Raw genomic sequence first — 144179 nt, forward strand, 5'->3', positions numbered from 1 at the left:
TCATCCAAGTATTCTCCTAATATACTGTTAATACGCTTCTAAAACGTTACTAGTGCGTTTATAAGCCCAAATTGCATAACTAATAGTTTATATAGTCCTTCCTTTAACCTAAAGGCTGCCTTCCATTTATCGCCTTCCTTAATCCTAATCTAATAGTACGCCTATCTTAGATCTATCTTTATAAAGATTTACGCATTACCTATCCTGTCTTAGATTTCGCTAATTAAGGGTAAAGGATACCTATTCTTTCTAGTAATGCTATTTAACTGCCTATAGTTAATACACAGCCTTAGTTTACCATTTTTCTTTAGTATAAATAGTACTGGATAACCTGCTAATAACTACGATGGTCTAATATATCCCTTTCGTAGATTTTCCTAAATAAACTCTTTTAACGCTCTACCTTCTTCTTTAGTAAGCTTATAGATTAGAAAGAACNTTAGACTTATTCCTAGTTCTAACTCTATCTTATAGTCCTATACTATATATTCTAATGGCTTTTCACTTTCTAGTAACTATAGTTTTTTGCCATACTTGTGGTATCTCTTTGGTATATAACTTAGTCCTTTTTCTATTTCTTTATAGGTTGCTCCCACTTAGTACCATACTATTTTGGCTTATTGTCGCATCTTATAGCGTTAAGTATTTTTTATATCAACCTGACCTATAATCCAATCGATCCTTAAATTGTATTCCTGTAACTAAGGCATGCCTAATACTGCCTCGTCCCGTCCCAATAGTAGGATATTAAAAGACATCTTAATTTATCTCCCTTTAATAGTTATCTAAATAGGTCCTGTTTTAAGACTGATAATCCCTCCTCTATAGGTTATTAGATCTCCTAAAATTATAACTAATAGGTAAGGTTGCTCCCTTTATCTATAAGGTAGTCCTATTCTTTTAACTGCTATTAGTAAGATATGGTTTCGCGTTACTTTACTATCTATTAGCGCTTCGAATTACTAATCTTGCTATTTAATTTATAAATTTAGGTGTTATCCTTAAATTCCTTTAAGGGTCTAAGGCTCTACCACTAGCTCCCTTTAGTCCCGTGGGCCTTTACTTTTCCTAACTATTAGCTACTTAATCCTAGTACACTTAGCTTACTCTTTAGCCAATACCTAGTTCGCTTTTTATCTTTAATATACTATAGACACGTATTTTCTGGGTATTTCTACTACTGTTGTCCGTCTAAGCATTCTTCCGTAAGGAATTTTTCTGGTTAAAGTACTAAACTTCCTTCCTCTTAGACCTCTGCTGGATGCCATCTATATATATATTTGGCATTTCTATATTATTACTCGTCTATTATCTAGTATATCCTTATAGGGTATTTCCAATTCTTTTTCTTCGGATTCTTATATATTTCGTATATATCGTCCATATATACAATCTATAATAGCGTATAGTATACTAGGTGCTTTAGGTTAACTCTTAGCTTATCTTTATCTCTAAGTTTAAACCTTTATCGCGCTAATCTAAACGTTGCGACTTTATTCACAGGTACTAAGATGTACCTCTCGCTTCTCTAATCCTCTAAACGTTCCTCTAGATCCTTTAACATTATAATTAAGGCTCCTTTAATATACATTATGGCCTTTTCTGTAATTAGGTGGTCTTAGATAACTTTTTTATCTAACTACATATAGAAATCTTCCCACTTATCATTATGCCTTTGCCTATACCACTTTTGGTATAGCTATTAAAGTGTATACGGTTTGTCCGTAAGGAAGTATCTTCTTATTACTATATCGTGACAGCCTTTTATATGTCGTTCCTCAAACCTAGTTAGAATCCCTAGATCCTCTTTACTTTCTAGTTTAGTAAGCCACTTAGCTCTTAGTATGCCTACTCTCAGCCTATTAGTAATTCTTTATACTAGTGCTCTGTCCTTTATACGTCCCAATATGCTAGATCTTTTATCTAGTTTCTGTTCTTGCTATACAATAATTTTTTACCTAAACTCCTTTATAGTTTCTTTTAGTTTACGCCTTACGCTCTAATCCTTAAAGTCGTCTTACTTCTTAATCCTAGTATTAAACTTTCAATCCTTAGGCTAAACACTGCGTTCCCCTAGTAAGTCTTCTAGGTCCATATATCTGTCTTCTAGTCTAACTGCTGTTTATATTATAGATTCTCTAATCTATAAAGAAGCTCCTTGCCTCTTACCTATGGGTGTCCTTATTTATACTCCAAAATCTTAGTCCCTTAGATTCTTTAATCCTGAGCTTGCTTCTAACTTAAGCTTGGCTCCCGCCTTAGTCCAACTAGGCGTCTATAGTATTCTTATCTCATCTTAAGAGTCTTAAATCTCACTTATCTTGTCTTAAGAATCTTATACTATAGGAAACTCTTATCCTAAGCTTATTTATATATTTCTAAACTAAGCTACTACCCTACTCTATCGGTTTTCGTTCGTTGTGGGTCCTTAGGTGTACCTTATCTTGTCTTAAGAATCTTAGTCATCTCTTATCTCGTCTTAAGAATTTTAAGCCTTTGGCTTTTTGCCTTTATCGAGTGCCGAAGTGGTTCGCTGTCCTACTTCTTTTGCGTTTTGTAAAGTAATAGACATTGTGTCTAGTGGGGTCTCGATCCCTACTAATATTCCTTACTCTATAGTGGAATTATCCTTTGCCTCTAGTATAACATCTCCAAGGTCTACTCGCTCCTAGTAAGCAGCCCTTATTGCCTTATTGTTATGGAATATTTCGCCTATGTTAAATTCATCGTCCTTAATGTCCGATCTACGAACTGGTTCGTTAGTTCCTCTGCATTCTATAGGTACTAGCTCTTATAGCTAATAGCTTGCGCCGTACTTAGCGTCCTTATAAATTTAGCATGCGTTATTATAACAAAACGCAAAACTTCTAATTAAACATTCTTTTATTCCTTATAGCATATTATCGTCCCTCTATACGTATATGTCGTCTACTAGTCTTATACCCTTTACTATATAATGACTCTACCCACTTCTATAGTCTCTAGTATAATAACCCTGTTTTCCATAATTTATATAAGCTTCTTTTTTAAACCATTTCTCTTACTATAGAGTCCGCCTAAATGTCTTCTGCTGTTAAAATCCCTAATTCAGCCTCTGCTCCTTAGACCTTTAATTACTTAATCCTTATCCTCTAAGTTTCCATAGTTTGCTCTATTTCTTATAGGCTTCTTTAGTACCACTTAGGTCCATTAGCTCTACGCCATACCATAGTTTCTAACTTAGCTTTAGTTATTACGTACTCTGCGCCTTATATAACTATAAAACTCTATCCTAGCCCCTCTTAGCCTGTTCCCTTTAGAAGATCCTATTATTAATCTTAATTACTTAATCTATTAATTCCCTTAGGGTGTCCATATCTTCCATTAGAATAATTACGTCCTAGACTTTAGCCTTAAGTCCTTATTTATACTGTGCTATAAGCGCCCTATTATTTTACTCTACTTATATTACTAGTATCTAGAACTATATCGTATACTTAATTACTAAAGTTCGTTACACAAGGTTCTGGAGTTTTCTTTCCGCTATAGTTTTCTCTTCCGGGTCTCCAAACATCTACGTAAGTCATTCTATAAATCCTTCCTAACTTAAGAACATAAATCGTATATCTTAGTTAGTGGTCGTCATTCCATTTACCTATATCTCCATAAAGTAAGGTTTAAACCACTTAAATACTTTTTCTGACAAGAATAGTCCTATATAGGCTATCCGATCCACAGGTATAGGTAACTTTACTCCCTCTTATAAGACCTTAAAGTACATCTGCATAAGGAATCCTTTAAGCTTTAACCTCTCTCCTATAAATCTCTTAATTAATAATAGCTTAATCTTTGCTGCTCCTATCCTATTAAGTCTTTCTTTTAATACTATATAGTTAGCTATTAGCTAATCAACTATTTCCTATAGTTATCCGACCGTCATAGGTTGCTATAAGTTAGTATCCGCTATACTAGTATCACCTCCTATCCTTAAAGTAGTTGCTGCCGTTAATGGCGTCGTAGTGGCTGCTTTTAGTAGCATGTTGTTTAACTTCTTATATTAATACCATAACTAGGTAGTGATTGTGTAACGGAACCTTGTAGCAAGAACTACAATAGGCTCGTTATTAGGCTAGGTGTATAGGAAATGCAAGTATAAAAGTCAACAACGTAATAACAACTGGTAGAGTAGTTGCCTAACAGATTAACTCCAATTATATTCTAAGAATTACTATAAGAAAGGAACTATCTAGGTAGGGACTAAGGGTCCTTAAATATACAACCGTACTTCTATAAAATCCTTCTTATACATAATGTACGTCTTATACATAAGGTACATAAGTTCCTCTTATTCCTTTCGTTTAATACGTAGCACATCATGTGACCTTAGTTACCATTCCTCGTCACATGGTTCTATCGGCTCCATCCTAAACTATGCCTAAATCAACCAACTAGCTTCTTCCGTCTCTTCTCCAAGTAGTTGTAACATCGTACTTAAAGCGTCCGTAACACTAATGGCTAGGGGCCTGCTAGTTTGACGCCTAGATATGGGTTATAGCTATAGTTGGTAAAGAATGGTAAGATTTCCGTGGTCTTATTGACCTAGTTATTTGTGGCAAACTTAGTAAGGGGGAGCCAATCTACCTAGTTGTCTTAAGTGAAGCTTATAAAGGCGTATAGGTACTTATTTATTGCTGCATTAATAATCTTGGTTTAACTATCTGTTTTAGGGTGCTATGTGGAGCTGGGGCTTAGGGTTACCTTTAGGCGCTAGTTTAGGCGACGCTAGAAGTTGGAAACGAATAAAGAGCCTTTATTAGAAATAATGGTATTTAGAGTGCCGTGTAACTTATAGATAGTGTAGATGAATGCTTTAATAAGCTCCTTAGTATCTAGGCTAGTAATAGGAATAAAGTGTTTTATCTTCGTTAGGCGGTTAACAACGATAAAGATATATTTATATATTTTGCCGTTACAAAGGCATTTAGGTAAGTTAATAATATGGTTAATGGAGATATCGGTTTATAGGCGGACTAGTAGTTTTAGTAGTTTTAGAAAACCGGGTGGTGTTAAGCGTAGGGTTTTTGTGCGGAAGTAGAGAGCGCAGTTTTTTATAAAGGTAGCCGTAAACTATAAAATACCTGGCTACTAATATATTTAATTAAGGAGGTTTAGTGTCTTAATGCGGCCTAGGTGACCCGTAGGGCCTAAACTATACGTATGGTGTATAACCTCTAGTTAGAGTTTAGGTAAATTAGGGACAAATACTTAATTTCTATAGTAGATTAGGCCATTAATAATTAAATATTTGGATTTATTATAGTGGAGCAGCTTCCTAATCTACTTGGGCTAACGGCGTACTTTACGGTCTTCCTGTTTACATAGCGTAGCTAATATATTCCTAGTAAGTTCGTTTTTTATAGGCATTTTTAATAAGCTTCTTAAGGGGTTTTTTCTTAGGCTTTAGGTCTATTGCTACGATAAAGTCTTTAATGCTCTGGTTTTAGGATTCGCTTAGTAGTTCTTCTAGGATGGTAGGGTTGACTTTCTTTAGTAGTAAGATAACGCGGTCTTAGTGTTATAGACGTTTGTTATTAGCATTAGCAGGTATAACGCCTAGGAGGCGGCTAAGAGCGTCTGGGATTGTGGCTTTAGTGCTAGGCCTATAGGTAATAATAAAGTTAAATTAGGAAAGGAACTTAGCCCAGCGGACTTAATGCTGGTTTAGTTATTTCGTTATTATAAAGGTTTAGAGGTTTTTATGGTCTGTAATAATTTTAAACGGTTGCTTAGTTCCTTATAGTTTAGGACGCCATTTTTTTAGTGCCTTAATAATTGCCAGGAGCTCCTTATTGTATATTTTATAGTTATATTTAGGGGCTAAGTGTTTAGTAGAGAAGAATGCGACTGGCTTAAGCTTATTACTTTTATTGGCTTAATAAAGCACTTTACCTAAAGCCTAGTTTAAGGCGTCTGTTTCTACTATAGTCTTCTTTATATAGTTGTAATACGCTAGGACCGGTGCTATAGTAAACGCTGTTTTTAGGGTCTGGAATGCCTGTGCTTGATTGGGGCCCTATAGCCAGCTAATGCTCTTTTTTAATAGCCTAGTTATGGGCTTAACTACCTTAGAATAGCCTTAAATGAATTGTTGGTAGAAGTTCGCGAAGCTAAGAAATTACTGTAGTTCCTTAACTAACGTTGGGTTCTTCTATTCCTATAAGGCCTGCACCTTCTTAGGGTCTATGGTTATGCCGTTAGTTAAGATAATTAAGCCAAGGTATTTTGTTTTGGTAGTATAAAACTTAGACTTATTAATATTAATCTAGAGTCTAGTATTACCAAGTCTCTAGATAATTTTATTTATATATTTTATATACTTAGCGTATATTTTTAAGAAAATAAGGATATTATTAAGATATGTAGTGTAGTAGTTGTTAAGGGCGTTATATAAAATATAGTTAATATAGTTTTAAAATATAGCGGGCGTGTTATAGAGACTAAATAGTGTAATTAGTATCTTATAGAGTCCAAACCGGGTAATAAATGCTGTAAGCCACTTATAGCCTTTTGTGATCTGGATTTAGTTAAACGCAGTAATTATATTAAGCTTAGTAAAGTACTTAGTATTATAGAGTGCGTTAAGTGTCTCGCGGACTAGTAGTAGTGGGTATCGGTTCTTAATAGTAACTATGTTTAGGCCTTGGTAGTTATAGTAGATTTATATACTACTGCTAGGTTTCGCTATAAGGAGGAGTAGTGCGGTGGCTGGTAAGGTTAATTTGCGGATAAAACCCTTATTTAGTATCTTGTTAATCCACTTCTTTATATAGCTGAGTTTAGCGGGTAAGAGTGGTCTGTTTTTATAGTATAGGGCCTACTTTTCTAGTATAATCTTAATTTTATAGTCCTATAGTTGGTAAGGGGGTAGCTTATTTACGTTTTTAGGGAAGAAGTATTTAATATGTTTATAAAGCTCTTTTAGTAAGCGTTATAAAATATCCTTATAGGTTAATCCTGGTTTGCCTTTTAGGAATTTCTTAATATTAATATTAACTATCTTCCGGCGTAGAAACTCGGACTTAGTTTTTAGGTTTATTTTAAGGAAGTTATAGAAATAAGGGGGTAGCGCTTTATAGGCTTCCTCTATTATATAATTACCTTCTATTAGCCGGCGGAAAGACCTTTCTAATAGGTTCGGTACTTCTATTAGGCCTATAGGTAGCTCCTTAAGCAGCTATTAGTGTTCTTCTTATTTTACTAGTTCTACTAGCTCCGCTATATAGATCCTTATTACCTTTACGCCTTTTTATTTATAGAACTGGGTAAAATTAACGGTATAAGTGTATTTAATATTATCTAGGTTAGGGCGTGTCTAGTTCTTTAGTATTATGGCTAGGCTAGCACGGCTTGGTTGGCCTGGGGGGGCGGAAATAAGGCGGCGGCCTTATATAGTACGCGCGGGAGACGGATATAAGGTTAGGCGTTATAGGGGGGAGGTCTTAATTGCTCTGGTTTCGGTCTTAGCTATAACGCCCTTGGCTATTATATATGCGGTTATATATATATACGGTAGATAACTTAAAGTTAAGTGTCTTATTAGCTGACCTAGGTTAAGTAGGTGTATATAGGGGACTTATAGTTCTAGTGGTGTTTATTTTTTTAGAAATAGGGCGGTAGTCTAGTCTTTTAGAATCTCTGCTTTATTTACTATATATATTAGCTTACTAGTATTAGGCACCTTTTTTACTATTAGCTAATAGTATCTAAGTATTAGTTATATAATGCGTCTGCATAGTACTGCTTAGTTATAGTTAGGAATATACTATAGGAGATAGTTATAGGCATAGTAATTGGAGTTAAACTTAAGCTCTAGAGTAGAAAAGTCTGGTTTTAGGTTATGCTTTTTAAGCTAGGGCATTTTAAGAATTACTAGTATTAAGGGTAATAACTTTATAACGTAGAAGAGTATGGATTTTATATAGTAGCCGATTATTATTCTTGCTGTAAAGTAATAGGTAATAAAGCTAGATGGGAGTCTATTAGTAAGGCGGAGTGGTTTTAAAACTAGGAGTCTTTTTATTATAATATTATGCTTTTTTATAAGCAAGTCTTCGTCTATAAACGCTAGTGCTATACTACTACTATTAATAAGGCTTACTGTTTTAATAAAGACTTATAGGAGTAGGTTACGTAGTAAGGAAAGGTAGGTCTAAATAAGGATAGTATTCCTATTATTGTTTACTATTTTAAGGTTAAGTAGTAGCTAGCTTAGAATAAGGTCTAATTAATCTAGTAGTATAGATCTAATCCTTTTATCCTCCTCCCTATATGGTTTTAACCCTTAAAGGTAACTTAGTCTAAGGGTTAGTCTTTTAATAACTAGATTATAGGGCTTAGCTGGTAATTATGGTCTTAGCTAGTATATCCTAACGTATTGGTCTCTAACGGTGTATATGTGCTAAAGGGTACTTTACTAAGGATATGGCCGGTCTTATAGTTAGTAGTAGCACGAAGTACTTATCCATAGTTTATATATAGGACTATTAGCTAGGGCTATATTGGGGAAGGGAATTGCGGGGGTAGGTCTTTATGTCCGAACCTACGTCCCTATTTATAGTTATCGCTTTAGTTACTAATCCCTCTACTAAAGAATTCTCTGTGGTTAGGAAGGGGTTAGCGCGGTGGCATTAAAAGGGGATTTAGGTTTATTTTAGGGTTATAAGCATCTTTTTAATAGCTAGGTTAACTATATGCTAGGCAGAGTCTGTTATCTATATAATGTCTTTAGATGTTATTAGGGAGGCTACTACTACCACCGCTAAATTTAATGGCGTTAAGGTCCATTGGGTCATTCTATGGTGCTAGTACTAAGGTATTATTATTAGGTAGTATAGGTTAATAGCCGCTAGCGGTACTTAGCTTAGCGGTATTTAGCTTAGTGTAGTGGGCGTAGTTCTGTAGGTTATAGGCGAACACGTCCATTTACTTACTTTAGCCCTTATAGTTAGTATTATTAATTTTGCGGCTAAGGGTAAGGGCTAAGTCCTTTTTTTTAGACGAAATATTCTTTCTAAGTAGATCCACCTTTTATTCCTTAGTTTTGTTTGCTTTAATTATTAACTTATTAAGCTCTGCTTTTTAAAACTAGTAATTACGCTTACCTTAGCTTAAGGTGTCTAATTTATTCTTAGCCGCTTAGGTTATATTTATAGTCTTATAGTGCTTTTTTATATACGCAAACATAGACTCTTGGTTAGAGAAGGCCTATTTACTTGGGTTATTTAGGTGTATACGTAGTATATTAAGGCTATACTTAATATAGTTATAAGCCTTATCTATTAGCATGTCTGATATATAGAGGACTTTATCTATTAGGGTCTTAAAGTACTTTATATCTTTATAGAAAACGCCTTAGATCTTTATTTTCTATATTTTAAATTTTTCTTACTTTTTAGTTGGCGATCCCTTGCTATTAAATAGGGTAGGGTTTTTTGCTTTACGCTTTTTTCTACAGGGCTTAGCTAGGGGAAGAGAGCTAGTAGTAATATTCTTATTGGTAATAGTTTAGGTAAGTATAGTAATTTAAGAGCTTAGGCTTTATATAGTCTTAGTATATACCAAAGCTTACTGTTTATATTGCTTTATACATAGTTTAAGTGTCTTAAGGGAGTTAATTCTATACTAAGCTTCTTTAAGTTGGGACTTTATAGTCCGGCCTTTATTATAAACTATTTAGAGACCGCTCTTAATGCTAGTTAAAAAGGTTATATATATAGAGAGGTGCTGAAATATTCCTACTATATTAAGGTCCTTAGGGTACTCCAGACTACTCCTAATTATCTAGGTAATATTAGTATAGGAGGTGTTAAAGAGGCGGGCGAGTGCTTTGTATATATTTACTAACGGGGTATTCTAGTTACCTATTTTAGGGGATCTAGGTAGGGTAATTAAAATTTATAAGGCTAGCTGTGATACTAAGATTATTTAGGACAATACTAAGATTATCTAGGACTATACTAAGATTGTCTGGGACTATAGTACGGTGTTATTAGTTGCGTTAGGTCGTAATTATACTAGGAAAACGGAGATAGTGGACTAGGGAGAATAAAGATCGCGATAGGGCGTAAGAGGAGATACTACAAACTGTTACAGTGCTATAATGCTAATAGGCTAAATAACTACATTATAGTATAAAGAGGAGGAGGAGGTAAAAGGGGGTATTGTATATAAATAGTAATGGTAGCCGCTAAGGCGCTAGTGGTGGGCTAGCTAATAGTAGGAAACAGTACGAGATAGTATAAAATAGTATGAGATAGTACGAGATAGTACGCGTTAGGACAGTGCCGTAACAATAAATAATAAAGATTTTAGCTCTTCGCTAGGATATAAAATTATTATTATAAATAAATCTACTAAAGAGACTAACTTTATAATCTATAGTAATCTTATCTATTAAAGCTTAACTAAGAGTAAGTATATTACTTAGAGCGTTCTAGTATTAGAGATATATAAAATAGTTAGTGGGGTTAATATAGCAATTATAATTAGAACTACCCTAAAGATAATTATAGATTAACTTAAACTTTCTATTATCCCTATAATTATATATACCGACTTATATTCCCTCTATAAGTGTTTAGTTAAGCTTAATACTATAAAGAAGAAGCGCCTTATAATTAATATTATAGCACTTTATTAATTCTATAAACGGTAAAAACTCTTTAAATTTTAATAAATTAATAGTTAAGATAACTTAATAGATATAATAATAAAGGTAAACTTAAATAAGGCTCTAGAAAAGTTTATTAATATAAATACTCTATATATATAAGTTAAAGGTTAGGTTAAAAGGAAGTAAGAGTATAATATTCTATAAACCCTAATTTTAACTAGCTAATTAGGATTTTCTATACCTAGTATAGAAAATTGCTATTAGCTCGCTTATAACTAGCGCCTTAGTAGCCCTAATATAATATCTACCTATAACTTTAAGTAAGAAAAGCACTACGTGCTAAGAGGTAAATTTTAGAATAGCGAGACTTATATTATAATAGTAATAGTAAGTAAAGAGGATTAATATTTATTATGCTAGTTAAGTAGTATTTATATATAGATGGCAACTATAAAAAAAGAGTTGCTAGTGTTAGGAATAAGGTAAGCGGTTGTTATATAACGCCGCGGCACTAGCGTAGCGAGGAGTCTTAGGCTCCTCGCCCTTCCTCATTCTAATTAATAAGCTTTATTAACTAACATCACTATAACCTACTTAAGTAGTTGTTATTGGTAAGTCACCCTATATGACCAACATTAAGTTTAAACCTTTATTATATTAATCTAAACATTATAACTTTATTCGCAGGTACTAAGATTTACCTTTTACTTCTCTAGTCCTCTAATTATTCCTCTAAATCCTTTAATGTTATAATTAAGGCTTTTTTAATATAACTTATAGCCTTCTCTATAATTAGGTAGTCCTAAATAACTTGTTTATCTAACTATATATAGATATAGCTGCTAGAGTGTATACGGCTTATCCGTAAGGAAGTATCTTTTTATTATTATATTATAATAGCCCTTTATATATCGTTCTTTAAATCTAATAAAGATTCCTAAATACTCTTCTTATTCTAGTTTAGTAAGCTATTTTACTCTTAACGTGCCTACCTTAGGCCTATTTATTATTCTTTATATAGGTGCTCTGTCCCTAGTATAACCTAATATACTAGATCTCTAGTCTAGTTTCTGTTCTTACTATATAAGGATTCTTTATCTAAACTCCTTTATAGTTTTCTTTATTTTTCGCCTTATAAGTAAATCCTTAAAGTCTTCTTACTTCTTAGTCTTAGTATTAATTTTCTTAATAGTCCTTATTTAGGTGTTAAAATCTTAGTCCTATAGAACTCTTAATCTCAAGCTTACTTTTTTCTTAAGCTTAGCTCTAGCCTTAGTCTAACTAGGCTTTTATAGTGTTCTTATCTTATCTTAGGAATCTTAAATCTTACTTATCTTATCTTAAAAATCTTATACCTTTAGGAAACTTCGTCCTAAGCTTATTTATATATTACTAAACTAAGCTATTGCTCTACTTTATTAGTTATTGTCCGTTATAAGTCCTTAAGCTTATCTTATCCCGTCTTAGGAATCTTAATTATCTCTTATCTCTTCTTAAGAATCTTAAGCCTGTGGCCTTTTATCTTTATTAAGTAAGCTAGCACTAGTAGTTACCTGCTTAGTCCTTTTTACTAAATATTTCTCCTTTCGTCTTATAAAGCAATAGATACTGTATCTAATAGTGTTATAATTTCCATTACTAATCCTTATTCTATAAAGCTTTTAGTCTTTACTTCTAATATAACTATTTTAAGGTCTATACACTTCTAGTAAGCTGCCTCTATTGCCTTATTATTTTTAAATATTTCGCCTATATTAAATTTATTATTTTTAATATCCAATCTATAAGATAGTTTATTAGTTCCTCTAAACTCTAATAATTTTAGCTCCTATAGCTAATAGCTTACGCTATACTTAGCGTCTTTATAAATTTAGTATATGTTATTATAACAAAACACAAAACTTTTAATTAAACATTCTTTTATTCCTTATAGTATACTATTATCCCTTTATACGTATATATCTTCTATAGGTTTAGTTTCCTTTACCATATAGTTACTCTAACTATCTTTATAGTCTTTGGCAAAATAACTTTATTTTCCGCAATTTATATAAGCTTCTTCTTTAAACCATTTTTTTATTATAGAGTCCGCCTAAACGTCTTCTGCTACTAAGATCCCTAATTTAGCCTCTGCTCTTTAGTCCTGTAATTACTTAATCCTTAACCTTTAGGTTTCTATAGTCTCTTATTCTATTTCCTAAATTCTTTAGTATTACTTAGGTCTATTAACTCTGCGCTATACCATAGTTTCTAACTTTAACTTTATTATTGCGTGCTTTGCGCCTTATATAACTATAGAACTCTATCCTAACCCTTCTTAGTCTATTCCCTCTAGTAGATCCTATTATTGATCTTAATTGCTTAATTAATTAACTCTTTAAAGGTATCCGTATCTTTTATTAAGATAATTATATCTTAGGCTTTTACTTTAAGTCCTTGTTTATACTATACTATAAGCGCCTTATTATTCTATTTAACCTACATTGCTAGTATTTAAAACTATATTATGTATTTAATTGCTAAAGTCCTTTATACTAGGGTTTAAAGCTTTCTTTCTGCCGTAGTGGTTGCCTTTAGGTCTCTAAATATTTATATTAGGTGTTCTGCAAACCTGTTCCAACTTGCGAATATATATTATATCTCTTAGTTAGTAGTTATTAGGCCGTTTTCCTATACCTCTATTAAGTAAGGTTTAAACTACTTAAGTGCCTCCCCGTTAGAAATAGTCCTACGTAAGCGACTTAATCTATAGGCGTTCCTAGCTTTACTCCCTCTTATATAACCTTAAAATGCATTTATATAAGGAATCCCTTAAGCTTTAACTTCTCCCCTAAGAATCGCTTAATGGATAGTAGCTTAACCTTTACTACTCTAATTCCATTAATCCTTTCTTTAAGTATTCTATTATTATCTATTAATTAATTAACTATTTCCTATAGCTATCCAACCGTAACTAGCTAAAAGTTAGTATTTACTATACTAGTGTTATTACCTAATCCCAATATAGTCGCTGCCGTTAACGCTATTATAACTACTGCTTTTAATAGTATATTATTTAACTTTATTAATACTATAACCTTAGTAGTGAATATATAACAAAGCCTTGTAGTAGAAACTATGGTAGACTTATTAATGGGCTAGGTATATAGGTAAATAAGAAGTTAATAACGTAATAATAACTAGTAGAGTAGTTGCCTAATAGATTAACTCTAATTATATTTTAAGATTTACTATAAAGAAGAGAGCTATTTAGGTAAGGACTGTGGTCCTTTAAATATATAATACTGCCTAAGAAATATACTAAGTACGTCGGTACGTTAGTACGTCGGTATATTACATTCTTACGTTCCTATATTCCTACGTTCCGAACTTATAACGTAACTCTCTATATAACTTAGCTACCCCTTATCCTATAGTTTAACTGGCTCTAGCACCTTCTATACTTCTACTACTAGTCTATTTATATCTCTCCTTAGTAGTTCTACTACTACTAATATAAGGTCCATAACATCTTTTACTCTATATTATTTAGCTTTTTATTAGATAAGGCTTTATTCCTTAATTAATTAATTATAGCCTTAAATTTGGGTAAAGACTTAGTAAGCTTCTACTCTACTAACTATATATTTAAATTATTTGGGTTTTAACCTAATGGTTAAATTAACTTAATAAGGTAGTAGTATTTCCTAAACGGGTATAGCTTTATCTATTTCTTATTTAGCTTTTAGTTTGATTTTTAATTTATCTTCTAATTTAGGCTTATTAATTAGCTCTTTTTTAAAGTTTATTATATAAGAGCCTTGCTAGCTTCTTACCTTCTAAGCAGAGTTTAATTATTAATAATTTTAATAAACCTTAATAATAACTTAAAGGGTAGGTAGACTTTCCTTTTTCCTCTTAAGGTTCTATAATTTGTTTTTTTAGTATTCTAACTATCCTAATAAGGTAGATTTAACGGTATATATAAAGTCCTTAACTAGTTAATTACTATTTACCTTAGGTAGTTTAACCTTCTTATAATTATTATATACCTTCTTCTATTCGCGGAGCCACTTCTTAATATTTTAACTCTTTAGAGCTTTCTTTATTTTTAAATATTAGGTAGCTAGATTAATCTTCTAAGTGTTATTAGTTAGAGTAACTGCCTTCTTAAGTAATATAAGGATATTATAGACGGTATTTCCTTTAAAGGTGTAGTTAATATAGTTATAGGAAATAGTGCTAATAATATAGGTGCGTAGAGACTTAAGGGCTGCTTCCTCTTTCTTATACCACTTATAAATATAGTTATACTATTTTTGTAAAGCTTAAAGCTCTTCCTTTTTGCCTTTATTAAGGGCTAAGAATATAGTCTTCTAAGGATTAATAACTAATAGTAATAGCTCTAACAGTGCTCTATATCTAGGTAAATTATTTTTCTTAATATTTAAATTAATATACTTCTATATACTCTTACTATCGGCTCTATACTTAACAACACTAATTTATTAGTCCTAATTATTTAGGCCTACTAGGATTATAGTATACGTTATAATAAGGGTTTTAGATTATTAAGAGGACATTTTAAGGCTTCTACTGTTTAGTTAATAATAGGGTAATTAGGGTTTCAAATTAAAGATAATATAGTAGATGGCCCGGGCTTATAACTATCGGACGGACAAGTTACTTATAAGAACTCTATCGATTAAAGCTGGCTCTAGAAGCTCTCTATATACATAAGGTAGGGGCAAAAGATTAGCGACGACACTAACGACGACACTGACGACGATTTGGAACTATTACTCAATCGCCACAAGGTCGGTATTGCCACTCAGTCAGTAATAGGTAATGAATAGGTAATAGAAAATAGATAGTAAGACATACGATGGCAAAACAGGGTATAAGTCATAAGGTAGTACTTGACAGTGACCTCAACGTTCGACAAAGCCGGACCCCAGGCTATCTGATCTCAAAGTCACGGCCCTCATATGCCGTTCGCCTTCTCAGCTCATAATTTCAGCCGACCATATAGGAACAGTTTTTACAAAAAAAAGTGTATTCGGGCAATTATACAACGCGCATTCTACGGTCCAATTTCAATACTTATGTCTCATCAATTGTCTAACAATTTACGGGGGCTTGTACATAGGATGAAAATAAATTTTTAAATCTGAGTTTATAAAATTTAGATATTGTAGAGGCTGGGTCTAGCTATAGGAGTTATAATTTCTCAGCCGCACCGCAGCCAAAAAAGGGGAAGTATTTGGCGTGGGAATTTACTCGTAATAACTAATGCTAGCTGGATATTCGTAAAGAGCGTATTATTAAAAGCTAGGCCGCAGTTTCCTCACTTTTACTACCTTCTCTATATAAACCATAACTTTCAGCTTTTATATATAGAATCGCCACAATTATTCTTATTTAAGGCTAAAACCGGCCGTCTATTATTCACACGCTTGTAAAGAAGAGGATTAATTAATCTAATTGGTGGGTACAGGCTTAAAGGCATTAATTGAGAATGGGTATATTCGCAAGGCCATTTATAGGGGATTGCCCTGCCTTAACTAAACGTAATGCCTATAAACCTATACGCAAGCATATCGCTACAGTATCTATTTATAAAGCCCAAAATATATAACTAAAGAAAAAGGTATAGGTAGGAGGGAAAGCAAGTAAGCAAGGCTTAATTTTATAAATGTTAATAATATTAGTATTACTAAGATATAGGGGTGCTACTATAGTGCTCGCTTAGCCATATAGACATATTTATCTATTATTTACACGCTTATAAAGAAGAGGATTAATTAATCTAATTAGTGGGTATAGGCTTAAAGGTATTAATTAAGAATGGGTATATTTGTAAGGCTATTTATAAGGAATTGCCCTGCCTTAACTAAACGTAATACCTATAAACCTAGAAGCGCAGCGCCTATACCATATAAGGTAGAGTAAGGGGAAGAAAAAATAAAAAATAAAAAAAGGGGGGAAAGAAGAGATTTAAGTTAATGTATTAGAGTGCTAAAATAGGCACTCCTATACGCCGTTATACCTAAATACCTTCGCCTATTATATCTAGGGCGAGTAATAATAAGAATAGTATTAGCGTTTTACATTAGAAGTTTATACTTAGCTAAAATAGGTTTTTTAGGGATAATAAATAGTAAAGCTAGAACGCTTATAAGGACCACCGGCCTAGTTACTATATTTAGCTATCCGTAAAACCGTTATTTTAAGTATATTAAGTAGTACCTTTCTAAAATAAGTATCTATTATAAAGCTTAGAGTAAAGGCCAAGAGCGGCAACTTTATACTTTAGCTTATTCCTAACTATATAGCTTATAAAGGCTAATCTCTTAAAGTAAAAGAGAGGGGCGTTTTTAGGTTAGGGGTTATTTTTAAATAGGTATTTTATAGCTTAAACTGCGTATTTAGGTTGCCCTAAAGCGGCAATTATAATTAAAACTCCTTAGTAATTAACGTCTGTTTTACTATACTTTAGACGTAATATTATATAGTCCTCTGCCAGCGTTATATTATTTCTAGTATATTTTATAGTAGAGAAGGCGTGGCTATCTTTCTAAGCCTTAGTATAGGTAATCTCGCCTAGATAAAGGAATCCCGTAAAGGCTGTAGTAACAGCGGTATTAAAGTTAAGATCCTTAATAGATTAGGTATTTAGGATAACTAATTAGGCGAGAATATCTTTAGTAATTAGCAATCTTTTAGCCATAGTAGAGGGATTTATAGATATTGCACTATTTAGGATCCTCTTAATAATAGGATTATTAAAAACGGAGGTGTTATAATTAGCGTTAATATAGTGGGATTAAATTGCGGAGATATAGGCTCTAACTATAGTAGACTTAATACGGCTTATTCCTAAACTAGTATTACTAAAGATCTATTAGGTAATCTATTCTCCTAAGTAGTAGAGGGGCGCTAAATACTTTACCGCTCTATAAAAGTTGTAGTAGCCCTCCTAACTCTTAATTATGGGACGGTATAAATTTCTTATTCTATTAAAGAGGCTGTGCTATAATAGTTGGCCAAAGTATTTTAAGGGGGCTTTTACCTTAATCCAGAAATTAAATAGGGGGTCTTTAAGAGAAACTAGGTCTCCTATTTTAGCATTAAATTAAATATAATAAAGAAGCGTATAGTAATAGTAAATTAGAAGTATCCTAATGCGGGCATAATAATAACACCCTATTGTAATTAAAACGAGATAGAGTATTAGCTAGCCCGTTTTTTATAGAGGAAACCTACTTTGTATAGAGTATAATATTATAGGCTATAGCTAGTTAAAGGATTTTACGGAGCGGGTAATTACCTAGTCCTTTTACTACCGTATTCTAGAATCCTAAAAGTATTACTATATTATTTATATAGATATAGACTAAGCTATACTCCTACTATATTACCTAGAGCTAGAATAAGGTTGTAATCGCTTAGACCTCCTACTTATTAATTAGGGCAAGGCGGTATTCTATATTAGGGTAGCAGCTTAAAGAATTATCTTAGGGTAGAGATACCGAATAGGGCGGCTATATTATCCCTTAAGAATCTTTAAGAAAGAAAAAGGCCCTATAACTAAGAATCCTAAATACGTCTAAGAAGAGATAGAATTGTTTTTAATCCATATTATTAAAGAAGAGGATACTATTTAAAAGGGTAAGAGCATCCCTCTACTATAATAAGTCTTGGCGAAGTTTAGCTATTAGCTATTAGTAAGGATAACTATTTACCTTTATAAAAGTGGAGATAAACTCTTAGATAGAGCGGTTATATAAACGCCTAAGCCTAATTACCTAGGCGCTCTAAGTAAGTTTACTAGCTAGTTTTTAACTCTAAACTAGCGTTAGGGATCTACTACTTAACGCTTTATTAATTTCCTTAATTATAGTAGCCTGTTTTAAAGGAGAAAGATATAGCTTAGACTTTAGAGTATCTATAATATAACCTAGGACTTTAGCCGTAGTACCTTTAATATTCTTTAATTCGTTTTATAGAATGCCTAATTTGTTACTTAATTAGTTATATATATTAAGTAATTAAAGGAAGATAAAAGCGTTAAAAAGTATAAAGATAAAGTCATCTAGATAGTACTTTAAGGCAGCGTTTAGGATATATTAGATAAGTATTTAGTAAAATCCCTCTATAAAAAGATTAAATAAAAAGGGTGCAGTTTAAAGGCTAAATAAAAGGCAACGTTTAAAATATACTACACCCTTCTAAGAGAACCCTATAAGGCGTTAAGCTTTAATGGAAAGTAGGATATTCTAAAAGGCGTCCTTAATATCCCTCTTAATAATTATACAACTATAGCCTATATATATAACGTATTAGAGAACCTAATTAACTGTTAAATATTATAGTATGGCAAATGCTATAGGGATTAAGTTGTTAATAGATCGGCTAGATAGTAAGAATAAGTTATAAATATAGCGCTATCCCCTATTTACTTTAGGTACTAAACCTAGCAGTAAGGATATAATGGGAGATATTACTATTATAATTCTACCTATATTTAAATTGGCGCTAATCTTCTTTAAGATTAGGACCATATTTGCGGCTATTAAGACTTAGTTCTTCTAGAAGAGGAGCTTAATTTCTAGGTCTACCCTAATCTGGCATCTAAACTTTAAGATACTAATAATATTGCGTTAAAGGTTGCTAGGGTATAGGGATAGATAACGCCCCTACGCTTAAATAATTAAGGGGGAAGGAGAGTCCTATAGAGAAGAGGAGGGCAGGAAGACTAGAAATAATAGTATAGTATTTAGCCTACCTATACTATAAAGGTAGAGTATAGTTTTAGTAGAGTATAGGTATAGCTTAATAAAATCCTCTTCCTTCTCTTTTTTTTCCTTATTAATACTTTCCTCTAGTAATTACTACTTATAATTCCTTATAGTATATAGGCTACCGCACTTACTATAGGTATATAAGAACTTACAATTCTTACTTAGGTTACACTTCCCTCTATTAAAGCTATAATAGGTCCTTAAGATATTAGTACTTACTTACGCGCGTTTTAAAATAGATACGGATTTATAAGTATTAGGATTGCAATAGATATCTAGAAAGTTACTAGAGATCTTTTAGTTAGCTAGCTTTAACTAGTTCTTTTAAATAACTATAAAGTAGTGCTTTAAGGCTATAGTCATTAAGGGAGCAATTTAGTAGGTAGTAGATAGCTAAATAATTTAATTATAAAAGGCAAGCATTTAGGGAATTAAATCTACTAAAAGATTCTTATATATAATAATTAAAATTATTATATAGTTAAGGAAGCCCTCTACCTATACTTTAACGGATAGGTAGTTCTTTATTATCCCTTCTTTTAGTTTTATAAAAAGGACGCTGTTAATAATAAGGATATTATTCTAAGGCTTAGACTAGAGCTGGTATATCTAGAGGTAAAAAAGGTTATTAGGCAAGAAAGTACCCTAAAATACCTTAAGTATCTCTTTATTTAGGACGCTAGGGAGAAGGGTATTTAGGATATTAGCTATAAATAGAAGTAACTTACCTAGTTTATTAATTAGGGTTAAGGATAATACTACTATAGCTAATCTTACTATTACTATAGTAAGGCTTAATATATAGAGTTTAGTTGCCTAATCTTCCTATTCTTTTTAGACGCGTAGTATTTTAGTATAGTCCTTCTATTCCTAAAGGAGTTTTATTTTTTAGTTAATTGCCTAGTTTTTAACCTTCTTTACCTAAGCTCTTCTAATCCTTAGGTCCTCCTTATATAATTACTAAAGCCATTTTTTAGCTTTTTTAATGGCTAAAGTCTCGCATTAAGCTGTGGAGAGAGGCGCCATTATAGAGGATAGAGACTATAACGCTAGCGTATCGCCTAAAGGTATAGGGGAAGGTAAGGGAGACTAGTAGGTAACCTCTAAGGAGTTTAGCTCGTTAAGTGTATTATTATTAGTTAAGTTTTTAAGGTTTTTATAAATAATTCGCGAAGGTTTAGACGAGCGTATAGGTCGTTAAGTTATTAACAGTAATAATTAATTATTAGAAATTAAGTAAATAAGGCATTAGCTCTTAAATAAGACTAATATGGAAAGCAAGCAAGCAAGGCTCAATTTTGTGAATGTTAATGATGTTAGTGTTGCTGAGATGCAGGGGTGCTGCTGCAGTGCTCGCTTAGCCACATAGACATGTCCATTTTAAGTTACCAAATATCGAGATAGAGTTAGCGGATGAGAACTTATCCCAGCAATGAGTCCGCCAGCCGGATGTCCTGGTGATTCATTCCCCTAGGTGCTGGTTAATTCTTGCCCTGCTGCAAGAAATCGAATAAGCTATCATTAATGATAGCATCCAGGTCTTCCCTCGAATTCTCAGGTCTAACAGGGCTGGGCGGTGCGAAAAGTCCGTGAATTAATGACGGAATACTGCAGGTGTTGATTTTCAAGCTGGAAGGCGTGTTTAAACATCCAACTAGATTTCAAACCACTGCTTTTCGACATGTCGAGTCTGCCTGCGGCGCATTAAACCGTAAATAGGAAACTAGCGAGGGAAGCGCAGCCATTTTTAGCCTCCCTTAGCAACGTTGTTCTCCGCTGATTGGCCCGCTCGCTTATTTCTCGTTTGAGCTGAAGCAACGAAACTTATCCTTCCGCCAAATCTTTCCACCGGCTATCTTGCATCAGCCTTGGGGCGCAGAAAGAGCTTGATCTCCTAGCCAATAATATGCGGATCCGAGATGATAGGATTGGACGAGGCTGAGCATGTCGGAACTACGCGGCTTCGGGTCTACCGAGGATCGTTCCTGCAATAGACAATAGTTCTATTTACTGGAAAGGTATATATCATGCCCCAGTTCCCGTGCAGTTTTCTTACCACAAGTCTACCATCGTACTCAAGAATTCTATCACTTTCAAACCAATTCGTTTCTTTTGCCATTTTAAATCATGGTCACCACGACCATTCCCACCTCTGTGGCTTCTACCACAACATCCATTGCCACTCCGAGCTGCACGACAGCAGTACCAGACAAATATGGACATGTCCCAGTCACCGCCTGCAATTCCTACTACAGCTACGATCCTAGTTTCACGGCCGCTATTGCATTTTCTGTGCTCTTTGGCATTATAACAACTGTCCAGACAGTCCAAGCATTTTCATTCAGGAAGGGTTTTTGCTGGGTCGTAATTATGGGACTTCTATGGGAAACGGGTTCTTTCATCACCCGGGCACTTGGAGCGCATCACCAGCAGTCAATGCCGCTTGCGCTAATCAGTCAGCTACTTATCCCAGTGATGTCAGCGGTTAGGTTAGGTTACAAAAATGAGGCCAAAACCAATCCAAAATTCGGATTTAGGCTACTAACCGGTTATATAACCGGTTAAACTAGATCAACCGGATAAAATATATAGATTTTGGAGTAATATAGTATATAAAGCGGTAAAGGTGCTTAAGGAAGGTATAGAGGAGTTATATAAAGTAATAAAATAGTATATAAAGGTCCTATAAAGCTTACAGGACGTTAGCAGTAATATTAGCGATTAATAAGCAAATTAGAATATTGTACTTACTATTATAAGTCTTAGCATAGTGTTAAATAACAATTAGTTATTAATTATAAAATAATAAGGGTAGTTATATGGGTAGTAATAAGGGTAACGCGATAAGGGCAGTAATAAGGGTAGTAATAATAAAGGCGACGCGTTATAGGCGACGTAATATAGGCGACGCGATAGGGATAACGCGGTTAGGAATAACCACTATAACTTTATTAACTCTATTAAATAACTATATTTAATAGATCTAGTTATCTTATAAAGCCTTAAACGGATTAACTAGGGCGTTGCTACACGGCAATTTTAAGCCAATAGACGAGGCTTGGCTCCCTTAGGTGACGTTCGCCCTTACCCAAATCCTTACTACTAAGGCCTTACTAGTTCCTGGTTACCTAGTTATCGCTAAAACTTTAGAACCGATCCAGATTAAGCCAATAAAATCGTCTAACCGGTTAGGCTTTGAATTTTTGGTTTAACCGAAACCGATCCAATGAAGTAACCTAACCAGTGACATCACTGCTATGGGCGTCCCCAAGTCCTTGCTGTACGTAACATCGACCCGATACGTGCATGTTTTATTTAATATCAGTGACAGGAATACCTCTTAACCGGCCTTTGGCCCTATTTTTAGAGTTATAGCAACTAATCTCAAGCCCACTGCCACTCAGATGGCTTGGGCATCATGCATTCACAGCGTGCTTACGGCTTCGGACAACTCTTCCATTTGCCTGTATCGCAGATATGCACGGCGGATATTCGGTTTTTCATTTTTGGAACTTCGTAGCTGTGCATTTAGACTGTCATTGCGGGGGTTGCCAATAACCCGACTGTCTTTTACAGTATCCCGTGCAATGCATGGCCTGGCAATTTTAGCCTTTCAACCAGCAAGTCTTTCCATGATAGGGACAGTCAGCTCTTCGCTGAGGCAGTGATGTCAGCGTTAAGTGTTAGGTTACAAAAATGAGGCCAAAACCGATCCAAAATTCGGATTTAGGCTACTAACCGGTTATATAAACGGTTTAAACTAGATCAACCGGATAAAATATATAGATTTTGGAGTAATATAGTTATATAAGCGGTAAAAGGTGCTTAAGAAGGTACGGAGGAGTTATATAAAGTAATAAAATAGTATATAGAGGTCCTTATAAAGGCTTGCAGGACGTTAGCAGTGATATTAGCGATTAATAAGCAAATTAGAACGTCGTACTTACTATCGCGAGTCTTGGTTATAGTGTTATAATAACAATTAGTTGTTAATTATAAACAATAAGGGCAGTATATAGGCAAGTATAAGGGTAACGCGATAAAGGGCAGTAATAAGGGTATTAATAAAAGGTAACGCGGTTATAGGCGACGTGGTATAGGCGACGCGATAGAGATAACGCGGTTAGGAATAACTACCGTAACTTTATTAACTTTATTAAATTAACTACATCTAATGGATCTGGTTATCTATAAGCCTTAAACGAATTAACTAGGGCGTTGCTACACCGGCAATTTTAAGCCAATAGATGAGGCTTAGCTCCCTTAGGTGACGTTCGGCCCTTACCTAAATCCTTACTACTAAGGCCTTACTGGTTCCTAGTTACCTAGTTTATCGCTAAAACTTCAGAACGCGATCCAGATTAAGCCAATAAAATCGTCTAACCGGTTAGGCTTTGAATTTTGGTTTAACCGAACCGATCCAATGAAGTAACCTAACCAGTGACATCACTGCGCTGAGGTTGCCAGTGGAATATTGACAGCCAATTTCGACAGATGGGACTGGTACTTCTGGGCCGCTTCCATACTATTACTGCTCGTCACTATTATCGCAGCATTTACTAGTCTTAATGTTTGCCGCGGCAAATCATTGGCTAGGATCACTATGGATTGGTGCAGCGTGGTTTTCAATATCAATATTGCCAATCAGATTGATCAATATTGTTACTAATCAATATTGGCGAGTATTGGCGAGTATTGGCCATATTTNNAANATTTGCAGATCNTCTTGGCACCCCATNANAAANTTTNAACTNNAATATNGTACGGATAAATTATTAAATATTATGGCTTCTAAAGCAGACTTATTCCTTTTTANACCTATATTANACTCTCTTAATATAGAGGAGTTATTAAACTGCTAGTAAAAGAAGACTTTTAACCTATAGATACTAGTTAGTAGGGATTTGCTTCGCAAATCCTATCCCTCCGTCGTGCTGCGNAGTAGGGTGTAAGCTTTAGGCAGAGCCTCGTGTAGAGGTCTAGTAGAGCTTCGTGCAGAGATTCGCGCAGAGCCTTATGCAGAACCACGTGCGGCGTGCNGGTGTGTAGACGTATAGATATCTAGACGTGCAGACGTTCGTATAGGCGTTCGTGTAGGCAATTAATTGATAAATCGATTAATTGTAGAGCCGCTCGTATAGACGATTATAGAGTCTTCCTAGTATATTAGTGCTGCATGTTAGTAGAGCTTAGAGTGGAGTGTCGTGTAGAGCTTTGTCGAACGGAGAATGACGTACTTATCACTGTTTTTGATACCTAGTACCCTATGTCTCATTACCCCGCTATTTACCATCATATGTCTCATCAAATGTCTAATTACCTGTTTCCACTACCGAATGACGACGTAGTCGTCATTCTATTTATCACCTATCTGGTGTATATATAGAGGCCTTAGAGCCACACTCAATAAACACACGAGTCCTCATTTTCAGACCTTATTTTCAGGTCAACAAGCTTCGAGCAGAGCCTCGCGTAGAGCTTTTGAGCAGAGCTTAAGTAGAGCTCCGTGCAGAGCCTTGATAGAGCTTCGAGTAGAGCTTTGAGCAGAGCTTTGAGCAGAGCTTTGAGCAGAGCTTTGAGCAGAGCTTCGAGCAGAGCTTCAAGTGGAGCTTTGATAGGGCTTTGAGTAGAGCCTCGTGTAGAGCTTTAAGCAGAGCTTCGATAGGGCTTTAAGTAGAGCCTCGTGTAAAGCTTTAAGCAGAGCTTCGATAGAGCTTCGAGCAGAGTTTCGATAGAGCTTCGAGTAGAGTTTCGAGCAGAGCTTTAAGAAGAGCTTAGTTAGAGCTTTAAGTAGAGCTTTAATAGAGCTTCTCTATATAAACCTTATATTTAGGCTTGTTTTTAAAGGCCTTATAAAGGGCTTTATATAGAGCTTTAAGCAGAGCTTTGTATAGGCATTCGTGCAGGCGTTTATGTAGACATTTGTAGAGACGTTCGTATAGACGATTATATGGGCAATTATATGGACGTTTAATTAATTAATCGTATAGGCGTTCGTACGGGCGTTCGTATAGGTAATTAATTAATTAATCGATTAATTATATAGGCGTTCGTACGGGCAATCGTGCGACATTTATAGAGCCGTTCATAGAGACGATCGTATGGCGACTAATCGTATGGGCGTTTATACGGCCGATTGTAGAACCTTCCTAGTATATTAGTGCTGCGTGTTAGTAGAGCTTTAGAGCTCTATATAGGGCTTTAAGCAGAGCTTCGAGTAGAGCTCTATGTAGAGCTTTAAGTAGAGCTTCGTGCAGAGCTCGTGCAGAGCTTTTACAGAGCTTTACGGTCGCAAAAAATCTAACTACCCTTTTACTGCGCCACCATAAAGCTATTATATAACTAGCTACATATAGATAACGTAGATAGCAGAGTAAAGAGGCTATATTAGAGATATAGAGCTTTAATTACGTATAGTTGTGGTATAATTAGGGGTAGTTAATATTTAATTTTGGTAGGGGAGCGCGTGCCAAGACATTTTGTAGTATATAAATACTTTTACACGCCAGAATATATTATAAAACTGCCAATCTATGCCAATAATTTATATAATCTTTATTCTAAAATAAGTATATTTCTATTATAATAATTTTATCTAAATTATTGCCAATATTTAAATATTGACACTGCAATATTGGCAAATGCCAATATTTTATTGGCAAATGCCAATATTTTATTGGCTGGAATTTCGCTTATTGAAAACCACGCTGGATTGGTGGGGATCTCTGACGATTGTCTCAGGTCTCATGTTAATCACATATTCGCTCGCTTCTAGTTTGAATCATGAGAATGGATACTACTCATACCAAACCTTGATACCCTTCTTCGTTGGATTGGCCTGTTCTTTTGTTGTTATGTACATCGAATTCCAATTGCGGCTTGTCCCTTATTGCCTCGGAAGTTTTTCGACGCACCGTCAATGAAGCCATGTATGGCAGCCTGCCTTTTGGATGTTTTGGCATCTTCATATTCTATGCTCCTTTCTGGTAGGTCCTTTCGGAAATTGTGCGTATTCACAGGCCAAGCTAACAGCTCCATAGTTTACAGGCTATTGAAAATCTCTCACCAATAAGGCTACTCACGTTCTTCATTCCTTTGGGAGTTGGAGGATTTATCATCACGGTGCTTGCTGGTTCGGTAATGCACATTATTCTGCTAACAAACACCTTGTTCTTCCCTGGAGTTGCTTGGATCATGGCACCAGTCTTATTTGCCTTAGCCCCTCCATTTTCATACTACTGGAACTTCATTGGTCCATCGATGATTTGCATCACTCTAGGGATAGACCTCACTCGACCGTATTCTTAACTTCAACGCAGCCGCCTGGATACTATGGCATCACCGGTGCCGTCTGCTCCGTTGTAAATATGGCCACTGCATTCTCCTTAGGGATCGCACACATCATCTACTCTGAAACTCAAAAACGGGAAATTTCCATATCATATAAGTGGTATTATGGTTTGCGACCGCTTCCTCCTGAGTGGCGATCTTCACCACATCCGGATGATACGCACAAAGTTGCACGAGACGGACCCATTCCGACTTCCTAAACGATCATATCCTCAGACATATTTCTTAGTCTGGCGAATTATGTGTTTGCTTTTTTCGAGGCATTAGCAGGCACCCTCACTGAGATGCATAAGAGAGTTATAGCAACTAGTTGGCCTTTTGAGAGAACGATAAGCATTCACGGGTGGACAGGGATCTTATGCACATGAACCTATCCCTCGGGGCCACCATGGCCTTCCTTGCAGCCTGTACACTAAATAACGGCACTCCTAAGAACAAAGCGGTCTCCAGCACCCCCACCCCACCTCATTCCCAGAGCCCATCTCCATCGTCTCCGTAAACCTGGACCCGGACATGACGCTGCACCAACTGCAACACGACCCCTCCGAAAACGGCTACCATCTACGCCGAAAGCCCAACATACGGCGACTCCTTCACCCTCGACTAGCCTCCCAAGCCCGGCGCCGCGGCGGTGGGAGTCGAGCTCTCTGAAGTCGACCGCGCGAAGCTGCAGCTGCAGAACACCAACACGATCAAAACGAGCGAGCACAAGCTCGCGACGTGCAAGCTCGCGTACAACAGCTGGGACGAGCAGTGCGTGGCCGTGTGGTTCAACCCAAGAGCATTTCCTATCATGCTACTTTCGACAAGAACGGATGCAGGGTTTTCGGAATTAACATTGTGCTGTCGTTGGCGCAGCGGAAGGCGCAGATGGATAAAAGTAAGGACATACGCAAGGATTGGGACAAGAAGTGCGTGTACAAATGGGATGGCGGCAAGTGTAATCGCTGGAAGATTGAGGCGTTCTAGAATGGCTGTGACGGATATGAGTTGGGGTTGTAGAAAAGTGTGAACGCCGATAAGGCGACGGATAGGATGTGCAAGGATATTGTGAAGGGTTGAGAAAGGAGTTGTGTCAAGAAGTGGAATGGGAAGGAGTGTCCGTTATACAAGATTTTATTTGTGCCAATAAGTGTAAGGGTGTGCTGAAGGCATCGGAAAAGGAGCTAAGAGATTAGGACTAGGTTCCTGATGTGGAGCAAGAACGGAATCTAAGGCCTGTTGCTTTTCTTATCGCTTTTCCATTTCGTAGGATGCTGACTTCCTCGATCCCAAAAAAGACCACAAAAAGTTTCTGGACTTGCTTGAATGTGGTTACCTCTAGGTAATAAATCTAGCTCAAAATGCTTTTTAGAATTTGTGGAAAATGACTTCCATCTTGAGGCTCATATGGAGCTAGAGGAATACCTGCCGTGTGCTATCAACTGTCGCATAATCCTGATACTGGGGCCCCGCCCTCAACTGCCTCATCCATCTCATCATCCACTTTATCAGTGGGGTCGTTCATGCTTGCGGGCTCTGTCGTATCCTCTGAGATGGGCGCTGCGCCATTTTCCGCAGGCTTAGATTCAGGCGTAGATTGAGGCGTAGATGGGCCTGTGTCTTCCTTGGGTTTATTAAAGCGCTCCTTAGAGTGATCAATGAGAGGAGAGTCATCGTTGTATAACCGTAGCAGCATTGCCCTTCAAAAACTTAGCAGGTCTGCAAAAGCATATCAGAAATAAACACTCACTTTCGCTCTTCTTTTGGAAGCATTAAATTGAGCGAAGACATGCTTCTCCATAATGGCAAGACCATCCGCTCCCTAATTTGAGTTGTTAGCTATGTCAACGAAAGATGGCGAGAGTGTCTTACTTGAAGCCATCTTCATCATCGCTTGTTTCGACTCTCAAAACGCAGCATCCCATGGCGATATCTCGGACCCTCTCCCCAATTTCACCCAAATCCTTCCAGCCGTCGCGACCAACCTTAGGGAACATCTCGATCAAGAGTTTTCTGAGAGTCTCACGTTTGTAAAGGCGTACGACCCTCTTTTCGCCAACCCAAGGTTCAATAATGGACAACCCGTCGGACTGTATCCGCCACCTGCAAGTATCTTGCCCTTGCGCATCTTGCTTCATGAACATCTTCACTCCGCAATGAACGAATTTCATGCCCTTGCCTTCCATACGTGTGAGAATCTCCCGTGCAAGAGCAGAGGTGTAGTATATCGCCTTCACAGGCTGGCCGGTTGCGTTTCGGACCATCCATCGGTCTCGTGGGAACCTAGGGGATATCTCATAAAAATCGTAAATTCTGACGAGTTCCTCATGATTTGGATCTAGGTACTTGAACGGCTCTTCTTGCGGTTGATTTGACTTCTTTTTGAACGGCTGGTCAGACTTAAATCGAGGTGAGTCCTTCGCTTCGTTGGGAGTATTTTCAGTCTTGGGTACTGGGGGAATATCATCTGTGCCAGCCATTTCTGCATCAGCATTTTTCAGAGGAGCACCCTTGGGCTCTACTTGCTCAACGTCAGCCTCTGCTTGAGAGGCGCCTCCTGTTTTTAATCGTTTTGGGGAGGTTGAAACTTCACGATCTTCGTCGAGGCCTCGTTTGCTGGGTGAAGCAGGCGATGGTGTCTCGTTTCCGTTTTGTTGAATAGCTGAAGAAGTAGGAATAGGGGTGGAGGCGTTCTTTTTGGGTCCCGACTCAGGGCGCGCCTTGATTTCTGAGAGCTTTTCAAGCACAGTGATGAAGAACCCGCCAGTATCCTGGAGGTGGGGATATACTCGGATACACCTTTCGAGAGGGACTCGGTCCTCCTCAGACGATGCAATTGGAGGAAACATCGCTTCAGCTAGTCGTCCAAGACCCTCCTCTCCTTTTGCTTGCTTTTCGTCCTCTACATGTTTCCAAGTGTCCCAGAAGCGTCCAGTCTTGTCCATCAATTTCCATTTTGTAAGCCCAGGTTTTCTCTTGAGGCCAGGCAGAGCATCGCTGCAGTCAACTATGCGCACATTTGATAGCCCACCGCATCGCTCGATAGCACTTGAAACAACAGCTTCGTTCTCCACGGGATTTAAGCTGCAAGTTGAGTAGACTACCCGGCCGCCAACCTTGAGCATCTGGAGGGCTCGGACGAGGATGCGGACTTGCATGGTGTGTAAGCCCAGGCCATTACTAGGCGTCCAATCTTTCCAGACACCAGGATTTTTCCGACAGGTACCGTCTCCAGAACACGGTACATCTGCTAATATGCGATCGAATTTGAGGTACTTTTTAGCTTTTCCTGGCTCGGACTCGATTTCAATTGAAGGAAACATCGTGGCGTCATGATTTGTAACAATCAAATTTGGAGAGTTGAGCCGTTTTACTTGATGTACAAGCATGTGCGCGCGCCGGTTATCGATGTCATTCGCTATGAGAAGACCTGTCGATCTTCCATCGTCCGACCAGTCATCTTCAGCCTCAGCTTGTGACTTCTCTGCCTCGATTTCCTTTCCATCCGGACTCATTTCCCGACCCTGTTGCTCGGCGATCTTATGAAGAACCTTCCGGACTCGAGCTTCTTCGCCCCCATGCACCATTTCTGCCAATTGGGCGGATTTACTGCCAGGCGCAGCGCACAAGTCCAAGACTGTCATTCCTAGTTTGATATCCATTAACAGTGGGGGTATCATGCTCACAACTTCTTGTCGGCTGATATTTCCTACGCTAGTTTCAGAGACCAGGAATTTTTGAAAGGATGCAAACGGTGGGAATTTGCGAATGACCTGTTTTGGGGTGGTCATTGACCAGGCTAGCTGTTCCGGATACCATGATATTGGCGTGGGAGGCTCAACAAGCTGGCCGTTGAATTTTACGGCAGTAATCTCGGGGATATATGTGTCTATCAAGCGCTGCTGAACTGCAAGCGCATGCCTGAATTAATTAGCAATGGAATTGATCCTAAAGGAATTGGGTTCGTAGAATACCCTTTAGATCCAGCAAAGCGGAAGCTATTTGGCAACTCCTTGCGCATTGCTGCCCAGAATTCATCATATTCTCCCTCGCTGACAAGCTCAAGCCTAGTATAATAGCCCTCGAAAATCTCATTCTGCTTTTGTATCTCTGTGTAGTTTGTGCCTGGTCCGCGAGATCCACCGCCTCCGAATCCTCCCCTTCCACGACCTTTGAACTACATAATTATTAGATTGTAATGCCACAGAAATTATTGGAATTCTTACATTTCTGCCACCGCGTTTCCCCATGGTATCGTATGGTGATAGACTGGAGCTCTGAGAGGAATTTCGTGACGGAGATTTCGCGGGGACTCGGAGCGCAAGGTGGCCCGAAATGCTAGTGTGCCCCTCCCTCGCTCGCCCCGGACTATCTCGCCGAACACTCGCATCTAGTACGATATACGTGATTGATACGAGGACCTCCCGCAGAGGCCACTCGTGTAGGATAAAATCTCCTAAGTTAAGTATCAACTCTTGCTTTGTGGTCAGCTGAGATGCGTCACTCTTGCTCCTCATAGATCGGCCTCTTGCCAAGTAGTAGTACCGCGCTAAGACCAGGATAAATCCGCATTGTTTGAGTCTTGTGCCTCTCTTGACTTCAGTAACGTTGTTGAGCGTAAAATTACCTCATCCTCTCTGGTTCTTTTGGTTCTCTTTTTCAACCGAACTCGATGCAGCGCTTGCGACGGCGACCGTATCATTTCCTAGTTCTTGCGATTTCTTTTAGCGCTATAGTTTCTCTTCTTCCATGGCGAACATCACCGTTCTCATGGATATCTTCAGGATGGAACCCTTCGAGTAAAGATGATCTTAAATACGCTTATGCAACGTTTCTTAGTCCTCCAACCATCTACCAATCTGAGTCTGAAGCAGACACAGACTCAGACCCCTACTTTACTTCCGTCCGCCTGCTTACATACCAGCTTCTTCACTCCCCCACCACACGCACCGGTGCAAGAACTCCCATCCCATTCCTAGTGCTCACTCTCCCTTCTGTACCACCATCTCACCTTTCAACCCTCGCCGCCGCCGGCGCAACCATCATCCCAATCCAGCCACTCGATCTTCCCGAGACCTTCAACCAACGCCTGATCACCCACTCACGCTTCCGCGACGTCCTCTCCAAACTCCGGCTATGGCAACTAACAGCCTACACCAAAATCGTCTTCCTCGACGCCGACACGATCCTGCTCTCCCCCTTGGACTCGCTCTTCACAGACCCAGACCTCAGCACGCCACTCGCTACGCTCCCCGGCAACAGCAGCGCCGCTCCCACTGGAGCACCGCCTCCATCCACGTACCTCCTCGCCGCCAGCGCTGATACGTGGGGCCCCCAGTCCGAGTGGCTCAAGCCGGGACACCCGGAGTACCTCTGCGCGTGCTTCATGCTGCTCTCCCCCTCGGAAGAAATGTTCCGGTACTACACCTCCATTCTCAGCGGGCCCGATGCGCCGTCCAATGCCGCATATCCGGAGCAGGATCTGCTGATCTATGCGCACCGGCGGGACGGGCGGATGCCGTGGCGGCGGATCCCGGTGCAGTGGAGTGCGAATGATGGGAGGTTGGTGGGGGAGCTGGCAGGCGGCGTCAGGAGCTTGCATGTTAAGGCGTGGGAGAGGGCGCAGGGAGGGAATGCTGCGGATGAGGGGACGAGGGAGGTGTGGAGGGGATTGGTGAGGGAGATGGAGGAGTATTACAGGGCGGAGGGCATAGCTTGATGCACTTCTCGTCGAGTGGGTCCGGTGGGAGGTATTGGACTGCCCTTTCTTTCGGTTGTGCGAGTTTTCGATCTCAACCGAGATCGCGAGAGCGCAGTGCGATGTTGAGTTTCCCAAGTTGAGAAATTAGGCGCATTGCTGGGCGCGGTCTTCTGGAAGAGGAATTCGAACTTCCAACCATGCGATAGAAATTTCTTCGCATTGCTTTCGAAGCTCAGCATAATTAAAACTTTGGGTAGAAGCCTGTCACCGCTCTTTATTAATCATTTACTAACCATATTTCTGTGAGCTCAACAGAACTCTAGACACCATCTAGCCCAATGAAGGGATGCCGAGGAATCTAGAAAAAGCTGTGGGAAGAGTTTTATGAGAATCGAAAACGCCTTTTTCTGCGATATATGGAAAAATTGAAATAGCAATTTTCTAAAGGGTTGTACAATAGACGGCAAAAATCTAGTCAAGGCTAAGGAATCGTGAAGAGTAACTTAGTTCTTCATTGTAAAACACGTACTCTTAGTATGCCTCTGAGTAATGCATATGTAGGATTGTGATTATAGATAATGTCCAAATATCTAGTTCTACAGAATTCTACTGTTACAATATCCTACCATTGCAGAACCGATCGCCTTATGTCTGCAAGCCTAGCTCGCTTCTTGCCAACCCATCAAATGTTGCAGCGCCTAGCCCCGCGAACGCTACATCGCAGGTACGTTCACGAGCTGGCAGAAAGCCAAGCCTTGTTAAGAAGAGAAAACACAAGTGGAAACCCTACATTAATGCAGATGATAACCTTACTAGGTTGGAAAAAAATCCGGGGGTCCGGTTTGCCAGAAACGTTCCAAAGAGGAAGAATCTTCTTGATGTAGCAGAAAGAAAAGTTGACGTTCTGATGTCCGCTGAATGCACTAGCAAAAGCCAAAAGGGTAGCGAGGGGCAGGAGGGTGCTCGTACTCATGACGTTAGAGATCAGGGACCAGCCCTTTGGAAAGTTGCGTGATTGAAACGTGCATACCCAAAGGGGAGGTTCCCAATCTAGTTATAGTCAGAAGGCAGCGGATCACACAATTGCTGGAGCTTGAGGCTTCAAAGACAAAACCCCTAAAAAATCAACAATACACATAGTGTTGGAGTAGACACTTGACGACCCCTCCTGGTACTATGAACGCTCATTTTAAAATTAGAAGGCAATAGGGCAAATAGAAGGCGCTAAACGTGTACTTCAAAGCAAACATTATACCGTGAATGGCTCTTTCAGGGCGTCCACGAAACCGGGCAGATGCAGTATGAAAACTGAGTCTCTGAAAATGTTCCGAATGAAGCAGTTTGGAGAGGGCGCTTTGACGACTGAAACAGGAAATGCGTGGGGTCCGCGAACACCTACCAGCTTGGATTGGTGTCTAATCTCATCAGTTTGGAGATTGTTTATGTATGGCGGCCCGACTGCTTGCCCAGATCTAGTGAGCTGAAGGTTCAAGTGGGCTGGCGTATGATTGCCACTCTTTGAAGCGCCTATCCATGTTGGTTTGAAGAGCGGCATTGAACGCCATACAGCTGGGGTGATCGGCGCGCCCCGAACTCGACAAAAACCCGAAGGATGCTCCCAACCCTGGCGTTTGAGAAAGCCTTCTTCAAAGCGGTTGGTCTGACCTGGTTGCATGATGGTGTTGAGGTGTTGATGCCAACCCGCCTGAGGTTGACTCCGGAAAATCTATTGTAGGTATGGGCGCTCTTGGCTTTCCCAGACTGCAGGTCTTACTCTAAAAATAGTATGGTGGCTTCGATTGTTCGATCATCTTTTCTCTCCCGCTCCACTCGTGATGGTTTTTCGTACTTATCGTATTTCGCTCAGTGCAAAATCTTGGCTTGAAGGCTAAGACACAGATGAGTCTTGAGCCTTACAGGCTTCACATTTCTCCTACGTTTTCTTAATCACTTTCGTACTTTAAGATGCCTTTAGTATGACTTAGATTTACTACTAACTTGGGATAGCTCTGGAAGAAGAAAAAGGCTGCTTTTTTTTATTTCTCATTTCCTTGTCGTCTTGCGTTTTCATTTGAGCGGGGCGGGTAGATGAGCACGAAGGTACTGGGATTGTGACCAGTGGCATATCTCCAGATACTTTTCCAATTAAAGTCGGGCGGCGAGGGCTTATGATCTCGGTCACTTTGCATTACCTCGTGTGACGAGGCGTCCGTATACCTGCGTGTGTAATGTCATCGCTTCCTTTTTCACCCCGTGAGAGCGAGAAATCGTTTATTCCGTGAAGGTCTCAAGTATGGGGTATCACAACTGTACTAGTCCTTCGTAAAGGATTCTAAGCATCGGTCTCTATATTTAACTAGCCCATCCAGCTGCCCTGGGAATTTTGTTCTCCTATCTTGCGTCAATCAACATCGAATCTCATTACATTCGCTTATTCCATTCGCTTATTCCATTCGTTACCATGATCCTGTTTCTTGCTCCAATAATTGTTGGCATTCTTGCCGAGGGAGTCCTATCTGGTGGGCATGACCATGGAGATCAATCTAGTTGTGATAACGCTTGCTTCTCTGGCTTTACAGATATCCCTGGCATAGCCAGTCTCTGTAACAATGCTAACCGACCAACAAAGACTATCGAAGTGTCAGTTACTGCGCTGACAACTTCCACAATCACTATGTAAGACAGTACAGGCTCCGTTTAAATATAATTTGGAGAGCAACTGATAGTTTTCAGTACCATACCTGAATATAGATATACTTACGATGTATACACTACACCGACCCCGACGCAAATGACCAGCTGTGTGACTACATCTGCACCATTCACCAAAACCCTCGGCACCAGCAATCTCATTGTTGGCGAGTCCTATGCAGCCTCAACTACGACCCCTCTGCCTCTCACGCAGCGCGATGGAACATGCCCAAGCTGCCCACCGGTTAAAGAAGCCGTGACAAGCGCGTGCAAGTGCTTCTACCCCCCGGGCCCGGAGCAAACAGTATACCAAAATAATACCGTCACTACTTTAACATCATACGCAACATACCAGACGGTGTCTTTCAACTACCAACCAACGACTAGGACACTAGCAGGTATGTCACAAAATCACTCCCTCTTTTCTCGACATAGTAAGTGGAGCTTCGAGCTGACTTGGCAATTACAGCGCAATGCACCCCTAGCTCGGTTCCCATCTACGGCCGTGTCATCTATAACACCTGCTCCTCCCCCGGGATTCCACTCTCCTCCTACACCGAATGCAAAGTCCCTTTCAACACCACTACCTCGCACGGCATCATCACGAACCCATACGGGCTCGACTCCGTCGGTTGTTGCACCGCGTGCGCCAACACGCTCAACTGCTTCCAGGCGTTCACCGACAGCTCTACCAACACGTGCATCCTAAATCTCCGGACGGCGAAGGACGCGACGAATAAGAATGTGACAGCAGACTGCCCGAACGGGCATACGTTTGTGGGGTTTGGGGATCTGAGGGGGAGTGGTGGGCAGGGGTTTATTGGGGGACATTGTGCACAGGGGTGTTGAAATAGTACTGGGTCATCGTGCTGGGATTGGGGCGAACCTGAAGCCGAGCGTTTAGGGGTATAGGCGCAGTCTTGGTTGAGAACCTGGGTTAATATAAAGCTAGGTGATTTTAGCTCTGTAAAGTGTAAAGCGTTTTAAAGAATCATATTTATAAGCGCTTTCTCAGCCTAGATAGTCCTAAGCTATTGGAATCAAGAATCCAGGGATGCTTTGCCAAATTTGCCAAATTTTAAGATAGTGAAAGTCTAGTGCCATACGCCATAATGATGAAATGTGTCATAAGCTATCACTAGAATGAAATTTGACTACGGACAGGATAAGGAAGAGGAAACATGGAAGAGCAAGGATATAGTCCTGAACATGGTAGTTCGTAGATCTTAAGATTTCCTCCGCGATATCCCACTCTCGTCATGTACAAGATAGGCATGTGGTCTGTATTGTGAGGAACTCGAAGAGGAGAGCCTAACATGATTCCATCTAAAGAAGAAGTGAAAGCCTCATCGGACTTAGATAGGCAGTAAAAGTGCACAGAGATAATCGTAAGACTAAGGGGTCGTTCGGTTGCAAGTTTAGATTAGAATGAGGGCTTCAGAATAGAGTTCATCTAAAGCTCCAATCTGATTTTGAGCCGACTGTTTGAGTTCCAGTTCGACTTAACTTCCGCCATAAGTTTTTAATGTTCCTCTAACCGCCTAAAAAACACGCTAGAAGTTACTAAAAAGTTGGCAACTTTACTATAGAATATTCGGTTGATCCGAATAACGACATCCAGATTAGCTTCCCAGTCTTACCTAAAGCCAAAAGTCCTGCACGTTTTGCGCTACTTCGAAAATGGCTTCATTGGTGTGACGATTCTCACGGCTGCAATAAGCACAAATTTAAATCCGAGACAACGTTGCCGACTAAACTCCTCTACGTTGGAGACCCTGAAGATGTCCTATATCTCTACTACACCAGGAAAAACAACAGAGTAAAATATGTCGCGTTGTCCCATTGCTGGGGCGAAGATCCTCCTACGATGAAAAGTCCTCAATTCTGCACAACGGACAACAATATCAAGGCACGACGAAAAAGGTTCAGTCTCTCTAAGCTACCAAATACATTTTAGGACGCAGTCCGAGTAACCCGGGAGCTGGGTATCCATTACCTTTAGATCGACTCGCTTTGCACATATCCTGATCGATCCCGAATCAAATACCTTAGAAACTTAAGGTGTTTGTTTCTATATCTTAAGCCAAATCTTACCTCAGCAAGCTCAGACCGTGAATCAATTTACCTCAGCGAGCTTAGACGCGATTTTTTAGCTAGCATTGGAATAACCTATGCCGTCTTCCGAATTGCAAAATCACGTCTAAGAACCTTTAGCGAGATTTGTTAAAATTATAGCCAAAATCCGCTAAGCGGATATTGCGGATATCTAATTTATTCATTTATATAACGTGTTATTATTACTATATAAAGTCATATTTTTTTTAAGACTTAGGGCTTTTAAATGGTATAAATTTTATTATATAGCTATTACTTAGTCCTAATATTAATTTCGTTAAAGTTAAAAAACGCGTTATTAAAATTATGAGCATATATTATATCTTATTAAATAGTCTACTAATATAGATGTTGGGAATATAGGCAAGTTGCCGTCACGTGTCGCCGCGGCACTAGCGTGGTAAGGAACCTTAAGTTCCTCACCCCTTTCTTCAGGATATATAAGAACAACAATTATTATACTATCTATAAACCATAGCTACGTAATATTACCTTGTGTAATCAACACTAATCAGTGGTTAACTTTACTATTATACTATAGAACAGCAAGGTATTCCACTAAGAAGAGATAAGCTACTATACCAGTGCTACTCGTGCTAGAGAAAGCTATCTTTTAAGGTTAGAACTGGTCCTAAACCTTAAATAGAACTCTTCTACAAATCTAAGGATCTAAAGGCTAGAACTAGTCCTAAGCCTTTCTAAGATTACGGATTCTTGCGTCTATTACGCAGAATAATACGCTTTATAAGTCTTCGCGATTTAAGGCTAGAACTAGTCCTAAGCCCTATAATCGCAAATATACGGCCGAATGTATACTAAATAATAAACGCGTACTAAATAATAAATATATATCACAAACGCGTACCAAACGATAATCCCTACACTAATAACACTTCCCTCCCTCCGAAAATATGGCTACGCTTACTTTAAATAACTAGAAAGACTTCTTACTACTAGGGGTAGCTAAGCACGCGAAACTTATTAATAAAGATTGGGACGAATTCGCCTTTAATATAATAACTTATACCGTAAAATAAGTTAACGGCTTTCTTCTATACTATATTATATTCTACCAAAATAGATACTACGCCGACTTATAACTATAGGAGTATTTTAGGGAGGATTTTATAAGATAGACCGCTAATACCTAGGTACTTAGTAACGTTAATATTGTTTAGAATTTTTAAGACTTCCTCCGTAGGAATAGGGTATACGTTATTAAGAACAGTAACCCAATTGCTAGTAATATTTAGGCCGTTATTACTAGTATAGAAGAACTAATATAGACGGAAGCTAAGATTATATATTAACTACGGAAACCTAAAAACAACCTATATTCTTTAGAAGGCAACTTTAATTTATATTAAAACCCCTAGAACGCTAACCCCCTACCTAGAGCTACTCTTCTACCTAGAGGTGCCCTCCTACTTAGAGTTGCTCCGCCTTTATCTCCTTTACTCTAGCTAACCGGTAAGCCTTTACTATAAGAAGTTATAAATCTAATAAAGGTATATTCGGATAAAGAGAAGAAGTTTAGGGGAGAACTATATAATATTCTCGGAGTAAAACTATAGGTCTTTTATAACTGTTGCAATAAGGTTAGAATTTAACGCCACTAGTACTATTACGCTTTCTCCATTATATTAAAGGGACGGGCGGCAATATTCTATTACAACTATATTATAGGTAAAAACTATAGCTTTAATATAATGCTTTAGCTTATTAAAGCCTACTTTAAAACTAATAAGAATTGCTAGCTTTATATATCCGAATAGCGGAAGACTATATTCTAAAGAGTTATCGCTTCTAACCTAATAAAGACTTATTTAGAGTGCCTTTAACTACTCTTTAATAAACTTTAGAAAATCTAATATAGCCTTATTAAAACCTACCAAAATAAAAATAGCCTAAGGGACTAGGTTATCTTAGCATGCCATAGCGTTCCTAAGTGTAATTTAGCGCTATATAAACCTGTAGATATATTTAAAGGAGTATATACCAAACTACGCTCCGCTATAGGTACTATAATATAAACACAAGAACCTTAATAGTTCTATATTAAAAACTATGCCTAACTAAGTATTCCTAACTAATATAATTATAACTAGACTGATTAAATATATAGTGGCCGTAGTAGGGAATACGGAAGAGGGTATAATTAATATTAACTATAAGGTAATTATAGAGGTCCTTATAGAGGTTTATTTTAAAGTAATTACTAAAAAAAGTGCTATGTTTGTAAGAAGCCAAATTACTAGTTAACTAGACACTCTCTTAATAAGCGAAAGGAGGTATATAATAAGTTCCGTCAGAGTATAAAAAATGTTAAAAATTATAAGGTTATTATAGCCTACTTCTAAAGCTTCCTGGTTTAATATAAAGGCGTAAAAGATTTTAAAGGTAAGGTTACTAAGACTAAACAACTCCTTATAGATATAGAAATTAAGGACTACTTACCTAACTAATACTTTACTAAGTATAGTAAGGTAAATGGCACACAAACCGTCGCTGTTCTTAATAACTAATCTACGCTCCATTCTATTACAAAATTAGATATCTTTAATAAGCTAAAGGAGAGTTCCGCGTTTTCCTTTAATAATAGATACTTGGCGAATATCTTTTATAGTATTATACCGGATACTAAAGCCGTAGAAGTATCTATAGTAGGAGAACCTTAAGTTTAAGCCCTTTAGCAGCTTAATAGCTCTGTTTAGATTAACTATTTAACGGCAGGCTAGCATACGATTCGTTTTAGCAAAGGTACTACAATCTCTCTCGGCACAATTAGGGTTTAAACCCCCTTAGGGTATATTAGTTTTTACATTATTCCTATAAATACCCCGTTTCTATTTTATATCAGAGATATAGACAAATTAGGCGTTAAGCTTAATAACCTTAAGAATATACTTATCTAAGGAAATAATCGGGTGCCCGTTATGTATAAGTGGGGTTATCTTTAGTTGCTCCTTTATTAACTAGAAAAGAGTATTACTTAAAGCCACTTAACTAAGTTAGAGTTACGCCAACTATACCATTGTTTTGGCCACCTATCTATTTACTAATTACTTAGGGTTCTTTAGCGAGTAGGCCATAAAGTCAAGGTTAAGGCAATTAAGCATCTTATAAAATACTATTACTACTACTAAATAAACTAGAGGTCCCCTGGTCGATTTAAGTTTACCCTTAAAGATAACTATAACTTTAACTTCTGTATTATTATTAACGTTATATATCTTAGCGGCAAGCCAGTACTCTAAGTTATTAACTTCTTAACCTTCTTTTAAGCCGCACGATTTTTAAAGGATATATCAGCTAGGAACGTATAAGATACCCTTTAATTATACTAGATTAATATCTACCTAGGACCCCCTAATTAAATCGTCCATAATATAGAAAAGAACTTCTTATTTATAGAGTTCCGATAATAAATAAAGGTAATAGTAATTAAGGTTAAGGAAGTCCCTATTAAGGTATATAATAGTATTAAAAAAGTAGAACAATATTACGCGCTATTACGCCGCGTATATAAGATTATCTCTTTAGAACTAAAGGACGCTAGTAAAGAACTTACCTTATAAATGGCTGTTAAAGCTGTTAATAATTCCGCTGGCCCGGATAGACTTATACCTACATTACTAGTCTTTAGCGCCTACCCATAAATAACTAACAATTCTCTACTATCTCCCTCTATTATATAATGAGCTAAGGCGATTTACAAGGCAATAAAGGAGGTGTAATGCCTCTATGCTATATACTAGGTCAATAATATACTAGGAATAAGAAATGGCCTAAACACCTTAACTATAATTAATCTGCCACTCTAGTCTAAGGTACGCGTATAGCGTAAAAAGGGAGGATAGTTAGGCCCATATTAACTTATTATAATTAATAGTTAAACTTATACTATTTAGATGCCTTACGGACCCACTTAATTTTATTTAACTGTTATTAAGCCTTACTATAAAGATAATAATTCCAAGCCTTTATAGGATACCTTAAAAGATGCCCTAAAAGAGAACTACGATTAATATGCTCTAGAAGGCAACTATAATCCTAATATAATTATAGTAAATGCGCTATAACTATAACGCGGTAGAGGTCGCCTAAAGGGATTACAAAATTGCTAATATCTTATTAATTTTAAAGAATAATTTGTTGCCGCTATTAAGAATAAAGTTAAGTTATTAATGGCCTTTATAACAGCTAAAGAGAAGGCTAACTTTAAGCTCGCAAAATAGCTCTAAAAGGAAGGTCGTATTATAACCCTAGGAGCTCCTTTCTAAATATCTAATAAGCAGGAAATTAATAGTCTTATTATAAAAGAAGTCTTTAAATTTAAAAAGTATAACCCTACTAAGTTTAATAAAGTTTGCATCTTTAAGTTAAGGATAGTTAATAAGATTAAGGGCAAGGCTACTAACTCCCTATTTAAAAAATTAAGGCTTATTATCTAAGGTTACAACGATAATAGTAAAGAGATAATTCTTATATAATCTCCTATAATTTAACGAGCTAGTTAGCAAGTTATTGTTATATTAGCTCCCTCCTTAATAAAGAATAAAATAGCGGTTTATTTACGAGATATTACTTAAGCCTACACTTAATTAGAGACGCCCCTTTAGCGCTTAATACTAGCATACCTTCTAGAGTAAATTCGCCACCAGTATCCTGAAGATACGATTATAGTTATGCTTAAGCCATTATATAAAATCGCAGAGGCAGGAACTTACTAGTGGGCTACTTACAGCAAGCACCATAAAGAGAAGCTTTTAATAACTACTTCTATATTCAATCCCTGCTTCCTTATTACAACTACAGGAACCCTATTTAGAATTATTGGTATATAAACTAATAATATAATTATTTTAGAAAATAACCAATTCTTAGCTTTTAAAGAGGATAAGTTAGTAAAGGTAAATCTTATAGCAAAGCCAAAAGAAAAGCTTAATTTAACAACACTATTACTCTTTAATAGATGCATCCTTTCCCTAAACGAGGATTCCATTGCTTTGCGCCAAAAGGGTTAAGGTAAGAAGATTAACATTATTAACGCTAATTCCCTAAAGTAAGGATATGTGGAGCAACGCGCTTATGGAGCTTATATTACTTCTATCTATTAACCTAAGGCTTTATTTAATCTCTCTATTACCGCCTAATACTAGAAACTAACTAAGGATGACGTTCTTGCCCTAAATAAACGTCTTTCCTAGCAAATAAACTATTTCAATTAGGGACTACTCTACGTGCCTATTAATCTTCCTACCGCTAAGCTCTTTATATTTATTAATAGATTATTTATAAATAATAAAGATTTTAGCTTCTAGTTAGAATATAAGATTATTATCATGAATGAATTTACTAGAGAGAATAACTTTATAATCTATAGCAATATTATCTATTAGAGCTTAACTAAGAGTAAGCGCGTTACCTAAAGTGTTTTAGCGTTAGAGATATATAGAATAGTTGGCGGAGTTAATATAGTAATTACAATTAGAACTACCCTAAAGATAATTACAGATCGACTTAAGCTTCCCGTTATCCCTATAATCGTATACACTGATTTATTTTCCCTCTATAAGTATTTAGTTAAGCTTAATACCACAAAGAAGAAGCGCCTTATAATTAATATTATAGCACTTCAGCAATCCTATAAGCGTTAAAAACTCTTTAAGATTTAATAAATTAATAGCTAAGATAACCCGGTAGATATAATAATGAAGGCGAACCCAAACAAGGCACTAGAGACGTTTATTAACACGAATACTCTATATATATAAGTTAAAGGTTAAGTTAAAAGGGAGTCCCTAGAAATTTCTTAGTTACGTAAAGTCTTAAAATATCTAGAAACTTTAACCGGCGGTTAAAGTTATCTAATTGGTTAGATTCTGCAAACCCTAACTTAACCTAGCCAATTAGGATTTTCCATCCCCGGGATAGAAAATCGCTATTGGCTCGCTTACCGCTAGCGCCTTAACAGCCCTACTAATAAGATACCTACCTATAACTTATAAGCAAGAAAGCACCACGTGCTAAAAGGCAAATTTTAGGATAGCGAGACTTATATTATAATGGCAATAGTAAGTAAGGAGGATTAATATTTATTACGCTAGTCGAGCGGTATATATATATATATAGATAGTAACCGCAAAAGAAGAGTTGCCAGTGTTGGGAATATAGGCAAGTTACCGTCACGTAAGGCAAGTTGCCGTTGCGTGCGGCAAGTTGCCGTCACGTATTACCGCGGCACTAGCGTGGTGAGGAACCTTAAGTTCCTTACCCCTTTCTTTAGGATATACAAAAACAACAATTATTATACTATCTACGAACCATAGCTACGTAATATTACCTTATGTAACTAACAATAGATAAAACTATACAGATCTATAGATATCTACTACTTAAAGTTATTGCAATACCTAGTAGGTACTATAGCTGGGTCCTTTTTTAAAAATATCCTCCCTTAGCCCGGAGCTACTACTAGAGGGTAAGCTTTAGGCAGAGCCTTATATAGAGCTTTATACAGAGCTTTATATAGAGCTTTGTATAGAGCTTTATATAGAGCTTTATATAGAGCTTCGTACAGAGCTTTATATAGAGCTTTATACAGAGCTTTATATAGAGTTTTATATAGAGCTTTGTATAGAGCTTTATATAGAGCTTTATATAGAGCTTCGTGCAGAGCCACGTATAGGCATATAGGTATATAAATATACAGACGTACAGACGTTTATACGGGCGATTAATTGTAGAGATATTTATAGAGACGATTATATAGGCAATTAATCGATTAATTATATGGGCGTTTATACAGGCGTTTATATAGGCGATTATAAAACCTTTCTAGTATATTAGTGCTAGTAGGGCTTTAAGCAGAGCTTTAAGCGGAGCTTTATATAGAGCTTTTGCAGAGCTTCGCGTAGAGATTTTATAGAGCTTTAGTAGAGCTCCGTGCAGAGCTCCGTGTAGGTCTCCCCTAAGCTTTATTCCGTAGAGCTTTTATAAAGCTTTATAGTTCTATATAGATATAAAGCTTATAACTCTATTAGGGCCTATACTATAACCTATAAATAGCTATAAAGTAAATAAATTAAATAGGTATATAGTAGATAGAATATCCGCTAGTTATAAAGAGGGTAGGCGGTATAGGCGTAAGTATTTAGCGTTAGTAGTTACTACGCGGCTTGGTAATACAGAGGTAGAATTATAGCCTTTACTATAACGACTTCCTCTTAATATTGCGCGGGTATAAGGAGCTAAGGATTTTATAGCTTTATAAAGTAGGCTTTTCTCTATAATTTAGTGTACTTTTAATATTAATAGGTATTATAGGAGGGTAGATTAATTTCGTTAAAGTTAATAAAGTTTTCTTATTATTAGGAAAACGGGAGGGTAGTAGGGGCTAGCCTGGGGCCATTTTCGCTAAATCCGCTAATCTACTTATATATACTTCTTTACGCTAGCCCGGGGCCATATTAGCAATATTAGTAATATTGGTAATATTATTTAAAAAAATTCTAATAGTTATAATATTTTCTATAATTATAATAGCTATAATATTTCCTATAACCGTAATATTTATATAGAAATTTAAAATTTAAAATTTAGGTATTAAACAATTAATTAAAATAAGCGGGAAGCCTCTTACAGAGGCTCTAAATTATTAATTGGCGGTGTTCCTAATGATTTACTAGCTATATACTAATTTCCTAACTAGGCCTAGTACCTACCTATTCTACCTATTTTACCTATCCTGCCTATTCTACCTATTTTACCTATCCTACCTATCCTACCTATCCTGCCTGTCCTACCTATCCTACTTATCCTATATATCCTACTTATCCTACCTATTCTACTATCCTACCTATTCTACTATCCTACCTATTTATACCTACCTATCTATACCTACCTATTGTAACGGCGCTATTATACGTTACCTATTAAATTCTACTATATTCTACTAACCTATAATTAGCTCGCCTGGAGCTAGCGCCTTAGCGGCTTACCCTATATATTTATTTACATCGGTTTTAGCAACCCCTTTTTCCCCTTCTTTTTAGCTTAGTATCTTTATAATATAGCATTCTATAAGCTTTAGTTTAGAGGTATTTATACGAGCCGTAATATTATACTAAGCTTACCCTATCTTACCTAGGAAGGCCTTAATAATATCCTACCCTAAAAGAAACTTCGTCTATAATAACACATTAACGCGCTATACTTAGACACTAAAACAACTCTATATTACCTGGGAAGGCCTAGATAATATCCTACCTTATAAGCTAGATAGGACTAGACCTATACCCCTAGAATTAAAACTAAAGTATACAATACTAATAAACCTTAGGAAGTTAATAATAGTACCTAAAGCAAGCTTATTTAAGAGAGCTGCCTTTACCTAAGAGGAACCTAAGATCCAATTAGGATCAGAAATTGAAGATAATAATATTATTATAAACGTACGCGAGTAGATTCGCGCCCTTATAGCCAGCTAGGAAGCTAATTATCTTAAAGTAAGAAATATATAAAAGACCCTATAAGAGATCCTAGAAAGCCTTATAGCCCTATAAAATAGCCTAGCTTCCCCTTCTTAAAGCCTTAGCCGACCTATTTACTCTACTAAATATAATATACTAGGGAGTATAGATATAATAATAAAGTAATTAAAGTCCGTTAAGCTCCCTAACCCCCTACTACTATTTAACGGGATAGACCCTACCTTTAAAAATTAGAGGATTTAAGTATAAGGAAAGCTCTGCGTTAACTATAACTATTTCCTTTCTAAAGAAGCCAAAATGCTCTACCTCTTTAGTTAAACCACTAGGGACGTCCAACAGCACCTTTAAGCCAAGTTTAAGGACAACTCCCCTATCTAATTTATATCTATTAATAAGATAATATAGTACCTAGCGGCTATTTACGTTAACCTAAACAAAGTATAGGACGCCTAGTATAACTATAATTGCCTAATAATAAAACCGAACTAACCCTTTACTAAATTTTAGACTTAATTCCTACACCTTATAGAAGAAGGCTAGGTTCCCTATAAGAACTACCAATTAGACCTATATAATAAGCTAATAATTTAGCTATAAGAGAGGATCGCTATAACCTTAGATAACCTACTAACTTATAATAGACTTGCAGCTTATTACCTATTATTAGACTTAGAATTAAAGCGAATTAAAGCCTATTCTAATTAGTAGAGGTAACTCTATAGTAATTAGAACTTGCTAGCCATACCTATAAGAGCTAGAGTAGGAAGATAAGTTATAACTGCTCTTATACTAAAAGCGGTTATAACTACGCACTAGCGAGTGACGCCTAACTAGCTATATACTACGCCATTAACTAGTATTCGCTGTAATACTTTAATTAACCCTACCTTGGCTACGTGCTATAACTATAATAAGGAGGGTTACTTTGCCTTATCTTGCCCGGAGCTAAAGGATATAGGTAATATTAAGGAGATAGAGGAAGGAGAAATGTCTAATAAATTAGGAAAAGAAGAACCCTAGGGAAAGACTCCCCTTTAGGGTACCCTATTAATCTTAAAGAGATTAATCTTAGTTAGTTAATAGGTAGAAAGCATTTTATAGTTTTATATATAGTATCTTAAAATAGATATAGAGTTAATATAACCGCCCTTATTAACACTAGAGTAAATAGCTTTGCCTTTATAAACACTGCCTATATAAATAATGTTGCTAAGTTTCTAAATACAGAAGCTATCTAACTAGAGAAGCCTGTTTAGGTAAAAGGCTATAACGGCCAAGCTGGTTAGCCCGTTACCTACATTTTAAAGTTATATATTACTCTTAACGGACGACGCTAATATAGTATCCCCTTTTATATCCTAGATCTAGGGTTCTATAATATAATCCTTAGACGAAAATAGATGTCCTATTTTAATATTTAGTTAAATATATAATAAAGATAGTTTGTTTAGCCGGAGGATAGACTAAAGTTACCCTCCTTTATTAAGGAAATCTAAACCAACCGTAAGACACTAGCTGTAAGGGCTAACCTTACCTACTAGTAGGATGTCCTGGCCCGTAATCTAGCCTTTACCTAAGAAGACGCCTGCCGCGAAGCTGGAAAGAACTCTATACTAATAAAGATACTCTCCCGAAGCGCTATATTTAAAAAGGACTCTATATATAAAAGCAGGACAGATAGTAATATAGATAACGTCTAAATCGCGTAGATTTAACCGGTATAGAAAAGAACGCATTAATAGGATATAAGGGATAACCTCTAAAAGATATAATAGGAGTTAAAAGGAGTAACTATAACGCTAGTGCCCTAGAAGTCTATAAAGTTACGTACGCCCCTATTATTATGCAACCCCCCCGCTATAGACATCGCCGTAATTAGCGCTATAGCGTTTTACTTTAATATATACTGGAAGGACAATAAGGTCTTTATAATAAGCCTATATAAGATTAACCAAATTATTAATAATAGGGAGGAAGAGCTAGCTAAGGAAATTAACAAGGAACTAGTTAAATGCCTTTTTTCTACTATTTATATAAATTATAAGGATGCATTCTTAAAGGCGGCTTTAGATAAGTTACCCCCTTACCAGACGTATAATTATAAGATTTAATTAGAAGCTAATAACTCGCTAGGTTATAGCCCCCTCTACTAATAATTAATAGATAAGCTAAAAGCAATAAAGTAGTACTTAATTAATAACCTGGATAAAGGGTTTATCGAGCTAAGTTAAACCCCTTTTACTTCCCCTATCCTATTTATAAAAAAGCCTAATAGAGGCCTCCGCTTTTGTATTAACTATTAAAAGCTAAATACTATTACTTAAAAGGATCGGTATTTTATTCCTTTAATTAATAAGACCCTTATACATCTAAGCCGGGTAAAGATCTTTACTAAACTTAATATCCGTTAAGCTTTCTACTAAATTAGGATAGACCCTATATCTAAAGATTTAACTACGTTCTATACCCGTTATGGCTCCTATAAATATAAAGTTCTTCCCTTTAGACTAATAAACGGACTAGCTACGTACTAAAGATATATAAATAATGTTCTTTTTAATTACCTAAACGAATTCTATATGGTATACCTAGACGACATTCTTATATACTTAGATAACAAACTTAAGTATTAAGTTTATATTAAGAAGGTCCTAAAGAGACTATAGAGCGCGGGCTTATAAGTTAATATTAAGAAATATAAGTTTGGGATAAAACGTATAAAATACCTTAGGTTTATTATAACTATAGAAGGAATTAAGGTTAACCCTAAGAAGGTAGAGGCAATCCGCAATTAAAAGCCCCCTTATATAGTAAAAGAAATCCAGTCCTTCCTTAGTTTTTATAACTTCTACTACTGGTTTATCCGCGACTATAGAATTGTGGTAAAACCTCTTATATAACTAATCAGGAAGGACACGCCTTTTGTCTTTAATAATAACTATATAAAAGCCTTTGAAGAGATAAAGAATTAGCTTATCTCTTCCCTAATTCTTTATTACTATAGCCTAGACCTTAAATTAATGCTAGAAATAGATGCCTTTAATAGGGTCGTAGCGGGAATTCTATTACAGTTATATCCAGACGGTAAATAATACCCTATTACTTTCTTCTTAAAAATAATGGACCTGGCTAAGTATAACTATAAAGTATATAATAAAGAAATGCTAGCTATTATTTAATTACTCTTCTAATAGCGCGTAAAGCTTAAAGGTATAAACTCCTAGATTAAGATATATATAGACTATAAAGCCCTAAAGTACTTTATAACTATAAAGCAGCTTATAAAATAATAAGCCTAGTAGGCTAAAACACTCTCTTAATTCTTCTTTACGATTATATATTATTCTAATAAGCAAAACTTTAAGGTTAATGCTTTAACCCAAAGAGAATAAGACGTAGGACCCTAGGATAAGCTAAAGACCTAATATTAGACGCGCGCCCTCCTCTATCCTAAATAGCTTAACCTATAAATTTTTAAGAAGCTAAACTCCTAGCTAAACGAGCTAGTATTAATAGAGGAGACCTTAAATAAACTAATAGGGCTAATTAACCGCCTCCTAACTGTAAACCGCACGGCTAACGCCCTAAAGGCCCTCCGCGATTAAGCCGTAAAAAGAGACCCCGATTTTAAAATAAAGGAAGGGTTACTCCTATACTAGGAGCGGCTTATAGTCCCTAATATTAATAATCTACGGACTAAACTAATCCGTAAAGCTTATTGCTAAGTTTCTACGGCATACCCTAGTAAAAACAAGACCCGTAAAATTATTAACTGCCGCTATTACTAGCTAAAAAATAGTTACGGATATTAATTAATATATATAGAACTGCGAAGACTATAGGAGAGCTATAATCCCACGGAATAAAACCCTAGGACTATTTAAGCCACTCCCAATACTAAAGCGCCCTTAATAGTATATCTTTATAAACTTTTATAAACTACTTAGGGACCGTAACAGATATAATATAGTTATGGTTATAGTTAACCGCTTTAACAAACGCCCGTTTTTAATTCCCTATTATAAAAATATTAATGCTAAAGAGGTAGCCTAGCTATATATCTATTACGTTTACTAAATTTATAGACCACTAGATACTATTATATCGGCCTTTTAGAATAAGTTTACCTAAATTCTAGGCATTAAGCTAAAGCTTTTTACGGCTTATTACCCCTAGACAGACGGCTAAATAGAGATTATAAATTAGTACCTAGACTAGAGGCTTAGGCCCTTTATTAACTATTTNTAGGANAACTNGTNTAAACTACTACCCTTAATANACTACGCNCAAGCAACCNTANCCNANNACTTNATAGGGTTTNCCCNNATTNAGCTAGAAATAGGATACTTACCCTATATAAGCTTTAACTAAAAAAGGCTAGAAGAACCCTAGACTGTATAGGAAAAGCTATCCTATACTAAGGCCTAATAGTATACTAAACGCTTAGAGGAAGCCTAGACGGTAGCCTATAAGAACCTAGAAAAAGCTTAAAGGTTAATAAAATAATAGGCAAACAAATACCGTTAAGAGCCCGACTTTACCCTTAGTAATATAGTCTAGGTTATAATAAGGAATTAGAAAACTAAACGACCTAGCCGTAAGCTAGACTACTAAATAGTAGGACTGTATAAGGTTCTTAAGAAGATAGGCAACTTATATAAGGTAAAGCTCCTAAATTTAATTAGGGTTTACCCTATCTTCTTATTAGATAAGTTACGGAAAGCTATAAACAACCTATTACCTAAATAAAAGAACGAGCTTCCCCTACTAGTTTAAGTAAATGGTAATAATAAATAAGAAGTTAATAAAATACTGGCCTATAAGATAGTATAGGGAATGCTAAAATACCGTATTTAATAAAAGGGCTATAATTTAGACCTAACCTAGTACCCTATATAGAACTTTATAGGCTGCCCCTAAAAGCTTAAAGAGTTCTATAATTAATACCCTAATATGCCTAGACCCCTAAGGTACCTAGATAAATAAATAGAATGCTAGGATAATAAAGATAATAAGTTACTAGAAGAATATAGGGATAAAAACGCCCTAAAGCCCTAATACAGCTATCTGCCAAATTCTGCTATATTCTACCGTTTTCTACTAGTACTATAAAATTTCAGATATCTAGGAACTTTAACCACCGGTTAAAGTTATCTAATTAGTTAAATCCGTGCTAAGACTTTTAGCGGCTACTCTTTCTAGCCTAGTGCTTNNACTTAGCCTANAATTNCCNTTTATACTTAGTCNGGACGTANTTNTATCCCNTTTATCTCCNTATCTTATATTTTATAATCCTATATTTATAAGCCTAGTGCTACCCTATTTCTAACTAAGCCTAAAGGTAGGCTTTCTTTTAAAGAGGGGGGTGATATAACGGCGCTATTGCACATTACCTGTTAAATTCTGCTATATTCTGCCGACCTATAATTGGCTCGCCTGGAGCTAGCGCCTTAGCGGCTTACCCTATATATTTGTTTATATTAGTCTTAGCGACCCCTTTTTTCCCTTCTCCTTAGCTTAGTATCTTTATAATATAGTATTCTATAAGCTTTAGTTTAGAGGCATTTATATAAGCTGTAATACCTATCTATATCTATAATTTAGGTAAGAGGTCGGCCCAATTAAAGGCTCTGCTTAATTCGATTGCGATTAATTATATTAATTTAAATCGTTCTCTATAGGCGTTTACTAGCTATATATTTAAATAGTAGTTATTAGGGTGCCTACCTAGGAGGCCTTAATTCGATTTAATTTGGTAATAGGCTAATATTAAGGCTCCGGCTATTTAATTAATCGATTAAATTAATCGTGGTATTTGCTAGCTAGTTATTTAAACGGTCGTTATCTAGTTCTAATAACGGTCGTCTAGTTTTAATAATAATCGTCTAGTTCTAATAATAGTTATCTAGTTTTAACGACGGTTGTCTAGTTCTAACAACGGTTATTTAGTTTTAACAATAGTTATTATTAGGTAAAACCTGAGTAGATAGCTATGTAGCTGCGAGGTATAGGCGACCCGCAGGCGACTTGCCTATAAGGCACGTGCGCTGCACATGCCTATAGAAACCCCTTACCTCGCACCTTAGACTCCTCCTTCTCCCTTAAGGATTCGTCTACTTATGCAATATACCCTATTGTTCTATCATTGGACTCCCTATCCACATCCTTACCTTACATTTAAATCCTTACCAATCCCTTTAGGAGGATAGCCGGTTTAATTTCTTACGATCCATAATGCCTCCAAAGACAAGATTAACGCCTATACTTGACGGCAATACGCCCGCGATATGACGGCAAAGTACCTCAGCATCTAGTGCAGATAAAAACGCTAGCAGCACACTAGCAGAATCCGAGCCACCTTCCGAATCTTAAGATTAGACATCTATAAACGCTGAAGACTAGTTTGACTTATATACTTAGGCTTAATAGGAGCTTAGTAAGGCTACTAGCGTTTTACCAAATACTACTAACCTAAAGGAGCTAGATAAGCTGGCTAATAAAATAGCTAACTTATGGAGCATTCTCGATTTAATAAAGCCCTCCTGTTGTCTCTCTAGTGAAGAGCATAAGTTGCGCAGCGAACGTATATAATGAACGAATCTCGACGCCCTAGTTAAGAAGTTACCGCCTAATATTGGTGGCACTATTTAACAGAAGTTCGACTGGTAGATTACTGCAATTAAGAATTAATTTAAGATTAACAACGCTAAGTATAACTATAAGTAACGTACGCGCTAGTGTCACGGCACTGACCTAACGCATACTGTTTTATACTATCTCGTACTATTTCCTACTATTAGCTAGCCCACCACTAGCGACTTGGCGGCTGGCCCTACTATTTATATATAATACCCCCTTTCTACCTTCTTCCCCTCTTTATACTATAACGTAGTTATTTAGTCTACTTTATTACAGCACTGTGACAGTTTATAGTATCTTTAATTTGCGCCCCGTCGCGATTACTAATTCCCCGTACCCTAGCTAATTAACCTCCGCCCTAAAGTAATCGCGACCTACACGCGCCCCTACTAAAACTAATACGTCCCTAGTATAGTCCTAGAACGATCCTTAGTTTTTACCTAGCGCCTAAATAGGCGACACTAATGACGCCGAAATGGCTGAAACCTAAAACCCCCGCGACGTTTTTGTAGACCTCTTTATAGAGATATACCCCAATATCGCGTGGATAATCCGCCGCTCCCTACTGTACCCTAAGACCTTTAAGCCTAGCAAAGCTTATCTTACCTTTATTAACTATACTAACGAGTTCCTTAGTAATATTAAAGTAGGACTATAGTGTATATATAATATAAATACCGCTAATAAGAAAGCTAATAAAAACCTTAGTGCCCTTATCGCTTCCTAGATAGGAACTATTAACTCCTAGGTAAAGACTATTACCATTCTAAAATAATTAACCCCTATAATAATGGTAGTAACCTAGCAGAAAAAACGGAGATTTAAAGACCCGCTAATATTTAGCGGAAAAGGCACCCTACTAGAATAATAAGCTAATTTTAAGACCTGGTATATTAAGATTAAGGGAGTCTTTAACTAGGACTAGGACTACTTTAATATAGTTTAGTCCTAGATCCTTTATATCTCGGATATACTAGAGAATAAGGCCTATAAGTTTATTAAGTAGGGCCTAAAGCTTATATATAAGAACCCAAATAACATATTTACGTGGAAATGGCCTACTAAGGAAGATATACTTAAAGATTTTACTACTTACTATAAGGTCCTTAATATAACCTAGGTCGCAAAAAATAAGCTTAACTATTTCCCCTAGGGCGAGCGTAATTACTAGTCTTAGAAGGGAGAGCTTAATAAGCTAATAGTCCGCGCTAAGAAGATAAACGAATAAAAGGTAGACCTACTCTAAAAGTTTATCTCTCTAAAGATAGAAAAGCTGGTACTTGGACTTGCCTATAAAATTAATAATAGCAACTATACAGGTTAGAGTAAGTAGATGGATATATTCGCTAAGAACCTTATAAACTATGTATATTAAGCCAACCTTAAGAAGAACGCTAACCACTACCTACCTGCCTAAGCCCCTGCCCCTATATTAACTCTAACCCTAGTAGTAACTAGAAAACCTATAAACCTTAATAAAATCTTAAACACGGAGCGTAAGCGCTATATTAATAATAGACTATACCTTACCTATAGCCTACCTAGCCACTAAAAGGATGCCTATAACCCCACTACGTTAGGAAAAAATTTAGCAGCATTTAGCCAGCATTTTTAGCATTTTATAGCATTTCGTAGTATTTAAAACAGACTATACGCATTAAGTAGCATCTAGGCAGCTATATATATATATTATATATAAAAAAATTATTTTTAGATAGATAATTGGATATAGTATATTATATAATAATTTTTTTATAAATTACTTATAACTTACGTAATTTATAAGTAATTTATAAAAAAATTATTATATAATATACTATATCCAATTATCTATTTAAAAATAATTTTTTTATATATAATATATATATATAGCTGCCTAGATGCTGCTTAATGCGTATAGTCTGTTTTAAATGCTGCGAAATGCTACAAAATGCTGAAAATGCTAGCTAAATGCTACTAAATTTTTTCCTGACGTAAGATAGTAAACCCAGTCCTAATGCTACCCCGTTAAATAACGCGAACTAATAACCGCGAACGCGGCGACTATAGAGTCTATTATAGACGCGGCGACTATGGAGCCTATTATAGCCGTAGCGGACGACCCCCCCCCTTAACCCTACGGCTTAGTTACTCTAAACTATGCCCTATATAGGAGCCCAACCCGTTAACAACGCCTAGTATTAGCGACTTCGTGCTAGCGAATACGAACACGGCTATGTCGTCGGCGAGGTATTGTCTTTCTATACCCTAACTAAAACTAAGACTAACACTACCAGCTAGATGGACACTGGACCGCCCCGCTAAGATAGCCCTATACCCTAGTCGTTAAAAGGTAAACCCTTAGACTAAGTCGCGCCTAAGGGTCTAAACCATATAAGGAGGAAGACGAGAAGATTAGGTCCCTATTACTAGATTAATTAGTTCTTTTTATTAGTAAACTGCTATTTAATCTTAAATTAGTAAATAGTAATAAGAAATTAATCCTTATTTAAACCTAACTCTCCTTATTACGTAACCTATACCCCTAAGTTTATATTAATATAGTAAGCTTAGTAGACTCCGGTAGTACTATAATGGTATTTACTAACGTAAAGTCTATTATAAGAAAGTATAACGTTATAACTAAGAAGCTACTGGCACCTAGGCTACTGCGCCTCGTAGATAGTATTCTAACTTTGCTTATTACGGACTACTTTACCGCCTAAATATTAATCGGCCTCTATACTAAAGCTATACTCTTTTTTATTACTAAACTCTCGCCTACTACCCTAATTATCCTAGGTATACCCTAGCTTTAGAAGTACGAACCTTGTCCTAGCTTTAGGAAACTTAAAATCCGCTTTAACTTAGACTACTACTTTAGGTACTACCTCTTATAGGAAATAACCGACGTTAATAGGGACGCCCTATGTAGATACTTAGCACTACTAAGCCTAGTGCCTAGGACTATATATAAAGCCCTAATAGTAAAAGACGTTCCTAATAAAGGGGAGCCTATATAGCTGTAAAGAAATAAGATAGTGGAAGACTAGATTACTTTAGCACTTAAGACTAAAACGACGGGCTAGCCAGCCCTACTAAGACTAAGGAAGAAGGTCCGCTTTACGCTATTACTACTAAGAATCTAACCCTAACCTAGGCACTACTTAAACCCTAGCCGCCTATTCTAATACCCGGAACTAAGCTATATACTATATACGTATATTATAGCTCGCGTTATAGTAAGGACTAGCTATAGAACTATTAAGACCTAGATAATAGAAACCGCACCACTGTAACGCCTAACCTTATACCTATCTCCTACGCGTACCGTATAGAGCTTATTAGGAAATTTTTTTTGGGTATATTGTTGTAAGCGAAAATCGGGGTCTGCAAAACCTGCGTAAGTCGCGATTTTAGCGATTTGCGGCAACTTGCGGCGATTTACTATAAATACATAGGCTACCTATATAAATCGCCGCAAATTGCGACTTAAGTAGACCCTAATTTTCGGCTGTAATAAAAACGCAATAAAAATACTATAAAGCTCTACATAAAGCTCTATATAAAGCTCTGCACGAAGCTCTGTATAAAGCTCTATACGAAGCTCTATACGAAGCTCTGTATAAGGCTCTATATAAAGCTTTATACAAAGCTCTGCACGAAGCTCTATATAAGGCTCTGCACAAAGCTCTATATAAAGCTCTGTACGAAGCTCTGTACGAGGCTCTGTATAAAGCTCTATACAAAGCTCTGTACGAAGCTCTGCACGAAGCTCTATACGAAGCTCTGCGTATAGAGGCTCTATACGAGGCTCTGCACGAAGCTCTACACGAGGCTTTGTACGAAGCTCTATATAAAGCTTTGCACGAAGCTCTATACGAGGCTCTGCACGAAGCTCTATATAAAGCTTTGCACGAAGCTCTATACAAAGCTTTACACGAAGCTCTACACGAGGCTCTATACGAAGCTTTGCGTATAAAGGCTCTGTATAAAGCTCTATATAAAGCTCTATACGAAGCTCTACACGAAGCTTTATATAAAGCTCTATATAAAGCTCTATACGAAGCTCTATATAAAGCTCTGTATAAAGCTCTATATAAAGCTTTACACGAGGCTCTATACAAAGCTCTATACGAAGCTCTGTATAAAGCTTTATATAAAGCTCTATATAAAGCTCTATATAAAGCTCTATACGAAGCTTTATATAAGGCTCTGTATAAGGCTCTATATAAAGCTCTATACAAAGCTCTGCATAAAGCTCTATACAAAGCTCTACGTATAGAGGCTCTATATAAGGCTCTATACGAAGCTCTATACAAGGCTCTATATAAAGCTCTATACGAAGCTCTATACGAAGCTCTATATAAAGCTCTGCACAAAGCTCTATATAAAGCTCTGTATAAAGCTCTATACGAAGCTCTATATAAAGCTTTGCACGAGGCTCTATATAAGGCTCTATACGAAGCTCTGCGTATAAAGGCTCTGTATAAGGCTCTGCACGAAGCTTTATACGAGGCTCTGTATAAAGCTCTATATAAAGCTCTATACGAAGCTCTATATAAAGCTCTATATAAAGCTTTACGTGAGGCTTTATACGAGGCTCTATATAAAGCTTTATATAAAGCTCTGTATAAGGCTTTACACGAAGCTCTGTATAAAGCTCTATATAAGGCTTTATACGAAGCTCTACGTACAGAGGCTCTATATGAGGCTTTACGCGAAGCTCTATATATAGAGGCTCTATATAAAGCTCTGCACAAAGCTCTATACGAAGCTCTACGTACAGAGGCTCTATATAAGGCTTTGCGCGATATACAGAGGCTCTATACGAAGCTCTATATTGGGTCCCCGCTATATTCCTAATAGCCTCTATATATGCCTCTGCCAAGTGTACCCCTTATCTATATACCTAGGTAGCTACCTTATTTTTTACCCTTTCTTCCTTATATCCTCCCTACCTAGGGAGGCACCAGAACGGCAGCTAGCTACGGACCGTCGCTAGAACTAGACGACCGTTAACTATCGCCAGAGCCAGACAACCGTTACTGGAGCTAGACGACTACCGTTTAAATATATAGCCAGCGAACGGCTATAGAGAACGATTTAAATTAATATAATTAATCGATTAATCGAATTAGGCGGAGCCTTTAATTAGGCTAACCTTTCCCCTAAATTATAGACAGGTAGGTATAGACAGTAGGTATAGACAGGTAGGTATAGATAGTAGGTATAAATAATAGGCATAGGTAGGTATAGATAGATAGATAGATAGATAAGTAAGCAGGTAGACAGATAGGTAGGTAGGTAGATAGGTAGGTAGGCAGGTAGACAGACAGGTAGGTAGGTAGGTAGGTAGGTAGGTAGGCAGGTAGGCACTAGGCCTAGTTAGGAAATTAGTATACAGCTAGCGGATTATTAGGAACACCGCTAATTGACAATTTAGAGCTTTTGCGAAAGGCTTCCCCCTCCTAAGTAGATAGCTCTGTATTTTATATAGTTATAATATAAATATATTTAAAAGTATATTATAGCAACCTATGGGGATATAGTTACGATTTATATAGTTGTTATAATTTATACAGTTTATACAGTTTATACAGTTCGTATAGTTTGTACAGTTCGTACAGTTTATATAGTTTGTACAGTTTATATAGTTTGTACAGTTTATATAGTTTACGCGCTATTTATTTATAAGGTAGCAAAATGCTAGCATTTATTTAGTAGTTAAACGTTTTGCCGCAATTTGCTATTAAATACTGCAATTTTATTGCAAAACGTACGGTTTACGCAAATCGCTATAGACCATATACAACCACCGCGATCGTATAGTTTGCGGCGATTTGCCGCAAACCGCAACAACCAGCCACAAAAAAAATTTCCTGATGCTGCCGCCTTATTTCCGCCCCCTTAGGCTAACTAAGCTGTGCTAGCCTAGCTATAGCACTAGAGAACTAGATATGCCCTAACCTAGACGATATTAAATGCACTTATGCTATTAATTTTACCTAGTTCTATAAATAAAAAGATGTAAAAGTAATAAGGATCTATATAGCGGAGCTAGTAGAACTAGTTAAATAAGATAAGTACCGATAGCTGCTTAAAGAGCTGCCTATAGGCCTAATAGAAGTATTAAACCTATTAAAAAGGTCTTTCTGCTGGCTGGTGGAAGGCGACTATATAATAAAGGAAGCCCGTAAAGTGCTCCCCCCCTATTTCTATAACTTTTTTAAGATAAATCTAAAAACCAAACCCAAGCTTTTATATTGGAAGATAGTTAACACTAATATTAAAAAATTCCTAAAAGGTAAACCAGGATTAACCCGTAAAGATATTTTATAACGCCTATTAAAGGAGTTTAGTAAATATATTAAGCACTTTCTCCCTAAAAATATAGATAAGCTGCCTTCTTACCGACTATGGGACTATAAAATTAAGATTACCCCTAAAAACTAGGCCCCATACTATAAAAATAGACCACTCTTACCTACTAAACTTAGGTATGTAAAGAAGTGGATTAATAAGATGCTGGATAAGGGTTTTATCCGTAAATTGACCTTACCAGCTACTATACTACTCCTCCTTACTGCTAAGCCCGGCGGCGGTGTGTAAATCTACTATAACTACTAAGGCCTAAATATAGTTACTATTAAGAATTAATACCTACTGCCACTAATCCGCGAGATACTTGACGCACTTTATAGTGCTAAGTACTTTACTAAACTTAATATAATTGCTGCGTTTAACTAGATCCGGATTGCGGAGGGCTATAAGTGGCTTATAGTATTTATTACCTGGTTTAGACTCTATAAGATGCTAGTTATACTATTTAGCCTCTATAACGCACCCGCTATGTTTTAAAACTATATTAACTATGTTTTATATAACGCCCTTAATGACTACTATACTGCCTACCTTAATAACGTCCTTGTCTTTCTAAAACACGCGCTGAGTACACTAAGTATATAAATAAAGTCATCTAAAGACTTGGCAATACTGGACTTTAGATTAATATTAATAAGTCTAAGTTCTACTTTACTAAAACAAAATACCTTAGCTTAATTATTTTAACTAATGGCATAACTATGGACCTTAAGAAGGTATAGGCTTTACAGGAATAGAAGGACCTAATATTAATTAAAGAACTATAATAATTTCTTGGCTTCGCGAACTTCTACTAACGATTTATCTAAGGCTACTTTGCTATTGCTACACCTATAATAAAACTCCTAAAGAAGGATATCGGATAGCTATAGGGACTAGAATAAGCTAAATCATTTAAGGCCCTTAAGGGAGCCTTTACTTTAGCACTAGTATTAGCATACTATAACTATACAAAGAAAACAGTAGTAGAGATAGACGCATTAAATTAGGCTTTTGGTAGAGTCCTTTCCTAGTATAATAATAACGGAAAATTAAGACTGGTCGCATTCTTTTCCGTAAAGTACTCTATACTAGAGTGTAACTATAAGATCTATAATAAAGAACTCTTAGCTATTATTAAGGCTTTAGAGAAATAGCGTCCTAAGCTATAAGGGACTAAGGAGCCGTTTAAAATTATTACCGACTATAAGAACCTATAGATATTTATAACTACTAAGCAGCTAAACTAGCGCTAAGTCTGGTAGGTAGAGTTTCTTTTATAGTTTAACTTTATAATTATATATAGACCTAATAGCAAAGCTACGCTCCCTAAGCTGGCTACTAGAAATAAGGCCTAAGGACGCTAATAATAAACGCCTCCGCTACTAAGCCTAAGTTATTATACCGCCCTAGAAAGTTAACCCTATAATCTTAGAAGAATTACTATATAAGTCCCGTAACTCTAATAACGCGGAGTTTATAGCTACTTTAGACCCTAAAATAGCCGAAAAGTCACTGGATAAGTTAATTTGGCTAGGATATTAGGAGAATAAACTCGTAAGAGATATAGTAGCAGCCCTACGTAATTAGAAAGCTCGCCGTTAGCCAAAGAAGATTAGGAAATTACTTTATTATAATAAGTTAGAATATAGTATTATTAATGGATAAATCTACTTCCACTAACGTCTCTTTATCCCTAACGCCCTAGACCTCTACCTAGAAGTTACCTATTACTCTTATAGTAGCGGCCCCGCTAGTTACCCCGGCCGGGTTAAGACTCTTAACCTCTTAAACTAAATATACTGGTGGCCAGAAATCTCCTAGTTCACAGCTACCTTCGTTAAAGACTATACCCTATACTTTTGCACTAAGACCCCCCGTTTTACCCCGTCTAGTTTCCTAAAGCTACTAGAATTACCCACTTGCCTATAGACTAATATCTTAATTAACTATATTATAACGCTGCTAGTATACTAACGCTATGGTAAGGTATATAAATATATCTTTATTATTATAGACCGCCTAACTAAAATATAATACTTTATTTTAGTAATAGGACTCTTAATAAAGGAGCTAGTTAATAGCTTTATTAATAATGTGTATAAGCTCTACAGTGTACTAAGCATAATTATCTCTAATTGCGGTATATAATTTATTAGCGACTTCTAGCGATAACTAAGTAAACGCCTTAAGATAACCTTATAACTAAGCTTAGCCTAGCACTTAGAAACGGACGGCTAAACTAAAATTATTAACGCTGCTGTAAATAAATACCTCTATACTTTCGCTAGCTTTATATAGGACAACTAGGTTAACTACCTACTGCTTACTAAGTTTGCTATAAATAACCAAGTTAATAAGAGTATAGGCATCTCCCTGTTTTTTGTAAACTATGGCTTTAACCCTCGGCTTAGAATTAAGCCTGCTAGCTCTTACTTACTAACACTATTAGTATAAGTAAAGAAGGAGTTCCTCCGCGTAGACTCTATGGCTAACCGCTTTAAGCGGATATTAATATAGCTTAAGGCCCTAGCTTGGATTTTATAGCAATGCTATAAAGATAATACTAATACCTGTAGGGATAAGAGCGCGTTATTCTATAAAGGTAATATAGTTATAGTTAGCTTAGAAAATATAAAGATAAATAGACCTAAGAAGAAATAGGATAATAAATGGGACGGCCAGTACCTTGTACTTATAGTATACTAAGGGGCAGTTATAGTAGACCTCCTAGACCATATTTAAGTAAATAAATCCTTTTATATATCTAAGGTCCGCCTTTAGGCTGCTAAAGAGATCTCTAGCTAAGTAAATATTAATACTATAGAGCGCCGTAATGTATAAGGACGAGTGGTAGAGAGAGATAATAATGGCAATATAGAAGACAAATAGGAGTTTAAGAAAATCCTTAATGTATACGACGAAGACCCCTAGGGCCTAACTTATAAGATTAAATAGAAATATTATAAGGATATAACCTGGCAGCTAGAGGAAGACCTAAAGGGTTGTAAATAAGCTATATAGCGCTTTTATAAGCAATACCCTAAGAAGCTAAGACCCCTAAACTAGGTATAAGATAAGGAAAAGTTACGCCGAGGTTGTAGCCGACCACCGTATTAAAATTTATAGTGGTTAAGATGTTATAGAACTTTAACTAGTGGTTAAAGTTGTCTAATTAGCCAAATTCTTGCTAAGAAACGCCACACGGACTAATTTAGGTGGTAGTATAGAGTTCTGCCGACCTTACTTACTAAACTAACTAATTAGGATTTTCTATGCCCGGTATAGAAAATCGCTATTAGCTTAGTTAAGGGTAGTAAGCGGAACTAATATCTTTATAGTAAAAAATAGGTAACCCCGCATACTGCCTATTTTTAAGTTATCTATTTAGTTTAGGGACTAAACCATCTAGGGGAGAGGAGTACTATTACGGCACTGACCTAACGCATACTGTTTCCTACTGTTAGCTAGCCCACTACTAGCGACTTAGCGGCTAGCCCTACTATTTGTATATAATACCCCCTTTCTACCTTCTTCCCCTCTTTATACCACAACGTAGTTATTTAGTCTACTTTATTGCAGCACTATAATAGCTAGGCTATTAAAGGTCTTATAAAAGAGAAGACAGTTACCTAACTAGTATATTACTGCCTAGGCGCTAAAGATAAGGGTCCTCTACTATAGGATAAACTTAAGACTATAGTCTAAAACTAGATTAAAAACCCTATAGTAAGACGCTTTAAAAATGCTACTATGTACTATATAACTATAATAAAGGAGAACTAAAAGTTTAATACCTTTTTAGCCCGTATACGTAGCTTAAAGGACCTCTTTTTATATACCCCTTTTATTAACCCTAATTAGCAGGTAGACTTTTAGTTCTTATATCTCCCAACCTACCTATAGGCAGAGCTCTTCCGCTAGAACTTTGCTATATAGGTAAAAACCACTAAGGACCTCTTTATAGAAATCCGCTATATAGAGTAATTACTTAATACTATAAAGCTTACGGAAGACCGCGTAGCTAGTAATAGCAGATCCTTACGCCTAAAGCGCGGTCATAGTATAGGCTCTATAGGGTTAGGTTTAGAGAACGGAACCCTAGAAAGGCGACGCTTTCCTAATCAAGCTTTAGGGGAGACTACTTAATAGCTAGATAGCTTAGAGGACCCCCTAAACGCTGGCGATACGCCTACGCATTATAAGAAGAACGTAGGTAGTAATCGCAAAGAATACTAGCGGTAAACCGCTATAAATAATGCCTAACTATTAGGTAGTAGGTCTGTCCGTAATCGGGGTCCTTTAACTAGGGTTCTTTAACCTATTAGTAACCTACTAGTAGTGACCTATACTAACGACGTATATTGGTAGATAGGTTCGTTTATAACTAGGGTCCTTTAACTAAGGTTTATAACCTATTAGTAACCCGCTAGTAGTAACCTATATTAATAACCTATGTATAAGTCTAAAAATTCGGATACCATATACCCTTAAACGTATACCTTATATAGGCGTATCGCGACCTAACGCTAAATAGGGAGAAAGGGAACATATTATAGTATATATTGCAATAAATACGCCCTAGGGTAAAGTCTGCCTATATGCTTAATATAACAATAGGTGCCAAATTAACCCTTAATACTATACAAAAGTTACGGGTTATAGGCCTTATGGGCGGCCCTAGTGCTACTATATTAATACCCTAGCGCTAGCGGACTAGAGCGTCTTACTATTCTTACTAAGACTTTAACCGGCCTAATAGCGCTAGACCCTCTAGCCTAGGTAACGGTCCCCTATAACGACCCTATAAATTACCTTATTAGTACTAGCTTTACGTAAAGCCTTATACTATAGTAAGTAGTAGTAGCTACCTTAACCAAAACGGCTTATAGAATATACCCCTAAGTTACTAGTCCATCTATAGAGTATAAGGGACGCCTTTATACGCTCTATACGCGACTACCTAGGGGTAAGCTCTTGCTAGTAATATAATTAAGGACTCCTAAGGCAAAACAATAAGGTTTGGCCTTATTAAGGATCTCTATAAATACCTAGGTAACTATAATGCCTGCCAACGCTCTATTGCGCCGCTATATACCTTATAGCGAGCTATAGCCTTTTAAGGCCCCTACCTAAGCCTAGCAGCATTATCTACTTAACTATTACGGATCTCCCTAAGTCTAAGACACCTCCTTATCCTTATAGACCGTTTTATAAAGCTAGTATACTACTACCTAGCCTTATAGCTAAAGCGTAAGCGAAAGGCAAGCGCTATTATTAAGACATATCCTATATTAAAGAAAGGTAGAGGATATAGGGATTAAGAAATAAGCTAATACTTATAGTAAGAGTTACGGTATATATATAGGGTAAAGCTTAATTTATTAACATCCTATATAAGCTATACTCTAACGTAACCTGGCGACTCCCTAGCGACTCGCCAGCGACTTATAGGCGGGGCTACGGCGTACAATAGTGACGAAGCTTAATTCGTCAACATACTGTATATACTACAACCCTTTAAAAAGTACTCTCCCTAGACCTAGTCTGTTACTCCATACTACCTTTACAGACTATTTATACTAGATAAGTCTATCTATAACCGGAGTCCTTTAACTAGGGTCTTTAACCTACTAGTAACCTACTAGTAGTAACCTATACTAATAACTTATACTAGAAGATAGGTCTATCCGTAACTAGGGTTTATAACCCGCTAATAACCTACTAGTAGTGACCTATACTAATAACTTATACCGGATAGGTCTATTTATAACTAGGGTCCTTTAACTAGGGTCTTTAACCCGCTAGTAACCTACTAGTAGTAACCTATACTAACGACTTATATATTATCCTACACCCGTCTATAACTAGGGTCCTTTAACTAGGGTCTATAACCTACTAGTAATCTACTAGTAGTAACCTATATAGACAACTTATATACTATTCTATGTATATACTACGCAGATAACGCGTAAGGCTAAAGTATAGGTTAGCGGCGGATTTAACGGGTATATAGCCTTACCGTCCTAAATCTAGCCGTATATAAGTAACTTATAACCTACCTACAAAGTATATATAGTGCTACGCCGGTATAGCGTAAGGTTGAAGTAGGGTTAGTAGTGGATTTAATGGGTATATAGCCTTACCGTCCTAAATCTAGCTGTATATAAATAACCTATAACCTACCTATAAGGTACTAGCGACCTACCTATATAAGTAAACCTTTAGAATATATCTACTAAATTTAGGTAATAGTATTAAGCTACTAGCTCTACCTATTAAATAGACTAATTAGGATTTTCCATACCGGGTATATAAAATCGCTATTAGCTTGGTGAAATATAAGGAAGTCTTAGCAAGCTAAATCTAACTAATTAGACAACTTTAACTAGCGGTTAAAGTTCCTTAATATCTTTACGCCGCGCAAGTGTACTACCTGTCTCTCTATACGCAAAATTAGGACGCTCTTTCCCTTCCAATTTTTTCCTTCTAAAGGTTTTTATAGGGTTTTATCGAGGCCTAAGCATATAAAGGATCGGGGACGACCCTTTTTAAAAGGGGGGGCATTGTTAGGTAAAACCTAAGTAGATAGCTATATAGCTACGAGGTATAGGCGACCCGCAGGCGACTCGCCTATAAGGCATATGCGCTGTATATACCTATAGAAACCCCTTACCTCGCACCTTAGACTCCTCCTTCTCCCTTAAGGATTCGTCTACTTATGTAATATACCCTATTGTTCTATTATTAGACTCCCTATTTACATCCTTACCTTATAGTTATCTAGTTTTAATAACGGTCGTCTAGTTCTAATAATAGTTATTCCTAGGTAGAAAGGATATAAGGAAGGAAAGGTAGAAAATAAGGAGGTATTTAAGTATATAAGGGGTATATAAAGACACGTAGAGGATATTAGAAATATAGTGAGGATCTAATAGCACTATAGGCTAGGAGCGCTGTTAGGACAATTAAGGAAAATTAAAGTCGGAGCCTACTAAGAAGCCTATTAGGAGCCTACTAAGAGGCCTTTAGGATTTTAATACCCTAATAGCAATAAACGTAATAATAGTAATAATATTTATTTTATAGCTATAAGCTAGTATAATGCTAGTATATAGCTCTAAGGCTTAGCTAATATAGTAGAAAGCTAGTATAGAGCTTTAGGGGGTTAGCTAATATGACGGAAAGCTAGCGTAGAGCTCTAGGGGGTTAGCTAATATAGTAGAGAGCTAGCCCTAGGCCCTAAAAACACTTTTAGTATAACTAAATTTTATATACTACCTTCTGTTTTCCTAACAATATAAACAGTGTTTAGGTTTTTTATAAATCTCGCCAAAGTCCCTTAAACTAAGAAAAGCAATTACCGTCCTAAATTAGCTTAGTGGATAGTGCGGATATTCCTATATCTATATAATCGATTTCTTAGTCTAAGCTTCTTACCTTAGTAGGCTTAGACGTGATTCCGTTAGTGCGGATTTTTAATTAGTTTATAAGCTAACTAACTAAGAAACCTAACTTTTTTTTATAATTTCCCCTATACTCACGGTTAAATTACTTAACTATAACGGCTTAAAATACTACTAAAAGTTAATCGATTAGAGAGACGACCTAATATTTTATAAATATTGGGTCTAAATTAGCCTATAACTGCCTAAAGTTAAGATTATTTTTGCTAAAAAAAAACCCCGTTTTTAGGAATCCTAATATTACCTATAATGTTATAATAAGTATATATATAAAAGTCAAAAATCTATTACTAATATATCTGGTTCTTACGATTATTTTAAGCCTATATACAGGCCTAGACCTTAAGTAAGTAGTTTTAATAATTTTATTAAAGATTGTATATATCCCTATACAAATTTAGGCAACGTGACTTATAATGAATGTCGTAACGGATATCGCAATAGACGTTGTAATGAGTATATATATAAGGCCTAAAAATCCATCAATTATAGAGCTAGTTCTTACGATTATTTTAAGCCTATATACAGCCCTAGATCTTATATAGGTAGCTTTAACAATTTCGTTAAAGATTATATATAGCTCCTATATAAATAAGTCGCGTCGCTTAATAAAGTCTAGAAAAGTCCCTTAGACTATATAATTAACTTTTTAATAAAAAAGGTTAGTAATATCCGCTTGCGGATATATATAAGTCCGTTAATTAATTCTTCGGTCTAAACTTACTAAGGTAACTGAGCTTCTTTACCTTAGTAAGCTTAGACGTAATTCTATTAGTGCGGATTTTCAATTAGCCCATAAATAGATGACTAACTATATTTATAGTATACCACTAGAATTACGTTTAAGGGATATTTTTAACGTTTATTACGTTTTTTAATAATATTTGCGTTGCGGAGGTTACGGATATTGAAATAACTCAACACTAGTATTTAATATCCTTTCCTAAAGTTTATCAATTATATAACAGAACCTAGGCTTTTAGGCTATATTATTTTTATTACTTAGGTATTTTTAGGTCTTATACTTATTTTTATAGAAAAAAAAAGACGTTACTAATAATTGTAGAACCCTATATAATTTTATTAAACGCTAGCTAATATATATAAAACCTATATAGATCTATAATAGGTACCCTAAGGTACCTACTATAGCTAGGCGGATATATAATATCCGCGTTATACTAGATAATCTCCCTCTAAACCCTATTATATACTAACTACTAAGTTATAGATATTTAAGCCAACCTATAATATACTGCTATAAAAACTTATTATATAGAGAGGTAGAAGGTTAAATAAAATACTAGAATAGCTGCTACTATATTAGGTACCGGATACTCAAAATCGAAGAAGTTATAGGATAGAGCTAGGAGCGACGGCTGTAACGTCCTCAATTACACTATAGGTCTCTTTAAGTAGAGCTTTAAGTAGAGCTTCGTGCAGAGCTTTATATAGAGCTTTATATAGATCCTTATATAGAGCTTTAAGCAGAGCTTTAAGTAGAGCTTTAAGTAGAGCTTTATATAGGAGCCTTTATATATAGAGCTTTATACAGAGCTTTATACAGAGCCTTTATAGGCAATTTAATTAACGTAATGCCCGTTTAGCGGCGCTTTTTACTAGATATCGTAGAGGCGTATAGAGTAGATATACTTATCAATTATAGAGCTACTTCTACGGATTAATTTAACGGTATTTTTAAGATAATAGCTACTATAGGGGTAGAGATTAATTTCGTTAAAGAAGGTAACTACTCTATATATAAAACAAGTCGCGTCGCTTAATAAAGTTTAGAAAAGTCCCTCAGACTATAAAATTAACTTTTTAATAAAAAAGGTTAGTAATATCCGCTTGTGGATATACGTATGTCCGCTAATTAATTCTATAGTCTGAGCTTGCTAAGGTAATGAGCTTTTAAGGTAATAAATTAATTAGCAGATATACGTATATCCGTAAGCGGATATCACTAACCTTTTTTATTAAAAAGTTAATTCTATAGTCTAAGAGACTTTCTATAAGGGATCTTTTAGCCCCTTACTAACTGCATCGCCTAGGAGCTTTTAGGGGTAGCTAAGGCCTAGCTAAAGGCTAGGCTTAGCACCTCCTTATAAGCTCTTCGGGCTTACAGCCCTTCCCTCCTTATTAGTTCGTCTCCGTACGAGGCTATTGCTATACTCTTTACTATATCATCCTCTTCTATCGACTCTCCTTATAACTTATACTCGGCTTGCCTACTCCCTACTATATACCTAGGCAATATGCCTTATACTTTCACAAACTTTATTAAGCGACGCGACTTGTTTTGTATGTAGAGCAGTCACCTTTAACGAAATTGTTAAAGCTACTTATATAAGGTCTAGGGCTGCATATAGGCTTAAATAATCGCAAGAACTAGCTTTATAGTTAATTAACTTTTAGGCTTTATATATATACCCGTTACAACGTTATAGCTAAGTCTGACGTCCTTAACAACCGGGTTTTTTTTTTGGCGAAAATGATCTTAACTTTGGGCAGCCGCGGGCTGGTTTAGACCCGATATTCATGAAATATTAAGTTATCTCTCTAATCGATTAACTTTTGGTAGTATTTTAGGCCGTTGTGGTTAAGCAATTCAACCGCGAATATAGGGAAAATCATAAAATAGGCTGATGCCGTCTACAAGTGCTACGAAACTCGCTCAGACGGTATCCCTTTCGGAGCACGGGAAATCTTTCACCCGAGCATACATGATTGGCCGGGATTCCCTTTAATGCGTACCTTTCTTGATTGCTCTCGTCTTTAAGTGATTTTCTATACTTCAACTATTTATTCGTTGTCTTCATTCTTGTGGATATGTACTATTTCCCGGCGAATTAAGTGATTAGGTTCAGTTTGCCGAATCGTGAAATTTACCATTCCGTGTTTTCTAGAAGACACCGTGTCCAGGTGAATTACGCCTTTGGATTTAGCGTGTCGGATCCGGAATTTTACGTTCTGCGTTTTCAAAATGGAAATCTATCAATATCGCGCAGTCTTGCCAGTTCTTCCCAAGATAACCACGTCTCCTTGTTTTTAAACTATGCAAATTTTGCTTCCACCGGCATCACAAACAGGATGCGGCAAAGCGTAGAAAAGTAATGTGGTGCATCGGTGATCTACTCCACTAGCTAGCTTGGTATCTTTCAATTCCTCACGTTAACTGCCTGGATCTGATTGTCATTGCGCCTCTTTGTAAATTTACCTTTATGAGGGATTGAGCACGGATCCCTCATAATAAGGTGCCAAGGCGCTAGTCGGAACCGGAACTACGTCATCACCTTTCACACCTAACACCTTCTGTCTCTCCTTCTCTTTCATCGAAGAATCGACAGTGATACTGACATATATGGTTTCTACCCTGCGTGATTCTCTCACAACTTCTATGGACCACATAAATAATGGCGGACCAAGAGCCACAGTCGTCACATCAAGACTCGGAGCCCTCGTGCTGCTCCTTTTGCAACAAGCTTGACATCAAGAAGATCTTCCGGGAAAAGCCGTTTGACTTTACAGGAAAATTCATTGTGGACCTGGAGCACTTGAATACGGTCGCAGCAAAGCCATCATGCTCCTTCTGTCAGTTGCTCCTCTCTGTGGCACCCCCTCGTGAAATGGGAGGAAATCTCTCCTTGAGATCTTACAGTTTTCCAAGAGTTTATGGGGCAAGCGACACTCGGGTTGTGTTGGGAGTTATACGCGGAGAGAGTGAACCGCTATGCGGAACCCAGTATCTCTGTGACACCTCCGATCTGGGCTTCTGCACTCTTTCTGGTGTATCTTGGGATGGAAATAAACGCATGACCAGAGGGCGAAGAATTGAAGCAGGCAAGATTAACTATAATGTTTTTCGCACCTGGTTAACAAACTGCAAGAAGTACCATAAAGCTTGTCATGCACTCTTGTTACCGAAGCCACGCAAATTGCGATTAATCGACTGCGAAACGCGGGCAGTTGGTTCTCTGGAATCTCACGCCAACTATGTTGCCCTGAGTTATGTATGGGGCGAAGTGTCGAGCAACAACCTTCCTCTTGTCAATTCTCGGCTGCCGAAGAGGCTGCCTCAGACGGTAGAGGATGCAATTAAAGTCACCAAAGAACTTGGATTCCGGTATCTTTGGGTAGATCAATACTGCATAAATCAGGAAGATGGGGAAGAGAAACATCGCCAGATTAAGCAGATGCATTGCATATATTACCATGCTCAGGTGACCATTGTTCAAGGAGCCGGTTCAGACTCTAATTACGGTCTTCCTGGTGTTGGTAATAGACATCGGAATCCTCAGCATGCTGGAACGATCCAGGGCTATACGCTTGTGTCAATTGGCAAGAGTCCAAGGGAGTACATCGAAAGCTCACCATGGATGGCTAGAGGATGGACGTATCAGGAATTATTTTGTTCGAATGAGTTGCTAATATTTACGGATTTCTACGTCTTCTTTGAGTGCCATGAGGCGGTTTGGAGAGAGACAATCGAGTCAAACATTACCTGGGAGAGCTATGACGCTATTAAATCGTACTCCAGATTGCCGATGACAAACGGACTATTGGGGATGCAAATGTACATTGGTGAGTACTCGACACGCAAGTTAACGTTCGACTCCGACGCTTTGAATGGGTTTCTCGGAATCTTCAAAATGCATGAGAAAACTCCGCATCCATTTCCGCATTACTGGGGCATTCCAGTTCTTGTGCACTATCCTCACGATAATTTCAGGTCGAACAAGAAGATGGAGTACGAGTACGAAGGGAGAACATTAAGGAGAACTGCAAGTCACGCATTTTTGTCCGGCCTTTGCTGGCTTGCATGCCGTCCGGGCCGACGGAGGAGTTGTTTCCCGTCTTGGTCATGGATTGGTTCAACTTGTGGTTTCTCTAGGGGTAATACGGAATGGGACAGGGGAGGTCTGCATCTTCCTCTCGGTCAAATAAAGGTGTCAGTCATGAAGAAATACCGAGGAATGGTGAGTTTCGACAATGTTTGGAAAAGGGATTCAGAAGACAGTACTCGACGGAGGCCTCAAATCATTGGGATAAAGACTCTTACCTTTGAACTGTGCACCGGCCATTTATCCACGGAGGAGAAACCATGGCATGGACAATATTGGGCAAGGCCAAGCAAGGTAGACTCTTCGGATAACAGAGTATTTTTCAGGGTTGACTACGAGATGTATTCCGCCGAGCCTCCGGCGTCTTGCCTAGGAATTGTGATTGGAAACGCGGAAACACACTTCTCCATGATAGTTGCCGAGCCTTCTGAGACGAGTTCCAGGCGGAGCGTATACGAGAGGATTGGAATGACGGAACAGACGGATGGCAAGCTGTTGCAGCAATGGCTGCCGTTTGCCAAAGAGGATTTTGTTCTATTACAATGAGGTAAAAGAATGTTATTTATTTCTGGTTGACAAAAAGGCCGGACTCCAAATGAGATTCCACTCCTTTTCTACGAAAGAACTTCCCTCGCGCGTATCAATTTTTAATATAAAAATACCGTAAAATTTTGTCCTAAATCTATTTAGTTCTAATTAGTAGTATTTAGCTACTACTTTATTGTAAGGAAATGTCTTCTAAATTATAGTAGTGGAATCTCGACGTACGCAATCGGGAAAATGTGGCGCGCGCTGGTTTGGGAATCCGCACATCAGGAGATATTTTCGAAGCCGCACAGAATGAGTATGAACAGGCAAGAGTTGATAGGTGGTTTTGCAGAGATTGGACTCGAAGGCAGGGAAGTGTACCATCCCATGAAGCCATTCCCGCCGCTGAGAGGCATAGGGCGGAGGAGGGTCGTGTTACGGAGTTGAGCATTTACATCCCGAAGGGCAAGAGAAAGTATACCGGCAAAATTGATCAGGCACGGCCAAAACGCTCCAGAACCGTGGTTTATCGGGAGAGGAGCAACGAGGAACAGATTGAAGATGTTGTCAGCGTTCCGCGGTCCCTAGAGAAGGAATTTGCCGAGAAAGAGCGACTGTCTCACGGACAAGCATAATGTACGCCGATACCTCTTGCCAGGAAGGTAGCTACCGTCTAGGAATTCTATAAAGCGTTCCACGACAAAATACCTTGCCGATATATACCTGCAGGGTCTATTGTCGCTAGTTTGGTAGGACAGAGCTGCAAGAGGTTGGTTGGGATGTGCGGATGGCAAGTCACATCGAGAAGAGGAATGACTCACCCTTCAAGTGCAGCAGCTGTTTCCTATGGGGAAAAGAATTCTTGCGTGTGTAGATTCTTGAGGCATCTGGGGCGAGGTGCTTTGTCCCGTGCAACTCAGCTGCACGCCCAGTTAGGGTGCGAGCATATGTTTCCCGATGAGTTAAAGGTTCTTACGCCGGTCGAGGAGAAGCTTATTGCGCTGAACTCCTTGCTTTGTTGCCTAATTCACCAGCGAAGATCTTGGGAGTTAGACCGAATTATGAGGCGTAGCTGGTAGAACAGCGGCCGGATTTCGGCCCTGGGGACAGCAGTAAGGAACGAATCCATCTTCTCTCGTTCCTCTCCACGGTCCACATGCTGCTCCGCTTGGAGCCATGATTCTCCACTCGTCAGGAGGTGAGGCATTTTCGTGATTGGCATTGGCATATAAGTCCAGGGGCAGGGTAGGCTCAGCCCTGGTCCGGTTGCGGCGGTGGCCGTCGGAGCGGGAGGAAGAATGATAGAGAATCAGCGTCATGATTGGATTGGGTTACCCTTGCCGGAAGATCGTAACAAGGAAACTAGAGAGGCGTAAAGGTAGAGAGGCGTAAAGATAGGATCGTAGATAGCGAAAGCAAATGCGAAGGGGCTAGAATAGCGTACTAGAAAAGAACCCAAACGAAGTAGAGGGGAGATATTCTAAAAATGAGAGTCAAAAGTCGTTTAAATCAAACCTAACTGAAGTTGACGGATCGTCAGGTCCATACGAAAGTCATATCAACAGCATCACAGTCTGTCGCGGTGAAAAGAACGATAAGGCGGAAACTAAAGCCGCTCAGTATGCTGGCTGATTGGAGAGCGGGGTTTTAATTAGTGGCCGGAGATAAGATGGGGGAGTAGGTAGGCGTGGCGTAGAAAGGCGTATGCCGCTTGGTGGCAGAGGCGCCGGGGTCGGGTTAGAGAATTAAGGGAAAGAGATGAGGAGGAAGCCTGGCGGGGGGAGGGCGAGCATTTTATAGACGTCAAAAGCGGCGGATTGATGGGGCGAGGAGCGATACCCGATATGGATAAGCGATGGACTGCACTAAACCCGAAGTAGGAGTCTCCGGATAGAGATTACCGTGTAAGGCTTCTAAACTGAAGCTCTTGGCGTTAGTTCAATATAGAGCTTAAAACTCTAGATTTAGAATTTAATTTGATCTGAAGCCTCTAGATTGCACACGCCCGTGCTTTTACAAAGCCATAAACGCATGCCAAATTAGAAAAGAACGCGCCCTTTTCTGTCGGACTTTCAGCTCTGATCTGAAGTTTTGCAATCGAACGAGGCCTAGAAGCAGTAATTCCCGCTTCTAGCCTTGCTCCCTCCAGATGAACTGGGACTTCAGAGTTATTCACAACATTTCAACCCTCAATACATTCATGATTGACTGCAAGGTTGAGAATGGTCGAGTTTAAGATCATCAATATCTTAGGCTACCACTCCATAGGTATCCGCCCAATGCCTTAGTGTCAGCTAAATGTAGATTACGATCGTCCATTTGGTTACGATCGACAGGAGGCCTCTTGGTACTATGTATATATAGTCTCTTTTTCTTCGTAGATCAATCTACACACGAGTTCGTTCCTGACCTTGTATTTCCGGTCGACACCTAGCCCAGAAATATCTCTTTCGCCTCTGAAGCGGAGGATTTAGTACCTCAGATTTATTTTCTAGGAATCCGAGAGTCTGGGGATGTAGCAAAAGCGTGGAGGTATGAAAGCATATTCGCGTGGCGACTAAAAGAAGTTTCACCCTAGAGATGTGCATGAATATCGACTAAGAGGATGAGTAATGGAACATGCACAACAATATATCAACAAGGTATATTGTAGAAACGTATGTAGCTTCTCTTAGACAAAATCGATTGGAACTTTGTTGACTCTGTCTAACTTGAACGAAGATGGTGTAAAACAGGGTGGGAAAAATCTAATCGATCCGATTCGATACGATACGCGAGATCGTATCGTATCGTATCGTATCGAATCGTATCGATTGACTTTTTTCGATACACCTACCAAAACAATACACCCCCAATAGCCCCACTAGTATAGCTCTAAATTATATAAATAAGGGCTTATTTTATAGTTTTAGAATAGAGCTATAAAATAAGCCCCTATTTATATAATTTAGAGCCGTTTTGGTAGAGTTATAGGGGGGGGAGAACTTACTGTCGGTCGCAAAATATTGGTAACTCGCCCAGAGCCGAACGTCGCGCATCTCCCACTCCATTAAAATAATATACCCCTATAACTTTACTAATATAGCTCTAACTTATATAAATAGTAACTGATTTTATAGCTTTACTTTAAAGCTATATTAATAGAGCTATAGGGGATGTATTATTTTAATAGAGTGGGAGACGCGCGATGTTTGGCTCTGGGCGAGTTACCAATATTTTGCGACCGGTAGTAGGTCCCCCCTCCCATAACTCCACTAAAACGGCTCTAAATTATATAAATAANGGCTTATTTTATAGCTCTANNNTAAANCTATAAAATAGGCCTCTATTTATAAAACATATACCTATATTAGTGGAGCTATAGGGGGAATTCCAAGAAAATATCATGATATTTGATACGATACGGAATATCGTATCGATCGTGGATCGTAGATCGTATCGAGATAAGATTAGATTTTTCCCAACCCCTGTGTAAAATCAGGCCCAATTCAAAATACGTGATATAGCCTATCTCTCATATAAAAGCCCTACGTTACTCCTCTGAAACTGAGACATGGAGGCCTCTATAAGTTGTAGTAGTTTTAATTTGGCTTGCCATAGGCCCGGAGAACCGATGCATGGAGGCCTCTATAAGTTGTAGTAGTTTTAATTTGGCTTGCCATAGGCCAAGTGAACAATTGGAATGTCCTAGCCTAACCATTCCGCCACCGATTCTCTCCAGAACCATATCGAAGCCTCCGGGAAGCCACGGCTTTTAGGATGGCTTATTAACTTGACGCTGTGAGAGTCAATGCTAATGTGTTCACCAGATAGCCTCGTGCAATCGGTGTCGAACGTCGATCAATAGTAATGAGAGGCGTCTCATACGTTCTTGATTGACTTCTAAGAGGAGCCTTTTGGCGTCCTGATATAAACCAAGGTCGTTTGGTATTTGGTGTTTGGTTTAAACTCGATGGAAGCGGGTAGTGGCTACCTTAACAATAGGCGCTTCGTCGATCATGGAACTTCTTTAGAGACACTATACGCCTACGCTCGTGCCTCTAGCCATGAACCAGCAGCCCAAACACCCAAGCATCCCAAAAGCGCGGCAGTACCTATTATCTGATTTCCCCAGCCAGCGTCTGGATTTACTTTTACTGCACCCTCTTTCTTAAGCACTGCTTTAGCAACATGTCTTTCAGTACTTTCAACTGAATGTTGCGATAAGAACGCCATGGACTCATTATGGCTCCTCTTAGCTTTATTGATTATTCTTTCAATAGCCTGGAGTTCCTCTTGCCAAGCAGTCTCATTCCCAGTAAAGCCACCCTCGACCTCTACATTCTGGACATTACCGAAGAAGTCCATCACTAGTCTTGACCTCGCGGCAGCTTCGCCTCCAGGGAACAAATCGTACCGTACACCGGGATGAGAATGAATTTTCTCCTCATCGTAACTATCGAAAAGATCGCCCATTGTAAGCTTGCTGGAAGGCTCGCGGACTTGTGTTTCAAGGAAGTCAAGGTTGTAGTAGGTATATCGGTCGATAACGGCCACACCAACATCATTGTCTGCGTGATGGGAGTAGGATGACTGATCGATTTCGGAGCTGCCAGTTGCGAGAATATTCGGAGAATAGAATTTGGAGTACATAGTATTGGCTTGACAAGTATCAATCATGAAAAGCATCTCATGGTAGCTGGTGTGGAACATTTCGTTAGTCCATTGGGCCGCAAAAGGGTAGGAGGAGCACGTACCGTTTTTTCTCCCACATTTGCTCGAACGCGTCTGCAAGGTCGAATGCGCTGATCTCTTCTGCATCTTGGAATTTTAGAAATTCATTGCCGCCGTGTCCGGTCATATAGACCAAAATGTTGCTCCGATCATCAGTCAGGAGCCGTTTACTCCTCGGCATATCTTCCCCAACGCGGTCCGTCAGCAGACGGATGAAGTTCTCCACCGTGACCTCATAGCCCCTATAATCAACTTCAATATTATCGCCATACAAATCCAAAGCGCGATCAGCATTGTTATAGACAGTTCCTGGGAAGGCATTGCGTGGGTTACACGCCATGTCATCGGGTAACATCAGAATAATCTGCGAATCAGGGATGCCGAGACGTTTAACGGTGCGGTAGAGAGAGAGGACATTGGCAAGGTGACGGTAATTGAACCAGAAGCGAGAGGTGGAGACCAGGACCGCCCAGTTGGAAGTGTGCTCGGCGGATGTGAGAACTATGAGGGCAACGGCGAAGAAGAGGATTGTGCCGAGTGAATTCATGGTGGAAGTTGGAGGTTATAGTCTATAAAAATAACTGGCGCGAGGGCACGTAAAGTGTTAGGATTCCAAAATCCTCCTCGGGTGGAAGATGTGATATAAGGAGCTGCAACCAAGGGGGAGTCGTGACCCGTGTTTGGTGTTGAGTACGAAGTGTATTACCAAGCTGCTCCGGCAAAACCACGGCTCTTGCATCACCCGCGGCATCTCCGCCGTGGAGCAGTCTTTCTCCTGCTGCTTATCTCATATCTTGTCTAATCTTGCCGGAGATGCTCTGTAGCTGTGAATAACATCCTCTCATCGAACTTCCTCCACCAAAGCATACCATGGCTCCAGATCGGGGTTCACCACCTTCGGGCCTTACACCTGGTGACAATGAAGACGGAGATTTACAAATATCGAGTAGTAGCTCTAGTCCTCGGCACAATCGGCCTGCAAACCCCCTCCGACAACGCCATCCTCATCGAAGCACTACCCAAAGATATTTTGCCGAACACGCGAGTGAGCCTCAGAGTTTTACTATCCGTGGAGTCCTTGTTGGTCTTGTTATAGGAGTGGTTATATGCTTCTCTAATATGTATTTTGGTCTACAAACGGGGTGGGTTAGCGGCATGGCAATGCCATCCGCACTCATCGGCTTCGCATACTTTAAGACTGTTGCTCGCTACATTGACTATCCGTTCACCCCTGTGGAAAATGTCCTTGTTCAATCAGTGGCGGGATCGGTGGGGACAATGCCTCTTGGGTGTGGCTTTGTGGGGGTAATACCTGCATTAAATTATCTATTGAAACCAGAAGAGAACGGCCCACTGGAGATAAGCTTATGGAAACTCATCGTCTGGGCTGTAGGAATTTGCTTTTTTGGGGTGGTTTTTGCTGTTCCTCTACGAAGAGAAGTGATAATCCGCGAGAAGCTTAAATTCCCCAGTGGGACGGCTACAGCTCTCATGATACGGGTCCTGCATGGAGACCAGAAATCTATCAACCAAGCTTTGGAGGGCAGCGGCGATGAACCGGATAGTCTAGTCCAAGAGCAGCAGGCATTGCTTGAGCCCCCGCTATCGAATAACATGGAGGCAGATCACAACCTCGTATCATCCACCACCGAACAAATAGACGAAGGTGTGAGACTAGGCCAGCAGGGCGATTGGAAAGCCAAGATCCGGCTTCTATTCATCTCTTTTGCTGTATCAGCAGGATACGTATGTATTTCAGATAATGTAAATCATTCCTCGCAGTTACTCATCATCATGCCAGACACTCGTCTCGTACTTTATTCCTCAACTTCATGGGATACCAATTCTGGGTCTTCCACTCGCACGCAATTGGCTTTGGAAACTAAACCCGTCGCCCGCCTACGTAGGACAGGGTATAATTATGGGACCTGCAACAACTCTCCATATGTTCCTTGGTGCAATCGTAGGTTGGGGTGTCCTATCTCCCCTCGCGCAAAAGAAGAAATGGGCGCCTGGGCCAGTCGGTGATTGGAGCAGTGGAAGCAAAGGTTGGATCGTCTGGATTAGTCTTGCAATTATGCTTGCCGATTCTCTTGTCAATCTCGGATGGCTTATCCTTCGGCCTCTAATATCCTATGGCCGCATCTATCTACCCAAGTTACGGGAAACGCTGCATGAGCACACCTGGAAAGAAATTTTAACCCTTAATATTCGCTTCAGAAAGGGATATTCCTTGCTGAGCGATGGCTCGAATTCCACAGATCCTCTCACTGCTTCTGTCACTGCTTCCAAGCATCACCTCTCGTCAGATGCAGCACCAGATGCCCCACCTGCGCATCTCATCTCCAACCGCACTACGGTCATTGGCCTGGTCCTCTCCTTAGGTCTCTGCATTATTGCGGTTCATGTCTCTTTTCCATCTCTAATACCAGTTCACCTTACCATATTGGCTTTAGTCCTCGCACTTCTGCTCTCTATAATGGGAGTCCGTGCCCTAGGAGAAACCGATCTCAACCCTGTCTCCGGCATCTCAAAGCTTACACAGCTTCTCTTCGCACTCGTCACTCCAACCACAGGCCCAGCCGCTAGGAACTCTGTCATCATTAATCTTCTCGCAGGCGCAATCTCAGAGTCTGCAGCTCTGCAAGCCGGTGACCTGATGCAAGATCTCAAAACCGGACACTTGCTAGGCGCCGCGCCGAACGCGCAGTTCTGGGGCCAGATCATAGGGTCAGCCGTAGGCGCTGTAATTTCCGCAGGCGTATATAAACTATACACTAGGGTTTATGAAATACCTGGTGGCATGTTTCAGGTCCCTACAGGGTACGTGTGGGTGTTTACGGCAAGGCTAGTCACTGGGAAGGGCTTGCCGCCTATGGTTGCAGAGTGGGCAGCAGGCGCGGCGGTGGTGTTTGCGATAGGTACGGCAGTGAGGGTTTGGGGAAATATCAGGAAGCAGAAAGGGTTGGCTGGATGGTGGGTTGATTGGATTCCTGGTGGAATCGCAGTTGCCGTTGGTGAGTCTTCCTGCTTATCCCCTTTATCTCCAAAGTTATATGGTACAATAAGCACATCTCCCTGACTCGGTTTGTTCTAGGCATGTACAATGTCCCGTCGTTTACCCTTGCACGGACCATTGGCGGAGTACTGAACTGGTGGTGGACCAGATATAAGGGAAAGTCAGAGACACCGATTATCGTCCTGGCAAGCGGACTTATCCTGGGCGAGGGCTTGTTTAGTATCGTTAACTTACTGTTGGCAAGTCTAAACGTGCCACATCTTTAAATTAGCTGTTCGCCGCATAATTAGCAGGTAGAATAATAGTAATAGACATATTGCAGTATTTGAAGTCGAGCTGAAGTCGCATCCGGCTTTGGCGATTCGCTTCGAAACCCTGGATGCTATTCGAATTTGCAGCGCGGGGAAGCTTGCATGCTTTAACGTTGAACGGTAAAGTTCGGTGCAGCCCAGCAACCCAACACCCCAGGTTTTGACAGCTTGTCCAGACGCTTCCCCATCACGTACCGCGGGGTAAGATTGCGTCATCCATCTTCCCGTGCCGCCGGCGGGGGAGCTTTGGCGGGAGAACAGCAGATGCTACTCTTCAATCGCGATGGCCAGAAAATGGACGGCATTGTTCCGAAAGCAGCATCACGACAGTGGCTGAGCCGGCTTGGGTGACGTCTATCTTGACACGGAACAAACCTCTAAGAAGATACTTGGCGCTACGAAGCCCTTTTGTTTTTTCTTGAAGTCATTGCACTGTATTTCCGCCCTTTGTATTATTCATACAACTCCAAGAATCCATAAGCATCTCTCCAGTTCATGACAGAGCAACCTATACTTTTCTACGATGGCTTTACCAACCCAAGAATCCCCTAAAACTCACCACTTGTCTGATGATATGAGCCCAACTCGCACCCACCATGAATATGCCCCAGGCACCCTATCCCAGGCACGCATCGAGCACTCTTTCCAGACGACCTGCGCCCTGTTGACTCCAACGGACTCCAAAAAACATACTCACATCTGCGCAACACGTGCACAAGACTAGGCCTGCACCCCAGCGCCCTCATTTCCGAAGACCATGATATCGTGGAGCGCCAGGAGCTGCTTTGGTCCCAGATCAGGCTAGTGCTGAGAGAGCAGTTCGCAGAATTCTGGGGCGTGTTCACAATGGTGCAGTTTGGAGATGGTAGCGTGGCTCAGGTGCTACTGAGCGCAGGAGAGACCAGCGCGCCTAGAGGAGATGGATTTGGACCTTATCAAAGCATTTCCCGGGGGTAAGTGCATTATATACTGTGTGGTTTTGTTCGGGTATATGAGCTGAGATTTACGATCTACGCGTAGTGCCGTACTTTTTGGCTCGGTTGACCACATATGGTACCTAAAAGAGGGAACAGGTTGAGCTTCTGCGCTAACCTAGGTCCACTGCAGTCCTGCCCCTAAGGAAGAAAGGGAGAGCGATGAGGCCTTGGAGGCCACTGAAAGGGTTCGAGTGTGAGTCCTGCAGCGGCAGTCCACGATGCGACAGCTGAGGTTCGACTCTATAATGATAGATGTTTTTCGGGGGCGAAAATAATCTAAGTGAGGGGGGATGTGGTTTTGTTCGGGTATACGAGCTGAGTCAACGACGCACTTTTTGACTCGGTTGACCAGCATAGTGCCGAGAGATCATGATGAGAGAAGAGCAGACAGGGCGTTGTTTTACTATTGGATGCTATTATGAGGCTTGATGCTATTGGTTTCTAACTGATGGGACGAGACCATGGAAATTTGAATTGATACATACTTTGTACTATCAAGGTAATTTACTACTGTAGGAGGATGACGTTTCTAGGTGCCCGGGGCTGTAGTTTTGTAGTTATAAGGACGAGCTGCGCCTCCCCTCTCCCAGCAGCCGACCGGCCGCTTCACCGTGCACTCCCCCTTTGGCCTACATCCAACGCTGGCTCGTCGCTGTGCGGGCAGATCTCAGCTCTGAGGCGGGAAGCTGGCACGGTCGCCGGAAGGGCCGCCAGCGGGGCGACCGCCAAACTCGGAGAGCCAACAGAGTCGGGTGCTTATGTAGCAGAGCACTTTGGTGGATTTCGGCCAAAGCCAAAAGCGGTTTAGAACAAACGCGACTGCTACCGCGTCCACCAGACCATCCGTATCACTCCCAAAGACGCCAAATATCTTTCTGCTATTCACATATACCTCTATCAAGACCGAAGAATTCTTGCCATGAGCGATACTATGGAAGTACCCTAGCTCAAAATATTTCCTTCCGGCACGTCTTTTCTAGCCCCTCAGCGCGTCAAGTTTTTATACAATTGATTCAAGTATTCGACAATGTACCTTCCACGCAGCATAATATCCCACCTTTACCTCCATCTTCTCCGAACTCATCATCCTCTCTCTCCGCCTGTGCTTCTCCTAGTAGCACTCGAGCCCGACGCGCTTTGCGCTTGCCGAATCCTTACCGCACTGCTAAAACGCGACTATATTCCACATAAGATTCAGCCAATTGCCGGTTATGGCGACCTTACACGAACTGGGGAAGAGCTGGTACGACCCATGCGAACAACGGATGGTGGTAGTGGTGGTGTTGTTGTTTGTCTTGGCGTTGGAGGCCTGGTTGATCTGGAGGCGATTCTGGGGCTGGAAATTGATGAGAATGGTGAAGGTGGGACAGGTGATGTGGAAGTTTGGGTGCTGGATGCAAGAAGGCCTTGGAACCTGGCAAACGTATTTGGTGCACCTCCTGGTGATGATGCTCAGAATGGCGAGCTAGCGAGAGGACAGCTTGGAGTGGACCAAGGCCGAATATCTCAATCTTATAAACCGGGAAGAGGAGGTATTATAGTGTTTGATGATGGTGATATCGAAGAAGAATTAGGGGCAGAACGAAACGCGTACTGCGCGCTTGCAGAAATGCCAGAGGTCGACGAGGATGACGATGAGACGGACGGCTCTGATTCGGAGAGCGAGGATGGAGAAAAGGAACCTCCAGTATCTGGGCAGGCTCCGAAGAAGCGAAAATCATGGGCAGACAGTGGTGACGAGAGCGAAGAGGAGCATGAGGATGGGCCACCGAGGCAAAGGCGAAGAAGTAATTCAGTAAGTTCGACCCCGTACACCATACCAGCTATGTCACTTACCCTTCCTCAGTCTCGTTCAATATCATCCTCTCCACGACGCCCAGCACGGCACGGCCTTCTCTCAACCTCTAATCGCGTTCGTGGCTCCTCCGACTTCTCCCACTCCGATTCGCCCCCAAGTCGCTCTTCATCTCCAGTCCTCCCTAAACAACCTTCCGCACGCACGCTTCGTAAGCGTCTTCTCAAGCTACGTCGCAAGCATGAGTCTATACTTCACGAATACTATTCCCTAGGAGCCTCCTACTCTGAACCCGTCTCCTCTATCATCTACTCGCTAGCTTCAGAACTAGGTCGTGAAGACAACGACCTCCTCTGGAATGCAATAATAGGCGTTAGCAGCCTCGAACTGTATGGACGCACACTCCATGGCGTAGGCCCTAGTCCACTCTCTACTGCCGGTGGATCTTCAGGCTGGAATGGTGATCGCGGAGAGCGCATCCGCGCGATCTTGCGGGATGAAGTGCGCCGCCTTAATCCTATTGATGTTAAAGACATCGCCCGTGAAGCAAGTCTAGGAGATTCGGGCGGTGCGATACCAACGCATGCACGCTCACCAACAGATATGTCCATACGACTCTCACCGGAACCACGTTTCCTTCTAATCCGCCATTGGAGCTTATATGACAGCATGCTTCATTCGCCTTACCTTTCTGCAAGACTTCATATCTGGAGCGATGTTGGCCGGCGCAGGCTGCACAAATTACTAGCCAAAATGGGTGTCAGTCTCACACAATGCAAGCAGAACTACACGCATATGGATATGGAACTTAAACGCGGCTTGCGCGAACGACTCCTGAAATTCGCTCCGGTATACGGCCTCGACGGACTAGTTCCACCGCCTTCTGAACAAGGATTGGGAAAGGAGGGATGGGGTTTCGTACGATGCTGGGGTTGGAAAGCATGTTTGAGCGCCGTCGACGCAGGCATTGTTCTAGGCGCTATATTGGAGGTCGGAGATGCGAAAAGCCTAAACCAGTCCAGTCTAGACGTCGCAAATTTCGCAGAGACCCGAGAGCACGGCGAAATGGCCATTGCTTCGAACAACAGGGAAACGGTAAACGCAAACGACCAAATTGTGGAAGCAAGGGATGATATCCAAGACCGCATCACGTCACGCTTTTGGACCGCCTACGATGCGCTATCCTCTATCGATCTGCTGGTGTCGCACATCCCCACCGCGCAGCATCTACATCGTGCCATTCTACGGACCGGCACTAGTCTGATTGAAAAAAAACAAATTCGACATCTTCGTGCTTTCCGCATGGCTGTCGTCAAAGAGGGGCCGGACGTGCAACTCTTTACACACCCTGGAGCTTTAGTCAAGCTGGCTTTATGGGTTGCTGAGGCAATTGGCGAGCTAAACGGTGTGAAAGGAAAAAGGAGAGGCGGGGAACTGGTAATGGCCGGTTTGGATGATGCTCGCGGAGTATATGTGGTTGTAGGGCTAGGTGGTGGAGGTGGTGTTGGGTTGACTAAAGAGCGAGAAAAAAGAAGAGAAGATAGGCGAAAAGAAAAGGAAAAGCGTAAAGAACAGAAAAGTAAGGAGAGGGAGAAGAAAAGACAGGCACGTATCGAGCGCAATCTTGCGAACGGGCTTGATGAAGATGAAGGCGAGGATGACACTGAGGAAGAGAGCGAGGCGAGCGAGGGAAGTGATAGTGAGAGTGAGACGGAAGTAGAAGAGAAGAGGAAACGAGGGTACGGACGCAATCGGTTTGGAATTGCATTTCATGAGGTTACAGAGGAAACAGGAGCACGGGTAAAGATTGATAGCTTCGAACATTGCGTTGTTGAGGTTAGAAAGGAGGATCTTAGTGGGTTTCTGGAAAGCTTGAGCATGAAGGCTGTAGTCGGTTAGGTGGTATAGGACTGGGTAATGGTTTTGTGACGAGGCATGATTTGGGAATGTATAGCATTGCAGGCGGCGTACTGGGGATATCCTATCATATCTATTGCATTACTATCTTGTTCGAGAGAATATATGGCTTAGCTACATAGTAACTGTGGAAGAAGTACTTTTTTCTCTCCAGGTGCCAAAAGATTGTGGAACTCTCATCACATGACTTGGCAACTGTTGACAATTTTTGGGGCCGCTGGCCTGAGATAAAGGGTAGCCGAGCCGCACCGACCAGACCCTTGTTCCGAATGTGGACCACGAAGTCCTACTGCACGCGTCCTCGTCGCCGCGGTTGGAAATAATCATCACGGAAGTCTTTCTGATGGATAGCTAAGTGCAGAGGCGATGGATAATAGTTTGTAGCTCGCCGCTGCAGGCTGTTGGGGCACGAAGTTAGTGCGATGAAAATTTCATTGACGCGCCGACCGCACCACAACCACATTACCTACTGCCTCCGCTTGGGCGATGCGATTATCTATCTAGGGAGGTCTATTAAGGGAAACTGGGATATGAAAACCGCCTGACGTACGTCTACCTGGCTTGTAGCTAGGCCCGAAACTGGCCTTATCTAGCTAGCCGATGCGGACGCGTCTTAGACGTACGATAGGATACCCTTGGGCTTGCACTAGCTCTGAGACCGAGAGAGGATACGGTGGGGTATAGGGAACCTCTTTTTATGAGAACTTGTTAAGGTTAACGCGTCGTAGATCCCTCGTACGAAACTTGTTAAGGCCCCATCTAGAGAACTCGTTAAGGCCCTTCATGAGGTCCTATCTAGTACGTTAGGAGACTTAGAGGAGGGTCTTAATAGACGTGGTGCGCGACCTGGACGGTGACTGGACAGCTCGACGAGGCGGGTCACTACCAATAACAACACGAACAAAACTCTAGGTGGTGGAAACATAGGCCAGCTTCGGCGGCCCCTATGGCGCAAGGCGACTTAAATGAGGGTCTTAATAGGCGTGGTGCACGCAACCTGACGAACATATTCAACATATATGGGGGAGGCCTCGGAGGAATCACAGGCCAGGACTCGATAGTTAGAGACACAGGCCAGCTCATGGAAAGGGGGGACACAAGCTTAGTGGAGAGGGTGGAGCAGGTTTCCCGGCGTGGAATCTGGTCTGTGGCCCACTCTGCAAGCTTACTGCAGTTATTAGTCCTAACGCCAACCATAGTTGCCAATTTCCTCTGCGTTCTCTATTCTTCAACCTTAAAAGTAGACCCTTACAGGAGTGTAGCCAGTGCGGGTCGGTCGCCCTCCCTGCTAGCGGTGGCAAAGCGCAACCTACACCAGACCGAAAACGCGTCCGACTAGTCCAGGCAGGATGTTAGCCTTACATGGCCGAAGTACATGTTACATCTGACCAACTACCTCACTAGGAAAAGCCAAACTCCATATACTAGGCCCTCTGTAATCTAATAGTACCGAGTAGAACGAGAGCGCCCAACCCTTTGCGAGCATTCCATCCAGGCATAGAGAAAGCCTAACCTAAAATTCTCATTCGATATCCGATTCTCGATATGGTCGCGCAGCTCCTTTCCACATTGATCCACACCCGACTTGTGGAGAGTTGTTACGAGGTTGGCTAGTTCTATGGCCGCAGGAAGAAAGCGGTACTTCTTGGGGAAATGCTTCGCGGCTTCAACCTGCATAGAATCGGATATGACCGTGGTGACGCCGCTCAGTGCTGCTTCAAGAGGAGTGATTCCTAAAGTCTCGTAGCGGGAAGGACAGACGAAGATTCCATTTTGCTGAGCATACTCAAAGAGTGTATAAAGGGTATCCTTTGGCAGTTTGGGTATCACTTCGAAAGATCTAGCGTATTGTGTCGGGACCCTTTCAAGCAGTTTTGCACGCCGGATGCTGTCGTCGTCATCATCTCCAGCGATCAAAACAGTGACAGGCTGACCACGTGAGAGTAGTTCTACCGCTGCATCTACTAGAAGGTCGATATTCTTAAAGTAGTCGAGGCGAGCCACAGCGGTAAACAAGAATATCCCATCACAGTCGACTACATAATTTTTCGTCGCGTTGATGCTTATCGGGTAGCCCGCAATACGCATCGAATGGATGGGAGGGCACAGTCCAAACATCTTTAAGGGGTCTACGCCACATCTCAGCAGATACCTTCCTTGAAGGTGGGAGTGCTGGAACACAAATGCATGGTCTCGGGTTTTGAGGTGTTTGATTCCCGAACTTTGCTGTATTTGTAGATGTCGAGCCTTTTGATGACTGCCGAATGCCACTGCTGCCAACTCTTCTGAAAAGTGGCTTGCGAAGTCTTCGTAGAAAGGACCGTGATGTGTTACACAAAAAGGAAGGTGATTTGGGTGGTAATCCAGTAACGTATCAGTTTGATAGTAGAGCATTGGAGGGCGAGCTGAGCCGGCTGCCAAGAGTTCGGAGGCAGTGGATATGGCATTCTCCAGGAGCATGGCTTGCATGCCGAAGTGGAAGCTGACTGTGGCGCACAAAACCGAATTTCGAAGCTCCATGGCTATAGACGGCCACTCGAGGTCTTCCTGCCTCTTGTACAGGATCATTCCACAGAAGGCATGAACGTCTTTCAACACCTGTACTGCCGACATCGCAAAGGCAGTAGCACCGACTTTTGAGGCGGAATCAGTGCTGTAATTGGTCTGGTTGGTTACAAATTTGAGCTCTTTAACCAACCGATAGCCCACTTAAAGCTCCGAACCGGTTCAACCAGATGATATTTAATATTGTAAGGCTTGGCATAGTGTTGAGTTACAATCAATCGTCGACAACGATATATTTGACAGTGTTTTCCTCAGTACCCTCATCTTCCTCCTAGCTCTCATCGTCCTCATCGTCCTTATCGCCCTCATCGCCCGCATCACCCTCATCGCCCTGCCCTTCTTACTCACCTCCTTTACCAGCCTCCTGATCTATATTACCCTGTGCATTAGAATCCTTATTGGTGGCAGCTTTGGCAGTAAGCTCTTCCTCATATAAATCATTAACGTTAGGATCAACGCCTTACTTAAAGGCCTTCGGTTTCGGGCGCCCGTACCAAGATTTTAAGCACTTATTTGCTTTAATAATATCAGCTTTAAGGTAACTGCGTGAGTTAATAACCAGGTATTTTGTAGAGCTAAATACTCTCTCGTACTTAGCGCTTATAAGTGGTATAGCTAGCATATCAAGGGCAAATCGGGCGAGCTCTAGCTGTGCGAAATATTACAAATTCTAATAAGCCAGAGGATCTGCAGTAGGCTTAAGCTTAGCTCGAATATAGGCTTGGTAGGCGTTGACTCTTATAGTAGGCGCAGCCTTAATCTGCTCATGCAAGTGTAGCCCGCTAAAAGTTTCGCCCGGTATAAACTCAGTAGAAGATAACTCTTAGGCAGCCGCGGCTGCATATTTACCTTTATATTCTTCCAGCCAGAGGTCCTCTACAAGGCCTTATATACCAAAATCCTTAAGATCCTTAGGGCTACCACGTAGCCAGTTCTTCTTCTCTTTATCCTTCTTAAATTCTTACTGGAACTAGGCCCATTTCTTATCTAGAAGAAGAACTTGTGCAGCGTAGTAAGCGGCGCTGTCGTCTGCGTATTTATAGTATTATTTATACTTCTCCTATAAGGAATAAGCTAAGGCTTCTAAGTAGGCGTATTTTTCGCTACTACCGTATAGTTCTCATAGTTCTTTAAAATCTTCCTTTACATTAAATAAACACCTAAAAAGCCAATCTATTATAATAAACCAGCGGCAAAGCGTGTGCTTATGGCCCTAGCTATATATAGTTGCCTTATAGAAGGGCTGTAGAACAGAGGAGAGCTTCTTAAGTAGAAACCAGTAGTAGGTTGTAAGGGTATTATTTTCTATGCCTTCGCCGCGTTTTGGCATATAGTTACTATAAAAGGCCTAGATACGTTATTTGTAATTAATAGTATGTATAATAGAGCTGAAATATAAGTTCTATTGGGTCGAATTGCTTTGGATCAACTAGTAGAATAAAATATTGGAATATTTTAAATATTGCGAATATTGCGACCGTAGCCCGGAGTAATATAAAATCCAATGCTAGAGCCAATCATACCCCTGTCTTTCTACGTTATATAGAGGCAGCAAATGTGTCACAGTGCTGCAATGAAGTAGACTAAATAACTACGTTGTGGTATAAAGAGGGGAAGAAGGTAGAAAGGGGGTATTGTATATAAATAGTAGGGCCGGCCGCTAAGTCGCTAGTAGTAGGCTAGCTAACAGTAGGAAATAGTACGAGATAGTATGAAACAGTATGCGTTAGGTTAGTGCCGTAACAGTACTCCTTTCCCCTAGATAGTTTGGTCCTTAAATTAAATAGATAACTTAAAAATAGGCAGTATATGGGGTTACCTATTTTTTACCATAAAGATATTAGTTCCGCTTACCGCCCTTAATTAAGCTAATAGCGATTTTCTATGCCGGGCATAGAAAATCCTAATTGGTTAGTTTAGTAAGTAAGGTTAGCAGAACTCTATACCACCACCTAAATTAATTAGCGTAGCGTTTCTTGGCAAGAATTTAGCTAATTAAATAACTTTAACCGCTAGTTAAAGTTCTATAATATCTTAACCACTACAAATTTTAATACGGTAGTTGGCTATAACCTTAGCGTAACTTTTCCTTATTTTATATCCAGTCTAGGGATCCTAGCTTCTTAGGGTGTTACTTATAGAAGCGCTATATAGCTTATTTATAACCCTTTAGGTCTTCCTCTAGCTGCTAGGTTATATCCTTATAATATTTCCATTTAATCTTATAAGTTAGGCCCTAGGGGTCTTTGTTGTATATATTAAGGATTTTCTTAAACTCCTATTTATTTTCTATATTACCATCATTATCTCTCTCTACCACTTATCCTTATATATTACGGCGCTCTATAGTATTAATATTTACTTAGCTAGGGATCTCTTTAGCAGCCTAGAGGCGGACCTTAGATATATAAAAGGATTTATTTACTTAGATATAGTCTAGAAGGTTTACTATAACTACTTCTTAGTATACTACAAGTACGGGGTATAGGCCATCCCATTTATCGTCCTATTTCTTCTTAGGTCTATTTATCTTTATATTTTCTAAGCTAACTATAACTATATTACCTTCGTAGAATAATATGCTCTTATCCCTATGGGTATTAGCATTATTTTTATAGCGTTGCTATAAAATCCGGGCTAGGGCCTTAAGCTATATTAATATCCGCTTAAAGCGGTTAGCCATAAAATCTATGCGGAAAAACTCCTTCTTTGCTTATACTAATAGTATTAGTAGGTAGGGGCTAGTAGGCTTAATTCTAAGGCAAGGGTTAAAGCTATAATTTGCAAAAAATAGGGAGATATCTGTACTTTTATTAACTTAGTTATTTATAATAAACTTAGTAAGTAGCAGGTAGTTAACCTAGTCGTCCTATATAAAGCTAACAAAAGCATAGAGGTATTTATTTACGGCAGCGTTAATAATTTTAGTTTAGCTGTCCGTTTCTAGGTACTAGGCTAAGCTTAGTTATAAGGTTATCTTAAGGCGTTTACTTAGTTATTGCTAGAAGTTACTAATAAATTATATACCGCGATTGGAGATAATTATACTTAGTGCACTATAGAGCTTATATATATTATTAACAAAGCCATTAACTAGCTCCTTTGTTAAGAGTCCTATTACTAAAATAAGGTATTATATTTTAGTTAGGCGGTCTATAATAATAAGGATATATTTATATACCTTGCCATAGCGTTAGTATACTGGCAGCGTTATAATATAGTTAATTAAGATATTGGTTTATAGGCAGGTAGGTAATTCTAGTAGCTTTAGGAAACCGGGCGGGGTAGAATAGGGGGTCTTAGTGCAAAAGTATAGGGTATAGTCTTTAATAAAGGTAGCTATAAACTGGGAGATTCCTAGCTACTAGTATATTTAGTTTAAGAGATTAAAAGTCTTAACCCGGCTAGGGTAATTTATAGGGCCGCTGCTATAAGAGCGATAGGTAACTTCTAGGTAGAGGTCTAGGGCGTTAGGGACGAAGAGACGTTGGCGGAAGTAGATCTATCCGTTAACAATACTGCATTCTAACTTGTTATAATAGAGTAATTTCCTAATCTTCTTTAGCTACTAGTAAGCTTTCTAATTACATAGGGCTGCTACTATATCTTTTACAAGTTTATTCTCCTAATATCCTAGCCAGATTAACTTATCTAGTAACTTTTTAGCTATTTTAGGGTCTAGAGCGGCTATAAACTCTATGTCGTTAGAGTTACGGGACTTATATAGTAATTCTTTTAAGATTATAGGGTTAACTTTTTAGGGCGGTATAATGACTTAGGCTTGGTAGCGGAGGCGTTTATTATTAGTATCCTTAGGCCTTATTCCTAGTAGCTGGCTTAGGGCGTTAAGGAGCGTGGCTTTACTGCTAGGTCTATATATAATTATAAAGTTAAACTATAAAAGGAACTCTACCTACTAGACTTAGCGCTAGTTTAGCTACTTAATAGTTATAAACGTCTATAGGTTCTTATAGTTGGTAATAATTTTAAACGGCTCCTTAGTCCCTTATAGCTTAGGACGCTATTCCTCTAAAGCCTTAATAATAGCTAAGAGTTTTTTATTATAGATCTCGTAGTTATATTTTAGTATAGAGTACTTTACGGAGAAGAATGCGACCAGTTTTAATTTTCCGTTATTATTATACTAGGAAAGGACTCCGCTAGAAGCCTAATTTAATATATCTATCTCTACTACTGTTTTTTTTATATAGTTATAGTATATTAGTACTAGTGCTAAAGTAAAGGCTCCCTTAAGGGCTTTAAACAATTTAGCTTGTTTTAGTCCCTATAGCTATTTAATATCCTTGGCCGTCGAAAACGGACTCTACACCTGTACGTGGTAACGGCTACGAACCTAAGTCTTCGAAGTTTAGACTCAGAGCCAACGTAGAGACGTTGTATAGCGTGCGATAGGACCTAGTGGTCGTGGTTATGAGCGTTATAGGCGGTGGTAAAAATTTTTTAAATAGTGAGATCTCAAAAACCACTACTATGGCCCTCTACAATTCAGCTACGCTATTCTCCTATTAAGGCACCTATACGATCCAACGTGGATAAATAGCATTTAATAGCATCCCCCGACCCCCAATAGAAAGCATTAACGACCTCTTATATCGACGAACGAGCGATCGCGAATAAACGAGCGACGAGCAAATATACGGCCCCTCCTAACCCCTAGGGCGATCGCCCGCGGAGCATATAGTCACTTACCGTTTTTTCTACTAAATACTACCTAGCAGCCTAGATTGCGACCCACGGTTTTCCCTATCTTCTTTTAATGGAGTAGTAACCCTTAGAAAGGGCCTAGCTAGGGCCTAGGCATAAAAGATACCCAAATATATAATATCCCGCTCGCTTATTAGTATTACAGTAGTTAGAACGGATGAATCCCCCTTACGCCTTTAATAGGCCCTAGGGGGGGGGGAGGCATAGCGTATATAGCAATGGTTAAATAAGAGATAGTATATAGGGGATAGCTAAGATATAGGAGATAATAGTAAGATATAGTAATTAAGTGGCAAGGCCTAGCTAGGACGTAGTAAACCCTAGCTTAGATAAGCTAGAGAAGGAAGCAGTAGTTCCTAAGGAGTTTGAACATCTAAGGAGGATAGGACATAGCTGTAGGCCTATAGGGCCGCTACTATATACAGATATAGCAAACGGGGTTTTTTATCCTACTAAGGTAGCTTATAGGGTTTTTCCTCCCCCCCAGTAGCAAGGGTTTTTTCCTATTAATATTACTTTTCCCTTATATACGGAGTAGTCTGCGTGGGGCTAGATAGTATCTATATCAGACGTTAATTAAAGAAGAATTATTATTATTATTTAATATCCTTCTTTAGGAGTTTTATCATAGGTATAGTGATGGCAGAGTAGCCTTAGATAAATTATTAGTAGAAGTTCGCAAAGCTAAGAAATTATTATAGTTCTTTAATTAATATTGGGTTCTTCTATTTCTATAAGGCCTATACCTTCTTAGGGTCTATAGTTATGCTATTAGTTAAGATAATTAAGCTAAGGTATTTTGTTTTAATAGAGTAGAACTTAGACTTATTAATATTAATCTAAAGTCTAGTATTACTAAGTCTTTAGATAACTTTATTTATATACTTAGTATGCTTAGCGCGTGTTTTAGAAAAGATAAGGATATTATTAAGGTAGGCAGTATAGTAGTTGTTAAGGGCGTTATATAGAATATAGTTAATATAGTTTTAAAATATAGTGGGTGCGTTATAAAGGCTAAATAGTGTAATTAGTATTTTATAGAGTCCGAACCGGGTAATAAATGCTATAAGCTACTTATGGCCCTCCGCAATCCGGATCTAGTTAAACATAGCAATTATATTAAGTTTAGTAAAGTACTTAGCACTATAAAGTGCGTCAAGTATCTCGCGGATTAGTAGCAGTAGGTATTAATTCTTAATAGTAACTATGTTTAGGCCTTAGTAGTTATGGTAGATTTATATACCGCTACCAGGCTTAGTAGTAAGGAGGAGTGGTACGGTAGCTGGTAAGGTTAATTCGCGGATAAAACCCTTATCTAGTATTTTATTAATCCACTTCTTTATATACCTAAGTTTAGTAGGTAAGAGTGGTCTATTTTTATAGTATAGGGCCTAGTTTCTAGGGGTAATCTTAATTTTATAGTCCCATGGTTGGTAAGGGGGTAGCTTATCTATATTCTTAGGGAGGAAGTACTTAATATGTTTACTAAACTCCTTTAGTAAGCGTTATAGAATGTCTTCGCGGGTTAATCTTAGTTTGCCCTTTAGGAATTTTTTAATATTAGTATTAACTATCTTCCGATATAAAAGCTTGGGTTTAGTTTTTAAATTTGTCTTAAGGAAGTTATAAAAATAGGGGGAGAGTACTTTACGGGCTTCCTTTATTATATAGTTGCCTTCTACTAGCTAGCGGAAAGACCTTTCTAATAGGTTTGGTACTTCTATTAGGCCTATAGGTAGCTCTTTAAGTAGCTGTTAGTGCTTATCTTATTTAACTAGTTTTACTAGCTCCGCTATATAGATCCTTATTACCTTTACGTCTTTTTATTTATAAAACTAGGTAAAATTAATAGTATAAGTATATTTAATATTATCTAGGTTAGGGCGTGTCTAGTTCTCTAGTGCTATGGCTAGGCTAGCACGGCTTAGTTGGCCTAAGGGGGTGGAAATAAGGCAGCGGCCCTATATGGTACGCGTAGGAGACGGGTATAAGGTTAGGCGTTATAGTGGCACGGTTTCTATTATCTGGGTCTTAATAGTTCTATAGCTAGTCTTTACTATAACGCGAGCTATAGTGTACGTATATAGTATATGGCTTAGTTCTAGGTGTTAGGCTAGGCGGCTAGGGTTTAAATAGTGCCTAGGTTAGGGTTAGATTTTTAATAGTAGCGGCGTAAAGCGGACTTTCTTTCTTGGTCTTGGTAGGGCTAGCTAGCCTATTGTTTTAGTCTTAAGTGCTAGGGTAGTCTAGTCTTCCACTATCTTATTTCTTTGCAGCTATATAGGCTCCCCTTTATTAGGAACGTCTTTTACTATTAGGGCTTTATATATAGTCCTAGGCACTAGGCTTAGTAGTGCTAAGTATCCACATAGGGCGTCCCTACTAACGTTAGTTATTCCCTATAGGAGGTAGTACCTAGAGTAGTAGTCTAAGTTAAAGTAGATCTTAAGTTTTCTAAAGCTAAGATAGGGCTCGTGCTTCTAAAGCTAGGGTATACCTAAGATAATTAGGGTAGTAGGCGAGAGTTTAGTAATAAAAAAGAGCATGGCTTTAGTATAGAGGCCGATTAATATTTAGGCGGTAAAGTAGTCTATAATAAGCGAAGTTAGAATATTATCTATAAGGCGTAGTAGCCTAGGTGCTAGCAGCTTCTTAGTTATAATATTATACTTTCTTATAATAGACTCTGCGTTATTAAATACTATTATAGTACTACCGGAGTCTACTAGGCTTACTATATTAATATAAACTTAGGGGTATAGGTTATATAATAAGGAGAGTTAGGTTTAAATAAGGATTAATTTCTTATTACTATTTACTAATTTAAGATTAAGTGGCAGTTTACTAATAGAAAGGACTAATTAATCTAGTAATAAAAACCTAATCTTCTCGTCTTCCTCCTTATATAGTTTAGACCCTTAGACGCGATTTAGTTTAAGGGTCTGCCTTTTAATAACTAGGGTATAAGGCTGTCTTAACGGGGCGGTCTAGTGTCCGTCTAGCTGGCGGTATTAGTTTTAGTTTTGGTTAGGGTATAAGAAGATAATACCTCGCCGACAATATAGCCGTGTTTATATTCGCTAGCGTAAAGTCGCTAATACTAGGCGTTATTAACGGGTTGGGCTTCTATATAGGGTATAGTTTAGAGTAACTAAGCCATAGGGTTAAAGGGGGGGGATTATCCGCCGCGGCTATAATAGGCTCCGCGGTCGCCGCGTTTATAATAGACTTTATAGTTACTACGTCCGCGGTTATTAGTTCGCGTCGTTTAATAGGGTAGTATTAGGACTAGGTTTGCTATTTTAGTAGGGTTATAGGTATCCTTTTAGTGGCCAGGTAGGCTATAGGCAAGGTATAGTCTATTATTAACGCGGCGCTTACGCTCCGTATCTAAGATTTTATTAAGGTCTATAGGTTCTCTAGTTATTGCTAGGGTTAGGGTTAATATAGGGGCAGGGGCTTAGGTAGGTAGGTAGTGGTTAGCGTTCTTCTTAAGGTTAGCTTAGTATATATAGTTTATAAGGTTCTTAGCGAATATATTTATCTGCTTACTCTAACTTATATAGTTGCTATTATTAATTTTATGGGCAAGTCTAAGTACTAGCTCTTCCATCTTTAGAGAGATAAACTTTTAAAGTAGGTCTACCTTTTATTCGTCTGTCTTCTTAGCGCAGACTATTAGCTTATTAAGCTCTCCCTTTTAGGACTAGTAATTACGCTCGCCCTAGGGGAAATAGTTAAGCTTATTTTTTACGACCTGGGTTATATTAAGGACCTTATAGTAAGTAGTAAGGTCTTTAAGTATATCTTCCTTAGTAGGCCATTTCTATATAAATATATTGTTTGGGTTCTTATGTATAAGCTTTAGGCCCTACTTAATAAACTTATAGGCCTTATCTTTTAGTATATCTAAGATATAAAGGATCTAAGACTAAACTATATTAAAGTAGTCCTAGTCCCGATTAAAGACTCCCTTAATTTTAATATACTAGGTTTTAAAATTAGCTTATCGTTTTAGCGGGGTGCCTTTTCCGCTAAATATTAGCGGGTCTTTAGATCTCCGTTTTTTCTGCTAGGTTACTACCGTTATTATAGGGGTTAATTATTTTAGAACGGTAATGGTCTCTACCTAAGAGTTAATAGTTCCTATTTAGGAAGCAATAAGGGCACTAAGGTTTTTATTAGCTTTTTTATTAGCGGTGTTTATATTATATATGCACTATAGTCCTGCTTTAATATTATTAAGGAACTTATTAGTATAGTTAATAAGGGTAAAGTAAGCTTTGCTAGGCTTAAAGGTCTTAGGGTATAGTAGGGAGCGGCGGATTATCCACGCGATATTAGGGTATGTCTCTATAAAGAGGTCTATAAAGACGTCACGGGGGTTCTAAGTTTTGGCTATTTCGGCGTCGTTAGTATCGCCTATTTAGGCGCTAGGTAAAAACTAAGGATTATTCTAGGACTGTGCTAGGGATATATTGGTTTCAGTAGAGGCGTGCGCAGGTCGCGATTGCTCTAGGGCGGAGGTTAATTGGCTAGGGTATAAGGAATCAGTGATCGCGATAGGGCGTAAGTTAAAGATACTATAAACTGTTACAGTGCTGCAATAAAGTAGACTAAATAACTACGTTGTGGTATAAAGAGGGGAAGAAGGTGGAAAGGGGGTATTGTATACAAATAGTAGGGCCAGCCGCCAAGTCGCTAGTGGTGGGCCAGCCAACAGTAGGAAACAGTACGAGACAGTATGAAACAGTATGCGTCAGGTCAGTGCCGTGACAAAATGCGAAATCGCGAAAATCAACACCAGATTTTGGCTCTGGATTTTAGAACTCACCTTAAGTCAATCAAATTCTGCCTACTCTCTACCAACTATAATCTTTTAAAACTCCCTGCGACGCTAAGGCGATATCCTAATATACCTTATAATATTATATAGCCGACCAAGCGCTCCCTGCTTCCTCTAAATCATTGTGATAGCATTAAAGTCTCGCCGACTGTATGCCAACTCAAGCTCCTCTAAAGTAGTATCCGCAGCCTTACCCAAAAGGAAGGCCTGGGTAGCTAGGTTAACTACATAGCCAAGACACCGAAGGCGACGACGTTTCCGCTACCTCTCTGTTATTTAGGGGTAGAGAGTTCTTAGAATTAAATCGACAGCTATATTATTACTTGACGCATTATTAAGTATAAAATACCCAATTTAACTTCCAATTCTATACTCACTAATTATATTAAGAACTACCTAGGCTATATTAACGCCGCTGTGCTCTCCCTTAAGCTGCCACAAGGCAAGAAGCTTTGTCTGGCGAGCTCTGTCGCAATCAATATAATAGGCAACTATCGCGATAATGGCGTAGTAATTTGGCGACGTCTATAAGTTAAAAGATAGGTGTATATTTGAACGAGCTTCTTATAAGTCTTTTCGCAGTAACCTCTTCTGCTTCCTAAACTCTCTTATCACCTACTTGCGTACCGTATTTTGCAAAGGGAGTAACCTTATAAGGCCCTTATTTAGATGCTGAATTATTTTAACAAAGTAGACGTTCTTAATTTAGTAAAATGCGATATAGTAGTATACAAGCCACCAAATTAGTAGAAGCTTAAAAGCTTTATATTAGGCCTTCTAAATATAATCCTGCTGCGATATAAAGCGGTGAATTAGGCCTGTAGCTAAGATCGCTTTGCCCTTCTTGTTAAGTTAATAAGCCCGTCTCTAGTGACCCAATACTGTTAAATTACCATTAAGCGCTATTTCTAAATTAGTTAATATTTATATAAGAGAGCAGAGCAGCTTACTAAGAGGCTTATACTTTAGATCCTTCTTCTAATCTAGGTAGTAGCAGCAGTAGTAATATCGAACGCCTGTGGCCTTGTAAATAATTGTATATCCTTTTCCTTCGTCCTATATATGCGACGACTTTATACAAGCCTTCGCCTTCCATGCAACCTCATTACTGCGCCTATACCACTGGCCATAGATCTTAATTCTGGTTTGCGTAGAAGCCTGCCTTAGTGGAGGCTCCGGATCTAAGTTAGACTTAACTTTATAATAGGTAAGAGGCTCTACCGGAGCTTCATTGGGCTTTGTCTTTTGGCGCTTTTTTCGTTGACTACCAGAGCCCTGGCTGGCGCGCTTTTAAAAGGCGGCAGGAGCCTTACCCGTAGAACGACTACTACTTACAAGGCTGCCTCTTCCTCTACGCAACGATCGACCGGTTAAAGCAATAAAGCCCTCTATCGAATTGGCGATAGATAGAAATGAGGGTAATAAGGATAAGGTAGTAGGCGACGTGAGAAGGAGGCGACGCGTAGAAATAGGACGCGTAAAAATGGGCGACGCACAACACCAAGCTCGACTCTCAAAATAGTATCAGGAAATGAGATGGTAGATCTTGACGATTTAGTGGCTTCGGCTCCCCTATGTGGCGTGCGCTCTTACCCAAATCATCACCACCAAAGGCCTATACTAACCCTACTGGTTTAGCTGGTTACCCGGTTAATTAGAGAGCTTTAAAACCAACCAGCTGGAAGCCAATCAAAGCTCCGAACCGGTTGCGATTTTGAAGCTTTTCCAACCAACCAACCAATAAGCGAACCAGACCAGTTACAGCACTGGGCGGAATATGCAGAGTCGGGGAAATAGTTATAGTTCAGTACAACTATTCCCGGTAGCAAGAAGCTGGTATGTTCGGTCTGGGTATCCAAGGCATTGGACATGAGCCGCATGTCTGAAGTACATAAGTATATATCTCTTCATGAGGGACTAGTAGTCTTACGCGAGCTTTGCAGGGACAAATCTTTGATATCCGTGATCATGAGCTTAGCCTAAGCAGATTATCTCAACGAAGGGTCGAGCTAGGCCTTAGGACTACACTGACGCTTGTTGCAGTGTGAAATACCTAAAGGAGAAATAATAAGGCAGAAAGCATCACGCCCAACTCTCCGCATTACTCTGGTGTAGTGGTTCCTGTACATCCATATTTAACATCAACCTACGGCCGAAACCCAGAGCAGCAACGACAATGCATTGCAAAAATGGACAGGAACATTCCAATAATGCAATGTAGAAAGAAGACCAGCATGCAGTGCCAGAAGTGATCGACAGCAGGAACGCGCATATCTCGCACGCTATAGTAGTAACATATATCCAACATGACACAGGACTGTACTGCGAGAATGCGGCGTAGAGAGTCGGTGACCGAAAAATCAGATGTAAGATGGCCCGTCTATCCTCTTAGGGGTAGTAATGTACAGTGCACGGGATCCCTTTGCTAACTCTGATTGAGCATCATAGAGTCATGATGGCGGTAGGGTTAAGGCCTGACGCACGAAGTCGTGACCAATATACGTAAGTATTCGTGGTCAAAATGCTCAGTATACCCACGACTCTGTGTCTGTTCGCGAGAAGTTGAGTCTGTCTACAAGGTCGTAAGTCCAATCTTTGTGCCCTCCTTTGAATCCTGGAGCTCTTGAATTAATTCACGAGGTTTCCTCGATCTATCGCACGATTAGGAGTCTATCCGGGAGTAGCTACCTGACGTGGCCATGAGGTCGCGACCGGGCTTCCGTCAAAGAATCCAATGCTAAAGGGCGGCCATCAATCCTGCAGTTGGAATAACCGGTGCGCAGAGTTGTGGCGTTGTAGGAGGTGGAAGGAACGAGGCGTTCTGGATGCGAGAATTTACCACGACATCCCTTGTACCTATCTGTGCCGCAACGACCAAACCGCTTCCAGAGGTCTCCAAAAGATGTTCGTCCGGACATGATACTTGCAAACCGAGTTCACTGCGGCATTACCAGGTTGGAAGTATTCGTGCAGCGTTCTCCAAGAAGCTTGGAGGATCGGGATAGCTGTAGCAATGTCAACTTCCAGTGTCAACTCGTTGTATTCCGCCTTAAGCAGCACACCTTATCGCCGCATTACCTTCCATAAAGCGCCGTCTAACTAGAGCGTAAGCTTCTAAGCTTACCCCGAGTAACAAGTTTCAAAACTCTCCCCTCTTCAACCGTGCTTTATCGACTCGTAAAAGTTCGGCGAGGGAGCCCTGCTTCCTCCTTAAGGCCAAAAACCTGACCACTGGCCAATAGTCTTGTGATTATAGACGCGGAATCGGCATGCTTAAAGTTCGATGCTCGATAGGCGTTTGTGCATGAAGAAGGGAACGGATAAGAGCAAGCGATCTACAACGGATCGTTGCTTGGGTTGACACACAGGCATATGATTATAAATCGTGGGAGACTTGAGCAGGGTTGTTTTGGATAATGCGAATAAGCGAGCATAAAATATCCTTTATCCAATAGAAAATGCATAAAATATCGCAATCGATAAGGATAAAAGTGCCCATGCGGAGCTTTTCTACCCCAACTAGTAAGACTCCTGGCAGAATTCGGCAGAATTTAGTAGACTTAGCAGAATTTGGCAGATATTGCGGATATTGCGAATACTGCGGATATTGCGTATATTGCGGATATTGTAGATATTGCGGATATTACAGTACCTTTCCCCCCTAACTATATAGCTAAATACTTAGAGAAAAATTACCTATTTCTCTTATAGTTCTTCTCTAATACCAATTCTTTAAACACTTTGTTTTCTTAAAAGTTTTAGGATTTATCTATATTCTCTCCTATAATACTATATAACGTCCTCCTAAAAAGATTCTTTCTAGCTTATCGCTTATTGCTAGAATTAAGAGAATTTTAATTGCCATAAGCGAGAGCCATAGCCAGCGCTTTTGTTGCTGTTCTTAAGACCACCACTAAAGTGTAGTTATTGAAATCTTATATAGCATCTCAGAGATAAAGTCCTTATACTTATTTTAACTTTTTAATTAAAACATTATACTATTAAAATCCTTAGTAATCTTATTAAACTTATTAAGGTCTTAAGCTAAAGCCAGCCTTTTATATAACAACATACTTCTAGGCATAGAACTCCTATTCTAATATCTTTCCTAAAGCTCTTTAACGCTATTAAGTACAGGCTTACGCCACTCCTTCTTCTAAACCTACTTAATATATCTTATATAACGGGCTAGATAAAAAATAAGTGCAGCGGCGTAAAGGGGCGAGTTATTTGTTTTATAATAATATCTATTAAAGGTATTTTAAGCATTTTTAATGCATTTAGAGAACTCCTTATTAGATATATACTCCCTCTATTATATAATATTAGCTAAATTAAAAAATAAAAAGGGGGGATAAACTAACCTAGGATTTATTAAGGTGCTTAATTATAATATCTATTATAAAGAGTATATTCTTAAGCGTTGCTTTATATCCTTAGCATTTTAGGGTTACCTAGTAGAATATTTAAAGAAAACTTTTTATTGTATAAAGCGCCTCCTAGTCCTTTAAACTAAGATAGTCCTTTTTAAGCGTATTAAGGTTACACTTAGTATATGTGTCACGGCTTAAACAAATGCCTCTAAACCGAAGCTTGAATAAATGCTGTATTACGACGATACTAAGCTAAAGAGAAGGAAAAGGGGTCGCTAGGACCGATGTAAACAAATATATAGGGTGAGCCGCTAAGGCGCTAGCTTTAGGCGGGCCAATCGCAGGTCGGCAGAATATGGCAGAATTTGGCAGGTAATGTGCGATAGCGCCGTTACATTACCCCCCTCTTTAAAAGAAAGCCTGCCCTTAGGCTTAGTTAGAAAAAATAGGGTAGCACTAGGCTTATAAACGTAGGATTATAAAAATATAAGATAAGGAGATAAAGGGGATACGAGTCCGTCCTGACTAAGTATAAAGGGCGATTATAGGCTAAGTGGAAGCACTAGGCTAGAAAGAGTAGCCGCTAAAAGTCTTGGCACGGATCTAACTAATTAGACAACTTTAACCGGCGGTCAAAGTTCCTAGATATCTGAAATTTTATAGTACTAGTAGAAACCGGCAGAATATGGCAGAATTTGGTAGACAGCTATATTAGGGCTTTAGGGCGTTTTTATTCCTATATTCTTCCGGTAACTTATTATCTTTATTATACTAGTATTCCATCTATTTATCTAGGTACTTTAGGGGTCTAGGCGTATTAGGGTATTAGTTATAGAATTCTTTAAGCTTTTAGGGGCAGCCTATAAAGTTCCATATAGGGTACTAGGTTAGGTTAGAATTATAGCCCTTCTATTAGACACGGTATTTTAGCGCTCCCTATACTATCTTATAGGCTAGTATTTTATTAACCTCCTATTTATTATTACCGTTTACTTAAACTAGTAGGGGAGGCTTATTCTTTTGTCTAGGTAATAGGTTATTTATAGCTTTCTATAACTTATTTAGCAAGAAGATAGGGTAAACCCTAATTAAGTCTAGGAGCTTTATCTTATATAAGTTGCCTATCTTTTTAAAAACCTTATACGGTCCTGCTATCTAGTAGTCTAGCTTATGGCTGGGTCGTTCGGTTCTCTAATTCCTTATTATAACCTAGACTATATTACTAGGGGCAAAATCGGGCTCTTAACGGTGTTTGTTCGCCTACTATTCTATTAACTTTTAAGCTTTTTCTAGGTTCTTGCGGGCTACCGTCTAGGCCTCCTCTAATTATTTAGCGTACTATTAGGCCTTAGTATAGAATAGCTTCTCTTATATAGTTTGGGGTTCTTCTAGCCTTTTCTAGTTAAAGCTTATATGGGGTAAGTATCCTATTTCTAGCTAAATTAGGGCAAACCCTATAGAGTTATAGGGTAGGGTTACTTGCGCGTAGTCTATTAAGGGTAGTAGTTTAGACTAGTTGTCCTAGAAATAGTTAATAAAGGGCCTAAGCCTCTAGTCTAGGTACTAATTTACAATCTCTGTCTAACCATCTATCTGGGGGTAATAAGCCGTAGAAAGCTTTAGCTTAATGCCTAAGATCTAGGTAAACTTATTTTAGAAGGCTAATATAAACTATAGCCTATAATCGGATATAATAGTATCTAGTAGTCCGTAGATTTGGTAGACGTAATAGATATATAGCTAGGCTACCTCTTTGGCATTAATATTTTTATAATATGGAATTAAGAACGGGCGTTTACTAAAGCGGTTAACTATAACCATAACTATATTATATCCGTTACGGTCCCTAAGTAGTTTATAAAAGTCTATAGAGATATACTACTAAAGGCGCTCTAGTATTAAAAGTGGCTTAAGTAGTCCTAGGGTCTTATCCTGTGGGATTATAGCTCTCTAGTAGTCTTCGCAGTTCCGTATATATTAATTAATATCCGCAACTATTCTCGGCTAATAGTAGCGGCAGTTAATAATTTTACGGGTCTTGTTTTTGCTAGGGTATACTATAAAGACTTAGCAATAAGCTTCGCGGATTAGTTTGGTCTATAAATTGTTAACATTAGGGACTATAAGCCGCTCCTGGTATAGAAGCAATCCTTCCTCTATCTTAAAATTAGGGTCTCCTTTTATAGCTTATTCGCGGAGGGCCCTTAGGGCGTTAGCCGTACGGTTTATAGTTAGGAGGTAGTTAATTAGCCCTATTAGCTTATCTAAGGACTCCTCTATTAGTGCTAGCTTGTTTTACTAGAAGTCTAGCTCCTTAAGAATCTATAGGTTAAGCTATTTTAGATAAAGGAGGGCGCGCGTCTAATGTTAGGTCTTTAGCTTATCCTAAAGTTCTATATCTTATTCTCTTTGGGTTAGGGCATTAGCCTTAGAGTTTTACTTGCTAGAATAATATATAATTATAAAGAAGAATTAGGAGAGTATTTTAGCCTACTAGGCTTATCGCCCTATAAGCTACTTTATAGTTATAAAGTACTCTAGGGCTTTATAATCTATATATATTTTAATCCGGGAGTTTGTACCTTTAAGCTCTACGCGCCATTAAAAAAGTAATTAAATAATAGCTAGCATTTCTTTATTATATACTTTATAGTTACACTTAGCTAGGTCTATTATCTTTAAAAAGAAAGCTATAGGGTACTATTTACCGTCTAGATATAACTGTAATAGAATTCCCGCTACGACCCTATTAGAGGCGTCTATTTCTAGCATTAATTTAAGGTCTAGTTTATAGTAATAAAGGATTAAGGAAGAGATAAGCCGATCCTTTACCTCTTTAAAGGCCTCTATATAGCTATTATTAAAGATAAAAGGCGTGTCCTTTCTAGTTAGTTATATAAGAGGTTTTACTATAATTCTATAGTTATGGATAAACCGGTGGTAGAAATTATAAAAACTAAGGAAGGACTAGATTCCTTTTATTATATAAGGGGGCTTCTAGTTATAGATTGCCTTTACCTTCTTAGGGTTAACCTTAATTTCTTCTATAGTTACAATAAACCTAAGGTATTTTATACATTTTACCCTAAACTTGTATTTCTTAATATTAACTTATAAGCCTGCGTTTTATAGTCTTTCCAGAACCTTCTTAATATAAACTTAATGCTTAAGTTCATTGTCTAAGTATATAAGAATGTCGTCTAGATATACCATATAGAATTTATTAAGGTAATTAAAAAGAACGTCATTTATATACCTTTGGTATATAGCTAGTCCGTTTATTAGTCTAAAAGGAAGAACTTTATATTTATAGGAACTATAGCGGGTACAGAACGTTATTAAATCTTTAGATATAGGGTCTATCCTAATTTAGTAAAAAGCTTGGCGGATATTAAGTTTAGTAAAGATCTTTGCCTAGCTTAAATATATAAGGGTCTTATTAATTAAAGAAATAGGATACTAGTCCTTTTAAGTAATAGCGTTTAGCTTTTAATAGTTAATATAAAAANAAAGGCCTTTATTAGGCTTTTTTATAAATAGAATAGGGGAAGTAAAAGGGGCTTAACTTGGCTNNATAAACCCTTTATCNAGGTTNTTAATTAAGTACTACTTTATTACTTTTAGCTTATCCGTTAATTAATAGTAGAGGGGGCTATAGCCTAGCGAGTTATTAACCTCTAATTAAATCTTGTAATTATATGTCTGGTAGGGGGGTAACTTATCTAAGGCTACCTTTAAGAATGTATCCTTATAGCCTATATAAATGGTAGGAAGGAGGCGTTTAACTAGTTTCTTATCGGTTTCCTTATCTGGCCTTTCCTTTCTATTATTAATAATTTGGTTAATCTTATATAGGCTCGTTATAAAGACCTTATTATCTTTTTGGTATATATTAAAGTAAAACGCTATAGCGCTAATTACAGCAATATCTATAGTAGGGGGGTTAACTAATAATAGGGGCGTATATAACTTTAGGGACTTCTAGGGTACTAGCGTTATTGTTACTCCTTTTAGCTCCTGTTGCATCTTTTAGAGGTTATCCCTTATATCCTATTAATACGTTCTTTTCTATAATAGTTAAATCTATGCGATTTAGACGTTATCTATATTATTATCTATCCCGCTTCTGTATATAGAGTCCTCTTTAAATATAGCGCTTTAGGAGAGTATCTTTATTAGTATAAAGTTCTTTCTAGCTTCGCGGCGGGCGTCCTCTTAGGTAAAGGCTAGGTTACGGGCCCGGATATCCTACTAGTAGGTAGGGTTAGCCCTTACGGCTAGTGTCTTATGGTTAGTTTAGATCTCCCTAATAAAGGAGGGCAACCTTAGTCTATCCTCCAGCTAAATAAACTATTTTTTTATATGTTTAACCAAATATCAAAATAGGATATTTATTTTTGTCTAAGGATTATATTATAGGACCCTAGGTCTAGGATATAAAAGGGGATACCGTATTAGTATTGTCCGTTAAGAGCGATATATAACTTTAAGACGTGGGTAACAGGCTAACCGGCTTAGCTGTTATAGCCCTTTACCTAAACAGGCTTCTCTAGTTAGATAGCTTCTGCATTTAGAAACTTGGCAATATTATTTATATAGGCAGTATTTATAAAGNCAAAGCTATTTACTCTAGTATTAATAAGGGCGGTTATATTAACTCTATATCCATTTTAAGATACTATATATAAAACCGTAAAATGCTTTCCACCTATTAACTAACTAAGATTAATCTNTTTNAGATTAATAGGGTACCCTAGGGGGGAGTCTTTCCCTAGGGTTCTTCTTTTCCTAACTTATTAGACATTTCTCCTTCCTCTATCTCCTTAATATTGCCTATATCCTTTAGCTCTAGGTAGGATAAAGTAAAGTAACCTTACTTATTATAGTTAAAGCATATAGCCGAGGTAGGGTTAATTGGAGTATTACGGCGAATACTAGTTAATGGCGTAGTACGTAGCTAGTTAGGCGAGGCTTATTAGTGCGTAGTTATAACCGCCTTTAGTATAAAAGTAGTTATAACTTATCTTCCTGCTCTAGCTCTTATAGGTATAGCTAGCGAGTTCCGATTATTATAGAGTTGCTTCTACTAATTAGGGCAGGCGTTAATCCGCTTTAGTTCTAAGTCTAATAATAGGCAATAAGCTATAAGTTTTTTATAGGTTAGTAGGTTATTTAAGGTTATAGCAATCTTTTCTTTTCTTATAGCTAGATTATTAGCTTATTATATAGGTCTAATTAGTAGTTCTTAAGGGGAACCTAGCCTTCTCCTATAAGGTATAGGAATTAAGTCTAGAATTTGGTAAAGGGTTGGTTTAGTTTTATTATTAGGTGATTATAGTTATAATAGGCATCCTGTACTTTATTTAGGTTAATATAAATAGCCGCTAGGTACTATATTATCTCGTTAACAGATATAAATTGAATAGGGGAGTTATCCTTAAACTTGGCTTAAAGGTACTGTTAGGCGTCCCTAATAGTTTAACTAAAGAGGTAGAGCATTTTAGCTTCTTTAGAAAGGAAATAGTTATAGTTAATATGGAGCTTTTCTTGTACTTAAATCCTCTAATTCTTAAAGGTAGGGTTTATCCCGTTAGATAGTAGTAGGGGGTTAGGAAGCTTAACGGACTTTAATTACTTTATTATTATATCTATACTCCCTAGTATATCGCATTTAGTAGAGTGAATAGGTCGGCTAGGGCTTTAAGAAGGGGAAGCTAGGCTATTTTATAGGGCCGTAAGGCTTTCTAGGATCTCTTATAGGGTCTCTTATATATTTCTTACTCCCTAGTAACTCTACAGTAGTAGAGTAATAGTTTGTGATACTAGCGCGTCCGTAGGCTTGTTACGGCAGCAGTGGTTCCCAAGGAGGTCAAACAGTAAGGTAGTAGAGCACCATAGGCGACTCGCAGGCGCTAAGCAGGCGAGTCCCAAAAGGCGGGGAGATGGATCACGGGGTTTTCTCATTTATAGAGTTTTCTCCCCACATGTAAATAAGGAGTAGTCCGCGTGGGCCCAATAGGGATCCGAATCGGACGTTAAGCAATGAATTATTATTATATATTTCTTACTTTAAGATAATCGGCTTTCTAGCTAGCTGCGAGGGCGCGAATCTACTCGCGTATATCTATAATATTATTATTGTCTTTAATTTCTGATCCCAATTGGATCTTAGGTTCCTCTTAGGTAGAGGCAGCTCTCTTAGATAAGCTTGCTTTAGGTGCCATTGTTAGCTTCCTAAGGTTTATTAGTATTATACGCTTTAGTTTTAATTCTAGGGGTATAGGTTTAGTCCTATCTAGCTTATAAGATAGGATATTATCTAGGCCTTCCCAGGCAATATAGAGTTGTTTTAGTGTCTAAGTATAGCGCGTTAATGCGTTGTTACAGACGAAGTTTCTTTAGGGTGGGATATTATTAAGGCCTTCCTAGGCAAGGTAGGGAGAGCTTAGTATAATGTTACGGCTTAAACAAATGCCTCTAAACTGAAGCTTAAACGAATACTGTATTATAAAGATACTAAGCTAAAGAGAAGGAAAAGGGGTTGCTAGGACCAATGTAAACAAATATATAGGGTAAGCCGCTAAGGCGCTAGCTTTAGGCGGGCTAATCATAGGTTGGCAGAATATGGCAGAATTTAGTAGGTAACGTGCAATAGCGCCGTTACAATACGTATTAAGGGCAGACTCTTTCTTAATTACTACGCTAAGCATAAAATACCAGCTATTCTATCTCGTATAGTTATTAAGCGGAATTCTTCTCTCTATAAGACTTTTAAACTCCCTTATATAACTAGCTAAGCTACGGGTATATCCCTTGCTACGGTAGTTTGGGTCTAACGTTATTGATAAGAATTTAACCCAATTAAATCAGCTAAATCTTCTGATTTTTTTGGTGTTCCCACACGGGCCACCTTTATGTTAGACCCCACTATAGTAAGGGATATAGTAATATTATAAAGCTTTCTAAGTGCGCTAAGTTTCCGAAATGTATTTGTAACGGAACCTTATAGTAGGAACTACAATAGGCTCGTTATTAGGCTAGGTGTGTAGGAAATGCAAATACAGAAAGTCAACAACGTAATAATAACTAGTGGAGTGGTTGCCTAATAGATTAACTCTAATTATATTCTAAGAATCACTATAAGGAAGGAACTATCTAGGTAGAGACTAAGGGTCCTTAAATACATAACCGTACTCCTATAAAATCCTTCTTATACGTAATAAACATATACTCTATCTACTTTATCGCAGATTACGCAGATTACGCAGATTATATAGATTACTGTCACGGGACGGGGGCAGTAGCTATAAGATATATATATTTAAGGAGTCTACAAGACGTTACGCGATTAATCGTAAGGGTCGAGGGCGTAAGGAGGTGATATACCTACGCGTAGCTAATATAAGCTATACGTAAGGTGTATATAAGAGCACGGGGCTCTCCTATAGAGGCCCCTGCGGTAGGGTTCTATAACACTACCCCCCCTTCTATAGAGGCGGAGCTCCGGCAATGCTATGGTTACTATATATATATAGAAGGGACACTTAGGGTATAGAAAAGAAGAAAGGGGGGTATTGCTAAAGGCTTAAAACAACGTTATGTAATAAGGCTTGGCATCTAAGAATCCGACCAATTAAATAACTTTAACCACCAGTTAAAGTTCCTAGATATCTTAACGATATTCTAGTTATATAATTGCACTTTACCGTAATCTAACGGCAATCTAACGGTAATTTGCCCCTATATGGCAATATATAATGGTTTAACTCTATAAGGGCTCCTATAGAGGATTAGGTATAAAATCTCTACTTAGGCCCAGTTTCTATAGGTTCGTGTGGTAAAAGTTACTAATTAAATCCTTTACATTTTTAAAGTCTTCCTATAATTGCCTTTCTGGCTAATCTATGTTAAATCCTATGTATATAGCTCTATAGTAGAGCCGTTGTCCTCTACCTTTACTAAAGTATTTAAAGTTAATAATTTGTTTAACAGTCCACTCCTTGTAGTTATTGTCTTCGTTCTTGTCTCGGATTAGTATTAGTAGGGGTTTAGGCTATATCTGCCCTGGTAAGGGGTTAGGCTAATAAAGGTGTAGTAGCTATAGGTAAAATATAGGCTATATCCCGCAAGTAGCTAGGGTAGGTAGGAGCTCTAGCTTATATACGGCTCCCCTATTAATAACTTATTTAATTAAATAGGGGCCAAGGTTCTTATAATTAAGTAACTTTATAGGCCTCTATATAGAGATATTATGTATATCTAGCTATACCTAGTCGCTAATACGTATCTCCGGTGGTGGCGTTCTATAAAGGTTGGCGAAGTAGGCCTACTTTGCTTAAGCCCAGGCCATTTCTCCCTTATAGTAGTTAAGTAGATTTTTTATACGGTCTGCATACTAGTTGGTAAGTAGTATCTTAAGGCGTTTTCTATATAGCAGTTTCTTATTAATAGGTTCTAGTAGTTCTATGCCGGATTAGGGGTAATATCCCTTATTCGCAAAGAACGGGGTAAGTCCTATAGTAGTTAAGACGTGGTTATTTACTGCGAATTTACCTAGTAGGAGGTAATCTACCTAGTTATCTTAACTATAGGCGACTACCTATTATAGGTACGCTTTTATACTAGCATTAGCGTTTTTTAGTTACCCAACAGTTTTATAATAAAAGGATGTAGATATCTTAACAGAGATGCCAAGGCGTTAGCAGATTCGTCTCTATATATTAGAGCCGAACTATATGCCTTAGTTAGACGTAATTAAGTTAGGTAACCTATATAATCGGTAAATTTCGCGGAGGAAGGCATTAGTAACGTCGCTAACGGCTACGCCTTTGGTTAGGACGTAGTGGCGCTCTTTTATAAGTCGGTATATTATTATAAGGATGTTCTTATAGGTACGGCTATGTCGCTTATAGGGTAGTAGGTTAACAACGAAATCTATGGCGATATCTACCTATCGTTATATAGGTACTAGTAGAGGGTGTAGTAGTCCTTAATACTTTATATTAAAGGCCTTAGCGCGCTTATAACTATAGTAGGCGCCTATAAAGCGTTTAACTAAGTCTATTATTTTAGGCTAGAAGTAGTATCGGCTAANAAGCTTATANGTTCCTNNTNTNCNTANNTNGCNNCTTAATNNNAGGTNNTNGGCNATTTAGATTAGTTGCNGTTATAGATTTTCTAAGTTAGGGATAAATAGACGGCCTCTATAATAGAGCCTATTTTCTTTTACTTCTAAGGCTGCTATATTAATCTAACCTAAGCTTTAGAGTTTAGTCGGCAGCGTATAGGCGCTAGCAGTCTTTATAGCAATAAGTTAATACAGTAATAGGTTAATAGAGGTGTTATATGCCGTAGTGATAAGCTTATTAATTTTGGGAGGTAATTTTAGTTCTATAGTATAGAGCTAAGGTATAGTTAGCTCTATTATAGGTAGTATACCTAAGGCTAAATTCTATGCTTTTAGGATCGTTTATTATTGAAACTAGTTATAGGGGTTATCTTTAAACTAAGGAAGGTCTTATAAGCGGCGTATTAGGCTATTAGGCTTAGTACCTTATACTTCTAGCCTATATATAATTTTAAAGTTAAAACCAGAGAGGAACTTATTCTAGCGTACTTAGCATTAGTTTAGCTATTTCGTAGTTATAAAGTACTTAAGATTGCAATAATCTGTAAGAACTTTAGTTAGCTAGTTAGGTTCTACTAAGGAAAGTTCTAATTAGAATTCCTTAAACGCTTATATAATCGCGAGAAGTTTCTTATTATAGATCTCGTAGTTATATTCTTATAGTATAAGCTTAGACGAATAAAATACGACTAGGTAAAGAAGACCATCATCACCTATTTAGGAGAGGACGCCTGCGTTAACGTGGTCTAAAGAGTTAGTCTTAAGATAAAGTTATCGTCCTAGTATAAAGTAAGCTAGGATAGGTACTTTAGTAAAAGCATCTTTAAGGTCTTAGAACGCCTTCTCGTATTTAGGCGTCTAGATAAAATATAAATTTTTTTTTTCTTTCGCGAAAAGGCCCTTTGTTCGTATTATTGCTATAAGTGGTGCTATAATACCCGAGAAGTTGTATATAAATTTTTAATAAAAGTTAGCAAAACTAAGGAAAGCTTATACGTCTTTAATGCAGTTAAGGGTTTACTATTTAGTAATTATACGTACCTTTTTAGGGTCTATATAGACACCCTTAGTAGTAATAATTAGTTTAAGGTATTTTACTTCTATAACTAAGAATTCGCACTTCTTTAAATTAATATAAAGTTTTACGTCCCTAAGGCGCTGTAGGACCTTTTAGACGTACTTAGTATGCTTAAAAGGGTTATTACTATAAATAAGTATATTGTCCAGGTACGCAGAGTAGAAGTCGTTAAGGTAGTCCCGTAAGGCGTTATTAATATAGCTTTAGAAGCTGCCTGGGCCGTTATATACGCTAAAGGGTATAATAGTATATTTGAATTGGCTAAAGCGCGATATAAATGCGGTTTTCCATTCGTCACCTTCTTATATTTAGAGGCAGTTAAAGGCGGTAATAATATTAAGCTTAGTATAGATTTTGGCTTAGCTAAGCCGCTTAAGAGTCTTATATATAAGCGGTATAGAGTATTGGTTCTTAATTGTAATAGCGTTAAGTCCTCTATAGTTAATATAGAATTAAATACCTCCTTTTGGCTTCTTAGTAAGGAGGATAGGGGTAGCTGCTAGGGATATACTAGGGCGAATAAACCCTTTATTAAGGTGCTTGTTAATATACTTTTTAATAACTAAAAGTTTATCTTTTAATATTAGGTAGGGTCTCTTATAGGGTAGCGTTTTTCCTTATTTAATATTAATGGTATAGTTATTAGGTTAATATAGGGGGAGTATATCTACGCTCTTTTATAAGCACATGTTAATAAAGTTATAGTACCTCTTAAGGAGGAGCTTATGGAGTTCCTTATTAGTAAGTCCTTTTTTAAGCTTTATAAACTTCTTAAAGTNTAAAGGTAAAAGTCNNTAGAGTTCTNNGGGGGNATNGTTTTCTAANAGGTTAACTATATCTATCCTATTACTATAGAAGACGTAGTCCTATTCTTTATTAAGCTTATATAGTTATAATTAGGAGGCTGCGGTAACGGTTTAGCCTTTCCTATATACTATACGGTAGAAGGCCATAGCACTTATATAGTAGTAGTTAGTTATAGGTAGAGTAATAAGGGGTTCCTTAGGTTAGTATCCTAGGGAGTAAATAGAGGCGGCTAGGCCATATCCTAGGCAGGTCTCTTTATAGTATTTAAAGTTAAAGATTACTTCTCTCTTTTTCTAGTTAATAGCGGGGTTGTGTTATTTAAGCTAGTTTATTCTGAGGATAATAGGGTAGTTAGTAAGTGGTGTAATATAGGCCTAGAGTTCTTCCTAGTGCCTATTTATATCTAGGTAGAGTTATACTATATAGGTAATCTTCTATACGGTATAACTACCGTTAGCAAGTTATAGGGCGCGGGCTTTAGTAAGGGGTAAGGTAGGTAGGTTATAAGTACGCATAAATTAGATATCTATAAATTTATTAGTAGCTCCGCAATTAATTATAAAACGGCTTTTATATTATTTTTTAGTAGTAGTTTCTATTACGGGTAAAACTATCTATTTCCGTCCATTTATCTTTACTAAGTTATTTATTAAGTAGGCCGATATATAGATCCCCTTATTATTAGGGCGTCCTAACCTACAACTTAGGGCTAGGACTTGGCGTTTTCTATTTCTATATCTAACTCTACCGCTATTACTACGTCTTCGTCTTATACAGTAGTGGTATATAGTAACGTATTTAGTATTTAAGGTACTAGGTTAGGTATTAAGCGGTAGCTGTTAAACCTAGCTATTAGGAAGTTTAGGCTATAGCTATAACAGCCTTCTTAACGATATTTATAGCAACGCTTTAGCTTCTAGAGTAGCTCGCGTTCTCTGTTTAATAGCTTCTGCGGGAAGGTTAGTATAGAAAGGTTAATATTAGGACTAGTAGTGTTGCTTAGGGTAGTAGGCGTTAGTAGTTTAGTAGGTCCGGAGGGCTTCTATAGGGAGATCTTTGGGTAAGGGTTTATAGTAGCGATCTAATTTAGTTATTATTTAATCTTCCGTATAGCTGCTACTATATTATAAACATTATTATAGTTATAGCTGGCGGCTGCGTAACTAAGGCAATAAGTAACTTTTTTAAGGAGATCTTCCTAGTCTTTAGTATTGTCTTAGGTAAAGGCTCTAGTATATTCCTAGAATTTAATATAGAACTTATTAAATAATTTAGTAGGGCTTATCTTTAGGGTATATAGTTTAGCTTGGTTAGTAGCTAGTAGGTTATAGTTGCGGTATATTAGGTTAAGATTATTAAGGACTTTTTAGTAGGACTGCTATTTCTAGGGGCTATTAGTCTCCTATTAGGCGAAGAGTCTATTAAATAGTATACCCTTTATTCGCCTAATAATATAGCCAATCTTAGTATCTTCTGTAGGAAAAAGGTAGGCGCTCTAAGTTAGTTTCTCGCGGATTTGCATTTTTTAGTGGCTATATTCTTTACGGTCTCCCTAGAAAACTAGGGGATTAAGGTAATGTGTATTAGACCCTATAATAGTAGCTTAAGTTCGGTTATTATAGCTTTTATTATCACTTTAGTAGGGGTTCCTATTAGGTAAGGCTGCTTGGCGCTAACCCTCTATTAAGCGTTAAGTAGGTAAAATTGCTAGGGGCGTAGAGACTTAAGTGGCGTTATATATAGTAGAGAGGTGTCTAGCGTTATTGTGGATATACTTATTAGGCTAAGGTTATAGGTATTTAATTATGCCTTCTCTTTTAGTAACTATAGTAATAAGTATAATCTTAGCCTTCTTTAACTGTTGGATGTCGCGTTTAGATACGCGGAGGTTATCTTTGGTTTCTTAACGCGTGTTATTGGCGAGTGCCTCGCGAGCTTATAGGTCTTGGATAATATCGCAATCTTAGGTAGTATGTATCTTGGCTTATATAAGCTTTAGGTAGTAGTTCTATAGAAGGCGGTAGTATTTATTAGGTTCTCGTGCTACTATTTTTATAAACGTCTTAGCGTTTTGTATTTTAATTTTAATAGGTAGTAGCCCTTCTACTTGCTTATCTGTAGTTATATAGTTAATAAAAAATAAGATATTATTAGTGTCTATCTCCTTAGGGGTTAAGGCTAGGGCTAATAAATTAAATTCTCCTAGGATTAATTAGCATTATAGGTTAAGTGTAGGTATTAGATTATTCTTTAGGTTTAATATAGTAGCTAGTAAGGAATATCGTCTTACTATTATAGGTTCCTTAAAAGTATAAAGTAAGGTAACTTATAGGCACGCTGCTTTTGGCAGCGCCTATAGTATTATAGAGATATAGAATTGGTTATAGGCTAGGTGTTAGTAGTAAAAAGGCATAACGTAATGTTATAGGACGGGGGTAATGGCTATAAGACGTATATATTCGAGGAGTCTATAAGACATTACGTGATTGATCGTAAGGGTTAAGGGCGTAAGAAGGTAATATACTTACGCGTAGCTGATATAAGCTGTACGCGAGGTGTATATAAAAGCACGGGGCTCTCCTATGGAGGCCCCTGCGGTGGGGTTCTGTAACAATTACGTTATATAACCTTAGTTACTATTCCTTATTATATAGCTCTACCGGATCTATCCTAGACTATGTATAAATTAACTGACTAGCTTCTTCTAACTCTTCTCTAAGTAGTTATAATATTGTACTTAAAGCGTCTATAACACTATCTCCCTCCTCTTTATCTTTGTCCTTAAAGATTTAAAATATCTCTAAGTTGTTTACTAAAGGTGTAATATCCGTCTAATTAATTTGGTTAATATCTTTGCTTATTATACCTAAAGCAATTTCTTTATCTTTAACTGCTTGTCGTATTCGCACTATAGCTGCGATATTATCTCTTAGTAAGATTATACTATCTCCGTGTTCTTGTTGTTTAAAAAAGGGGTTAGTTTATATTATATTAGCGAGTCCATCTTCGCGACAACCGTTCTCTTACTTAGAGTGCACTAAAGCGAATATTTGTTCGTCCTATAACGTTTACTTTATCTCTAATACTAAATATATATAACCTATTACTCTTAATAGTCGTCTAGTTCCCTAATTAATTTATCTTAGGGTCTTATATTTAATCTGCTGCTACGCGGCTAGATAATAAACTGTCTATTACCTTAGCGGAGTTACGCTATTTTCGCGATGCAGAATAGGAGGCTGCCGATGCTTAGCAACGGGCCCTTAAGTCTTGTCTTACGGCGTTTACTTAGTTAATCCGTCTTAAGAAGGTTTATAAGAAGGTTTATTCTAAAGAGTAGAAACTTATAAAATAAGGTTTATAGAAACTTAGTAATAAAAGAATAGATTCTCTTTTAATAGAGAAGGAAATAGATCTAAGTAGCTTGGTAACTGCTCTTCTTAGGTCCCCCTTAGGTGACTTATTCTTTAGTAATCCTTTTTTATTAATACTACCTAACCTAATCTCTTCTAATACTCCTATACCTTTCCTATAGCGTTCTTTAAATTCTCTAGTAGCTCCTAGGTAGTCTTATTATAGCCTATTTACTTAACCTCATACTATATTTTATTGTTAAGTAGAACTGCTAAAGCTCTTACTGCACCCGGCCTAAAAAAGACCAAAACTAACTAAAAGAACCCTGAAAAACCACCTAGAGAATCCCCCTAAGATGCACGCATCGTAGGGGAGGCATATGTTAAACAACGGTGGTTTATACTCGTGCGCGTCCACTAGAACCACGCCTAGTAATGGCCCTCTATAATAAGAACGGGCGAATACCACACTATAAAGCGGAAAGACCTCTATTAAGAAGGTATTTAATAAAATATAAAGCCTATTAGACGCGTCTAGTATCCGTAGTTATAGGGGAGTAACTATTAGCTATAATAAACTAATATAGCTAGTAGAATGGCTCCGCTAGTCTAGCGAACCTTAGGCGCCCCTTTAGCAACCCCTTAATTAAATCCTCTAATAGTTAAGCAAAATTAAAAATAAATAAAATCCTTTCTTACCGGCGAACCGCACCTGGGCCGCCGTAGCTACGCTTCTATAATATAGGGAACCCACTCCCCTAAAGATAATATCTAGGTATATAATTATAATATAACTAAATATAGAAAAAGCAGAGGGGTTTAGGGGATAATTAGAAATAAAAGTTCTTACGGAGATTTATAAAGAGGTTTATAACGCTATTATAGTCCGATACCTTAGGAGCGGAGATATTAGAGTTACCCTAAGGGACTAATAGGCAAAGGAATGAGCCGTAAGGGTAGGGGATAGGCTAGGAGAATATATTGGTATAAAAGTACTCCGCGAAGATTACCTAGTTAAAGTCTTAGCGGTTTCCCTAAGCCTTAGGGTAAAAAAGGGACGCCAGGTGGATAATATAGTAACTATATATAAGATAGTAAAATAAACGGAATGCCTTATACTAGGACTTAAGATTACCTAAATCTAATGGCTATAATAGGAAAATGTAAACTAAGTATATAATAAAAACAATAAAAGAATATAAGGGTCGCTAGAGACTTGCTAGAGAGGCGCCGGTTAAATATATAGCTCCCTTATTATTAGTATATATATACTAGGAATGCAAAAATTCCTTATCTAAAAAGGTATTATTATAAATGGCCTTATATATAATATAAGGCTCTATAACCACAGACTCCGCCTAGAATAATACTATCGCTGCGTATAATAGGGACATACCTAATCTACATGCGTAGTATAGGTATGCTGCGGCTACTATATAGGCCCCTATAATATAAGATATTGCTTAAATTAAGACTAAATAAAATATATAAACTGCTACCGAAGCATATATAAGGCGTAGGAGAGAGAAGACTGCATTAAATACAGGAGATAAAAGGTAAGGGCTTAATAGCTACGGGAATAACTGTATGCTAGGTTATATAAATGGAAATAATAGGCGATAAGCTAGGGGGGCGTAGGTGCCTTTCTAGCGTTTCCTACCTTTAATACTAGGGGGCTAGGCTAGCTATCCCAAGCACTAACGGGCCAGAAGCGACGCCGCGCGATATTACTAGACTGTATAGAGATATAAGGGTCACAGGGAATATAAGGGAGAGGACGCCCTGTAGGAAGACCCTTATAGATAGCTATAATAAGCTTAAGACTAGGATAATTAAGAATTAGACTTAACGCGGCAAATATAATATTTATAGCTGATTTTTAAAGGGTATATAGCTAATTAGTAAGAACAGGGGAAGAACTGGAGATAATAATAGATTTAGATATAAAAGCGCTAGTAGGAATATAAGATACGGGAATAAAAAGCTCTATATAAAATAAGTAGTAACTAAGGTATAGATATAAGAGATAAATGTTTTAAATGTTTTAAAGAAAGTGGAAATAGAAGAAGTAAGGAATAAAGGAGAGGCGAAGGACCTTTACTGGGGGTCCGCTACCTATCTATTATATAGTATAACTACGGCAATACAAACCACCGTCTTGTAAGGCCCTTACTAGATAGCCTAAACCTAGAGAAATATTATATCCTTACTATACAAGAGCCGTATTATAATGCCTATATATAATTAATATACTGCCCCTAAGGATTTTAGCTTCTATACGAACTAAAAGCAGCTATATGTGTATGCTTTATAATTAGTAAGGCTATTAGCCTATCCTTGTGGTTATAGTAGGCAGTTAACCTAGATATTATAGTAATAACAATCCAGATATATAGGGGACCGGTATAAATTATTAATATATATAACCCTAGGGTTAAAGGGGTCCTATAAATAGAGAATATTATATTAGTAATAAGCTTACTAGAAACCAAAGGTATAGAGTTTATCCTATTAGGAGATATAAACCTCTACTACCCGCGGTAAGGGGGTATCTATATTACTACTAAATAATAGGTAGAGTGCCTACTAAGAGCTATAGACACTAGGGGCCTTAAGCTAGCCACCCCCCTAGGAGCAATTATATGGTAATAAGGCACCGCTAAAAGTATAATTGACCTTATATTTATAGACGAAGGCCTATACTAGAGACTTAAAAGGTATAAACCTAAAGAAAAATGGGCACTTGCCTTAGACTATATCCCTATCTAAATATAGCTAGATCTAGATATTAAGGCGTAATTAAATAGCAAAAGATATGTAATAAGAAAGCTTAAGATAGATAGCTTCCTTAATATAGTTAAATAACAACTTTAAGACCTAGAAGAAATCCACCTAATACTAAATAAGTAAGGCTTATTAGCTACCCCTAAGGAAATTAACTAAAGACTAGAAAGGATCTAGGCAGTAATTAAAAATGGGCTAAAAGAGCACTGCCCGGTCTTAAAACTAGGCCCCTATACGCGATATATATGGTCCGTATAATGCGCAATTCTTATTACCAGCTAATAGTAAGTAAGAAGAAAATATATAAGTAGCTATAATCCTAAAGATAAGAGATAATATAAAGACATAAGAAACCAGCTAAAGAATACCCTAAAAAAAGAAGTAAGGAATAGCTGGAGACGGTTTATAAATAAGCATACTACTAACCTAAGCCTCCCCTATAATAAAGGTCTTTAGAAAATAGTAAAATAGGTAAAGAAAAAGGCGGGACGTCTAGTAGAAGACCTATACCTTCCGCCCCTACGAAGACTAGGTAAATTACTAGCTATAAGCGATAATAATAAGAAGGCAAAGATCCTTATAGAAAGATTTTTCCCTTAACTAGCTTTAGCAGACCTTAGCGATATTATAGGTAAAGCACCGGTAACTTGCCTAAGGGTTAACAGTGATATAATAACTAAAGAAATAGCTAGAACTATTAGCCGCCTTTTAAACAATATAGTACTAGGACTAGATAGGATCCTAAATAAAGCCCTAAAGACCTACGGACTACTAATAGCACCTTAGCTTGCGGATGTAGCTAGAGTATACTTTATAATAGGCTACTACCTAAGACTTAGAAGAGCTATAACAACGTTTATCCTACATAAAGAAGGTAAAGTAGACTACTTACTCCTAGGAAGCTACCGCCCTATTACTTTAGAGAATACCCTTAGTAAGATCTTAGAAAGGGTAATAGCGGACTATATAGTAGATATAGTTAAGGAATACGCCCTACTACCATAAAGCTAAATAGGGGTAAGAAAGAACCGCTTAATACTATTAGCACTTACGCTACTTACTACCACCATTAAATCTGCATGGGCGATGCGAAGGGACTTTATAGTATTAATACTTAGCCTAGATATTAGTGGCGCCTACGATAATATACCCTATAAGCGTCTCCTATATATCCTTAGGGTAAAAGGCTTCCCAGAATGGATTATATAATTTATTTAAGGGTTTATAGGTTAAAAAGAAATATTACTAGTCTTTAGCAGATACTAAAGCCCCCCTATTATAGTTGCAACAGAAATACTATAAGGATTACCCCTCTCGCCTATACTCTTCCTTTTCTTTATAAGCAACCCATTTAACTCCTTTAAGGAAGGGGCGACCTAGGGGATAGGCTTTATTAACAATATAAACCTAATTATATACGGGCCAATAGCTGTAGAGAATTGCAGAATACTAGAGAAAGTATATAACACCTATATAGAATAGGCAAGACGATATAAAGTCTAATTCTTACCAGAGAAATACTAGCTAATCTATTTTATAAGAAAACGCAACCAATCTACAGATCTCTAGTATATAATTTATATCTAAGGCTTTAGGGGTTAACTAGTTCAGGGCCTAAGAGTATTAGGAGTATGGGTAGACAGTAAGCTTTAGTGAAGCGTATATGCGGCGTAAGCGGCCTATAAGGGCTAAGTATAGTATATCGCATTATCTAGGATCGTTAATTCTATATAGGGTCTATGCTTTTAGAGGTTGCGCCTACTATATATAGCAGTTGTCCGGCTAACTATAACGTATAGGTCTAGTATCTAGGCCATTAGAGAATCTAAGAAAGGCCCCCCTAAATCACTCCTTAAACTACTCTAAAAGGTCTAAACNGCCTACCTCTGGAGTATAATAGGCGGATATAAGCGAACGGCTATAGCTCTGCTTAAGAAGGAAGCTAATATTCCCCCCCTATAACTATATATTAAAGCCGCTATAATATAAAGGGCGTAAAAGGAACGCAACTCTAATATTATAAAGTATATTAAGATACGCCTAAATAAACTATAGAGGGACCCTAGGGCGCCTTATAGGAGAATAAACCAATAACCCTAAAGTAGGGAAGATATATTAGAGAAATAGGTAAAGAAAGCAAAAGAAGAATAGTGCTGCTTTAGGGCCTAGGCCTATATAAAGGAGGAAGGGAGACGCGTAAGAGGCTAGTAAGGATAATAGTAAAAGAGAGAAAGGAGCTAAAGTAGAGCATAAAAGAACGCTAGGAAACTATCTACCGTAATATAATACTGGCTAAACTAACGTTAAAGAGGTATATAGGAGTTAAAGGTACAGAGGCTAACTAAGGTAAGAGGAGCCTAAGCCGTAGTATAGTTAACGCTATAGGGGGTAGACACCCTAGGGCTCTAAGAAGGCCTAATAAAGGCAGAAAATATAATAGCAACGCTCTTAAGAATAGGAATAATAGGACTAAAAGACTGGCTCTACTAGGTGGGTGTCCTAGTAGGTAGCCTAAGATGTAAATATAGCTAGCTAAAACAGACACCAAAATACGTAATACTATTATGCCCCTTACGCACTAACTAAGAAGTAATGCTTTTAGTAGCTAGCATAGAGAACTATAAGACACTGCTCTTAATATAAAAAGGCCTTAAGGCGGTTACCTAGTGGCTTATTAGCCAAAATATACTAAACTAGTTTTAGGTTGTAAAGGAAATAATAATAGAGGGCGGGGGGGTAAGCAATAGGCGCCCCTTAATGACTCTATAGTAGCAGAGTAAAGTATACAATACTAGCGCGTTTATAGGCTAGTTACGGTAGTAGTGGTTCCTAAGAAGGTTAAAAAGTAAGGTAGTAAGAGCACTATAGGTAACTTGTAGGCGCCTTGCAGGCGCTTTATAGGCGAGTCCTAAAAGGCAGGGAGATAGATTACAGGGTTTTCTTAAGTTAAGTCTTTCTTAAGTTGAGTTTTCTCCCTATATGTAAATAAGAAGTAGTCCGCGTGGGCCTAATAGGGATCCAAATTGGACGTTAAGTAATGAATTATTATTATTATTTTATTGTTAATGTCCTTATAACTAACGATCTTTAAAACTTGCTATTTATCTTCTTCCTATCCTCTATACGTGTCTACTTTATAAATTAGTGGCTTAATATTCCTATATGCTAGCTCTAGTATTGCAATATGCTATATAGGGTAGATTTTTATTTTAGCTAGTAGGTTTAACTTAAATGTAACTAGTGAAATCCTTTACGTAATTTTAAAAGGTCCTAGTCTAATGTAGTCTAACTTCTTACTTAGTTGTCGACTTTTAAAATTTTTATATAGTAGCCATACTTTATCTCCCTCCTTAAGATTTAGTCCCTTAGATCTCTTATTATTATAATACTTTTTTATTCTCTCTTATACTTTCTTTACTAATTCTATAAGGTCTATATAAAGATTTATTAACGTCTTTATTCTTTCTTTGGCTGCACTACTTATCTTCTTTACTTACTATAGTAACAACAATATTTTTAGCTTATATCCGTAATTTGCCTTAAATGGTAATATGCCTATACCTTCCTATAGCGTTGCATTATATACAAACTATATAACTAGTAATAGTAATACCTAATTGTTTTATATATGGTTGATATAATGTCTTAGATACTGCTCTAGTGTCTAATTTAATCTTTCTATTTAACTGTCTATCTGCGGATAATATGCGGTAAAAGTTACTACTTGAACTCCTTACTCTGCTAAAAATACCTCCTAGAATACTGCTATAAATCTTAGATCTCTATCTAATATAATTTTACTTAGTGCTCTGTGTTTTATAAATACTTCCTTAATATAGATTCTAGCGATATCTTCTGCTAATATTTCTTCTGTGCATGCTATAAAGTATCCCTACTTTATAAGCTTATCTATTATTACTAAGATTGTATTATAATCTTATCCGGTAATAGGATCTCTTAACTTTAGTAACTTAATAATAAAGTCCTATAATATAACCCCCTATGGTCTCTTTAGTATTTTAATAGGTTATAGCCCTCTGTATAGCTTATACCTTATTAGTTTATTCCTTTAGCAATCTAGATATTCCTTTATAACTTTTCGCGTTAAGCTCTAGATTCTATTAATAATATACTCCTTTTAAAGTCTTAACACTAAGCCCGTGGCTCCATTGTGTCCTTAAGTTAATCCCTTATAAAATTCCTCTATAAATTGCTCTGCTATGCTTCTTAGGATATACTTAGATTCTCGGTTTTTATATATATCCGTCTATAGATCTTCTAGCTGTGCTTCTAGAATTCTTTATACCTAAAAGCTCTCTAGTAACTCGTAAACTCTATCTAGTTCCTCCTAAGTCGCTATAATCTTTGGATAATTATACCTAATTAATCCGTCTATATCTTTTCACAGTAAAGCCCCTAATGGCTTCTTATCGTTTTATAGTTTAGCTTTTTAACTTAGAGCATCTACTCGTATATTATCTGTACCCTTAGTATACTAAATCTTAAAATGGTATTCTATAAGTATCTCTGCCCATCTAACCTGTCTTTAGTTAAGTTCCTTTATTATTAGGAATCCTGTTAGGTTTTTATAATCCGTCTTAACTATAAATAGTTTCTCTATGCCTTATAAGAACGCTCTCTATTCCTTTAATACTGTAACTATACCTAATAACTCCTTATTATAAATGTTATAGTTTAACTCTAGTAGTATTATCTTCCGACTATAGTATGCTACTAGGTGCTATCTATTTTAATATTTCTATATAAAGCACGCCCCTAGTATATAGTCTAATATATTTATCTCTATAACCGTCTTTAGACCTAGTTAATAGATCTTAAGAACTGGCTCCTAGGTAAATAACTCTTTTACTTATTTAAAGAGTTCCCTTTATTCCTCTCCCCACGCCCATAGTTCTTCTTTCTTTATTAATTGCGTAAATAGCTTAATATCCTTTAACTATTGCGCTATAAACCTTCTGCAGTAATTATAAAACCCTAAGAATAATCTTAACTGCGTAACGTTCTCTAGTTCTTACTGTTACGGCACTGTACTGTCTCGTACTGTCTTATACTGTCTCGTACTGTCTTGTACTATTTCCTACTGTTAGCTGGCCCACTACTAGCGCCTTAGCGGCTGCCACTACTATTTATATACAATACCCCCTTTTACCTCCTCCTCCTCTTTATACTATAATGTAGTTATTTAGCCTATTAGCATTATAGCACTATAATAGTTTGTGGTATCTCCTCTTACGCCCTATTGCGATCTTTATTCTTCCTAGTCCACTGTCTCCATTTTCCTAGTATAATTGCGACCCGACGCGACTAATAACACCGTACTATAGTCCTAGATAATCTTAGTATTGTCCTAGATAATCTTAGCATTATAGCTAGCCTTATAAATTTTAATTACCCTGTTTAGATCCCCTAAAATAGGTAATTAGAATACCCCGTTGGCGAATATACGTAAAGCACTTGCCCGCCTCTTTGACACCTCCTATACTAATATTGCCTGGATAATTAGGAGTAGTCTAGAGTACCCTAAGGACCTTAATATAGTAGGAATATTTTAGTACCTCTCTATATATATAACCTTTTTAACTAGCGTTAAGAGCGGTCTCTAAATAGTCTATAATAAAGGCCGGACTGTAAAGTCCTAACTTAAAGAAGCTTAGTATAGAATTAACTCCCTTAAGATACTTAAACTATGTATAAAGTAATATAAACAGTAAGCTTTGGCATATACTAAGACTATATAAAGCCTAAGCTCTTAAATTACTACACTTACCTAAACTATTGCCGATAAGAACACCGCTACTAGCTCTCTTCCCCTAGCTAAGCCCTATAGAAAAAAGCGTGAAGTAAAAGACCTTACCCTATTTAATAGTAAGGGATCGCTAACTAAAAAGTAAGAAAAATTTAAAATATAGGAAATAAAGATCTAAGGCGTTTTTTATAGAGATGTAAAGTGCTTTAAAACCCTAATAGATGAAGTCCTTTATATATTAGACATGCTAACAGATAAGGCTTATAACTATGTTAAGTATGGCCTTAATATGCTACGTATATACCTAAATAACCTAAGTAAATGGGCCTTCTCTAACTAAAAGTCTATATTTGCGTATATAAAGAAGCACTATAAGACTATAGATATAACTCAAGCGGCTAAGAATAAATTAGATATCTTAAGCTAAGGCGAGCATAATTACTAGTTTTAGAAAGCAGAGCTTAATAAGTTAATAATTAAAGTAAACAAGACCGAGGAATAAAAGGTAGATCTACTTAGAAAGAATATTTCGTCTAAGATAAAGGACTTAGCTCTTACCCTTAGCCGTAAAATTAATAATGCTAACTATAAGGGCTGGAGTAAGTAAATAGATGTGTTTGTCTATAACCTATAGAACTACGCCTACTATACTAAGCTAAATACTGCTAAGCTAAGTACCGCTAGCGGCTATTAACCTACACTACCTAATAATAATATCTTAGCACTAGCACTATAGAATAACCTAATAGACCTTAACGCTATTAAATTTAGCGGCAGTAGTAGTAGCCTCCCTAATAACGTCTAAAGATATTATATAGATAATAGACTCTGCCTGGTATATAGTTAACCTAGCTATTAGAAAGATGCTTATAACCCTAAAATAAACCTAAATCCCCTTTTAATGCTACCGCGCTAACCCCTTTCTAGCTATAGAGGATTCTTTAGTAGAGGGATTAGTAATTAAAGTAACAACTATGGATAGGGACGTGGGTTTAGATATAGAGACCTACCCCTACAATTTCCTTCCCTAATATAGCCCTAGCTAATAGTCCCGTATATAAACTACGGATAAGTACTTCGTGCTGCTACTAATTGTAAGACCGGCTATATTTTTGGCAAAGTACCCCCTAGTATATATATACCGTCGGAGACTAATATATTAGGATATACTAGCTAAGACTATAGTTATTAGCTAAGCCCTATAATCTAGTTATTAAAAGATTAACCCTTAGACTAAGTTACCTCTAAGGGCTAGAACTATATAGGGAGGAGGATAAAAGGATTAGATCTATGCTACTAGATTAGTTAGACCTTATTTTAAGCCAGCTGCTACTTAACCTTAGAATAATAAATAATAATAGAAATGCTATCCTTATTTAGACCTACCTTTCCTTACTACGCAACCTACTCCTATAAGTCTTTATTGAAATAGTAAGCCTTATTAACAGTAGTAGTATAGCACTAGCGTTTGTAGACAAAGACTTGCTTATAAAAAAGCATAATATTATAATAAAAAGATTTCTAGTTTTAAAACCACTCCACCTTACTAATAGACTCCTATCTAGCTTTATTACCTACTACTTTATAGTAAGAATAATAATCGGCTACTATATAGAATCTATACTCTTCTATATTATAAAGTTATTACCCTTAATACTAGTAATTCTTAAAATACCCTAGCTTAAAAAGCATAACCTAAAACTAGACTTCCCTACTTTAGAGCTTAAGTTTAACTCCAATTACTATACCTATAATTATCTTTTATAGTATATTCCTAACTGTAACCAAGTAGCACTATGTAGACGTATTGCATAACTAACGCTTAGATACTATTAGCCGATAGTAAAAGAGGTGCCTAATATTAGTAAGCTAATATACGTAGTAAATAAAGTAGAGATTCTAGAAGACTGGACTACTGCCCTATTTTTAAAAAAATAAATACCGCCAGAACTATAAGTCCCCCGCATATACCCGCTTAACTTAGGTTAGCTAATAAAATACCTAACTTTAAGTTATTTACCGTATGTATATATAACCGCACGTATAATAGCTAAGGGCGTTATAGCTAAGACTGAAACCAGAGTAATTAAGACCTTCCCCCCGTAACGCCTAACCTTATATCTATCTCCCGCGCGTACCGTATAAGGCCGCCGCCTTGTTTCCGCCCCCCTAGGCTAACTAAGCTATACTAGCCTAGCCGTAATACTGGAGAACTAGACACGCCCTAACCTAGACGACATTAAATGCACTTATATTATTAATTTTACCTAGTTTTATAAATAAAAAGGCGTAAAGGTAATAAGGATCTATATAGCGGAGCTAGTAGAACTAGTAAAATAAGAAGAATACTAATAGCTGCTTAAGGAGCTACCTATAGGCTTAATAAAAGTACCGAACCTATTAGAAAGGTCTTTCTGCTAGCTAATAGAAGGCGACTATATAATGGAGGAAGCCCGTAAAGCGCTACCCCTTTATTTTTATAACTTCCTTAAGATAAACCTAAAAACTAAGTCCAAGTTTCTACGCCGGAAGATAGTTAATATTAATGTTAAGAAATTCCTAAAAGGCAAACTAGGATTAACCTATAAGGATATTTTATAACGCTTACTAAAAAAGCTTTACGAATATATTAAACACTTCCTCCCTAAAAACGTAGATAAGCTACCCCTTTACTAACTATGGGACTATAAAATTAAGATTATACTAGGAAAATAGGCCCTATATTATAAAAACAGACTACTTTTACCCGCTAAACTTAGCTATGTAAAGAAGTGGATTAATAAGATACTGGATAAGGGTTTTATCCGCGAATTAACCTTACTAGCCACTATACTACTCCTTCTTATAGCGAAACCTGGTGGCGGTGTATAAATCTACTATAACTACTAAGGCCTAAATATAGTTACTATTAAGAACTAATACCTACTGCTACTAGTCTATGAGACACTTAACGCACTCTATAGTACTAAGTACTTTACTAAGCTTAACATAATTACTGCGTTTAACTAGATCCGGATCGCGGAAGGCCATAAGTGGCTTATAGTATTTATTACCCAGTTTGGACTCTATAAGATGCTAGTTACACTATTTAGTCTCTATAACGCGCCCGCTATATTTTAAAACTATATTAACTATATTTTATATAACGCCCTTAATAACTACTATACTGCGTATCTTAATAATGTCCTTATCTTTTTAAAAACACGCGCCGAGTATATAAAATACGTAAATGAAATTATCTAGAGACTTAGTAATACTAGACTCTAGATTAATATTAATAAGTCTAAGTTTTATGCTACTAAAATAAAATATCTTGGCTTAATTATTTTAACTAACGGCATAACTATAGACCCTAAGAAGGTGTAGGCCTTATAGGAATAGAAGGACCTAATATTAGTTAAGGAACTATAGTAATTTCTTAGCTTCGCGAACTTCTACTAATAATTTATTTAAGGCTATTCTAAGGTAGTTAAGCCCATAACTAGGCTATTAAAAAAGAGTATTAGCTGGCTATAGGGCCCTGATTAAGTATAGGTATTTTAAACCCTAAAAATAGCGTTTACTACAGTACCGGTCCTAGCGTATTACGACTATATAAAGAAGACTATAGTAGAGACAGACGCCTCAAACTAGGCTTTAGGTAGAGTGCTCTATTAAGCTAATAAAAGTAATAAGCTTAAGCTAGTTACATTCTTCTCTACTAAACACTTAGCCCCTAAATATAACTATAAAATATATAATAAGGAGCTCCTGGCAATTATTAAGGCACTAAAAGAATAGCGTCCTAAACTATAAGGAACTAAGCAGCTGTTTAAAATTATTACGGACTATAAGAACCTCTAGACCTTTATAATAACAAAATAACTAAACTAGTGTTAAGTTCGCTAGGCTAAGTTCCTTTCCTAATTTAACTTTATTATTACCTATAGGCCTAGTACTAAAGCTACAATTCCGGACGCTCTTAGCCGCCTCCTAAGTGTTATACCTACTAATACTAATAACGAACGTCTATGATACCGAGACCGCGTTGTTTTACTACTAAAGAAAGTCGACCCTACTATTCTAGAAGAACTACTAAGCAAATCCTAAAACTAGAGCATTAAAGACTTTATCGTAGTAATGGACCTAAAGCCTAAGAAAAAACCCTTTAAGGAGCTTATTAAGAATGCCTATAAAGAAAACGAACTCACTAGGAATATATTAGCTACGCTATATAAATAGGGAGACTGTAAAGTACGCTATTGGCCTAAGCAGATTAGGAAGCTGCTCCGCTATAATAAATCCGAATGTTTAATTGTTAATGGCCTAATCTACTATAGGAATTAAGTATTTATCCCTAATTCACCTAAACTCTAACTAGAGGTTATACACTGTATATACAATTCGGGCCCTATAGGTTACTTGGGCCGCGTTAAGACACTAGACCTCCTTAATTAAACGTATTAGTGGCTAGGTATTTTATAGTTTACGGCTACCTTTATAAAAGACTGCGCTCTCTGCTTCCGTATAAAGACCCTATACTTAGCACCGCCTAGTTTTTTAAAACTATTAGAACTACCAGTCCGCCTATAAACCGATATCTCTATTAACTATGTTGTTGACTTACCTAAATGCCTTTATAACGGTAAAATATATAGATATATCTTTATTGTTGTTAACCGCCTAATAAAGATAAGATACTTTATTCCTATTACTAGCCTAGATACTAAGGAGCTTATTAAAGCATTTATCTATACTATCTATAAGTTATACGGCGCTCTAAATACCATTATTTTTAATAGAGGCTCTTTATTCGTTTTTAACTTCTAGCGTCGCCTAAACTAGCGCCTAAAGGTAACCTTAAGCCCTAGCTCCGCATGGCACCCTAAAATGGATAGTTAAACCGAGATTATTAATACAGCAATAAATAAGTACCTATGCGCCTTTGTAAGCTTTACCTAAGACGACTAGGTAGATTAGCTCCCCCTTACTAAGTTTGCTATAAATAACTAGGTTAATAAGACTATAGGAATCTTACCGTTCTTTACTAACTATGGCTATAACCTACGTCTAGGCGTTAAACTAGTAGGCCCCTAGCCATTAGCCCTGTCTATATATATAAAGAAGGAGTACCTATAAGCTAATACTATTGCTAACCGCTTTAAGCGTATCTTAACCTAGCTTAAAGCCCTAGCTTATATCTTCTAGCGATGATATAAAGATAACGCTAATATAAAACGAGACGAAGGTATAATATTTAAAAAGGATAATATAGTTATAGTTAGCCTTAAAAATATAAAGACTAACTGGCCTAAGAGGAAGTGGAATAATAACTAGGACGGACCCTGGCCCGTCCTAGCTGCTTATAAAGGAGTAGTTATAGTTAACCTCCTGGACTATATCCGTATTAATAAGTCTTTTTATACTTTAAAAGTCTGCCTCTAGTTCCTTAAAGAGATCTCTGGTTAAGCACGCATTAATAAAGAGGAACATTATAATATTATAGGTAGGATAGCTGAAAGGGATAACAACGGCAATATTATGGATAAGTGGGAATTTAAAAAGATCCTTAATGTATATAATAAATAAATAGACAAGTATAGCTTAATATACTGTATTAAATGGAAATATTATAATAAGAAAACCTAGGAACCTGAGAAATCCCTAAAAGGGTACGAGTGCGTACTATTAAAGTTTTATAAATAATACCCTAAGAAGCTAGGACCCCTAGACTAGGCACGAGATAAAGGAGAGCTATACTAAGGCCGTGGCCGACCACAAAGATAATTTATAGTGGTTAAGATCTTATGGAACTTCGACCGCCGGTTAAAGTTATTTAATTAGTTAGTTTTTTGCTAAGAAGCGCTATATAGCGGTAGTATAGAGTTCTACTAATTTTATCTTTTAAACTAACCAATTAAGATTTTCTATGCCCGGTATGGAAAATCGCTATTAGCTTAGTTAAGGGCGGTAAGCGGAAGTAATATCTTTATAATAAAAATAGGTTACTTATTTGGTTTAGGGACCAAACCTTCTAGGGAGGGGAGTACTATTATGGCACTGTACTGTCTCGTACTATCTTATACTATCTTATACTGTCGTGTACTATTTCCTATTATTAGCTAGCCTACTACTAGCGCCTTGGCGGCTGCCACTACTATTTATATATAATACCCCCTTTTACCTCCTCCTCCTCTTTATACCATAATGTAGTTATTTAGCCTATTAGCATTATAGCACTGTGACACTTACTAATTTACTATAGCCTTAATCTTCTTTAGATCTATACTAAGTTAGCCTAGTTTAATAATAAATCTAATAAAATCGGTCTTCCTGGTAAAGAACTTATATTTCTTAATTACTACTAACATCTATTCTTCTTATAGTCTCCTTAAAACCCATTTAACGTGTCCTTTGTATTCTTCCTTAGTTATTAAGTAGATAATAATAATATTAAGATATACTATAACGAATTTATCTAAGTGTTTTCCTAATATATTATTAATACGCTTTTAGAACGTTACTAGTGCGTTTATAAGCCTAAATTATATAACTAATAGTTTATATAGTCCTTCCTTTAACCTAAAGGCTGCCTTTTATTCGTTGCCTTCCTTAATCCTAATCTAATAGTACGCCTATCTTAGATCTATCTTCGTAAAGATTTACGCGTTGCCTATCCTGTCTTAGATTTTGCTAATTAAGGGTAAAAGATACCTATCCTTCCTGGTAATGCTGTTTAACTATCTATAGTTGATACACAGCCTTAGTTTGCTATTTTTCTTTAGTATAAATAGTACTGGATAACCTGCCGATAACTGCGATAGTCTAATATATCCCTTTTATAGGTTTTCCTAGATAAACTCTTTTAATACTCTACCTTCTTCTTTAGTAAGCTTATAGATTGGAAAGAACTTTAGACTTATTCCTAGTTCTAATTCTATCTTATAGTCCTATACTATATACTTTAATAGCTTTTCACTTTCTAGTAACTATAGTTTCTTACTGTACTTATGGTATCTTACTAGTATATAACTTAAGCCTCGCTCAGTCTTTTTATATATTGCTCCTACTTAGTACTATATCAACTTAGCTTATTATCGTATTTTACGGCGTTAAGTATCCCTAATATTAACCTAACCTGTAATCCAATTAATCTTTAGGTTATATTCCTATAACTAAGGCATTCCTAGTACTGCCTTATTATTCCCTAATAGTAATATATTAAAAGACATCTTAATTTATCTCTCTTTAATAGTTAACTCAATAGGTCCTATTTTAAGATTAATAATCCCTCCTTTATAGGTTATTGGATCTCCTAAAATCGTAACTAATAGGTAAGGATGCTCCTTCTTTCTATATAGTAACCCCATTCTTTTAACTACTATTAGCGAGATGTGGTTCCTTATTGCTCCACTATCTATTAGTGCCTTAAACTACTAATCTTACTATTTAACTCGTAAATTTAGGTGTTGTCCTTAAATTCCTTTAAGGGTCTAAGGCTCTACTATTGGTTCCCTCTAGTCCTATAGGCCTCTACTTTTCCTAACTATTAGCTGCTTAATCCTTACGCCCATGGCTCATTCTTCGGCTAATACCTAATTCGCTTTTTGTCTTTAATATACTATAGACACGTATTCTCTAGGTATTCCCACTACTATTATCCGTCTAAGTATTCTTCTATAAGGAATTTTCCTAGTTAAAGTATTAAATCTCCTTCCTTTTAGACTTCTGCTGGATGCCAGCCGTGTATATACTTAGCATTTCTGTATTATTACTTATCCTACATCTAATATATCCTCGTAGGGTATTTCCGATTCTTTTCCTTTGGATTCTTATATATGTTATATATATCGTCTATATATACAATCTATAATAGCGTATAGTGTGCTAGGTGCTTTAGGTCAACTCTTAGTTTGTCTTTATCCCTAAGTTTAAACCTTTACCGTGCTAATCTAAACGTTATAGCTTTATTCGCAGGTACTAAGATGCGTCTCTCGCTTCTTTAGTCCTCTAATCGTTCTTCTAGATCTTTTAACGTTATAATTAAGGCTCCTTTAATATAAGTTATAGCCTTTTCTGTAACTAGGTGGTCCTAAATAACTTTCTTATCCATCTATATATAGAAATCTTCCTACTTATTATTGTGTCGCTGTCTATACCACTTTTAATATAGCTGCTGGAGTATATACGGCTTATCCGTAAGGAAGTATCTTCTTATTACTGCGTCGTAACAGCCTTTTATATGTCGTTCTTCGAACCTAGTTAGAATCCCTAGATCCTCTTCTTATTCTAGTTTAGTAAGCTACTTAGCTCTTAGTATGCCTGCCCTAGGCCTATTAGTAATTCTTTATACTAGCGCTCTATCCCTTATACGTCCTAATATACTAAATCTCTTATCTAGTTTCTGTTCTTGCTATATGATAATTCTTTGCCTAAACTCTTCTATAGTTTCTTGGTTTGCGTCTTATAGACTAATCCTTAAAGTCTTCTTACTTCTTAATCTTGGTATTAACTTTTTAATCTTTAGGCTAAACGCTGTGTTCCCCTAGTAAGTCCTCTAGGTCTATATATCTATCTCCTAGTCTAACTGCTGTTTATATTACAGATTCTCTAATCTATAAAGAAGCTCCTTGTCTCTTACTTATAGGTGTCCTAATTTATACTTTAAATTCTTAGTCTCTTAGATTCTCTAATCCTAAGCTTGCTTTTAACTTAAGCTTAGCTCTAGCCTTAGTTTAACTAGGCTTACTTAGTGTCCTTATCTCATTTTAAGAGTCTTAAATCTTACTTATCTTATCTTAAGAGTCTTATACCTATGGGAAATTCTGTCCCGAGCTTATTTATATATCTTTAAACTAAGCTATTACTCTACTCTATTAGTTATTATCCGTTATAGGCCCTTAAGCTTGCCTTATCTTATCTTAAGAATCTTAAGCCTTTGGCCTTTTGGATTTATTAAGTGCCGAAGTGGTTTGCTATCCTATTTCTCTTGCGTCTTATAAAGCGATAGATATTATATCTAGTAGGGTCTTGATCCTTACTAATGTTCCCTATTCTATAGTGGAATTATCCTCTACCTTTAGTATAATATCTCTAATAGCTGCGTGTTCCTAGTAAACCGCCCTTATTACCTTATTATTACAAAATATCTTGCCTACGTCGAATTTATTATCCTTAATATCCGATCTGCAAACTAGTTTATTAGTTCCTCTATACTATGTAGATTTTGGCTCCTATAGCCAATAGCTTGCGCTATACTTAGCGTCTTTATAAATTTGGTATGCGTTATTATAACAAAACGTAAAACTTCTAATTAAACATTCCTTTGTTCCTTATAGTACACTATTATCCCTTTATACGTGTGTGTTGTCTGCTATTAGTCTAGTTCCCTTTATTATATAGTAACTCTAACCATCTTTACAATCCCTTACAAAGTAATCTTGTTTTCCGCAATTTATATAAGCTCCATCTTTAAACTATTAACTTTGCTATAGAGTCCGCCTAAACGTCTTCTACTGCTAAAATCCCTAGTTTAGCCTCTGCTCCTTGGTCCTGTAATTACTAGATCCTTAACCTCTAAGTTTCTATAGTTGTTTACTCCATCTCTTATAGGCTTCTTTAGTACCACTTAGGTCTATTAGCTCTGCGCCATACTATAGTTTTTAACTTGGCTTTAGTTATTGCGTACTTTGCGCCTTATATAACTATAGAACTTTATCCTAACCTCTTTTGGTCTGTTCCCTTTAGTAGATTTAATTATTAATCTTAATCGCCTAATCTATTAATTCCCTTAGGGTATTCGCATCTTCTATTAGAATAATTACGTTCTAGACTTTAGCCTTAAGTCCTTATTTATACTATGCCATAAGCGCCCTATTATTCTACTTAACTTATATTACTAACGTCTAAAACTACGTTATGTATTTAATTGCTAAGGTTCATTACATAATATCTTAGAGTTTTCTTTCTGCTATAGTTACTGCCTCTAGGTCTCCGAATATTTATATAAGTCGTTTTATAAATCCATTCTAGCTTAAGAATATAAACCATACTTCCTAGTTTATTGTTATTATTCCATTTGCCTGGATTTCCGTAAGGTAAAGCTTAAACTATTTAAGTGCTCTTCCTATTAAGAAAAATCCTGCGTACGCTATTTGATCTATAGGTATTGCTAGCTTAGCTCCCTCTTATGCTACCTTAAAGTGCATTTATATAAGGAATCCTTTAAGCTTCAATCTCTCTCCTAAGAATCTTTTAATTAATAGTAACTTAACCTTTGCTGCTCCTATCCCGTTAATCCTAGTTTTAAGTACTGCGTTATTTTCCGTTAACTAGTTAACTATCTTTTATAGTTATCCGACCATTACAGGTTGCTATAAGTTAGTATCTGCTATACTAGTATTACCTAACCTTAAAGTAGTTGCCGCCGTTAATAGCGTTATAGTGGCTGCTTTTAGTAGCATATTGTTTAACTCTTCCGTATTAATACCGTAACTATAGTAGTGATTATATAACGGAATCTTGTAGTAGGAACTATAATAGGCTCGCTATTAGGCTAGGTGTATAGGAAATGTAAGTATAGAAAGTTAATAACGTAATAATAACTAGTGGAGTAGTTGCCCAATAGATTAACTCTAATTGTATTCTGAGAATTATTATAAGGAAGGAACTATCTAGGTAGGAACTAAGGGTCCTTAAATACATAACCGTACTCCTATAAAATCCTTCTTATACGTAATAAATATATACTCTATCTACTCTGTCGCAGATTACGTAGATTACGCAGATTATATAGATTATGTTATATGACCTTGGTTACTATTCCTTGTTATATAGCTCTACCGGATCTATCCTGGACCGTGCCTAAATTAACTAACTAGCTTTTTCTAACTTTTCTCCAAGTAGTTGTAACATCGTACTTAAAGCGTCCGTAACAGTATTACTTTTCTCTTTCTCCTCTTTTAGATTTAACTCTTTTTCTTTTACCTTATCTTCTTTATACAACTTAATATTATTAAAACTAATTAAGTTTTTAAAGAGGAAAGCCTATACGGCAAGGTTAAGAATATAACCCTAATAGCAGATCCGTTAGTAGACGGAATTTTATTTAATTCCTTCTTCCTAAAGAAGCTAGTTGCTTATTATACAATAGAGCTTATTATTTGCGGTATAGTTATCGGATATAACGGCACTTAGCTTTTATATAATCCCATAGTCCTTAAGCACTAAAAGGAGAGTATTTTATTACTTATCCCCACTATAGGAGGCTACTATACGGAGGCCGAGGAGAGCGTTTATAAGCTTTTCCTAACTATTTATAAAATGGCCGCAAATTGCAAGGAGAAGGTAATTATTTAGAGAAGTCTAGATATTGACAAAGAGATAAATACTTATTAGTGTAGACTATAGCCTCTTTTGTATAATATCCTTTTACAATAGCTATAAGTTATAAATCTTTTTACTAACTATTAAATAGGCTATAGTTATATAGCCGTCTACTTTAGAATTGATCGACTATAGAAGAACATGGAACTCTAGCCACTTAACTATCTAAAATAGTAAGTTTTATACGATAATTAATGTAATAAGGGCCTTATTAATAACTTCTTTATTTAGGACTACTTAGAGTACTTTTAAATCTAGCTCTTCTATTTTATTTTAAGATAACGCTTTAAGGTAAAGGTTTTTTAATTAATCCTATATTGCTTCTTTTATATAACTAGTTTTAGGCTTAACCATAATGCTATACTTTAACGCTAAGTAGTTTCGGAAGTTGGAAGTTAACTATATAGCATATAACTCTGTATAGTGTTTATAATAGAATAAAAGATAGGCTTTTTTATTTTATACGGGCTTATTACTACCTAATAGACGGGTATGCTCCTATGTTAAAAGAGCTAAGCAACCTCTTATATTTTTTGATTTAGAGGTATTAATAGAGTCGAGAGCTTCTGATTCCACTTCTAAAGTTATATTTTATACGATAATAAAGAAGAAGAAGGCGACTGAAAATTTATTTGGGGTATGCCAAGACTTATCGCGATAAGATTTATCCAAAACAACCCTGGACTTGAGTACCCAAAATCTTGCAGAAAATTCCCCACAAATCATGCTCATACGTTGAAGCACATGCGGCGAAGCAAGATGACAGTAGTTCACTCACCGTGTGCGTAGTCTGTAGCAACTACATATACTGATTCAGAGGTGAAAAGGGTGGCTACGCCAAGGCACTCTAAGCCTATTTGAGAGATTCGTGCTACAATAGGGTAACATGACAAGGTGGTATCAGCGTGCAACTCCAACCTTTACATTTGATTCCTTCCGTAACAGCCCAGTATCGGACGTTTATTCCAAATGGCAGGGATTTGCCACGTCATCAGATTGCCCGGACCGGAGCTGTAGTTTCGGGGAAAGTGGCGAAAATCGAATTAAGCCAGCCCACAAAGCACCAACAATTCGCTATGCAATAACCTCAATAAATACCAAGCCGACATTACTATCTCCCAAAGAGTCAACCCCTTCGGTCCTCCTCTCCCAACCCTCTTCTGCTCTCCATCATTCCCCCTCACTGTGTGAAGGAAACAATTCATTATGGATATTCGCACGGATCAGGATCCCGAGCCGGCAATCCATGAAAGTTCCAAATCTCAAGCAGAAGGAAGTTGGAGCGAGCGCAGGGCCGTAAATCATGCAACGCACTCTTCGACCCAAAATTCTTGGGTGACTAGGAGACGCAAGGTTGGGAAAGTCCTCTTACCCGCTTATGCATCTCCACCTGTTCAACTTGCTTTGGTCGCCTTTATTAGTTTCCTCTGCCCTGGAATGTGGAACGCTCTGAACGGTCTTGGTGGTGGAGGACTGGTGCAAGCGGAACCGGCAAATAACGCAAATGTGGCACTCTACAGCACTTTCTCTGTGGCTGGCTTTTTTGCTGGTATTGCCACTAACAAATTAGGGGTCAGAGCCACACTAAGTCTTGGTGGGCTTGGGTACTCCCTTTACTCCTCAAGTTTGCTCTGCTACAAGCATACCCAGAACTCAGGATTTCTGCTGTTCGCCGGGCTACAGTTGGGACTGTGTGCTGGCCTCTTCTGGGCAGCTCAAGGAATGGTAATGATTTCTTATCCTACCGAGGAGTCCAAAGGAAAATATATCTCCTGGTCTTGGATGATATATAATATGGGAGCTGTGATAGGCAGTATAGTAAGTCATCTGCGATTGTAGTATCTATGGGTTTATAGTTAATCCTGCCTATTATAAAAGATTGCACTCGTCCAGAACATTCATTCTGAAGCTAACGACGTTGGCGACATTACCTTTTATGTCCTCATTGCTCTTTCGCTCCTTGGAACCATTCTAGCGCTACTACTTTGCGAAGCCAGACAGGTTGAAAGAGCCGACGGCTCGCGAGTTGTCCTTCCGCAGACCCTTACTTGGAAAAGTGAGCTGATAGGGCTACTGGAAACACTCAAGCACGACTCTTATATTCTACTCTTTTTTCCCATGTTCTTTGCATCGAATTTCTTCTACCCATATCAATTCAACACATTCAATCTTGAAACGTTCACTATCCGTACAAGATCTTTGAATAACACCTTGTACTGGCTTTCTGAGATCGCAGGTGCTTATCTTGCGGGATATGCACTAGACTCGGCCCGTGTACGTCGCTCTTTACGAGCAAAGATTGCTATGGGAGTCTTGCTCATTCTCACGTTCGTAGTATGGAGTGGAGCATATGTATGGCAAAAGAAAGAATCCGAGTCAACAACAAGTATTATTGGAGGTTCTGTCAAGAAAGATTTCTCCGACTCTGGCTATGTGGGCCCAATGATTCTTTACCTCTCTTTTGGTCTTTTTGCAGCTGCATGGCAGACCTGTCTTTACTGGTAAGATCCGCAGCAACCTCATATTATGATGACTTCGGCTAAAGTCTACTCTAGGTTTATTGGTGCCTTGACGAACGATAGCCGTAAGCTCGCTAACTTTGCCGGCTTCTACAAAGGCATACAATCAGCAGGGGGAGCGGTTAGTTTCCGTGTCAATACATTGGGTATATCTTCCGTGAATGAGTTGGTGACCTGTTGGGCTTTGCTCACTGCATCTTTATTCATTGCTGCTCCAGCCACTATTAGGAAGATTCGGGATCACGAGTAAGGGTTGTCGTAGGTAGAGAGGACAGTTCAGCTTAGCCGAATGCAGAATTTACCGGGTTTTGAGAAAGTTGTTTATTGATTTTCCTACTATATGGTCGGCATTAACTAAAAAGCGCCGAGCCTGCTGTTTTACATACAAAAAACGTCAGAAACGGAAGACATTGACAGCGACTCCGAACCCAACGCCATCTTCAAGAAAATCGACATGATGTGGCCCTACTTCAAAAATGCCCCGGCTCAGCTCACCGATGCTTGGAGCATCAGCTTTGACGGTCATGAGGACGCCACAAATGTGAATTGACACAGCACATCTTGAGGCTGTCGGCCGCCAATGTGGAGTTGGCAAGAACTCAACCAAGAGCGTCCGCGTAAAAGTATAGGGACCTCGAGCATGAGCTGAAGGAATGCGTGCAATACGCACTAAGGATTACAACTACTATTCCCAAATGGATTCAATTCGATGCAGTAAACCAGCCCGTCAATGGTTCCAACGGCAATCATGTGGGCAATCTGAAATATGCCGTTACATGCCAAGTATCTCTAGGTCTGGACTGCACAATGTGCAAAGTTATACAGGATGGACTCCAGGCGGGGGCATTGATTCCAGAGTTAGCCCTTATTTGGGGCTCGTCGGGTGCTCTTATCACCGCATCCTGTGGTGTGGGTGGGTGCTAAAGAATTTTGATGATGGTTAGCATTCCAAAGCCTTGCGTTGGTTGACTACTTATGTGATATATGGGAATTTATTTTTGGGTATGTCTTTATATCCATATTCATCTTCCCAATTTGTACTGGTACACTAGTCTTTAGAATATAATGAAATCCAATAAAGCCATGTTTTAGCTTTATATTATCAAGCATGCATAGTAACCTCAGCTGTTAGGCATATGCTATCATCTGAGAATACGGCGCCTCCAAACAGCGACAACAGGACGTTTACGACTGTTCCGGCTATATTCGCAACAGTATCGTGGAATAATCCAACACAGCTCAATTGCAAGTAAGAGCTGACTAAGATTCTAATTTAATGCTCTATTTTTATCGAATTATTGATGTGACTTTCGATTAAAGATAGTTTCATGATGCTATGTAATATAAATATCACTTTTCGGCCATAATTGAGCGCTATAATTCATAAGTGTAGCAAAATAGACCCGCCAACGGTATTCAGAACATCTCGATGTCGGCGTAGTTAACGAGGAGGTCTAAAATCTACTCGTACGTCGTCCATGACTGCGTCTCAAATGGATTGATATCGCGTTTGAGACAGCGCGGCGGGGTTTAGGAAAACGGGCGGCAGGCCTGTGCCAGCATCCTCTCCTAATGCGCCACTAGTTTCTGCTTCCCTAACACGGTGATATTGTGTGCACCAACGGGGCCTAGCTTGACGGTCATGTTACCGAAAGGGCCCTCCTTCACGCATTCTCCACCTAACCCGTGGCTCGTCCAATCACTTGAGCCGTTTCCGTGCGTGATAGAGACGCTATTTCCGCTAACACTGTACGGCGAGCCATCAAAAACAGGCGAGTTCTGAGGGGCTCGCGTGTAGAGACCCCAATAGGAAAATGTTATTCATTCATTTTCGCAATGATTGAACAGCTGAAAAAACCACTGACGGCTGATAACCTTCATATCCGCACTCTTCTCTCAGCACTGTTTCATATGTCCAAACGTAGTAGCAATGCTAGGAAAGGAATATAGCCTAAGCAATAGATTCTATTATCAACGGTGATTGCTTTTGATTATAGGTTTTGCGCATATAGCCAAAAAAAAAGGAGTGAAATGGGGGCTTAGACTATAATGAATGATTCTCGTTTGATTGATATGAACAGCTTTAGAGTTGTCGATCGGCCAATTGGCCCAAAAAGACCGGTCCTCTTGGCGGAGCTAAATTGGACGTATTTTATCGGTTGACAAAAGTCATCGAACTGATGTTTAGTTCCCGGAAGGTCAAGGCGCGCAGCTTTTGATTGGAGACACGTCACTGCGTCTGTGTACGCTTTTCTCTCATGCTTTGGTAGAGCACCCTTTTATCCATGATTAAATGATTTAACAAAGTTGAGAGGAGCTATCCCATGCGCCGTCGAGGCGCTACCACGATTTGTGGCCCGTGCGCAAACACCAGAACATCAATCAGACCTGCGGAGGATAGATTATCCTATCCGGTCGGGCGGATAATAATCTTATCCGAGGATAGCCCGGATATCGGATAATATCCGGATAATATCCAAATAATATACTACCTATAGCCCCACTAATATAACTCTATATTTTATAAATAGAGGCCTAATTTATAGCTCTATTCTAGGGCTATAAAATAAGCCTTTATTTATATAATTTAAGGCCGTTTTGGTAGAGTTATAGGGGGTACTTATTTCTAGGAATAGAGGGGCCGGATAAGTCAGCGGAGAGCCTTAAGCCATTACAAAGCACCCCCTATAACCCTACTAATAACGCTCTATATTTTATAAATAATAGCTTATTTTATAGCCCTAAAATAGAGCTATAGAATAAAACTCTATTTATAAAATATAGAGTTATATTAGTAGGGCTATAGGGGGTATATTGTTTTAATAGAGGACAATACACGCCGCTACGGCTTAGCGATTTTTACCGATCTTTTATAGTAGATAGTAGAGGCTCTACATAAAGCTCTACACGAAGCTCTACAAAAGCTCTCCATAAAGCTCTGCTTAAAGCCCTATTTAGATCTCTAAGGCTTTACTAATACGTAGCACTAATATACTATCCCTTAACACGTTAGGGTCCTTAGAGAATTTACTACTAGATTTAATTGGGCACTTGCATTAAACCAAGTTCTCTAATTAGCTAGTCCCTTATTAATAACCGTAGGACCCAAATTAACGGGTTAAGGGATAACGCTCTATATAACGCTCTATATTACGGCACTAGCAGAAAGCGGCAGCTATGGTAGACGCAGGGCTTACGTAACTCTTACGTGACTAGAGGATTATATATAACTCCTCGCGTTGCTACTTATCCTTTCCTTTCCTTTTCTTTAGCTTTAGATTCTTATTTATAGACAATCTAATCGTACAGGCTTGCGCGACCCTTTTGCCGTGCTTATGTCTCAATTAACTAAGTCGCTAACACTCTGCACAATACTCTATATATAGACGCTCTATAGGACGCTCTATATAACGCTCTATATTACGGCACTAGCAGAAAGCGGCAGCTATGGTAGACGCAGGGCTTACGTAACTCTTACGTGACTAGAGGATTATATATAACTCCTCGCGTTGCTACTTATCCTTTCCTTTCCTTTTCTTTAGCTTTAGATTCTTATTTATAGACAATCTAATCGTACAGGCTTGCGCGACCCTTTTGCCGTGCTTATGTCTCAATTAACTAAGTCGCTAACACTCTGCACAATACTCTATATATAGACGCTCTATAGGACGCTCTATATAACGCTCTATATATAAAGGCTATATATATAGAGGCTTTACATATAGAGCTCTATGCGACGCTCTATATTAAAGACTCTATATATAGAAGCTNTACATATATAGCTTTATATAAAGCCTAGTGCTAGCTATATTTATAGTGTTATATAATAGAAATAAAAGATTTAGTTTTATAGTTAAAATTCTATAGATACNAAGCCTTATCTAGATATTATATCTAGGCTATCCTTAGATAGGATTATTATCCGCCTAACTAAATAGGATAGTTTATTCTTTATAAGTATATCTTTAATAGACTTATAAAGGATAGNCTAGATAGGCCTCTTAGATAATAGACCTATTAGCTAATAGTATTCGGAGACTATCTGGATAGTCTTTAGATAGCCTTAGCTATATTTCTTAATATATAATTATTTAAAGCTTAGAGAGGTCTAGATGTCTATAATAAAATTAATATTTATTAGCTAAGTAGTTATAAATATTTTTAATTAAATATTATTATATTATATAGAGGCTCTGTATATAAAAGCTTTATATAAGGCTTTATACGAGGATCTACACGAATCTCTACGTGCAGAGGCTCTGCGCGACGGCTCTGCGTACGACGGTTCTGCNTACNACNGCTCTACTACGGAGGCTCTATATAAAAGCTTCNTGCAGAGCTTCGTGTAGAGCTTCGTGCAGAGTCTCCATACGCAGAGCCCCGTGCAGAGCCTCCGTACGCAGAGCTTCGTGCAGAGCCTCCATGCGCAGAGCTTCGTGCAGAGCCTCCATGCGCAGAGCTTCGTGCAGAGCCTCCATGCGCAGAGCTTCGTGCAGAGCCTCCATACGCAGAGCTTCGTGCAGAGCCTCCATATGCAGAGCTTCATGCAGAGCCCCCATACGCAGAGTCTCCGTACGCAGAGCTTCGTGCAGAGCCTCCATACGCAGAGTCTCCGTACGCAGAGCTTCGTGCAGAGCCTCCATACGCAGAGCNTCCGTACGCAGAGCTTCGTGCAGAGCTTCGTGTAGAGCCTCCGTACGTAAAGCTTCGTGCAGAGCCTCTATACGTAGAGCTTCGTGTAGAGCCTCCGTATACAGAGCTTCGTGCAGAGCTTTGGTAGAGCTCTGTGCGCGGCTCCCCTAAAGCCTTGTTCCGCAGACAGAGTTGGTAACAAGCAAGCTAGCTTGCTAGCTTTTACCTCAGAAGCTCAGACTAAGAAATCGATTGCGGATATAGGAATATCCGCACCGTCCGCTAAGCTGATTTAGGACGGTAATCGTTTTCTTAGTCTGAGGGCCTTTGGCGAGATTTGTAGAAAACCTAAACACGGTTTATATNAGAAGACCTNATTAACTTTAACGAAATTNATCTACCCTCCCACAATACCTGTTGATATAAAAATTACACCAAATTATAGAGAAAAGCCTACTCTATAAAGCTATGAGATCTTCAGCTCCTTATACGCGCGCGACGTTAAGAGGAANNCGTCGCCGTAGAGGCCCNAATTCTACCTCTGCACCGCCGAGCCGCGCAGTAAACACCAACGCTGAACGCTTACGNCCACGCCGCCAGCCCTCTGCGTAGAGCTTTGCGAGAGCTCTGCGGAACGAAGCTCAGGGGGAGACCTGCACGGAGCTCTGCAAAAGCTCTGCACGAAGCTCCGCACGAGGCTCCGCACGAAGCTCTGCTCGAAGCTCTGCTCGGGGCTCTGCTCAAAGCTCTGCTCGAAGCCCTGCTCGAAGCTCTACTCGAAGCTCTGCCCGAGGCTCTGCTCGAGGCTCTATTCGAAGCCCTATATAGAGCTCCAAAGCTCTACTAACACGCAGCGCTAATATACTAGGAAGGTTCTACAATTGCCCGTACGAACGCCCGTACGAGCGCCCATACAATCATCTCTACAAACGTCTCTGCAATTAATCGCCCGTACGAACGTCTGCACGTCTGCACAGTTACACGTCTATACGCCTGCACGTAGCTCTGCACGAAGCTCTGCACGAAGCTCTGCACGAGGCTCTACACGAAGCTCTGCACGAAGCTCTACACGAAGCTTTGCACGAAGCTCTGCACAAGGCTTTGCACGAAGCTCTACACGAAGCTCTGCACAAAGCTCTGCACAAAGCTTTACACGAAGCTCTGCACGAGGCTTTGCACAAAGCTCTGCACAAAGCTCTGCACGAAGCTCTGCACGAAGCCCCACACGAAGCTCTACACGAAGCTCTGCTAAGGTTCTGCACGAAGCTCTACACAAAGCTCTACACGAAGCCCTACATTAAGCTCTACACGAAGCTCTACTAAGGCTCTACACGAGGCTCTGCATGAGGCTCTGCCCCCTAGTAGTAGCAGAGACACTCCAGGCCAAGGGAGGATATTTTTAAGGAAGGACCTAACTATAGCACCTACTAGGTGTTGCAATAGCTTTAAGTAGTAAATATCTATATATCTATATAGTGGCCGTCGAAAACGGACTCTGCACCTGTACGTGGTGACGGCTACGAACCTAGGTCTTCGAAGTTCAGACTCAGAGCCAACGCAGAGACGTCGTACAGCGTGCGATAGGACCTGGTAGTCGTGGTTGTAAGCGTTATAGGCGGTGGTGAAAATTTTTCAGATGGTGAGATCTTAAAAACCACTACTGTGGCCCTCTACAATTCAGCTACGCTATTCTCCTATTAAGGCACCTATACAATCCAACGTAGATATACGGCATTTAATAGCATCCCCCGACCCCTAATAGAAAGCATTAACGACCTCTTATATTAACGAATAGGCGATCGCAAATAAATAAGTAGACGAATAAGCAAATATACGGCCCCTCCTAACCCCCAGGGCGATCGCCCGCGGAGCATACGGTCACTCGCCGTTTTTTCTACCAAATACTACCTAGTAGCCTGG

General features: G+C 38.2%; 13 protein-coding genes across 13 annotated transcripts; 7 read left to right on the plus strand and 6 right to left on the minus strand.

Moving 5' to 3' along the window:
* Positions 1-28204: 28204 nt before the first annotated feature.
* Positions 28205-31016, minus strand: K441DRAFT_672866 (S-adenosyl-L-methionine-dependent methyltransferase; the record flags this gene model as incomplete). Its single annotated transcript, XM_067650595.1, has 5 exons — positions 28205-28466; positions 28517-28588; positions 28639-30687; positions 30741-30943; positions 30993-31016. The coding sequence occupies 5 exons, from the start codon at positions 31014-31016 to the stop codon at positions 28205-28207; spliced, it is 2610 nt and encodes an 869-aa protein (XP_067509780.1).
* An 85-nt stretch (positions 31017-31101) lies between these two features.
* Positions 31102-32485, plus strand: K441DRAFT_683698 (glycosyltransferase family 8 protein; the record flags this gene model as incomplete). The annotated part of the gene is made up of 2 exons (XM_067651718.1): positions 31102-31159; positions 31551-32485. The coding sequence occupies 2 exons, from the start codon at positions 31102-31104 to the stop codon at positions 32483-32485; spliced, it is 993 nt and encodes a 330-aa protein (XP_067509781.1).
* A 2443-nt stretch (positions 32486-34928) lies between these two features.
* On the plus strand, positions 34929-36212 carry K441DRAFT_692167 (uncharacterized protein; the record flags this gene model as incomplete). Its single annotated transcript, XM_067652540.1, has 4 exons — positions 34929-34986; positions 35047-35143; positions 35201-35556; positions 35628-36212. The coding sequence occupies 4 exons, from the start codon at positions 34929-34931 to the stop codon at positions 36005-36007; spliced, it is 891 nt and encodes a 296-aa protein (XP_067509782.1). The 3' UTR covers positions 36008-36212.
* Positions 36213-69631: 33419 nt separating this feature from the next.
* Positions 69632-70885, plus strand: K441DRAFT_534438 (HET-domain-containing protein; the record flags this gene model as incomplete). The annotated part of the gene is made up of 1 exon (XM_067642327.1): positions 69632-70885. A coding segment is annotated over one exon (1254 nt), but the record flags the coding sequence as incomplete, so codon positions are not given.
* On the plus strand, positions 70623-72088 carry K441DRAFT_98468 (uncharacterized protein). The gene is made up of 3 exons (XM_067654582.1): positions 70623-70799; positions 70948-71606; positions 71812-72088. The coding sequence occupies exon 2, from the start codon at positions 70961-70963 to the stop codon at positions 71603-71605; it is 645 nt and encodes a 214-aa protein (XP_067509784.1). The 5' UTR covers positions 70623-70799; positions 70948-70960; the 3' UTR covers position 71606; positions 71812-72088.
* Positions 71692-72202, minus strand: K441DRAFT_98473 (uncharacterized protein). The gene has a single exon (XM_067654583.1). It carries the CDS (start codon positions 72036-72038, stop codon positions 71778-71780), a length of 261 nt encoding a protein of 86 aa, XP_067509785.1. The 5' UTR covers positions 72039-72202; the 3' UTR covers positions 71692-71777.
* Positions 72203-75613: 3411 nt separating this feature from the next.
* Positions 75614-76847, minus strand: K441DRAFT_672870 (uncharacterized protein; the record flags this gene model as incomplete). Its single annotated transcript, XM_067650596.1, has 2 exons — positions 75614-76265; positions 76324-76847. 2 exons carry the CDS (start codon positions 76845-76847, stop codon positions 75614-75616), a joined length of 1176 nt encoding a protein of 391 aa, XP_067509786.1.
* A 246-nt stretch (positions 76848-77093) lies between these two features.
* On the plus strand, positions 77094-79699 carry K441DRAFT_651127 (OPT superfamily oligopeptide transporter). Its single transcript, XM_067647140.1, has 3 exons — positions 77094-78046; positions 78102-79317; positions 79398-79699. The coding sequence occupies exons 1-3, from the start codon at positions 77171-77173 to the stop codon at positions 79583-79585; spliced, it is 2280 nt and encodes a 759-aa protein (XP_067509787.1). The 5' UTR covers positions 77094-77170; the 3' UTR covers positions 79586-79699.
* A 1569-nt stretch (positions 79700-81268) lies between these two features.
* K441DRAFT_692171 (CDC45-like protein) lies at positions 81269-84450 on the plus strand. Its single transcript, XM_067652541.1, has 2 exons — positions 81269-82402; positions 82454-84450. The coding sequence occupies exons 1-2, from the start codon at positions 81635-81637 to the stop codon at positions 84299-84301; spliced, it is 2616 nt and encodes an 871-aa protein (XP_067509788.1). The 5' UTR covers positions 81269-81634; the 3' UTR covers positions 84302-84450.
* Positions 84451-85709: 1259 nt separating this feature from the next.
* K441DRAFT_98552 (glycosyltransferase family 4 protein) lies at positions 85710-87093 on the minus strand. The gene has a single exon (XM_067654584.1). It carries the CDS (start codon positions 86930-86932, stop codon positions 85760-85762), a length of 1173 nt encoding a protein of 390 aa, XP_067509789.1. The 5' UTR covers positions 86933-87093; the 3' UTR covers positions 85710-85759.
* Positions 87094-87344: 251 nt separating this feature from the next.
* On the minus strand, positions 87345-87591 carry K441DRAFT_719025 (uncharacterized protein; the record flags this gene model as incomplete). Its single annotated transcript, XM_067654014.1, has 1 exon — positions 87345-87591. Exon 1 carries the CDS (start codon positions 87504-87506, stop codon positions 87345-87347), a length of 162 nt encoding a protein of 53 aa, XP_067509790.1. The 5' UTR covers positions 87507-87591.
* Positions 87592-136314: 48723 nt separating this feature from the next.
* Positions 136315-137877, plus strand: K441DRAFT_533399 (MFS general substrate transporter; the record flags this gene model as incomplete). The annotated part of the gene is made up of 3 exons (XM_067642280.1): positions 136315-136930; positions 137102-137609; positions 137664-137877. 3 exons carry the CDS (start codon positions 136315-136317, stop codon positions 137875-137877), a joined length of 1338 nt encoding a protein of 445 aa, XP_067509791.1.
* Positions 137878-139181: 1304 nt separating this feature from the next.
* On the minus strand, positions 139182-139903 carry K441DRAFT_719037 (uncharacterized protein; the record flags this gene model as incomplete). The annotated part of the gene is made up of 3 exons (XM_067654015.1): positions 139182-139406; positions 139474-139560; positions 139775-139903. Coding segments are annotated over 3 exons (426 nt in total), but the record flags the coding sequence as incomplete, so codon positions are not given.
* Between the last annotated feature and the right edge of the window lie 4276 nt (positions 139904-144179).

This window comes from Cenococcum geophilum (genome assembly GCF_001692895.1).
Source record: "Cenococcum geophilum 1.58 unplaced genomic scaffold K441scaffold_2, whole genome shotgun sequence".
Lineage (NCBI taxonomy): Eukaryota > Fungi > Ascomycota > Dothideomycetes > Gloniales > Gloniaceae > Cenococcum > Cenococcum geophilum.

Bases quoted from the DNA above. Each gene is read 5' to 3' on its own strand.
- K441DRAFT_98468 (XM_067654582.1), top strand. From the start codon at position 70,961: ATGGAGTACGAGTACGAAGGGAGAACATTAAGGAGAACTGCAAGTCAC.
- K441DRAFT_98473 (XM_067654583.1), bottom strand. From the start codon at position 72,038: ATGCTCAACTCCGTAACACGACCCTCCTCCGCCCTATGCCTCTCAGCG.
- K441DRAFT_651127 (XM_067647140.1), top strand. From the start codon at position 77,171: ATGGCTCCAGATCGGGGTTCACCACCTTCGGGCCTTACACCTGGTGAC. The intron at 78,047-78,101 runs GTATGTATTTCA...TCATCATGCCAG, and splicing joins TTGCTGTATCAGCAGGATAC to ACACTCGTCTCGTACTTTAT. The intron at 79,318-79,397 runs GTGAGTCTTCCT...GGTTTGTTCTAG, and splicing joins TGGAATCGCAGTTGCCGTTG to GCATGTACAATGTCCCGTCG.
- K441DRAFT_692171 (XM_067652541.1), top strand. From the start codon at position 81,635: ATGTACCTTCCACGCAGCATAATATCCCACCTTTACCTCCATCTTCTC. The intron at 82,403-82,453 runs GTAAGTTCGACC...ACCCTTCCTCAG, and splicing joins AAAGGCGAAGAAGTAATTCA to TCTCGTTCAATATCATCCTC.
- K441DRAFT_98552 (XM_067654584.1), bottom strand. From the start codon at position 86,932: ATGTCGGCAGTACAGGTGTTGAAAGACGTTCATGCCTTCTGTGGAATG.